This window comes from Pelobates fuscus, chromosome 4 (genome assembly GCF_036172605.1).
Source record: "Pelobates fuscus isolate aPelFus1 chromosome 4, aPelFus1.pri, whole genome shotgun sequence".
In the NCBI taxonomy this organism is placed as follows: Eukaryota; Metazoa; Chordata; class Amphibia; order Anura; family Pelobatidae; genus Pelobates; species Pelobates fuscus.
The window spans coordinates 378,180,168-378,287,403 of NC_086320.1; the positions used below are offsets into that span (position 1 = coordinate 378,180,168).

At 40.3% G+C, this 107,236-nt stretch overlaps 2 protein-coding genes across 10 annotated transcripts; one reads left to right on the top strand and one right to left on the bottom strand.

The window, feature by feature from the left end:
- Positions 1 to 17,913: 17,913 nt before the first annotated feature.
- On the bottom strand, positions 17,914 to 88,154 carry SNAP47 (synaptosome associated protein 47). Of its 6 annotated transcripts, none has more exons than XM_063452824.1 (7): positions 87,916 to 88,154; positions 78,501 to 78,577; positions 72,979 to 73,033; positions 57,320 to 57,862; positions 42,991 to 43,481; positions 32,307 to 32,407; positions 17,914 to 18,313 (listed from the first exon to the last, which is right to left on the bottom strand). In XM_063452824.1, exons 4-7 carry the CDS (start codon positions 57,811 to 57,813, stop codon positions 18,167 to 18,169), a joined length of 1,233 nt encoding a protein of 410 aa, XP_063308894.1. In that variant the 5' UTR covers positions 57,814 to 57,862; positions 72,979 to 73,033; positions 78,501 to 78,577; positions 87,916 to 88,154; the 3' UTR covers positions 17,914 to 18,166. The 6 variants fall into 6 exon arrangements, with proteins under 6 accessions (XP_063308894.1, XP_063308890.1, XP_063308893.1 ...); XM_063452820.1 differs by having other exon boundaries at positions 17,914 to 18,328; XM_063452823.1 differs by lacking the exons at positions 72,979 to 73,033; positions 78,501 to 78,577 and having other exon boundaries at positions 17,914 to 18,328; positions 57,320 to 57,859.
- Positions 88,155 to 88,246: 92 nt separating this feature from the next.
- Positions 88,247 to 99,845, top strand: JMJD4 (jumonji domain containing 4). 4 transcript variants are annotated; one of them, XM_063450838.1, is made up of 8 exons: positions 88,292 to 88,327; positions 90,131 to 90,200; positions 90,337 to 90,658; positions 91,182 to 91,347; positions 96,486 to 96,611; positions 97,926 to 98,157; positions 98,458 to 98,604; positions 99,461 to 99,845. In XM_063450838.1, exons 3-8 carry the CDS (start codon positions 90,430 to 90,432, stop codon positions 99,797 to 99,799), a joined length of 1,239 nt encoding a protein of 412 aa, XP_063306908.1. In that variant the 5' UTR covers positions 88,292 to 88,327; positions 90,131 to 90,200; positions 90,337 to 90,429; the 3' UTR covers positions 99,800 to 99,845. The 4 variants fall into 4 exon arrangements, with proteins under 4 accessions (XP_063306907.1, XP_063306908.1, XP_063306905.1 ...); XM_063450835.1 differs by having other exon boundaries at positions 88,294 to 88,327; positions 97,890 to 98,157; XM_063450836.1 differs by lacking the exon at positions 88,292 to 88,327 and adding an exon at positions 88,362 to 88,382 and having other exon boundaries at positions 97,890 to 98,157.
- Positions 99,846 to 107,236: the final 7,391 nt, after the last annotated feature.

Genomic DNA, 107,236 nt, shown 5'->3' on the forward strand with positions numbered 1-107,236 from the left:
CCCCTATATACATCCCCTATATACACACTACACCTCCTATATACATCCCCTATATACACACTACACCCCCTATATACACACTACAGCCCCTATATACATCCCCTATATACACACTACACCTCCTATATGCATCCCCTATATACACACTACACCTCCTATATACATCCCCTATATACACACTACACCTCCTATATACACACTACAGCCCCTATATACATCCCCTATATACACACTACACCTCCTATATACATCCCCTATATACACACTACACCTCCTATATACATCCCCTATATACACACTACAACTCCTATATACACCCCCTATATACACACTACAGCCCCTATATACACACTACACCTCCTATATGCATTGCATCCCCTATATACACACTACACCTCCTATATACATCCCCTATATACACACTACACCTCCTATATACATCCCCTATATACACACTACACCTCCTATATACATCCCCTATATACACACTACACCCCCTATATACACACTACAGCCCCTATATACATAACTACACCCCTTATATACATCCCCTATATACACACTACACCTCCTGCACCTACACACCATGCTTGCGTTGTGCAGAAAAAAACAGGCAATTTTCTCCATCAGAGAACACTGAATGTTCTGAAGAGGCATCGCACTAACATTTGGGAGTGCTTGGCATTGGTGGCGACATAACACGGCACCTTTCTGGTCGACCCTTCCTAGTGGGCTGCTCTGCCTTTAACTGCCCGGGCTCAATTTTTATCCCAGTCCAGCCCTGCTTGAGACACTTATAAGTTGACAGTGTTCAAGAAGGCCTGAAATAAACAGGTTTCTGTCTTGGGGCAGACAACAAACTCAAACACTTGTCTTTTAGATAGGAAACTGGCAGACGAGACACTAGGCCAGCTACTGTTTACATGCCATTATAATCTGATGTCTACTTTTCTCTTTCAAGCCGTCTAAAAGTGCAGTATGAACAGATAGTAATTCCCAGTAAACTAAAAGAGACTTACCTTGACTCTGGCCTTCACTTATGAGTACAGGTAGCATAAGATACCTCTAGTTCAAAATGGCTTCCAAGTTATCCCCACAATGATCCGAGAACCTTGCAGGTAATTTATGGTAACGAAGTCCACAATAGCTGGGGTGTAACATGTCAATTATCACTGGTTTATTATTCTGGGATTAGAAATCTGTTATGAAGGAACAAAGCCCTTAGGAACCCTTGTGTTTTTGTGAACTGAAACCTTCAGAGACGCATATGGTTTTAACATTTAATACAAATAATTTCCACCTGTTTTGGGCAGGTCTACCTTGGCACTGCGGTGGCCGTTCATTCTGCAGACACTATAAATTATTGCAAGTCATCACAGGGGTTTGTGCAAGCATGGAATATGTACGAGCTCTTAAATGCCAAAGAGGTAGGTGGTACTTTGGTAAGGTCATATGGCTGGCGTGGTCGATGTTACTCCAGTTAACATGATACGACAGATTCATGGAACACTTTAATTTCCTGTGCAACCTGTCAAAGCATAACTAGAATCAGTCTTCCTGCCAGCCAGAACTCCGTCTTATTATTCCATTGCTGGTGCTGTGAAACTAAGAATCTGTAATTCTCATAAGGAAATCACTGTGGAACCTTACAGCATATGAGTGTTTTGGAGTTCACTCCATGAAACCAGCTTATAACCTTTACACTTTATAAAATGCATTTGGCAAAATATTTCTCCATGGTCTTAGCACTCTGCTAGCCAATAAAGGAGTTTAATTTTACAACGATATATTCTGCACGCGTTATGCTTCCCATTTACCCATTGACATATGGCTGACTAGCAAAAAGGTGGGAGGAGATTTCATTTTGTTTTATTGCTCTGAATGTTTATATTGAGCAATATTTTAAATGGGCATTTTTGTACCATGTTATATGCAAGCATGTTTTGTTGTTGATTTTTTTTAACTTAATTTATTTAATTAAAGGGACACTCCAGGCACCCAAACCACTTCTGCCCATTGGAGTGGTCTGGGTGCCAACCCCCATCACCCTGCAGCTGTAATTATTGCAATTTTTCATAAACTGCAATAATTACCTTGCAGGGTTAAGTCCTCCTCTAGTGGCTGTCTAAAAGTATTTTAAACGTTGCTGGATGTCCTCACGCTATGCATTAGGACCTCCAGCATCGCTGCAATCCTCATAGGAAAGCATTGAATATTGCTTTACTATGGGGAGGTCTAATGTGCGTACGCAGCCATTGCCGCAGCCAGGTCTCCCCCATCGGCTGACGTCAGCGGGGGAGGAGCGTAGGCGTAGCCTGACCCAGTGCCGATGTCCCTCGGGTTTTAACCCCTTCAGCAACATGGGATGGGGGCACTGCAGGATTTGTTTTCCTGGCACTGGAGAGTCCCTTTAATAATACATCTTACATAGTTTTAGCAATTAAGGGACAAATGTCACCTCAAAAACATTTTTCATATAATAGTCCTTTTATCAAGTATTAAAAGGTAATAAAAATATATATTTTTTTTAAATTTAAGTAAATGTAAAATAATTAGAAACTGTTTTAACTTTTTTCAAAAACTGTCCGATTGTGCCCATTCTGATGCCGAGGAAGCAGTTGCTGGTGCCAGTCGCTGTGGCATTGTGTGCAGCTGCCAGCCCAAGTGAGAAGATGAATAGTGATCTGCTTCTTTCAATCCTGGTGGGCTGCTGAGCCACAGCATGAATCGGAAGAAGAGCTGGAGGGGCTCACTGTCATAACCCCCTTGCGGCCTCCTCTTCCATGCATGTAAGGTGGGGAGAGGGGGCAAAAAGAAAGGAGCATTTGCCCTCTGCTAAACTGCTCAGCAAGGAACCTGCAAGTCCAGCAGCAGCCTGTCTTACTCAGCCCAATGGCCAGCCACACATGCCCCCAAGGTCAGTGTGTGTGTGTGTGTGTGTGCAAAGGTTAGTGTGTGCGTGGGTCAGTGTGAGTGTGTGTGTCTGCGTGGGTCAGTGTGTTTGTCTGCGTGGGTCAGTGTGAGTGTGTGTGTCTACGTGGGTCAGTATGTGTGTGGGTGGGTCAGTGTGAGTGTGTCTGCTTGGGTTAGTGAGTGTGTGTCTACTTGGGTCAGTGTGAGTGTGGCTGCTTGGGTTAGTGAGTGTGTGTCTACTTGGATCAGTGTGAGTGTGGCTGCTTGGGTTAATGAGTGTGTCAGCTCTACAATGAATACACTTCATAATAGACTAAAAATACCTCAACTTCAGGCTAATCTAGTTTGGTGAAAGTATCCAATAAAAGACCACACAGAGCAGGCAGAACTGTAGAATGAGATAGCTGTAGTTTCACACCCTTAACCAAAAGGATGATTTGTTAAATGGACAAGTCAATAATTTTATGGCCTCGATTTAATATTTTCGACAGGCCTCTCAACAGTCCCACTTTTAGCCGGACAGTCCTAAGTTTGGGGTCCTGTTCCACCATCAAGATTTATTTCCAACGTGTCCTGCATCTGAGGACACCAGAGCACTGTCCCCAGGCAGCAGAGCTTGAGCACATCATTAGACTTGCTTTGTAGCGCACACTAGGACCATGCGGAGAGCTTCAGCAGCCCCTTGTTAGTAAAGCGGGTCGCATCACTGGCAAAGCCCCCTTCAGGGCCCCGCAAAGCTCCCCTTCCATTTGTTGGGAGGTATGTTTTTGTATAATCTTTGCAAATAATATGATATTTTTGAAAATATTTTTTATTTTTGTTATTTAATAATACATTTGTATTGTGATCTATTTTGATATTTTAATATTTTGAAAAAGATCATTTTAAAAGTTTATCCAGAAATTCTGTTCTGTTTAATAACACATTTTCTAGTGTTGTGCCGATGGAAAGAGGTCCTCTGCTGCATATTGACACGATTATTTACTAAAGAGAGAATTCAAAATGAATTTCAAATTAACGGCCAAAATAACCAAACTGGCTATTTCTACATTAAATTTGTAATTCACTTTGAATTCTTACTTTCGACTTCTTCTATATTTTTTTCCATGGAACTCACAGATGGTCCAGTAACGTTCTCTCACACACAATGCCCTGGAGATGTTCCTTGAAAACCTTTCCTTTCAGAGGGCACAGAAAACCTATTAAAATGATCTGCTCTATAACATCATCCAGTTCAATTATTAACTGAAATAGTGCCCAGTGGAGTCTGCTCACGATGTTTGTATAATTTCTGGCATGTAATCTATGGAGAGAGTAAAGTTGTTTTTATCGTGTGGTTGGGTTATTTTCATAGAAAATGTGATGGAAACATCTGTAGCGTCTACAGACGTCTAACAACACAAAGTGAGCGCCTGGTCAGTAAATTCTCTCCACCACTAGTTACCGGTATTATTATTCTTATTCACCAAATAGGATATAGTTCCTTTAATGTGAATGCAATGTAGCTAGTATAAAACAATATATACAGGAAATGGGTGAATTGGGCGCTCACTATGTAAAAAAAAATAAAAAAAAAATGGACTAATTCCCTCCTTTATTTGGCCTTATATTTACACTCATCACTATGGCGACGGTATTTGCGTTCCATACGTGGAACGCATAGCTATTCACGTCCCTACTATACCGCGTCATTTCCGGTGTGACACATCAAGCTTTTTTTCACTACGACCACATAGTAATATACTCACTGCAATCTTTTACTTACGTATGTCTAATTATATTTATTCTATTACTCCGCTCTTCAGGAACGCAGCGCTACTATCTTGGTAGTGCTTGCGTTCCATTTGTGGAACGCATACGAAACCACGGTGATTTAATGCAGCGTCACTTCCGGTGTGACGCATGCGGTTCACCGATGGTTACAGGAAGCAGGAAACTCCAATCAATACACACCAGGACGGAATCAACATTTAGGAATCCCCTATATAAACGAACTTTTCAAGGACATCATCCACACTTCTGAAGAAGCCTTTTGACAGGTGAAACGCGTTAAGTGGACTTTGGAAAGACTTTTGATACAGTATTTCTATTTATTTTATTTATTTTTTTAAAATAAATTCTACCCTTTGTTTATATATATTTGAATTTTATTTTTTACCTCCTGGTTATCATCCTGCTCCTTGGTGGGGACTATACCACCTACGCTATAGAAACTAGAGCAAGTTCTGCTCTAGTAAATGTGAGTACCGAATTCTTATTATTTTATTCATTTATTTTAGCAGTGTATATTGCACTATTTGGATTCTTCTGTCTCTCCACATATTATTCCATCTGAGACGGTCAAGATATCTACTGCTTCACATATATCCTTAGATGGGAATTGTTCCGTCCACGCGTATTAACAGCAGAGCTCTCAGTTAGCTCTGGGAAATGTGAGTGAAAATTATCTCAATTAATCATCCACATACCCATTATATTTGATATACTGCACTATCATTTTGTATGCTCTTTTCTTTTTGAGGTCAAATTGTATAAGAGACCATTACTCCTACCATTGTGTACGTATACATTTTGTATATTTATATATTTCTTTATATTTAAGGCGCGGTTTCCTTTCTCCTTTTTGGTTCACGTCACTTAGTATAAAACAATGCATGCTGCACCGACAGATTGTCCTCTTTCCAGATGTCCGCTGTGAGAGGTGAAGAATTACAGGCTTCTATCAGCTGAATCTCCTGGTAATAAATATTGTGTGTTAAACACTACATGCACCCATTTAAAGGGACACTTCAGAGTCCTATAGAAGTTCCTCTTGCTGAAATGCTTTGTGTGTGAAGATTGTGTCCTCTTATCTTTATTTAACAAAAAGTGCAGATTTCAATAGAAACTTTCACTTTTATAAATTAACCTGGTTACACCCCCAGTCAGACAATGGCCCTGTTATTTCCTGGTTTGGTTAGCTCAGTTGAGATAAACTTAATAGGCAGCAATTGACCAGAGCACCTGCCTAGCAAAGATTTCTCATTGAGCTGCATTGGTTAGTCTGTAATTGGACAGCCACAGAAAGTCTGGGCGGGGTTATAAGGGGAGGGCTTGCCAAGGTAGTATACAAGTAATCTGCAGGTTGCTGATTTTAGATATACCCCAAATGTAAAGATGGATAATTAAATATATATATATATTCGGGGCGTGGCTTGGAAGCCGAAGAAGATGGCGGCGTAAACCCGGAGCTCCCCACAAGGCTCATAGAAAAACCTCGCCAAAAGCACCTAATTGCCCCAAAAATGGGCAAATCGAACAAGATACCTCACTCATCCAAGCCCGCCGACACTCCGAGGGGTGCATCGACCTCATCTATGCGGCGATTCTTAACAGCCCAGGCGGAGGAGGAAACACAGGCCTCGAGTGACTCGACGGCCTCAAAGGGGGCCCGCTCGCCACCCTCCCTACATGGAGAGGAGACGCTAACGGGGTCGCCGATACCATGCCAGACCCCAGACCCGAGCCCAGAATGGATCAACATCCTCCGCAACCTACCTACCAAGGCGGATCTGGCGGAGGCGAACAACAGCCTCCGGGCCTCCATCACGGAGGAATTACAGGCCATGCGGGAGGAATTCAGCGGCCTACACCAACGGGTCTCCCAGCTCGAGGCGGACTGCGACCACATGCAAGCGGCGCAGTCTGCAAATACAGGAACCCTCCGGCTAACCACACATCGGCTACAGCAGATTGCTCACCACTTGGAGGACCTAGATAATAGGGGAAGGAGGCAGAACATCAGGGTCCGCGGGATCCCAGAGGACCTGGACGAAACTACCCCTATCCAGACCACCTTAGAAGAACTTTTCAACAAGATTCTGGGCCGCGCTCCGCAAACCCCTATAGAAATGGTGAGAGCACACCGGGCGCTTAGGCCGAAAGGCCCCCCCGGGAGCCTGCCCAGAGATGCAATATGCTGCCTGGCGGACTACCAGTTGAAAGAAGAAATCTTACGACATGCCAGGGGGACAGACAAGGTACTAACGGGCAACACCGAAGTCCAACTTTACCCAGACCTGTCTCCCACCACGCTAGCGTACCGCAGAGCACTACGCCCATTCACCAGGCAACTACAAGCCAACAAGATCAAGTACCGCTGGTGCTTCCCGACGGGATTACAGGCCCACACACCACGAGGACCCTTCATGGTTAAGGACATGGCTGATTTGGAGGCCCTGGGGAGGGAACTACAGATCACACCGGCACCGCTAACATGGCCGGACCCCTTGGCCCTATACACCCCCCCCCAGGGTCCTCGACCGCAAGCAGATGACAGCCGGACCCCGAGGATCCACCGCCAACAGGCGAAGGGCCCGCGAGGCCTATAAGAGAACACAACTGACATCATGGCCTAGACTCGACTCTATTTGACATTCCCCACTGGCTCCGTACCCTCATGGCGCTGCACCTTAGCCATCGATGACACCGGCAATACACAGACCGCATGGGACTTTTTGATAAGACTACGAAGGCTATCATGCTCCATTATAATCAAGGACATTTTATCCATGTACAGAGACACAACGGACTAACATATTACGGGGATATTGGAACCGAACCAAGCGGACATTATCTATGGGATATCAATATCTGCCCTAGAGAACTCTACTACCGACTATCAATGGCCAATAGGCCCAAGAGACTTCCGATCCTACTGTGGGACCTATGGTCCACGATGCCACATATCCACGGTATCCTAATCTAAGGGGGTAAAAGCGAGGCGGGTGGAGGAGGGGAAGGGTAAAATGTAAGGGTTCACTATATAATGTTGCAAATATGGAAAGACACGGGACGGGTGGGTGACCGGCGCGGGCAACCGCCCCCCCCCTCGATGGCCTAGTGGTGACCCACTCAGGAGCAGGCCGGGGGGGGCGAGGGCCCGCGTCGCTCGCACATCGACCTCCCGATCACATAAGGGTCCAGACACAACCACAATATCAGGAGTCCGGAATGTTTCAGGCGGGAAGGGTCTTAGAAACATGGATAGGTAAACCGGTTAGGAGAGGACACAGGGGCTGGCATACTAAAACTCGGGGGACAGGGGGAGGGACGGGAGGGACGGGGGATGCTTATACAAGATTGCCTTGAGGGAGCGTGAGAAAGGGCGAAGCTACAGACGGGGAGGGGCGGAGCTGGGGGGAGCGGGGCTGGTGGGGATGTGCAATGTGGGGCTCAGAGTTAAACATATGTATATAATACTATAATGGATAAGGGGTCTCAAGAAAAGGCGAACGTACCCGAAGCCTAATTGTATTTAAGATAAACATACTGTAAATATTTTTGTTATTGATGCAAATGTTCTGATTGTACTGTTTATGTTTCATGGTTGAGGGCACTACACGAGGTATCGATACCACATAAGTAATGCACATATGCACTGGCGAGGATGAGCAACATCCACACCAACACATGGAGCCCAGGGGGACTTCACGGGATTCAAGTAGAGACACGAGGTAACACATAGGAGTAAGTCACTCCACGACAAACACGGTATATACCGGACACATATTGACACGAACGGAGGCCTCGGCCTTCCAACCACTCCCACGAGGGTCAGGCGCCAATAACCAGTGGCCGACATAGAACATCTAAGGGCGGTAGAGAGCCCTCACGACCACTGAGACGCAACAACCCTAACGCCGACCTGCCGGCGGACACGTCACACTACACACTCACACACACTTATCGGACATAACACAAACTCACTCTCCCACCTGACTCCGAGGCAGCCGGGGCTAGGGCCATAGAGACTCCGCTCAAAATGTCACTGATCCCGGCCAATCTCACCCTAATTACAATAAATGCACGGGGCCTAAACAAGCCCGAAAAGAGAGCAGCGGCCATGAGAGACTTCCAGGCCGCGAGGGCATCCATCATATTCATTCAGGAAACGCACTTTAAAGAGGGGGCCAGACCAAAGCTACACAACCATCACTATCCCACTGGATATTATAGCGACTATCATGGGGGAAAGGCCAGAGGGACGGCAATTCTGATACGTAAGGGTATCCCATTCCAAGAACAGGGCCTACAGACGGACAGGGAAGGCAGATACATACTATTAAAAGGGTCGATAGCAGGACGGATATACACCTTCGTTAATATTTATGCCCCCAATCAGAGACATCACAAATTCCTCTCAGGAATACTCCGTAGGATACGAGGGTTCACAGAAGGCACATTAATACTGGGAGGGGACTTCAATCTAGCCTTTGATCCGAAATGGGATACATCCACGGGCACTTCACAAGTACCGAATCAACACCTAACCACGCTCAAACACCTCATATCCAAGCACGAATTAGTAGACAGCTGGAGAGCCCACCACCCAGACGAGAGGGACTATACGTTCTTCTCTCACCCCCATAACTCATATACTAGAATAGACTATTTTTTCTTGACACACTACCATCTCCCACTCGTCTTACAAGTGGAACATGGCACGGCCACTTGGTCGGACCACGCCCCTGTCACACTCATGATGGCATCCCCACTTTATAGACCCAGAGTAGCTAAATGGAGGCTTAATGAATACCTCCTCACCGACCCAGAGGTAAAATCGGATATAGACACAACCCTAAGAGAATATTTTGCCACGAACACACCATCCCAAACAACCCCGACAATCCTCTGGGAGGCCCACAAAAGCGTGATTAGGGGTAATTTCATTCAGAAAAGCGCCATACTGAAGAAACGTAGGGAGAAGGCTATGACAGATACCTTAACGAAAATAAGGGAGATTGATAACATGAACAAATCCCAACAGACACCAGAACACCAAACCCGACTACTTTCACTACGGAGGGAACTAACTAAATTACTACAGACAAAATACCACCGAGACGCGCTGCGACACAAAGCCTTTTTTGCACTACACGGTAACAAGAGTGGTAAGCTATTGGCACGCATGCTGGCCAAACGTAGACAGCAGACATACATTGACCGAATCAGGGACCGTAGGGACACTCTACACAGACAGCCCAGCAAGATACAGGAGGCAATTAGGGCATATTACGCGAGCCTATACGCACTACCCAGACCACAAACCCAGCAAGCAGACGCTAAACTAACAGAGACAATAAAAGACTATCTCACGCTCCATCCGACACCGACGCTAGATAGGGACACAGCTGAACTCCTGGACAGGGAAATCACACTCGAGGAACTAACACAAGCGGTGAAACAGACGAAAACGGGTAGAAGCCCGGGCCCGGACGGTCTACCACTATGCTACTATAAAACATACGCGGACATCCTTTATGCCCCACTCCTCAATACATTTAATGCCATCAGGGAGGGCCACACGCTCCCTAAACAATCTCTGACAGCACATATCACGATCTTGCCTAAAGACGGGAAAGACAAGGAACATTGCGGGAGCTACCGTCCTATATCTTTAATAAATAGCGATCTCAAGCTCCTGACTAAAATACTGGCGAACAGGCTGCAGCCACACATTCCCACCCTGGTGCACCCAGACCAGGTGGGCTTTGTGTTGGGGAGAGAAGCCCGCGAGAACACGATACGAACCCTCGCTTTGACGACCGGGGGTGGCCGCGCTGCCGGAGGCCTTCTCCTGCTATCCACGGACGCGGAGAAGGCCTTCGACAGGGTGGGCTGGAAATACCTGTTCCAGACCTTGACCCACATGGGACTGGGCTCGGGCATCAGGGGATGGATAGAAGCCCTGTATACACAACCCTCGGCACACGTAATAATCAACTGTGCCCTAACAGAGCCCTTTGATATCCTAAATGGCACTCGGCAGGGATGCCCCCTGTCCCCGATTCTATTCGTTTTGGCCCTGGAGCCACTACTGGCGGCCATCAGAGGCAATCCAGATATCACAGGGATAAAGACGGGGGAAACCCACCATAAAGTTGCGGCATATGCGGACGACCTCCTGTTCTATGTGACTAACCCTGAAATATCCCTCCCTAACATACTGAAAACCTTCCAGGAATATGGAAGGCTATCCAATCTGAAGATTAACCTATCCAAATCTTACATACTAAACATAAACATCCCAGAGCATAGGACGGAACCCCTTAAACAACACTATACATTTCAATGGGCGACACAGAAAATCAGATATTTAGGTATCTGGTTAACAAGGAAGGAGGGGGACCTATTCAAAGAAAACTTTGCCACTATACTAGCAAAAATGCGGACAGAAATGCAGGAATGGGCTCACCCACACATTTCGTGGCTGGGTAGGATACAGGTAGCGAAGATGAACTTTCTACCACGCCTTCTCTACCTGTTCCAAACTATCCCGATACAGATCCCACGTTCGTTCTTCGCAGCACTGCGCACAGCGCTGATCCAATACGTATGGAATGGGAAGAAACCAAGGGTCGGCCACGCTCTGCTGACACTACCGAAAGACAGGGGGGGCCTGGCGTTGCCAGACTTCACCCTGTACTATAGGGCATGTCACCTCCTGCGAATAGTCGAATGGACGAAATCAGGCTTCCACAAACCATGGAAGCAGGTAGAGGAACACTTAGCGGGGGCCCCGGTAGCGGTGCTACCATGGCTACCACCGGGGGCTGCAGCGGGAAACTCCACACCCTCCCCTTACACGAGAGCGACATTACAGGTGTGGAACCGCTCAAAAGGCAAACACAATCTAACCACATATCCTGGCCCCCTACTGCCACTCACATACAACACGGACTTCCCACCGGGAACAGACCCGAGGGCATTTAAGGACCTGATCAGGGAACCACTACCCAGACTTATGCACGTTCTCACATCGACGGGCCCCAGGACGCTTGACAATCTACGGGGACAGCCCGATCACACCTTTATGACGCACCTCAAATATAGGCAGATAAGGAGCTACACAGCATCCCTCCCACAGGGCCCAATCCTAACGAGGGCGACCACCGCATTCGAAAATCTGTGCCTAGAACCTGGCCCACTGGCTCATGGGGTATCCATTATATATAATATACTACTCACACTCACACCAACGGAACAACCGAGATTCATGGGGAAGTGGGAAACGGCGCTAGGACATACATTAGACAAAGGAGAATGGGAAAAGGTCTGTTACCTAACACATCACTGCTCCAGTTATAGTAGAACCCAAGAAACGGCCTATAAATTACTGACTCATTGGTACTACACTCCAGCGACATTACATGACAGAATCACTACACACCCATCCCACTGCTGGCGATGCGAGGAGGAACATGGCACTCTCATACATATCTGGTGGGAATGTCGTAAGATAACCCCTTACTGGAAAGCAATACACAACATAATCTGCCAATACACAGATGACCCGCCACCATTCCAACCGGCAGCAATGCTGCTACATCATACCCAAACCCCTAGGTCCGCATACAAGAAGTCACTCACCATACGCATTTTGAACACAGCGAAGGCACTGATTCCCCTCTATTGGAAACAGACAGTCGCCCCACCACTGCAACTATGGTTTACACACATGGAGGAATTAAGGTCCCTGGAAGAACTCCATAACTCAGCTAATGACACCTACCAAAAATACCTCAACACATGGACACACTGGATACTAAAGACTAACACCCCAGAATTTAGTAACTTGCTCTCTACACCATTAAACACCTAATACAGAGGCACCACATGTAAACCCTAGTGAACATGCAAAAGGAAGGTCAATTACAGCAAACACCAGGTGAGAAGACAGGGGGACCGCCCCAACCCCTTGGGCCCCACAAAAAGGTAGGGACACCACCGAGGAGCCACTTAGATAGGCCTACACCGGGTCTCAGGAGGGATGATAGGGGGAGGAGGTAACACACCTATGAGGAGGACATGCCAGGGCCCCACGAGGACAGGGAGGGCGATACGACCCCCACATTCAGGATTTGATATACCTAAAGGTAAAAAACAACCGAGAATTCGGGAATGACAGAACTGAGCTGGCGGTGACCACGGCTGCCTCGGGGACTGCCACACCCCACAATAACACGCAACAACACGACACACATTACTCTGCACACCGACACGATGTAAGGGAAACGGGTGGCACTGGATAAGACAGATTTCAGACCGCACACCCAAGAGTGCAGGATTACAAATTAATACTAAGAGCGAGCATACGAAAACTGCTTTTCGATACAAACGACTATTTTATCTAGAAAACTGTAACCGCAACAATGTTTTGAATAATGGACCTGCGAGTCCTATGTCAGAAGGGGCGCATGTGCCCGTGTCACTTTAAGAATCTGAGTTAATGTTAATACAGGAATCATCAGCAGAGACAAGGACCTGCGAGTCCTGATATGTATTTCCTGGCTTGTTCAAAAATTCTGAAAAATACAAATAAAAATTATATTTACAAAAAAAAATATATATATATATTCAATACATATTTTCATTGGGGGTACATCTACTAAATAGTGATTTGTATTTATTTTGTATTTGGACAGTGAAGTGTCCCTTTAAGTATACACAGATCTGCTCTCTTAACTGTATCCAAAGCATCTTTTTGTCAGTTTATTATTATTATTATTTTATTATTTATATAGCGCCAACAAATTCCGTAGCGCTGTACAATGGGTGGAATAGAGGAAATCTGTCCCTCAGGCTTGAGAAATGTGGCAGTTTGTAAAGTCCAATATTATTGACATTTTGTATTTTTTTTTTTTTACTAGGCCTGCGAATTGCGTACGTCATTTTTTTTTTTTTTTATCAATCATAAGGTTTCTATGGGGTAGGTCTTTTAAACATCTGTTTGCAATAATGAGACTGAGAACACCTTTAACATTTCCTTGTTTAAGTGTCAAACCATTTGCCCAGGCTAATAGAATCTTAAGTGGTTTATTGACTTGTTGAAATAAACAGGGCTTGTTTCTTTTTTCTTATTGGCACAAAGATTTGGCGGCTTCAAAAAGTGCTGAATGAGATTACGGTAAAGGGATTCCACCGCTTACCACAAGCACCTTATCTGCCTCCATCTTCCAGCACAGTTACCACCAACTTAACAAACACAAAGAGTAAAAACTAACAGATTAAAGACACATGCACGGCTTAAAGGGACAGAAAAGCAAAACAAAATATCCATGTAGGAAGTGTTAGCAAAACTGCCTGAAAATCGGAACAGTTCGCTGGTTCTGTAAAAAAAATGACCAAGTCTGCCGTTTAATAACTGTACTGAGCCTCTGTTTGATTTATTTATAAAAAAAAAGGTCATCTAACCTGGGAAGATTATAACAAGCTACCTAATTAATGCTCCAGGAATGTCATGATTCGATAGGATGTGTCTGATCCCTTGTCACGAAGTAGTAATGAAAGTCATTCCAAAGAGACACCATAATAATAATAATAATAATAATAATAAACAAGGTAAAAATACCTGTAATGTTAATAAAGCCGCTACATTTGCAAAGACACTCTCTGACGAGCAAGACACTCGTCATTCAGGATCCTCTCATTACAGTCTATGTGGTTTAATTTGATCCCATAAACGTCGGTGCGGCAGGGCGTTATGGGATAAATACATGCGTACTACAACAGCTCGGACTTGATCTGGACCAAAGAGAGGTCCAGCCTAGTTGTGCATGCAATATTCTCATACTGTGCATACACATTGCAAGAATCTCATACCGAAATGGATGGCGTAAAACTTTATTTATAAGGCTGCTCCACTGGACAGAGAATAGGAGTACGGGCAAACACTTAGAGAAACTCAGTAGTTTGCCCTTCGGTTAGTCCTTGCTCAGGTCTCAAAAATGTTTTTGCTCACTGGTGCCATTACAAAGATAAACCTATATTATTTACAAATCAGCCTGATCCCACTGGCAAGGGCAGTCCAGAACCGAAAAGCAGGCAAATTCCCTCTGAGCGAGAGATACAGTAATTTCCGGAGAATTGCATGTCAGCAATGTAATTATATGTTTTAATTTCTGCAGTTTTACACCAGCCCGTGAAAGGAGACAGTGAGCATGGTATTCTCTGAGCTGTCACCTTGTAATATTACTATGGATTACAGTTTGGAAACAATAGGGAGAATATTATCACAGTTGCTGTATTGGATTGTTTGTACACGAGAAGGGTGGTAAATACGTAACTAGAGCTTTGCTTGTGTTGGGAAATTTCGTTCTGGGATTTATTTTTAACATAACAATTCATAGAAAATTGTAAGAAAACTGGGGAGCCATAGGTTTTCAGTGTAGCGATATGTAAAAGGCAGAGTTTTTCATTTTAGGATCTCTCTTGTATATGTGTAGATTTAATATCGACTTTTTGTTTTTTCTGCTCAGAATGGTTTTCCATTCCTGGGTTTTAAATTTCCCAATATACAGGGAGAACCAAAATGTAGTTCTGACCGACAATTGAGGAAATCTGTAAAATATCTGTAAAATAGATGCACCTGCTTTTTCCAAGCAAATCTATGAAATCCAAATATTTTCCTCCCTCTGATCACCCTTTGCCCCCGTCCATTGTTCCATATATAGTGGTTGGATGTTGTCGGATTTGCTAGACACCCCATCCCAATACCGATGGGAGGGGGCTCTATATTCCTAAACCTTGAGGGAGGTGTGTACCGCCTGGGGACAAACAATCTAGATACTAAACACCTGGATCAGAAATTCACCCATCTGCTTGTATCCGAAAGCTTGAAATCTGGTGAATATTCATGACCTTTGGATCCTTAATTGCAAAATAAAATAGATAAATACTCTGAACAATGTCTGTATTTTGGCATCTGATTTCCTCCAGAAGGTACTGGACTAGTTTTGATCATCAGAATTTTGGAATCTGGATTTTAATGGATGGTTTCTACCATCATTTTATCAAATGCTGTAATTACGTTTCTTTCACTGAACGATTGTGTAAAGAGTTTAATTTAGCCATGGCAGTATGGGTAAGCAACTGTTGCCACAATAAATCACGATTTGTTCTGTAAAGGATACAAATATATTTGATTGGTTAATTTAGCTTTCAGGGACAGAGCCGGCATGACCTTTGGACTACCTTCCTGTGCGGAGGTTTATGATCTAGTGTGATGAAGTCTACATGTGAGATATATTTATTTCAGAGCATGGAATTAAACCATTTAAGGGAAATAATAAAATGAGAAAAATTAAGGTGTAACATATTTTCGTTAATCATTGTGCAAGCCCTGTACCAGTCATTATAAATGCCATCAGACAGGAGGTTTTTATTGAAACATAACGTTACATGTATAAATCAGAACAAAACATGCAAATGATAACTTGCTTTCAATCCATACAGATTGCTGTGTTGCAATTATTCCATTTAAAACCTCATAGTTGCTCAGTGCACACAAAAAAAAAAAAAAAAAAAACTTGTACTGGAGCGGATACAAAAAAATCCCCCCCAGTGTTTGCTCTATTATATAGTATACATTTTATTCTAAATTTGTATTTATGGAAAGCTTCCTTGCATTAGACTGGGCCTAGATTTCTGATATGCCACAATAAATTGAAATTGTTTGAATAGATGTTAAAAGATAAAATATATATATATATATATAAACAAAAGGATAGCCAGAGATCATTAACGGAATACTATAGGTTAGAAACACAAACATGTATATCTGACCCTATAGTGTTAAAACCACCATCTACCCTCCCTAAATATAGCCAAATTGTACTAGTATTAAAGTCTGCAGCTGCTGGCTCAGCCCCTGATCTGCCTGCTTGCCTGATATCATCAGAAGTGTTGTTCTGAGCCAATCACAATGCTTCCCCATAGGATTGGCTGAGACGGTCAAGGAGGCAGATCAGGGGCAGAGCCAGCACAATCCAAACACAGCCCTGGCCAATCAGCATCTCCTCATAAATATATAGTGAATCAATGCACCTCTATGAGGAAAGTTCAGTGTCTGCATGCGAGGGAGGAGACACTGAATGGCAGTCACATTGTGCAGCACTGACCCAGGAAGCACCTCTAGCAACAATCTGAGGAGTGGCCAGGAGTTATCCCTAGGCTGTAATGTAAACACTGCATTTTCTCTGAAAAGACAGTGTTTACTGCAAAAAGCCTAAAGGGAATGATTATATTCACCAGAACAAACACAATAAGCTGTAGTTGTTCTGGTGGCTATAGTGTCCCTTCAATTTTAACATAAAGATTAACTAAACCTATAGAACGTTTAAGAATTCTAAACCCAGCAAGGCATTAGGTGCTATCTATAACTGAGAAACTACCAATGATCACACATACAATTATAAATCGAATTATGGCTGACAAGACATAATGGGAATTATATTTCTACAACAGCTCGCAGTCTACCTTTTGGACAATCCTGTCTTAAAGAATTTAGCTATTTATGCAGTCGTAACTGTGTATTCCACTGGTCAGTGATTCTTCAGAATTTGAAAACCAACATTTAATCTCTATGGTCTTCCCAGTTTCTGTGCAGAGAGTGAAGCCGGGAAGACCATAGAGACTGTCGGTTTTCAAACACTGTCCGACCCAAGGTGCATGCATATGGCTGAAGGATCCTGTTATGTACTAAAGGCATGGATGTATTTTTTTTCGAATTTTTTTACATATATTTAAAAAAAAAATGTAATCTACTACCTTGAAGAAAGGATTATTATATTAAAAATAGTTTTGAGGTGATAAATGTCTGCTAACTGGCAAGGAGGGAGTCAGTGTGGAGTGCAAGGGGTTACCCAAACGCCTGCATAGGTACAGAAAAAAAAAAACATTATTTTAAAATATTCTAAAACCAATGCAATGCAAAGCTACATTGTGTTTCACAGTTTCATAAATAATATTTTTACCATCACATAATAAATATATCAAGATCTGAATAAAATTCCACCAAGAATATATGAAGAATATTTCGCAGGATTGCTCACAAAACTGTAAATTGTCAGAATTCAAAGTGAATTTTAAATGTTGACCCAAACTTTGTCTATTTTGTCAAAAATATATAAATCTGAAAATCACTTTAAATCCTTACAATTTGTAATTTAGTGGCTGAGACTTGTAACATTGAAAATAACTGGGGTGAAAAAACCTAATGTTTTGTAGATGGTTAAATATAATTAGATGCAACAAGCAAAGAACTACTTTACTCTAAATATTGTTTGGTAAGGCTGAGTGCAAAGTTTGAGGCATCAACATCCATAAATATTAGTTAAATAAATAATCTATAAATAAGTATGTAAACAATTTAATTCAATGAAATGAAGTCCATTTTTACATGAACAAGCGACGCGGAGCCCTGGCTGGGTTTCTACAGTAGTTTCCTCATTCTGTGGACGTTTTTATCGATACGACCCAACGCTCTGTCACTGGATGAACTAATATCTTCCAACATTTCATCTTGCCTCTCCAGCTCACTTTCTGCCTCCAATGCAATACACTTCAGCTTCATCAGGATCTGCAAGAGAGGAGACTGCATTCATACAGCATTACAATGGGGCACAGAATATATATTATTTGAGGGTATATATATATATATACATAATGTGATACTTTTAATTATGCTGTTAGAATAGACTCTAGCCATAACCCTAAACCTGCGACTACTAATTTGGTTTACTAATACTAATTCAAACCTTAATATTAACCCAAGTACCATCTCTATCAATATTCCTAATATGATGCTTAAAGGAACACTATAGTACCCTAAATTACTTTAGCTAAATGTGTATAGATCATCCCCCTGCAATTTCACTGCTCAATTCACTGTCATTTAGGAGTTAAATCACTTTGTTTCTGTTTATGCAGCCCTAGCCACACCTCCCCTGGCTATGATTGACAGAGCTTGCATGGAAAAAAAAACTGGTTTTACTTTCAAACAGATGTAATTTACCTTAAATAATTGTATCTCAATCTCTAAATTGAACTTTAATCACATACAGGAGGCTCTTGCAGGGTCTAGCAAGCTATTAACATAGCAGGGGATAAGAAAATCTTAATTAAACAGAACTTGCAATAAGGAAAGCCTAAATAGGGCTCTCTTTACAGGAAGTGTTTATGGAAGGCTGTGCAAGTCACATGAAGGGAGGTGTGACTGGGGTTCATAAACAAAGGGATTTAACTCCTAAATGGCAGAGGATTGAGCAGTGAGGCTGCAGGGGCATGTTCTATATACCAAAACTGCTTCATTAAGCTAAAGATGTTCAGGTGACTATAGTGTCCCTTTAAAGGGACTCTATGGTCACCAAAACAACTTTAGCTTAATTAATCCGTTTTGATGCACAGATCATGTCCCTGAAGTTTTACTGCTCAATTCACTGCCATTTAGACGTTAAATCACTTTTGTTTCTCTTTATGCAGCCCTAGCCCCACCTCCGCTGGCTGGGACAGACTGCATGAAAACAAAATACTGTGTGTAAGCCGACCCGAATATAAGCCGAGGCCCCTAATTTTACCCAAATAAATGGAGTATAAGACTAGGGTGGGAAATGCAGCAGCTACTGGTAAATTTCTAAATTAAATTAGATCCTAAAAAAAATTATATTAATTGAATATTTATTTACAGTGTGTGTGTGTATGAGTGCAGTGTGTGTATGAATGCAGTGTGTATGAGTGCAGTGTGTGTATGAGTGCAGTGTGTGTATGAGTGCAGTGTGTGTATGAATGCAGTGTGTGTATGAATGCAGTGTGTGTATGAGTGCAGTGTGTGTATGTGTATGTGTGCAGTGTGTGTATGTGTGCAGTGTGTATATGAGTGCAGTGTGTGTGTGTGATGCAGAGTGTGATGCAGAGCCTTGGTGGGGGTGGGCATTGTTATTATTATTTTTTTAAATTATTATTTTAATATTATTTTTTTGTTTGTTTTATTAGTATTTTTTATTATTATTAATATTTTATGATTACATTTTTATTTATTTATTTTCGTGCTTGATACATGGCAGGGAGGGGGGCTCTCACTCCCTGGTGGTCCAGTGGCATTGGCAGTTCAGTGGAGGGGGGCTGGCAGAGAGCATTTACTTACCTTTCCTGAAGCTCCTGTCAGCTCCCTTCTCCTCAGCGCCGGTCCGGTCAGCTCCCCTGTTAGCTCCCAGTGTAAGTCTCGCGGCCGCGCTATGACCCCGCGGCTCTCGCGAGACTTACACTGGGACTTGCAGAGGAAGCTGATCGGACCGGCGTGGAGGAGGAGGGAGCTGACAGGAGCCGCAGGAGAGGTAAGTAAATGCTCTCTGCCAGCCCCCAACAGCCCCTTGTCTGTATTATGGCAATGTAAGTTGCCATAATACAGACATTGACTCGAGTATAAGTCGAGTTGGGGTTTTTCAGCAAAAAAAATTTGCCGAAAAACTCTACTTATACTCAAGTATATACGGTAGTTTCATTTTTAATCAAATGTAAATTACTTTAAAAGTTTTTATCTCCTGCTCTGTAAATTGAACTTTAATTACATACTACAGGAGGCTCCTGAAGGGTCTAGCAAGCTATTAACAGAGCAAGAGATAAGAAATTCTAGATGCAATAGAATGTGCAATAAATGAAGTTTAAACATTAGATGACTCTTTTCAGGAAGTTTTTAGAAAGGCTGTGTAAGTCAGATGCAAGGAGTCATGTGCAAGACTACATAAAAAAGTGAATTAACTCCTGAATGGCAGGGAATTAAGCAGTGAGTGTGCAGGGGCATGATCTATACACCAAAACTGCTTCATTAAGCTAACGTTGTTTGGTGACTATAGTGTACCATTAACCCTTAAAAATGCCCCTAACATCATCAATAAAAAAAAAAAAAACAGGGGAAACCTGCGGACTAACCTTTACATAACTAAAGGCATGAGATTGGCATTGCCCAGGCAGGCTTATAATTGGTGGAGCTGAAATGTTGAAATGCAGCCAGACTGCCTGCCAATCAACCAGGAGCCCCCACTGGGGGCAGACAATACAGAGAGCATTGATTCAGCAGTCAGGGTCCTAGAGCCCTGAACACATCACAAGTATATCTAATTGTAACGGAACCGCTGGCACCCCGACCGGGTACCTTCCGCTGACTGATGCTCCTAGTGCTTTCCGAGGACTCCAAGCACTCTGCCCGACACCATAACCACTGCAGACCCCACGAACCGCCGCAGCTTGGTTGGGGCCTCGCCATCTCCACCGACTCTGGACCCAAGAACAGGGTCCAGCTTCCAGTAGGTCAACCTCTCCGAGTTCCAGAGAGCAGGAAGTGGGTGGTGACAGATGAGACTGACCTCAGTGCCACTTAGGAGCCGGGCCAGCAACAAGTTTCCCGCCCCCCCCTCCCTTTGCTGCTTTGGGCCCGGGGGTTTTCACAGCGAGGCGGGGGGGTGTCCTTGCCAAATAAGGGATGGTTTGGTAGATTAGATGAAAAAGGGGGATAATGGCCGTGTCTCATCCTCCCCGTCTCTTATGGTGAACCTGGAGGAGGTACCAGGTTGGACGTGTCCCCAATGGGTTGTAAGTCGACCAGTGGGGAGCATTATGATTGGGCCCCACCGAGTTGGTGGGGAGCCCTGAAAAGGAAGATGTTTTTATTATGCCGAGGGGGGGAGGTGAGAGCCTTGGGGAAGTTAGATTGGCAAGGACAGTTTCTTTGGTTACTGTATGACTATATGCAAATTGTTTGTTAATTTATGATATTTATTATTTCGTTATATGTTAAAGGAGTTATACAGTATTTGGTTGTGTTAATAAATGCTGTGGCCTGTTTTCTCCAAGAAGTTGTCTGTCGTTATTTGAAGGGGTAAGTTATGGTTTTATGGGGGATGAAGGGAATGCTATCCAATGCCCACTATGTACATACATGAGTCATGAGTATTTTCTAACAAGGTCTGAGAGAGCACATTGGTGGAAGGTCTTCAAGGAATTTAAATGCTATGAGAGAGAGGAAGACAGAGACACATTTTGCAAAGCAATGGAACAAAATATTAAACTTAGGTGGGAAGTTTGATAAAAGGTAGTTCCAATTACTTTTATCATGGTGAATTAATAGTTTATAAACCGGATGCAATTAGTTCTATTTGAAAAATAATGAACAAACCTACTTGTGCAAGGAAATTGGAAACTAAACTGGAAGCCAGCGTGGACACACAGGAAGACTGCCTGAGCTTTCATAGAAAACTATGAGAGAGACAGCACAGTCTATCAATATCGTACAGGTAAGTGTCACGTTGTGCAGCTGTAGTCAAAAAGGAAATGTGGCCATATAAGGCAAAACCAATTATCGCTTTCCAATAAAACTAAATACAATGGTGAAAAAAATAATAAATAAACCATTCCTTGAAGAATCAGCACTGTGTCATTGGCATTATGTTTGTGGAGACAGACGACTATTGTGTTCCAGCACTTCTGGGTCCCACCGCCTACACCAGAACCAAGGACAAAAACACACAAGAAAGAAGCCGCTAGATATTTGTCCTGATTTAACTGTTGTCACGGCCCAGTTACCAAAACATAATGGTTTTATTACAGATATCAATCAGATAACAGAGGAGGCCAGAGGTGGGAACCAAACACGTTAAAGGTGAGCGGAGTGTCAGCTGTGAGCCTTCTAGGTGATTAGTTACTGTATTATTGACTACAGTTCTTAAAAAGCTTTGATCTTCGAAACCCATATGCAAGTAGTGAAACATGAGCATAAATGCTATGGACATTTATTGTGAATTAATAATATGAAGAAGGACATTGTTTACACAAATCTGTCCCTTTCAGGTGTCGTTTTGGATAAACTTACTTTTTCCCCTTTATTTAAAGGGACACTACAGTCATCAGATCAACTACAGCTAAATGTAGTGGTTCTTGTGCCTGTAGCATGTCCCTGCAGGCTTTTCAGAGTAAACTCACTGTTCACATTGCTGGCTAGTAACACCTCTAGGTGCAGTCACTCAGACAGTCACTAGAGGCCCTTCCTGGTGAGGTTCTACAATCTTTGGTGGACTGACCGTCAATATCTTCACGGTGACATGGGGACACCAGAGGTTGCTCATAGAGATGGATTAATTTAATGTATCTCTGTGAGGAGATACTGATTGGCAGAGCGCAGCGATTGCTGCACATGAGCATTAGCTCCATTTCCCCCCAATACTTCTCTACAGGAAGTACTGGATTAGTTGAGATCATCTGTAATGATACAATCAGTAGGAGAGAAATGGCTGTTGCACCAAGACTGGCACTGGGGGATGAACGGTCAGGAACACTATTTATTTAATTGTTGGGGGGCATTAATCTAAAAACGCCCTATTGTTAGGAATACATGTATTTGTAACATTTGAGTTTCCCAATACAATTATGCCAGGATGTGTACACTGACAAAGACAGTGTTGGCCTCTTTGTCTCTAATATCTAATGATATTTAGCAAACTGGGAAAATAAAGTAGACAGTACAATGCTTTGCCAGTCTTACAGCGAAGCTGGCAATCAGTGGTTTTCTGGAGTCGATTCATGCACAGCAGAATTAAATAAAGGCGTATTTTCTATTGATGGACCAAATATTCACGGTCGGTGTGATGCCTGTGGTGAGAATAAAAGTGGTCACTGTGCTTTATGGAAATTACTCGGAAGGAGCATAAACATATCAGGAAAAGGCTCAACATATTAAACCAGGTTAAAGTGCATTCATGGAGCAGTATATAGATGCAGAGTAGCTTATTCTCCTGCATCGATAAACTAAACCGTCATTTAATCTCCTTGTTTAGTTTGTGGGTGAAAATGTTGTGCTGGGATTTCAGGTCATATTTCGTTTTCTGATGAATTATGGGGATGTTCAGCAAAGTTTAGACGTGGTGGGTGACACTGCAGAGATTCCTACAGTCTTCAACCCATGTCGTATTTTTGGCTGCGGCACACGCACAATGTCCCAAGCAGGTGGCCAGAAGAATTGCTTGGGGTCTGAAGTCTGGCCAAGCCTTGGTCACTGACTGTTTCAGAAGCAAGAAGGATGACAAGCTGTCTAGTCAGGGATACACAAATACTACCAACCACTAAAAACCAGTCCTGCTTCCAAAACCCAGATGTTAGCAATAAAGATTAAAAACTCATCCTTTCAGAATTACACTGGTAATGCTATGAATTTCTGATTTTTTTTTTTAAGCCTTAAGAACCAAAGACTGCCTGTGCTCACTTTTCTGCAGCACTGTTCTTAAATAATACTATGCCAAGATAGAAAGCTGTACCTCTTTCAATGCCACCAGAACTGTATTGTAGAGTAATAACTTAATAATTATTAGGAGCGAGACTGAATTATAATGTAATTACAAAATGTCATTGGTCTTTACAGGGTTGGTTAAGCTACAAATTAGTGATTAATACAAACCAGAAATGTTGTTGAACATTGTTCCACGTCCTAGTTTCTATGTAACCAGTTTGTTTAAAAAAAGTATGGGTTTTCAAATGACAATATAAAATGTCACAAATACATATATTTTCTAAACTCGATGTAAGTCAAATAGGAGTAAATAACCCGCTAAATAGTATTTTGGATCATCAAAATCTATTTTAAAAACCAAAACAACTTTTAAGTAAGAAACAGTAGTTGTGTCATTCACATTGATGGAAGATTTAGAAATTCAGCAATTTATGGCAATAGTTTTAAGTTCTCTGTAAATTTCTGTTTGAATCCCGGACAATTTCCACTTTAGCCAATAACCCCGAGAGTTGCAATACAAATCTATTTTGTTAAATGCAGGGCTTTTACTTAGACTTTAATTGTAACCATTGGTAAAAATGTAATTTACAATAATTTCTCATTTGCTGTCAGGAGTTGGAAAGGTAAGCGCCATTCAGTAGAGTACTGTGTTAACAAGCACGCACACGCATTACAGAAAATTGGACAAAAATAAAAATATGAACTGAATAGCAAGGGTGTGTTTAGCTGTTCTTAGTTTCAAACCACTAGCCCTTCACACTAGAGAATGTATAGATAAAATTGTGATCACACAACTGCTGATGACGAATCGATCGCAAGCCTACGTTGTTATGCATTGGAAAACAATGCCATTTTTTTTATCATGCTGGGGATTTGAATATATACCTTCAGAAGGCCTCACTGCAATCTGCGATCGCTCTTATTTCACTTTGCTATTTTCAACAGGTTTAATGTTTGAAAACGAGGCAACGTAATACTATCTATTCCCAACGACCGCACGTTCATTCTGCTTCTAAATGTTTTAATGCGGTTAATGAACGACCAGTTACAGTTACTGCCCCTTCCCCTCTAAACCGCATTCCTCTAGAAATATTGTCAGTCTCTCTCCTACACCTACCAGCATCGTGTCTGCCCGCAGGCCTCAGAAACTGAGCTGGCTTCCCAAAAATCAATAAGACTGATGGACCTCAGCCCACACGACCACAAATGTTTGGATATTTTGATCAGATGAATACTTTGGTGTACGTCTGACAGGCGTTCACAATAGTCTTCTATATGTATAAAAAAAATTCAATTCTTCAGCGAAACCTGTTATTTATTTATTTTTTATCATCTGATATTCCACTTTATTCATTAAATGTGGCTTTACGTGAATACAAATGGTTGGCGTGTAAGAGGGACTGATGTAGGAATCGAGATGCAGGCAAAGACTAGAACTGAAAAATGAGGACTCTTTACAGGAAGCAAAACAATCTACACCACATGGATTAATTTAATACTTAAATTTTTCTTAAACTTGGGCAAATAGATGTATCATTTTATTTATATGAAAAGTTAATAAAGAAAAGTTTCATAACAAAAGGAACTAAGGGATTTATTTGCTAAACTGGGATCTGTGTAGAACTGATAAGACAGCTGGACATTTTATGCCAAAATAGAAAAATTCTCCACTTTTTTTTTTTACATTTTTGAATAAATGTGTGATTGCCTGGTAAATTCTCCAGAATTCCTAGTTCAGTAATAAAACTATCAGTTCTCTGTTATTTCAATTTTGCTTTACTGTAAACACTAAGGTAGAAAATAAATGTATCCACAACAGGCAGACCTATGCATCTCCCAGAAGAGTTTGGCAAAGTTTGATGCTCTAAGTTAGGAATTAAAATGTGAAAATAAATGTACACTTTGATTTCCCAGGCTATAAGTGACTTCTGTTTTATTGTATGAAGTCAATGATTATTAATGCATATACAAATACAATATAAACATTTAAACAAAATAAGGCACTTGCAGGGGCGGACTGACCGGTCGGGCACTTCGGACATGGTCCGAGGGCCCGGCCGGGAGGGGGGCCCGCCATCAGGGGGCCCGGCGGCACACTCTGAGGGGGCTGGCCGCCCCTTTAAATGCTGCAGCCGCCTGAGCGTTCTCTTAAGAGCCCCAGGCGGCTGCAGCTTCTCACCTCCCCTCCCCTGTAGCGTGGCCGAGCTGCTCTCCGGTCCGCGGTGCCCGGCCGGAGTGATAGGAAGGTGCACACTAAGTGTGCAGTGCACCTTCCTGTCAGTCCGGCCGGGTACAGGAAACAGAAACTCCTGTTCCGCGCGGAGTTTCTGTTTCCTGTAACGGCCAGACTGACAGGAAGTGCACACTGAGCGTGCACCTTCCCATCACTCCGGCCGGGCATCGCGGACCGGAGAGCAGATCGGCCACGCTACATGGGAGGGGGTAAGAAGAGAGAGGGGGGGGTAAGAAGAGAGAGGGAGTGGGGGTAATAAGAGAGAGGGAGTGGGGGTAATAAGAGAGAGGGAGGGGGGTAAGAAGAGAGAGGGAGGGGGGTAAGAAGAGAGAGGGAGGGGGGTAAGTAGAGAGAGGGAGGTGGGGTAAGAAGAGAGAGGGAGGGGGGTAAGAAGAGAGAGGGAGGGGGGTAAGAAGAGAGAGGGAGGGGGGTAAGAAGAGAGAGGGAGGGGGGTAAGAAGAGATAGGGAGGGGGGAGGGGGTAAGAAGAGAGGGAGGGGAGGGTAAGAAGAGAGAGGGAGGGGGTAAGAAGAGAGAGGGAGGGGAGGGTAAGAAGAGAGAGGGAGGGGGGTAAGAAGAGAGGGAGGGGGTAAGAAGAGAGAGGGAGGGGGGTAAGAAGAGAGAGGGAGGGGGTAAGAAGAGAGAGGGGGTAAGAAGAGAGAGGGGGGTAAGAAGAGAGAGGGAGTGGGGGTAAGAAGAGGGAGGGGGTAAGAAGAGAGAGGGAGGTGGGGGTAAGAAGAGAGAGGGGGTAAGAAAAGAGAGGGAGGGGGGTAAGAAGAGAGAGGGAGGGGGTAAGAAGAGAGAGGGAGGGGGGTAAGAAGAGAGGGGGGCTAAGAAGAGAGGGGGCTAAGAAGAGAGGGGGGTAAGAAGAGAGAGGGAGGGGGGTAAGAAGAGAGAGGGGGGGTAAGAAGAGAGAGGGGGGGTAAGAAGAGAGAGGGAGGGGGGTAAGAAGAGAGAGGGAAGGGGGGTAAGAAGAGAAAGGGAGAGGGGGTAAGAAGAGAAAGGGAGAGGGGGTAAAAAGAGAGGGGGGTAAGAAGAGAGAGGGAGGGGGGTAAGAAGAGAGAAAGAGGGGGGTAAGAAGAGAGAGGGGGGTAAGAAGAGAGAAAGAGGGGGGTAAGAAGAGAGAAAGAGGGGGGTAAGAAGAGAGAGGGGGGTAAGAAGAGAGAGGGGGTAAGAAGAGAGAGGGGGGTAAGAAGAGAGAGAGGGGGGTAAGAAAAGAGAAAGAGGGGGTAAGAAGAGAGAGAGAGGGGTTAAGAAGAGAGAGAGAGGGGGTAAGAAGAGAGAGAGAGGGGGTAAGAAGAGAGAGGGAGGGGTAAGAAGAGAGAGGGAGGGGGTAAGAAGAGAGAGGGAGGGGGATAAGAAGAGAGAGGGGGGTAAGAAGAGAGAGGGAGGGGGGGTAAGAAGAGAGAGGGAAGGGGGGTAAGAAGAGAAAGGGAGAGGGGGTAAGAAGAGAAAGGGAGAGGGGGTAAAAAGAGAGGGGGGTAAGAAGAGAGAGGGAGGGGGTAAGAAGAGAGAAAGAGGGGGGTAAGAAGAGAGAAAGAGGGGGTAAGAAGAGAGAAAGAGGGGGGTAAGAAGAGAGAAAGAGGGGGGTAAGAAGAGAGAGGGGGGTAAGAAGAGAGAGAGGGGGGTAAGAAAAGAGAAAGAGGGGGTAAGAAGAGAGAGAGATGGGTTAAGAAGAGAGAGAGAGGGGGTAAGAAGAGAGAGAGGGGGTAAGAAGAGAGAGGGAGGGGTAAGAAGAGAGAGGGAGAGGGGTAAGAAGAGAGAGGGAGGGGGGTAAGAAGAGAGAGGGAGGGGGGTAAGAAGAGAGAGGGAGGGGGGTAAGAAGAGAGAGGGAGGGGGGTAAGAAGAGAGAGGGAGGGGGTAAGAAGAGAGAAGGAAGGGGGGTAAGAAGAGGGAGGGGGAGTAAGAAGAGAGGGGGGAGTAAGAAGAGAGGAGGGAGTAAGAAGGGGGTAAGAAGAGGGGGAGGGGGGAGTAAGAAGGGGGTAAAAAGAGGGGGAGGGGGAGAAAAAAGAGGAAGGGGGAGTAAGAAGAGTTGGAGGGGGGAGTAAGAAGAGGGGGGAGGGAAGAGTAAGAAGAGGGGGAAGGGGGGTAAGAAGAGGGGGGGAGTAAGAAGGGGGTAAGAAGAGGGGGAGGGGGGAGTAAGAAGAGGGGGAGGAGGGAGTAAGAAGAGGGGGGAGGGGGAGTAAGAAGAGGGGGGAGGGAAGAGTAAGAAGAGGGGGGAGGGGGTAAGAAGAGGGGGAGGGGTAAGAAGAGGGGGGAGGGGTAAGAAGAGGGGGGAGGGGTAAGAAGAGGGGGGAGGGGGGTAAGAAGAGGTGGGGAGGGGGTAAGAAGAGGAGGGGAGTAAGAAGGGGGTAAGAAGAGGGGGAGGGGGAGTAAGAAGGGGGGGAGTAAAAAGAGGAAGCGGGGAGTAAGAAGGGGGGAGGGGGGTAAGAAGAGGGGGAGGGGAAGTAAGAAGAGGGGGAGGGGGGAGTAAGAAGAGGGGGAGAGTAAGTAGGGGGAGTAAGAAGAGGGAGAGGGTGGAGTAAGAAGAGGGGGAGAGTAAGAAGGGGGGTAAGAAGAGGGGGAGGGGGGAGTAAGAGGAGGGCAATTGCCCCCTCCCCTGTCTGCAGGCACCGTGCGGGCAGCCGGCAGGGGAGGGAGGAAGAGAGGACCCGGGAGCTCAACCTGCAGCTCCTCTGGGTCCTTCTTGCGCGAGCACAGATCGTTGCCACGGTTACCACGGCAGCGTTACGGCTCTTGCGAGAGTAAGCTCTAGCCCTGGAGCTACGGGCTAGAGTTCACTCTCAACACTGTGACCACCAGGGATTCCTGGTGGTCGCAGTGGTGAGAGTGAACTCTAGCCCCATAAACACACTGCCGCCACACACCATACACATTCACACACTGCCCCCCATACACACACACTGCCCCCACACACACCATACACATTTACACACATTGCCTCACACACACACACACAGCCCCCCATACTAACATTGCCACAAACATACACAGCCCCCTCATACACACATTGCCCCACACACCCTACACATTCACACACTACACCCCCTCACACACACTGAACCTTTCACACACACTGCACCCCTTACACATTGCACCACTGCTCCTATACCCTACTACAGCCTCATATCCCAGCAGACCCCAGGTAAGTTGTCAAACTGTTCTTAAACGGTTTGACTACTTACTCTGGGAGGGGGGCCCGGCCCTCCTGGCACCATAACGACTACACAGAGCAGTAGTGGTTATTGTGCATGGATTATTTATTTAAATAATCTACAAGTGCCCACAGCCTGCCAGCCAGCAAGCCACAGCCAGCAAGCCACAGCCTGCCAGCCGCAACCAGCAAGCCAACAGCCTGCCAGCCGCAGCCAGCAAGCCTACAGCCTGCCGGCAGTAGCCAGCAAGCCTACAGCCTGCCGGCAGTAGCCAGCAAGCCCACAGCCTGCCAGCCACAGCCAGTAAGCCCACAGCCTTCCAGCAAGCCCACAGACTGCCAGCCAGCAACAGTAATTAAGGTAAGAGGTGCCAACTTGGCCTAGGTATCAGCGAGCTATGTTGTGTTGCTATATTGTGAATAGGAACCAGAGTGTTGGAGAGACCCCCTCCAGGCCCCATTAGACTCCATTGTAGTCTCTAATGGGACCTGGAGGAAATTCTTTGTAACACACTCTCTAAAGGACATTGAGATAGCCTCTGCTAGAATGCTCCCCCCCCCCATGGCCCATTAGCCTTCAATTGTAGTCTCTACTGGGGTCTGGAGGCGACACTTTCCAGCAGGGACACTGAGATGGCCTCTGTTAGAAAGACCCCCTTCCAAGCCTATTAGACTCCATTGTAGTCTCTAATAGGGCCTGGAGGGGATTCTTTCTAGCACACTCTCTAAAGGACACTGATATAGCCTCTGCTAGAAAGACCCCCCTCCATGGCCCATTAGCCCTCAATTGTAGTCTCTACTGGGGCCTCGAAGGGATTATTGCACTTTTGCTCCTTGTGTAGGGTGTGGCTGGAGGCGGTGCATGGAGGCGGGACATGGGGGGCGCTTGCTGCGGAGTATGGGTGGGACCTGTAAGGGGGCCCTTGATTTATTTTGCCCGGGGGCCCTGAGGGTTCTATGTCCGCCCCTGGGCACTTGCATTAAAGTGCTGGATTTTCAGGTTTTGCCGAGAACTCTGTCCAGACCAGGAAGTAGCTCAGCCAATCAAGATGCTTTCATTCTTTAAACTGGAGTCTGATCCCTAGAGGTTCATATTGTAAAAGGAACACTCTAGGCACCAAAACAACTTAATCAAGCAGTTTTGGTGTATAGATCAAGCCCTTGCAGTCTCACTGCTCAATTCTCGGCCATTTAAGAGTTAAATCTCTTTTTTTTTTTTTACTACAGCCTTAGTCACACCTCCCTGCATGTAGCTTGCACAGCCTTCCAAAACACTTTCTGTAAAGTAAGATCTAATGTTTAAACTTCCTTTATTGCACATTCTGTTTAATTTAGAATTTCTTATATTATACCCTGTTAATAGCTTGCTAGATCTTGCAGGAGCCTCGTGTGTGATTAAAAGTCAATTTACACAGCAGGAGATAAAAACTTTCAAAGTTAGTTAACATCTGATTGCAAATGAAACAGTTTTTTTTTTCAGGCAGGTTGTGCGAGTCACAGCTAGGGGAGGTGTAACTAGGGCTGCATAACCAGAAACAAAAAGTGATTTAATTTATAAATGCCAGAGAATTGATCAGTGAGACTTCAGAAGCAGGATTTATACACAAAACCTGTTTCATTAAGCTAACGTTGTTTTGATGCCTATAGTGTCACTTTAAGTACTTGGCATGAATCCCATTCCTCATACAGGATAAATTCAGTTGATGTTAAAACATCTATTATCACAGGCCTCCCATCAGTCCCAATTTAAGAAGGACATATCTGATTTTGGGGTCCTGACATACCAGATTTAGTTCTGTATTCTCCCACATACTTGTACACCAGGTACCAATCTTTGGGCATTACAGCGCAAGCGCCTCACTAGACAAGCAAGCGCTGTGAACAGGCATTAGGACCATTCAGGGAGTGCTTCAGCAACACTCTCTGCAGCGTACGTTATGTTTGGGGCCATTCCGGGTATTGCCAATGATGTCCCCCGTTGCCCACCCATCCTGATCTTATAGCTTCACATGTTGGGAGGTATGCTATCAGCTTACTGACAGTTCCATTGATGTTATGACATGATCAGACACAATCGTGGCTAAAGTTTTTCAAAATAAGCTGTGAACACCACATGCTCTTAAACATGATTTTAAATGCCTGTTTTGTAGGTGCATTAAACTCAAGCAAGTGTTTGAAGGGAACCATAAATCTTTCACTATTTCTTTAAGAAACACACGGAGCTGCAGAATGGCTCATACATACGTAACGGCTAAAATAATGAGAAAAGGCTTTCTCTGAAATTGAATCCACCTGATCTGATTCACTGAGTGATTGAAGGCCGTGTGATGATTCCCCTGGTTAGATTTGTTTGAGAAGAGTTGCTGGATAATGCATATGTGTGGTTCTGTAGCATATCCTGCGTATGGTTTTCTAAGAATAGCAAGACTGTAGCAACCCACAAATATACAAACTTCCAGCATTGCCAACCACTTAATAATCACTGTGGTTACAACTCTTACCGGATACACCCACAAAACTGGTACATCTTGGAATCCTCGACCGGCAGCGAAATCAGAGGAAATCGAGCAGGGAAGAGCAATTCTGAATATTTCATTAATGTGAAATGCAGTGGCAATGCATGTGCAAATGTAATGATAAAATAGTATTACAGGGGCTGCCTAAGCACCATAACCACTACAGCCCATATTTTCTGACCATGGTGCCACTAGGCTGTGATGCAAACTCCCGTTGTTGTTTTTTTATCCATCCATTTATTACATTATTTCCCAGCTCAATCATGTCATTGACTTTGGAAGGATAAACCGGTGAGTGGACTCAATGCCTGCATCACTGAGATAAATGATCCTGGAGGGGATTCTAGAAAGGCAGAAATAATCTAGTGAGTTCTAGTGATAGATCTTTAGATTTTACCTTTCTCAGCTCCTGAGCCTCTGCCTGGCTTTGCATCATCATCTCGGTACGACCTTCTTCAAAGGACTCGGACTTTACAATGGCGTCAATATACCAAGATCCTAAAACAAGAAGCAAAAACACTTCTCATTAACTCTGCCATTAGATGCAATATACAATAAAAATCTAAACAGTACGAAGTGACTCTCAACAGGATAAAACATCACAAAATCAAATGACAAGCCCACAACTCCAATTATTTATATAGCACCAACATATTCCGCAGTGCTGTATAATAGACCAAGACAATTCATTCTGACAAAACATGTTTGACATTTTGAGGTAACATCCCCAGGACGTATTTGAAAACCGGAGTAATCTGAATGTACCATTCCTGGTTAAATACTTTGTCATTATTATTATTTGAGAACATCAGATGAAGATGGACCTGACCAAACAAACTATGAGTTAAAAGGATGAGGAACAAATACACAGCGCGACGTAGGGGACTCATATAATTTGGTTATATCTGAGGATAACTGATTTGGAGGAGGGGGAAAAGTAGAAGGGAGATAACCGAGCATGGTTGTAGTGGATGAGGAGTTAAAAGGCCAACTGACAGGCTTCTCTAAGGATGTTTATAAAAGAACACAACAATCCTAGGAATACAAAGTTGATTTCCTACACTATACTCCCTCTGCCCCACGTCCTTCCCCGGCCATATAAAGGTTTATAAACCTTTTAAACACCGATGTCCCTCGGTGCTGGGTTGGGCTCCTCCAATGCCAGTCGATGGAGAGAACCTACATTGTTTTACATTACAGGACTGAGGGGGACAGGGACAGTGCATCCAAACCACTTCAGTGAAATTATATAGTGTCCCTTTAACCCCTTAAGGACCAAACTTCTGGAATAAAAGGGAATCATGACATGTCACACATGTCATGTGTTCTTAAGGGGTTAAGGATTTTTGAAGGACTGCAGAGACGGGAAGAGTCAGATGTTGTGCAGGAGGGCATTCTATATAGAGGCGGCAGATTAGAGTCTGGGGTGCAGGTATGAGAATGGGATAGTAATGGATTATTGGACTGGAACATATCTTCTAACGATGGGGGAATATATATAAATACTATAGTGGTTATGGTGCCCTTGCAATGTAACTTGTTAAATCGTTTTTGCACAGTTTGACAACCTACCTGGGTTTCCCAGGCACCTGAGTCACATTCGGTCTTCTCCTCCAACAGAAGGACCCATGGGTACAAGCATGACCCATAGAGGACTGTGCTGTTTGGCGGTCAGTGTGCAGCTAACGCTTACAGCCAGTGAGAGCGGCACTGTAAATGGATTATTTGGGCTAGATTTACACCATTTAAGTATAATATAGGCACCTGAAGTCTTTTTTTATCCTTAAATAACGTACAAAGTAAATAAATGGACCCCTTACAGGTTTCCTTAAAATCAGTGGCTGGTGTTTCTACCTCTCTGAGTGTAGCTTGAAGGTAATGATGTATTTTTTATGTCATTTTTTAAGGTGTGATTGGTATCAGTGTACACGATTCCATGTAAGCTCGTCTGCACAGAGCCCTCTTCACCCATTGTACTGTTGTACAGTGCTGCAGAATATGTTGGCACTATATGAATAATTGTATGCATGCGGCTGAGATAATGTACAGCCAGTGCAATGTATTATACACGCAGGATCTGAGCTGCTGTCCTATAGCACCCTGTGCTAATCTGGCTCTTTGTCAGTTAGTTATTGAAGTGACTCTTTGTGACCACAAGGACAAGTGAGTCATTAATGGGGAAAGCCATCCAAAGTGTTTAGTTATTCCGAGAGCCAGGCCACTAGCAGACACAGTGCCAGTGCCGGTTAATGTTTGCAGAGGAACTGTCAGCTGCGGTCTAATTAAAAATCAAATGCTGATTGCGGAAAAATTCTCTCCTGCTTAATGAGTAACAAACTGCGCAATGGGAGGAACAAGGGGACAATCGCACTGTATGACAGGCCGACAAAGTGGTTTGAAGTAGAGTATTTATGATTAATATGTAACAGATTACACAAGCAGTTACATTGTAACATCGCAGTGTGTGGGATAAAAACACCTGATGGTGGGGGCAATAAACTCAGCCAATGGGAGATCATTCTGGTGCCCCCGCCCACAGCTCATATCAGCCGCCTGCCTCAAACGGTCAGACAGTCATTCATTTATATCTTGTGCCCCAGCCGCTGCTGATAGCTTCTTCATACGTCATAACTTAAATTAATAATTTTATTTCCAATATTTGTTTCAAACCAGTTACGTATGTTGGTTTAAATTAATTATCAGTTTGCATCTCACATCTGCTGGGAAAAAAGAATAAACTACACCTACACCTAGAATGGGGAGATTTACCAAGAGTTCTGTCCTGGACAGTGCTGCAAATATGTAAAGTGTTGGAGTCAGCATCGGAATGTGGCTGCTGGTTCCACTGGTTTCTATGGTGATCACCCCACTTTTAGATCACTTGTTAGAACAGAACACGCACATTGTTATTCACTAAGGTGGGAATTGCTGGGAATAAAAAGGGAATTTGACATTTGCGGCCATAAACGGCAACCTTAAAATGTAATTTTTCATACAACTATTTTAGCACCAATTTTGAGATTCACTTTAAATTTCAGGCAATTCCCATTTCTCAGAATGTTCCTCACTTTGTCCCCGCACCTCTATTATCCCGGATAAATACACCATCTTGTGCGTGGCGGCATTCTTGGGATTGTATTGTGCACACAATTCACCATCCTGCGAGCAAAAATTCCTACTGGCACTACGAGTACCTGAGATATAGGGAAATGAAAGCCTCGCGTTATGGCTGCCGACGAGCCGTTAAACATACGATCACAATCCCACCAATCTGATATGTTCCATTCACACTTTCACCATCTGTGCGAAAACGACCTTAACCTTATGTTAAATACTCAAGTGTGGCGCGCACCATCCTGCAGACTTAGTCCTATACTATCACACTGGCAGAGGTATTCACTAAAGTGAGAATTCAAATGTAAGGCCACGCGTGCAGTCTGGTCCTTTAAATGGCCGCTTTGCCGGGCTGCCCTCCACCCAGGCACTGCGATGCTAACAGGCTCGTTTGGCATGATGTGCACAGCTTGTTTTGAATCTTTTGACATCACTGTGGGATCCTGACGTGTGACCCTTTCCTGTGAAAACCTCCGCCCTGCAGCTTTGGACTGAGGTGTAGCCCAGTCCGTATGGAATTATTTCTGCCTGTGGTTCCTGCTGCCTTCTGCTTTGCATTATGATCGGCACATTGCGTGTGTTACAGGGACGGCCTCAGTGCTCGCACAACACATGGACTGAAATCATTTACAGCCTTCTTCCTACAAACAAGAGAGAGCAATCGAAGATCCCGGCATTGCTACTGGTTAACTATTCGTGCACCAGAGCTCTCTATAAGGAGCTACATGCCAGAATTAAATACCATCGTGTTTCTCCTAGTACAGGAGAATGCCAGAATCTGTATTCTAATATTCTAATAACATTTCTTTCCTTCGTATAGGAGATTACTAGAACCTTTACACCTCTATTATATGAGAGTACCGGAACCTCTATGGCTCTATTATAGGAGAGTACCGGAATCTTTATACCTCTATTATAGGAGAGTACCGGAATCTTTATGTCTCTATTATAGGAGAGTACCGGAATCTTTATACCTCTATTATAGGAGAGTACCGGAATCTTTATACCTCTATTATAGGAGAGTACCGGAATCTTTATACCTCTATTATAGGAGAGTACCGGAACCTCTATGGCTCTATTATAAGAGTGTACCGGAATCTTTATACCTCTATTATAGGAGAGTACCGGAACCTCTATGTCTCTATTATAGGAGAGTACCGGAATCTTTATACCTCTATTATAGGAGAGTACCGGAATCTTTATACCTCTATTATAGGAGAGTACCGGAATCTTTATACCTCTATTATAGGAGAGTTCCGGAATCTTTATACCTCTATTATAAGAGAGTACCGAAATCTTTATACCTCTATTATAGGAGAGTACCGGAATCTTTATACCTCTATTATAGGAGAGTTCCGGAATCTTTATACCTCTATTATAGGAGAGTACCGGAATCTTTATACCCCTATTATAAGAGAGTACCGGAATCTTTATACCTCTATTATAGGAGAGTTACGGAATCTTTATACCTCTATTATAGGAGAGTACCGGAATCTTTATACCTCTATTATATGAGAGTACCGAAATCTTTATACCTCTATTATAGGAGAGTACCGGAATCTTTATACCTCTATTATAAGAGTGTACCGGAATCTTTATACCTCTATTATAGGAGAGTACCGGAATCTTTATACCTCTATTATAGGAGAGTACCGGAATCTTTATACCTCTATTATAGGAGAGTTCCGGAATCTTTATACCTCTATTATATGAGAGTACTGGAACCTCTATGGCTCTATTATAGGAGAGTACCGGAATCTTTATGTCTCTTTTATATGAGAGTAGCAGAACATCTATGTCTCTATTATAGGAGAGTACCGGAATCTTTATACCTCTATTATAGGAGAGTACCGGAATCTTTATACCTCTATTATAGGAGAGTACCGGAATCTTTATACCCCTATTATAAGAGAGTATCGAAATCTTTATACCTCTATTATAGGAGAGTTCTGGAATCTTTATACCTCTATTATAGGAGAGTACCGGAATCTTTATACCTCTATTATATGAGAGTACCGAAATCTTTATACCTCTATTATAGGAGAGTACCGGAATCTTTATACCTCTATTATAGGAGAGTACCGGAATCTTTATACCTCTATTATAGGAGAGTACCGGAATCTTTATACCTCTATTATAGGAGAGTTCCGGAATCTTTATACCTCTATTATATGAGAGTACTGGAACCTCTATGGCTCTATTATAGGAGAGTACCGGAATCTTTATGTCTCTTTTATATGAGAGTAGCAGAACATCTATGTCTCTATTATAGGAGAGTACCGGAATCTTTATACCTCTATTATAGGAGAGTACCGGAATCTTTATACCTCTATTATAGGAGAGTACCGGAATCTTTATACCCCTATTATAAGAGAGTATCGAAATCTTTATACCTCTATTATAGGAGAGTTCCGGAATCTTTATACCTCTATTATAGGAGAGTACCGGAATCTTTATACCTCTATTATATGAGAGTACCGAAATCTTTATACCTCTATTATAGGAGAGTACCGGAATCTTTATACCTCTATTATAAGAGTGTACCGGAATCTTTATACCTCTATTATAGGAGAGTACCGGAATCTTTATACCTCTATTATAGGAGAGTACCGAAATCTTTATACCTCTATTATAGGAGAGTACCGAAATCTTTATACCTCTATTATAGGAGAGTACCGGAATCTTTATACCTCTATTATAGGAGAGTTCCGGAATCTTTATACCTCTATTATAGGAGAGTACTGGAACCTCTATGGCTCTATTATAGGAGAGTACCGGAATCTTTATGTCTCTTTTATATGAGAGTAGCAGAACATCTATGTCTCTATTATATGAGAGTACCGGAACCTCTATGGCTCTATTATAGGAGAGTACCGGAATCTTTATACCTCTATTATAGGAGAGTACCGGAATCTTTATACCCCTATTATAAGAGAGTATCGAAATCTTTATACCTCTATTATAGGAGAGTACCGGAATCTTTATACCTCTATTATAGGAGAGTACCGAAATCTTTATACCTCTATTATAGGAGAGTACCGGAATCTTTATACCTCTATTATAGGAGAGTACCGGAATCTTTATACCTCTATTATAGGAGAGTTCCGGAATCTTTATACCTCTATTATAGGAGAGTACCGGAATCTTTATACCTCTATTATAGGAGAGTACCGGAATCTTTATACCTCTATTATAGGAGAGTTCCGGAATCTTTATACCTCTATTATAGGAGAGTACCGGAATCTTTATGTCTCTTTTATATGAGAGTAGCAGAACATCTATGTCTCTATTATATGAGAGTACCGGAACCTCTATGGCTCTATTATAGGAGAGTACCGGAATCTTTATACCTCTATTATAGGAGAGTACCGGAATCTTTATACCCCTATTATAAGAGAGTATCGAAATCTTTATACCTCTATTATAGGAGAGTACCGGAATCTTTATACCTCTATTATAGGAGAGTACCGGAATCTTTATACCCCTATTATAAGAGAGTATCGAAATCTTTATACCTCTATTATATGAGAGTACCAAAACCTTTATTCCTCTATTATAGGAGAGTACTGGAATCTTTATTCCTCTATTACAGGATAATACCGAAACCTTTATTCCTCTATTATAGCAGAGTACCAGGACCTTTATGCGTCCCAAGCAGGGCAAATCAAAGAAGAACAGAGGCAAAACGTAGGCAGAACAGAGGATGGCAAGACAAAATGGACTGTCAAATCCACTACATTAAAATGCAATAGTTTTCTGTGTTTAGAGTGTCCCTTTAACCTTGGGGAGCCTTGATTACTATGCCAGATCTTAGATGGGTGCTCTGTGAATAGTATGCCACATCAGCATTTGGCTATAACTTTCTAAAACAACATTTTTTTAAAAAATCTTTTTTTCCGAAAAAGTGGGCGCAGAAGCAGATTTTGTCCTTGTTTGTCCTGAGCTTGGCAAGAGAACAGCATAAATCACTAGATATCTATATTATCAATTAAACTGATTTATGATTTATAAACTCATTAATACAATACAAGGTAAAAAAAAAACGTAAATTTTTAACTAATTGTTCATTTATAACTATCATAATAAGGACGTAGTACACTACGGCTAATGCAGAATAGAATTCTACATTTGGCAAAGTGCTTTCCTGCCATCTAGTGGTTGGTTTGTGGATTACTGCTCTATGTTAAAACAGAATAATTTCTTCTGTAGCAGGTGGGGCTCTGAGGAGTCAGGATTTCCACTGCTTGCAGCTTCCAGTTATAATAATTAAAGTACAGGTGGGGATTCGGATGTCAGCAAATACAGCAATAGTAACAAACTGAGTCAGAGGGACAAAGCTCAGAGAGAAAGCGCAGGCAGGGTGAGATTCAGCACAAGCATGTTCCTTGTGGCGGTAACACTGAAAATGATTCTCAGCTGGTACTCGTAAAGGGCTGAGGATGATGAGAATTAGAATTTTACTGTCCATGGAGGGATTGCGGACAATAATTCACAAAATTCTCAGCCATCCAGACTTGATGTCCGTAAATGAAGTCTCATTAGCTGTGATATTTAGAGGTTTTCCGTATTATATGAATATAAGTGATGTTAGATGTGTCCTTGATAAAACGGTAAACAACAGCTGCCGTTCCATGTGTGTAGGTCACTGTTCTAGTCAAAGCAGAGTCGTTTTCCTTGGATCGTTGCATCACTTTTTGTAGAAGACAGAAACAAGTACTGGTGCTATACATTTCCAAATATTATTATTATTATTATTATTTATATAGCGCCATCAAATTCTGTAGCGCTGTACAATGGGTGGACTAAAAGACACGTATTTGTAACCAGACGAGTTGGACACACAGGAACAGAGGGATTGAGGGCCCTGCTCAATGAGCTTACATGTTAGAGGGAGTGGGGTATAGTGACACTAAAGGTAAGGGTAGCGTAGGGTAGAGAAGTAGATTGCTAGAATAGTATTTACTGAGGGCTTAGTGTGTTTTTGTTTTATTTAATGACAGTTGTAGGAGAGGAATCAGGGTGTGGGGAGGGAAAGCTAACAGTTTAATTGATACGCTTTCCTGAAGAAGTGAGTTTTCAATTATTTTTTGAAGACTGGGTGAAAGTCTAACAAAGCAGGGAAGGGAGTTCCAAATGAGCCCTTAAGAAGTCTTCGGGGGAGTGTGGGAGGGTGCAGACGGACAGGAAGATGAGCCTTGCCGCCGTATTCATTATAGACTGTAACAGGGAAAGTTGGGAGCAAGTAATACCATTGAGAAGGGGATTGCAGTAGTCAAGGCGAGAGAGGACAGCGGCATGGACCAGCTCCTTAGCCGCATCTGGCATTAAATAGGGGCGGATGCGCGCTCTGTTTTTGAGATGGTAGCGGCAGGATTCAGCGATTGATTTGAACTGAGGGGTGAAGGAGAGATCAGATTCAAAGAGAACACGTAGGCAGCGAGCCTGCGAGGTAGAGGTGATGGTAGAGCCACTGACTCAGAGGGAGACAGACATAGGAGAAAATACACTAGAGGGAGGAAATACCAGAAGTTCTGTTTTGGACAGGTTATGTTTAAAGGAACACTATAGGGTCAGAAACACAAACGTGTATTCCTAACACTATAGTGGTAAAAACACATATAGGGTCCCTGGCCCCTTTAAAGAATAAGAAAACTTACCTTCTTCCCAGTGCTGCACATGGCTGCTGGTGCTGGTTTCGCCTCCAATCCTCTTCCCTGGCTGATATCATCAGAAATGATTATTCCAAAGGAAAGCAATGGATTGACTGAGAACATCAATTCAGATGATCTCAGACAATGAGGCGGGGTGGGGCCAAACGCCGCCCTAGCCAGTCAGCATCTCCTCATAAAAATGCACTGAATCAATGCATCTCTATGGGAAGCTTTTAGCGTTTCCATGCAGGGCGTGGAGACACTGAATGTCATTGCTGCTCATTGTGCAGCACTGATTCAGGAAGCACCTCTAATGGCCATCTGAGGAGTGGCCATGTTTACAGCAAAAAGCCTACAGGGGCATGCTATACTCACCAGAGCAACTACATTAAGCTGCAATTGTTCTGGTGACTATAGTGTCCCTTTAGGGAAGTGAGCAGCCATCCAGTTAGAAATAGCAGAGAGACAGTCAAAAGGGGTGGCGAGAGATCAGGAGAGGACAGATAGATTTCCATGTCATCTGCATAGAAATTATATTGGAGGCCAAAGGAACTAGTGAGTTTACCAAGGGAGGCAGTATAAATCAAGAACATTAGGGAACCGAGGACAGAACCTTGGTGGAACACCAACAGAGAGAGGTGACAGGGGGGGCACCAACATAGAGGGGTTGGGGAAAAGATCCAGAGAATTAAACACTGAAAGAGCGCTGGGATAGGTAGGAGGAGCACCAGGTGAGAGCAGTATCTCGTAGACCGAGATTACAGAGGTTAAGATGAAGCTGTTTATCATCAATATAAGAAGACCCTCAAAATTAGGACCTTTGATAATGCCTAAGGATTGTCTGATGGTCTATGCTGCAGGCAATTGTATCAAATTTTTCCATCTAGGTGTTGTTTACTATAATACTGTGTTAGCCAATGGAGACTGTAGACCAATTCTATTACCTCCATCAAAGTCATGGCTGCCAATTCAATATGTAAAATTTGTACGTATACTGTCAATCCTACTAGAGAGGTGGTTACTTCTTGGACCTGCTTGTGGCTTTATGGGGTAGACCTGCAAAGTGCCCCTTTGGTCTGTTTTATCTTTGTGATGGAACTCCCTATTGTGGTTTCATATCTTTTCACAGCTTTGGTATCAGACGTAACCGGAAAACACATTTTTAACAATACATTCTGTCTGATTACAGCCCATGAAGCTGCTTTTTTGATTGCAACACATATTACAATCGTGCTCATATCTGACAGATGTGAAAACTCGATGTATATTTTGAAGTTACATGTTATTTTATACCTGCTTCCTCCGACAGCGAATTAGGTCTGTCTCTGAAAAACCCTTGTTTTTGTAAGCGATTGGTAAGAGGGTCTAGTCTGTCTCCTCTATTGATTTGGTATAAAAATCAATGCAGGTAGGTTGGTACCTAGAACTTTACGGAGATGGCATCAAATGGCATGTATCTTCTAAAGTGCACGCTGATTTACCATCAAATGCCATACCTTTTAGAGATTAAAGTGTAAAATGATTGCAATACATATTAATGGTTCTTTAAGGAGGTTAAATGCATGCTGGGAAAAATGTTCTAAGAAAAGGTAATGTAAGTGTATATACGACCTTAAAGAGACAATATAGTCACCAGAACAACTACAGCTTATTGAATTTTTTCCTGGTGAGTAGAATCATTACCTTCAGGCTTTTTGCTGTAAACACGTTCAGTCTTTTCAGAGAAAATGCAGTGCTTACATTACAGCCTAGGGATAACTCCACTGGCCACTCTTTAGATGGCTACTAGATGTGTTTCCTGGGGCAGTGCTGCAGAGTAAGCAGCACAGCCATTCAGTGTGTCCACCCTCTGCATGCAGACACTGAACTTTCCTCATAGAAATGCATTGATTGAATTCATCTCTCTGAGGAGACGCTGATTGGCCAAAGCTGTGTTGCCCCTGATATGCCTCCTTGACAGTCTCAGCCAATCCAATGCTTCCCTATGGGGAAAGCATTTTGATTGGCTTTGAATAACACTTCTAATGCTGTCAGCCAAGCAGGCAGATCAGGGCCAGAGCCGCCAGCAGCAGATTGGAATAAAAGTAAGATTTTACTATATTTAGGGAGGTAAGAGGAAGTCAGGGAGGCTAGATGGTGTTTTAACACTACATGGTCAGGAATACATGTTTGGCCATATAGTGTTCCTTTAAAATTTGAGTGTTTTTAAAAATATATATATTTAATAACAGATGGAAACAGTTTTATACTCCTCGTGTACAGCTAACCACATAACTAACATAAACCATACAAAAACATGGAATTGTATTTCCATACCAGTTTCCAGTATAGGACTTGAGCCATCGCTTGGAGTGTGTTTCCATGCATCACGGAACATTAAAGCGTCCTCAAGGAATTCAATCTTCTTACTGTACTGCATTTCCAGAATTGGGATAATGTCAGGCAGCTTAGCCGACAGAATTCGATATGTGATGTCTGGTTTGCCAATAAATCTTTGCCGAACACTAATATCATATCCAGTGAAGATTTTGATGTCATCCACATCTTGTATCTCATATCGGTGGACCAGCTCAGAATTACAGTCCCAGATCTCCAGGGCGGTTGGTAACAAGGTGAGCTTCCCCGGTTTAAATTGCTGATCTGGCTTGTTGGAGAAGATTACTGGGATCATCAGTAGGCTACCTTCCTTGTCATTAGCCTGAGAACTGGAGTCCATGGAGGGTTCTTTGCGCTGGACACATGAAGCACTCTTCCAAGGCTTCATGCTGAAGGGCCACCAAGAAGGGGATTCAAGTATACACAGCATCCTGTAAATGACATTACAGAGTAAGTACATCGATAAGGAAATCAAAAATTATAGTGCTCCTGGACTACACTAGAAGAGGTATCCCTAAAGGTCTACATATCTTGCATGTATCTTTATCCATTGATAACTATAGATACTTTCTGGTTACCGTAAGACTTAAACACATGGTCTTGTCTTGCATGGACGTAGCGGGGAATGTGGTGCAAATAAGAATAACAGAGCCTACCCCAAATAACCCCCAATAGCAATAGACACCGAATTTAGATGAAACAGGGAACAGCATTTATTAAACATAAGATGATAGGACTCATCCAACATTTATTAACTTTATCATTTAATTATAACCATAGATAAATACATAAATAATCCATAACTTAACATATAAATTCACCTAGGCTCTACAGACTTTAGCTTACATAAACGTCTTTGCCAATGAACGAGACCAGGTACCTATGCACCAACTTTCCCACTGGGTTCTCGCCTCCCCCCTCGTCCAAACCAAATTCCCTTTTTCTTTTAATGCTCTCCACCAGCCGGCTTTTAGCTCGGTGAGCACGTCCAAGTCGGTAATGGAAAAGTTTACCCTACAGAGCAGGGGAGGTTGAGACCCGACCTTGTCCATCTCCTGACATTCCATGTGATAGCCCCCCAACACCTATTGGCAAGGACACACCCCATGCTAGCTGTGACATAGATAATAACAAATAGAACAGAGGGAGGGTGGGAGGGAAGTTGTTTGCTGGCCCGTCTCCCAAGAGGCACTGAGGTAAAATGATCTCTACACCACTCCCAAACACATAACCACTCCCATACATACATACAACCAATCACAAGCATCCCTCCCCCACTCAAACATGTGCCCTTGTCCGCTTAGCCATGCTATCTCCCCAGGGCCTTATTCCTTTGAATATAGTAACATGCTACTTTTAAAAGAACCTATAGAAATGTGGGCTTAAATAATAAGAAAAAAAAGACATTGAGGGTTTGAGGTCAATGCCAGGTCAAATTTCTAAAGTGTCACAGGTTTGTGGTGAATGTGCTTTGTATGCAGAGATCTGAACAAAGCACATGCACTTAATTTAAAGTCTTTATCAATAAAACAAATGGCATTAGCTGAAAAGTAAGAGAACAAAACCAAATAGTGTAGGACCAGGACCACCAAAACAAAATACATTCATATTCTAGACAGGATAAGCAAGCAAAAGTATAAAGTATTTGGCTAAATAAACAAATAGGGAAAGATTTACCATAATGTCCAACATTGGTCCAGGGAGGCAGGGGTTAACCAAGACAGAGGAGACGTGTGATCCTTAGGGAGTTCACAAAACAACTGAGCCCAGGACCCAGGGTGGTCTGTGCTTAAATAGGGGAAAGGAAGTGGGGACCCTCCCACGAGGAGGGGTCTAAGGGCCTATATAACTGGAAGGCCTACTAGTGTAAGTAGACGTACACGCCCCCTGTGTGGGTGGGATGCTATGCCTGTTAGTTTACCCAACCAACTGCTCCTCAAACCGCTCCCAGGAATACCAGGATGGATCACCCAGGGTTCTGACACCCTGAAGAGATCCCGGAGCAGTGTGGGGATCACATATGCCACCGAGCATGCCCGCCGCAGGTGAAGCGAGCTGAATAACAGACAAAGCGTGTCTCCCTTCCCCTGCACGCTGCAACGTGGACCAGCTGCAGGGGCCGGCGGGCAAGGAGCGAATGTGGCACATCTTGTGCTCGTGGTGCGCCTCTGAAGAGCTGTGGACCCAGCTTGTGGCTGGGTGGAGTGCTCGGCATGCCCCCACTTCCGGGACGCCAAAGGTGGTGCAATTGTAATAATAAATATCAGTACAAGTTTAATATTTTATCCACAGTGGTATGTGTGCATACCTATATGCAGGTTTTGGGAAATAGAAGGGGGGAATTGACAGATGTATCCAAAATGTTTCTTTGTCTTCTAAAGTTTTCACCCCACTTCCCTCAAGGCACCAGGAAAGTTTGAAAAACAGACACTATTTCTGCATTTCTTTATTATGCAATGCCTCCTAACATTTCAAATGGACATAAAGGGACACTTTCATCTTAGGGGTGGGAGTGGTGTGAGCTGTGGGGTAGATGGGGTTGTTCTGGTAAAATTTAGGTGACTTACTAATTTATACAACTAAAATGTACACACACTAACACAACTGAGCTCCTAGAAATGAGGGACATGAGAATAAGAAAGAGGAACAAAGGGACTGTTCCTTCTACATAGCGACACTTTGTAAGTCTGCATTATGGGTGGCTGAGCCCAGATTATAAAGTTTCCTTTAGGAAGGCTGAACTGTGTTCAAATCTATTCAATCTAGGTTTTTTTGGCCAATTTTTAAATGCAGCCAGTTAAAGCAAGAAATCATTGGATATTCAGCGATCCTATGGATAAGTCTAAGCCCTTTCCATTTTCCAACACAATTGCAAAGCCTTCACATCCTTTTAAACACAAAATACTGCAAACCAGGAAACTTGAAATCTCATCTCTCTTTCCAGAATACTAAGGGGGTAATGTTACACAGCCGAATAAATAGCACTATGAAAATGGTGATTCACTATTTTAATTAACCATTTCTGTGCCAGTTACACCTTGCTAGACTGTGGCCTAAAACACGCCAGCAAGTCTCCCGAGCACCACAGAGGTTAAATTATATTAAAACATTAGACTTTGCTGTCACTTATTAAACATTAGGCGGCTGCTGTGCTTCACAACTTTTACAAGATAGGAAGAAATTTTCATTTGGGTCAATATTTTCTTTGGAAGGTGTCAGTCTGTTCCATAGGATGGCAGCTCTCGACACAAGAGAAGGCGGATGAGAAAGCGCACTGTTGTGGGATTGCCTTTTCAAGTTGTGCCAGGTGAGGAAAATGCCCCTCAGTGTTACAGATCCATCAAAGGTCGTCAGGAATAAGAGCAAATGCCAAGATCTAACAGAGGTCTACCCGGGGGCCGTAGCAAGCCCGAATGATATCAAAGAATAGAAAATATAAGAAGAGAGAAGCCAGCAAATTCAGTAAATACTGCAGGCCACGTCAATGGATAATGAAAATATGAAGAAAAAAAAAATCATTATAGAAAATATACCACTTTTGACTTTTCTGCATCTGTTGCAAATTCTTGAGATTAGATTTTTCCAGCAGGGAGCTCTGCTCAAATTAGGGAAACGTTTATAGCCTGCCAGCCAATCCTAACCTGTTTTTATTGTTTTCGGCCAGAGCCGAGTATAGCCTCTGTTAGGGCTGTTATTCACAGAATATGTCATTCAGCTCTTGCCTGCAGCTCCGTTCATCTGAACGTGTCGAACTGATATTATTCTAGCATGGCTGCCATTGACTTACACATAGTTCCATTTGTGGTTTTCCAGGATGGCGCTGTAGATGCCACCATGCAGTATCTAGGAATGTGGGGACTTGATAGGTACATACCTCCCCAGCGGAGTCACGATATTCAAATACTGCTGTGAACGCTGTATTCATTGCTTTGTCCTGGGGGACTTACAGCTGCAAGGAGTTCTGCTACATTTGCTACATTTATAAACCACAAAAAAAAGGTAGAAGGGCCGGCGCTACCATTAGGCGAATAAGGCATTTGCCTGGGGTGCCAGCCTCATGGGGAGGATTCCTGCTGGGGAGCGGGGTATGCTGTAACCCCAGCACCCGAGCAGAGCACTGGGCTTCCTGCAGGCAGGGGAAGCCGGGACATGATTTAGTATCCTGGCTGCCCCCTGCCTGTGAACACCAGAAGCACTCCGAGTAGCCTGTGCTCACAGTGCACGGCTCTCCTGCTCCCCCCACCAGAAACAACAGCAGCTACCTGCAGGCTTGACCCCTCTGCTCCATTCACAGCATTTATGTATGGTCCATCTGAAGGTAAGGGGTGATGGCTGGGGGGGGTAAGAGGGAGTGAGGAAGTAGGGGAGGGAGGGTGGGGAATTCTTTTAATTTAAATAAAAAAAACAATTTTACAGTTTACAGAGGGAGACAGGAGGGATCACACAGTGGAAGGGAGGAGAAAACTGAAGTGTGCGCTGGCGATGGACTTTTTTTATGCACAGAATTTACATTTGGAAGCCCGAAACAGACTTCTGGCTTGCCCAAGTCATGTGTGCTGTGGGTGCAACTAGCACCCTGAACACTATTAACAGTATCTCAAGCAGAAACACTGCACATGAATACTCCTACCACCACGACCACACCTACCACAGTGAAACTGCGTGTGTATTTCAGTGACAGTGTGTGTGAGCGAGAGTGTGTAAGTGACACTGTGTGTGTGTTAGTGACTGCGTGAAAATGACATTGTGTATGTCAGTGAGAGTGTGTGTGTTAGTGAAAATGTGAAGTGGCACTGTGAATGTCACTGAACGTTTATGTGTGTGACAGCGTGTGTGTGTTAGTGACACACACACACAGGAAATTTCCTTTTTTAAGAAATGCCAATATATTCTAGAATCTGAATTACAAAATGCTAATAAAAGCTTAAACATAAAATCTAAGCTGTCAGTCACGTGAGTATACTGTGCGTTAGGTTTGCTCTGTCACATCCAAGTTAATTACCAGCCGAAACAAATTGTAATATTTATTATTAGCTCTTTTGAGTGTGGCCCTATTCACCTCGTCTCTGCCAATACTTGTTGTTTTATATCTCCAAATGGATTATTGTACATCGCTGTGGATTATGTTGGTGCTATATAAACGCTGATGATGATAATAACAATTCCATTGGATAAAATGGAGCATGTATGCTTTAATGTTTCTAATGAATCTAGCGCCACCTGTTGGCACCTTCCACTCTGTGTTCATAGAGGGTTAGAATGATCAATTACATTCTATTTTTCAAACTTTACAAATACATATTTATTAAACAAAATTGTGATATTAAAAAGTGACAGTTCTCCTTCAAAGGGATTAAAGCAATTACAAACCAGTATACAACTCACCACACCGTTTTTAAAGCACTAAATCATACCTCCCAAGTATCACTATTTAGGAAGGAGAGTCCCAATTTTGGGCCTAAATCCCTCTGTCTCTCCTTAACATCCTAATGTCCCTCTTTTCTAGGAGCTTTATATAGTTGGTGTGTCTAAGTGTATAACAGAGCTCCACAGTAATAATACTCCCAGTAATGTGTCTGAGTGTATAACAGAGCCCCACAGTAATAATACTCCCAGTAATGTGTCTAAGTGTATAACAGAGCTCCACAGCAATAATACTCCCAGTAAAGTGTGAGTTGATAACAGAGCTCCACAGCAATAATACTCCCAGTAATGTGTCTGAGTGTATAACAGAGCTCCACAGCAATAATACTCCCAGTAAAGTGTGAGTGTATAACAGAGCCCCACAGTAATAATACTCCCAGTAATGTGTCTGTGTGTATAACAGAGCTCCACAGCAATAATACTCCCAGTAATGTGTCTGAGTGTATAACAGAGCCCCACAGTAATAATACTCCCAGTAATGTGTCTGAGTGTATAACAGAGCACCACAGCAATAATACTCCCAGTAATGTGTCTGAGTGTATAACAGAGCTCCACAGCACTAATACTCCCAGTAATGTGTCTGAGTGTATAACAGAGCTCCACAGCAATAATACTACCAGTAATGTGTGAGTGTATAACAGAGCTCCACAGCAATAATACTCCCAGTACAAGTGCGTTGGTTATTATAAAAATATTTATTTGCCCATTTTTGAGGCTGAAAAAAGAAGAGTTTAGAAGAAAGAAGACATCAAATTGTAAGTCTTTTTTTTTTTTTTTTTACATTTTAGATAAGGGTCTCCCCTCATTATTTTTAGGATGAGGGGGGTAGGTAGGGGTTATTTTTTTGGAGGAGGGGGGCGGCTAGGGGTTTGGGGACCCTAGTCACCTGGGGGGGGGTTAAATTTTTATTTGGGCCCCCACCCGCCGCTTAGGGGTGGGGGCAGGGGGGAGGACATTAGGTCCCCCCCCATTGTTATTTAGGGCCCCCATCTGCCACTCAGGGGTGGGGGCCAGGAGGGAGGACAGTAGGTCCCCCCCTATTGTTATTTATGGCCCCCACCCACCGCTCTAGGGTGGGGGCCGGGGGGGGATGACAATAGGTCATTGATATTTAGGGCCCCCACCTGCCGCTCAGGGGTGGGGGCCAGGGGGGGACAATAGGTTCCCCCCCTTATTGGTATTTAGGGCCCCCACCCGCCGCTCAGGGTTGGGGGCTGGGGGAGGTAATAGGTCCCCCCTTTAGTTTAAAAGCCCCCACTCACGCGTCGCAGGTGGGGGCTCAGGAGGGAGGAATGTTTTTTATTTATGGTCCCCACCCACCACTCAGGGGTGGGGGGCAGGGGGGAGGACATTAGGTTCCACCACTCAGGGGTGGGGGGCAGGGGGGAGGACATTAGGTTCCCCCCCAATTTTTATTTATGGCCCCCACCAACCGCTCAGGGGTGGGGGCCGAGGGGGGAGCCCAATAGGTCCCCCCTTATTAATATTTAGGGCCCCCACCTGCCACTCAGGGGTGGGGGCTGGGGGGGGGCGAGGACAATAGGTCCCCCCCCTATTGATATTTAGGGCCACCGCTCAGGGGTCGGGGCCAGGGGGGATGACAATAGGTCCCCCCTTATTGATATTTAGGGCCCCCACCCACCGCTCAGGGGTGGGGGCCAGGGGGGACAATAGGTTCCCTCCTTATTGGTATTTAGGGCCCCCACCCGCCGCTCAGGGTTGGGGGCCGGGGGAGGCAATAGGTCCCCCCCTTTAGTTTAAAAGCCCCCACTCGCGCGTCGCGGGTGGGGGCTCAGAAGGGAGGAATGTTGTTTGTTTTGTTTTTTAACAGTGAACAGCCATAGGCTGGGTCACTTGCTGCACTGGCCAATCACAGCCATGCCATTAGTAGGCATGGCTGTGATGGCTTCTAAGGGCACACAAGTCAATTGCTTGTTGATTGGCTTCCCTCCAGCCTTTCAAAATGTGTCATTAAATCGCCGAACACCGAACTCCAGCCCGAACATACACTGATATGTCTGTGTTCGGGTCCGGGGTCTAAAAAAGTAATGTTCGGTACGAACCCGAACTTTACAGTCCGGGTTCGCTCAACTCTACCAGTAATGTGTCTGAGTGTATAACACAGCTCCACAGCAATAATACTCCCAGTAATGTGTGAGTGTATAACAGAGCTCCACAGCAATAATACTCCCAGTAATGTCTTGTTTAACTCCAATAAATGTGTTTAGAAATCAGTCTGTGTAAATAAGATACATTGTTCTGGTTCTAAATTACATCTTAGTTACACAAATTATTAGTAAGTCATCTAAAGTTTCTCAGGTCAGCCCCACCTCTGGCCACACCTCCTCTCACACCCCCAAAATTAAAGGGCCCCTCTTTGTCCATGTGAAATGTTGGGAGGTGTGTAAATGATGATGTAAATAGAATTTCTGATTGAGAAGCCACTTAAAGTGTAATGGGGAAGATTTCTGCCTGTTAATACCCATAATTGAAATTAGGCATCAGGTTTGTGTGTATTTCTAAAGGAGCACTCTAGCAAACGTATGATAGTAGGTCATCTGCCTATAAGGCGAGATTATCAGTTATCAAGACTAGTGTGCAATTGCTACACCGCACCAATCAGCGACTCTGTACGGAGCTTTCCGTGTGGAGATGCTGAAAGTCTGTCCTACAATCTTTGCAAGAACTCATGACAGCCACTAGAGGCAGTACTGTTGACACGGTCTTTTCTCAGAAATGGCAGTGTGTACCTGCTCAGCCTGCATGGACAGGGACTTTGCCCCAGAAAACAGAAATTTTGACTCACCGTAAATTCTTTTTTTCTTAATATGGTGGCAGTCACTTATGGGTTTTCCTCCTCCCTGCGGACAAGACTTTTAACAAGCATATTTATTAAAAAGGATCCTCCCCCTTTACCTATAAATGGCCGAGACCGCAAAACCTACCCCAGTACGTAACTAGTAAAGAAACCAGACCAAGAAACATCCAATGCAAAAATTCTTTAATAAAGAGGGAGGGAAACAATACTGCCACCATATTAAGAAAAAAATAATTTACGGTGAGTAAAAAATTCTGTTTTTTCTGTCATATGGTGGCAGTCACTTATGGGATATAGCAAGAATCCATCTGGGCGGGACCTAGGCCACAACGGCTTGTAACACCGTACGCCCAAAAGCAGCTTCAGAGGCAGAGAATATGTCTAGCCGATAGTGCAGGAGACTGAAGACCTGTGGAAGAATACGCTAAATCGATAGTTTGAATCAGCCAGTGAGATAAAGTACCGCGGGAAGCTACCTTGCCCTTCAGGTGACCCTGAAAATTTACAAACAGATGAATCGAAACTCTGAATTCCTTTGTTCTGTTTAAATATACACATAACGCTCTTCTGACGTTTAACTTTTGCCATCTGCGTTCTTGAAGGGACGAGGGCTCACTAAAAAAGGAAGGTGATATAATTGGCTGATTCACATTTTTTTAAGATAAAACTTTCGGTAGAAAAGATGGTCTTGGATAAAGAACCACCTTGTCTTCGTGAAAAATGGTGAATTCATCTGAGGAGGATAGGGCGTGAAGTTCTCCCACTCTTTTGGCTGACGTGATGGCTACCAAAAACAAAACTTTAAGAGATAAAAATTTTAAAGGAACTTCCTCCAAAGGTTCAAACGGGTGAGTACTAAGAGCTTGAAGGACTAGGGCTAAGTCCCATGTTGGAAACACCGATCGTTTTGGAGGTCTCTTGCGGCTGATGGACCTAAAAAATCTTCTGATGAAAACATTGGCTGCCAAATCCTTAAGAAGAAAAAAATTCAAAGCTGATATTTGAACTTTGAGAGTTGAGACTCCCAGGCCAGCTTCAAAGCCGTCTTGCAAAAACTGGAGAATGTTATCTATGGATGGGTGTAATATCGGGAACTGGTGATCCTTACACCAGTGAATAAACTTGGACCAAATCCTAAAGTATATCCTAGAAGTTGGATCTTCTAGTAGCGTGGAGTAAGACTGTTATTCTCTCATCTTGCAAACCTTTGTTTCGAAGGATCAGCCTTGCAGTAGCCAAGCCGTCAACCTGAAAATTTCTAGTACTTTCAAGGGCAGGTTCTTGTTCACAATGAGACGGTTTGATCTGGGAAGCTCCCAATAGTTGATGGTCATCTTCTTTAGTGCCGAAAACCAGACTCTGTTTGGCCAATAAGGGATTATCGGCAATATCCTCGCCTGGTCTGTTCGTATCTTGAGGAGGACCTTTGGGATTAATGGCAGAGGTGGAAAGATGTAAGCCAGGCGAAAATCCCACTTTATTGATAGAGCGTCTATCCAACTGGGTTGATCTGTTCTGAATAGGGAGGCGAAGTGGTAAACTTTCTTGTTTGATTTTCTTGCCATCAAATCTACCTCTGGTACTCCAAATTTTTCTGTCAAAATCCTGAATATGTCCGGGTTTAAAGACCATTCCTTTTGGTCCCATTTCCCCCTGCTCAAATCGTCGGCTATTATATTGTCGCTGCCTCTTATGTAAACTGCCGCGATGTCTTCCAGATTTCTTTGTGCCCATTCCATAATTTCTGCAAAGACTGTAAAGTTTTCTTGCTTTGGTTCCTCCCTGTCGATTGATATAAGAGACTACTGTGCGATTGTCTGACTGGATCTTGACCGCTCTTTGAAGTAACCAAGGTCTGAGGTGATGAAGAGCATACAGAACTGCCAATAATTCCCTGAAATTTGTAGATTCCTCTGCTTCCCTGGATGACCATATTCCTGGAAACATGGTGGAGCCTAAGTGGGCTCCCCAACCTGAGTTTGAAGCGTCTGTGGTGACTATCAGCCAGACCTTTGGCTGAAAAGATAAACCTCCTGAAAGGCACTCTGAGGTTTTCCACCAATCTAGTTGAGTTTTCACCTGAGGGGATAACAAGAATCTTTCGTCTAGATCTTCCTCTTTTTTTGGACCAGGAAGTCAGGATGTTCCACTGTAATGGGCTGACCTCCGATCTGGCTCATTTGACTGCCGGGAAGGTGGCTGTAAGAAGTCCCAAAACGCTCATGGCCTCTCTGAAGGAACAACTTCTCATCCTTTGGAGGTTGGAAATCGTTTTTAGGATCTTTCTCCTTTTCCGTTTGGGAAGAAATATTGACATGGAGACTGAATCGATCACGAAACCGAGAAACTCTATTACTCTTGTTGGAATGCAAACTGACTTTATCAGATTCAAGATCCAGCCATGGTCCTGAAGAAACCTTATAGTGACCTGCAGATTCTTGTGCAGTTGTCTTTCTGTATGTGCCATTAGAAGCCAGTCGTCCAAATATGGGATAATTGAAATTCCCTTTTCCCTCAAATGAGCTGTTAGAGGAGACAGGATCTTTGTAAATATCCTTGGAGCGGATGACAGACCGAACAGCAGAGCCCTGAACTGGAAATGAACGGTGGAACTTCCTCTTCTTATTGCAAATCTTAAATATTTCCTTGAAGTGGTGGCTATCGGAACATGTAGATACGCATCCTTTAAGCCTATTTTTACCATAACGTCGCCTCTTTGTAAAAATCGATGCGATTGATTCCATATGGAATCTGTGATAGGGGATAAACTGATTTATCTTCTTTAAATCCAGAATGGGACGAAATGAGCGGTCCAGTTTTGGAACCAGAAACAGTCTTGAATAGACTCCCCAAAATTCTTGTTTTTGTGGAACTTTTTCTATAACCCTTTTGTGTAGAAGCAGCATGGTCTGATAATATAGAGCCCGAGATCTTTTTGCGGACTTGTATGTTGATAGTAGAAACCTTGCTCTTGGTTTCTTCAAAAAAATAATCTTGTGTCCACTTTGGATAAGCCTTAGAACCCAAGGATCTTTTGTGGTCTGTTCCCATACCGGAAAAAAATTTTGGAGCCTTCCTCCCACACTTCTGGCGTCAAAAACGTCTCTCTTTGTCTCTGAAGGTTCTTTTGACCTCATTTCTTTGTTCAAATTTACGGCTTTTATCCTTCCTTTGAAAAAATTGTGGTCTCTCTTGAAAAGATCTCCTACTTTTGAATTGGTAATTTCTGTACCCTGGTCTCCGGGAGAACTTCTTATCTTGAGGAAGTGCCTTTTTGGTTTCTGACATTTGTCTTATGATTTCCTCTAAAGGAGCGCCGAATAATTTAGATTTTTCCAGTGGTAGTTCACAAAGGACTGATTTAGACGCTGTATCCGCCGACCAAGACCGTAACCATAAGGTACGTCTTGTCACAGAAGACAAACCCATGATCCTGGATGCCAATTTAATAACTTCTACTGACATATCCAAAAGGAATTCATTTGCCAAATGCATGTTCTGAAACATGTGACTAAGATCATTAACCTGGTCAGAAGAAAACATTTCCTGGACTGAATTTAGCCAAACGCCATTTGCTCTGGCTACTGCTTCTCCTGCCAGTAAAGCTTTGCATTGAAAACCGTCCGTCTGATAAGCCCGCCTACACGAGGTTTCGGCTCTTTTATCCATAGGATTCTTTAAGGCTGCAGTCTCCCCTATAGGGATAGTGGTTCTTTTAGCAATCTGTGCCACCTGAACATCAACTTTTGGGATATCTTCCCACATAACTTCGCTAGCCAGCCTGAAGATATCCTTGAAGTGTCTGGAAATAAAGGCACGCTTCTCCGGGTTTTTCCATTCCCTAAATATTATATCAACCAGGCCTTGTTGAACAGAAAAACCTCTTTTGGGGTTTTCTGATCCCTGAGGTAGGATTGCATTCTCCCGAAGATGATTCAGATGTAGATGTTCTTCTTTTATTGATCTTCTGTTGAATGGGTGCTTCTACCCTTTTAGATTCTTTAATAGTGTCCAAGGTCTGGGCCAAATTCTCTTGGAACCAGGTTAGGAAAGATTGCATATCCTTTTGCTTATCTCTTTCCAAGGAGTTTGCAGTACACTGACAGCATATTTTCTTCCTAGATCCGTCTGGAAGAGGAGTTGCACATTCGCTGCAAACTATATGTTTGGATTTTACCGTAGCCTTTCTAGGCGTGGGGGTAGTCAGTTTTTCTTTTTCCATGTCAGGATAGGCTGGACTAGACAAATCTGTAAAAAAATATAAAACGGAGGCTTCTTTTCAGAATGATTATTTCTTCAGAAAGTATTTTAAAGTAAAGATTTTATTAATCTTACCTAAAAATACCTCTGAGTCGTGTGGGGGGCAGGTGACACGGCGTACCTCTTCTGACCTGCATCCATGCAGTCAGTGGGTACCAGCACAGCCTTTTTCTATTCAAAATTCAAATTTTCGCGGTTTTTTTTTGTATATCTCTTTAAGCTTCCAGTTTGCGCATGCGTCTTTGGGCACCCGGAAGCTTAGGTGGAACGCAAACACCACCTGGGCGTGCGTTCCACCGCTGTGCGCTTGCTCAGTAACGAGCTTGTGGCGAAACCAGCTTCGCCACTGTGAACTGGAGAGGCCTGGCTGCTAGCCTCCTGCCCTGCGACTACGGCCCATGGACATATTGGGACTTTTGGGACTAATGTCCCTTTAAGACTTTGTAACATATCACAGTAATACTGTCTTAAATATTATGTAGGTATTTATGTGTTCAGTTAAACTGGGGATATGTAGAAATGTGTGTTTTATGTGTTAAATGTATCAGTATGTAATTTTATGTCTTTTACTGTCTTTTTGCAACCATGTGGTTAATGGAGTCTGACTCTAGTCCTAGATAATTGGATTACTTCTCCAATTATCTCCAGGGCAGAAGGGAGGAAGCCGGGATGCATTGTGGGGGATGTTTTACTTCTGTTTGAGCCAGATTGTGCCATGCTGCAAGCCAGGGCCCAAAAGATACTTTTAGTAACTTTTAAACCCTGTTCGGATTCATGCCATTTTTTAATATGTTGTTCCCCTGAATGGATTGATTGTGGATATGTATTTTTATGTGAATGTGATGTATGGTTTTAAAGTTATGAAAGTTGTGTAAAAGTATATTTTAAACTGTATGCATAATGGGATTATGTGTCACACTAAGGGGAGGGGATGTGTGGGAGGTAACATCTATGTCATTGGTTCTTTTATGCCTCCCCCTGGGTGTGGCCTGTATGTGTGAGTTGGAAATAAAAGCCAGACTGGGTGTCCCAGTCTAGAGTTCTTGCTTAACCCTCAAAGCGATGTGTCGTCTCGGTCTTTGGGGGAATGGGATTGTATGCTGACTGCCAAGAGTGTAAGCCGATGTCTGCTTTTCTTGTTCAGCTGTTCCAGTGTTCGTGTGGTTCCAGTCGGGAGAATGGTGTTTGCAGTAGCTGTCTGTGCATCTGGAAAGGGGATTATCGCCTAAACTGGGTTTTATCCTCTTGTAAGTGAACCGGTCTGTTACAGAGCTCCGCCTCCCGGAAGCATTTTGCCGGAACCATTCTTGGCATAAAGACAACAATCCTCTGCTTGCTCCGTAACGAAAATACAGGAGCATGGGTCACTCAACTTACCACCCGGGCAGCTCTTGGACCGGATCCCCCAGACCAACAACCCGTGTGCCTCACCAGATGAAAAAGTCCTGTCCTTCCCTATCGGGACAAGAAAGAAGACTGGGGTAGGTTTTGCGGTCTCGGCCATTTATAGGTAAAGGGGGAGGATCCTTTTTAATAAATATGCTTGTTAAAAGTCTTGTCCACAGGGAGGAGCAAACCCATAAGTAACTGCCACCATATGACAGAAAAACACTACATTAAGCTGTAATGGTCCTGGTGCCAAGAGTGTCGTTTTAAGGTTGACCATGCAAGTTGACATTTTTGAACTGCTGTGAAAACAATATAATTATTTAAATAAAGAGCATTAAGATATCATTGTTAATTATCAAGATTTAACATTCACTTCACCTGTCAGCAGTAGCCATGTCTCCTTCAATCTTGTTCAGGCCTTTCATGATGTTCTCAAACGGTTGCCCCTGGTCGTGAAGCACCTTAGTTGTATCTTCCATTTGTTTCTGGGACCCAGAAGCAATATTAACAAGCTCCTGTCCTGTAGAGTTTTTTGAAGAAGTGTCCTGAGCTCCTTGAGAGGAGAGTAACTGCTCTCTCCAGAAATGTTCAATAATGTTAAAGACAACACTCCGGTTCGGTTGGAGAGAACTAAACCAGTGTTTTGCTTGGTCCTTCTCTAGAACTGTGATTGAGCTGAATATGTAGCTGGATGACTCCTTCTTGATCTCACAAATGCTAGAAAGGTGGAAGTTAACTAAGTAGTCACTTGTACCCTCTGCCTTAAACCGTAGATGTGTTGGTGTCAGTGAAAGCTTTCCAGGCAGCCATCGTCTTTCACTGGTTAGGAAATATGAACACGGCCAGCTCTGGACACACACCTCCTTCTCCATTATTTGACTTATCCAAGTGAAATGTCTTCAATAATTCACAGTTCTGCTACTGTGGAAAAAAAACAAAAAACAGTCCACTCTGTGAAAAACAATGACGGCAATTTAACAATCTCCGTTCATGAACATGTTAGAAAATTGTAATTCATCACAACTTAGACCTTGATTTAGTATTGTTGGATAAACTTTTCAAAAATATTAAAAAGTACAAAAGTAAAATATTTTTTTTACAATATTTTGAGGTATTGATATATTTATATTTTGAAAAAAATATATATAAATACGGTACATTTAAAAGTTTATCCAAAAATATTAATTTGAGGCTTTAATCATATTAAAGCTTCTTCTTGTTAGGTAGTTGTTTGTCATCAAGTTATGAATAAGATTTGCAATCAATTGGACTTGCAATCAGAGAGTATTTAATTGCAATTGGACTTGCAATCAGAGAGTATTTAATTGCAATTGGACTTGCAATCAGACTTGGTCTTAACTTTTTGAGAAGCTGATTTAGACTCTACTTCTAAAAATGAAAGAAAAAAAAAAAATTGACCGAGGAAAATAAATTTTCCTTGGTTGTAAGTATTTGGCAGATATTACAGTAATCTTAGTTTGATGCATTTTCATATTTTTTTCTTTGTTATAAATATTTGTCTCCAAATTCTACAAAACTCTGTCAATCCCCAATCATAGCTTTAAAAACAATCACCCTATATAGCAGTTTGTAGCAATTTTTTTATTATTATTCAATAGTCTCATACTCTCTGCATTTTCTGGGCTCTCCTAAATTAAAAGGGTAATCCAGATGTGGATCCCATGCTAGCTGTGCCTAGAGGAGTATCATGTACACCTCGCTGATGAGGCCCAAAGAAGGCCAAAACGATTGTCCAGGATATCTCCCGTGCGGAGGGAGCTTGCCGGTATTTCGGTTCTGGGCTGCCCCTATGGGTGAGACCAATCTGATATGTAAATGGTATAGGATCTTTGAGACCTGAGCTGGGGACTAATGAAGGGCAAGCTACTGAGGTTTATCTGACCTTTTTTACATTCTCAGACTTCTCATTGTCTCTGTTTTTGTAATAAAGTCTATGGGGCACAATAAAATCTTCTCCATGAGGTGGTTATGGTGCCTGCAGGTCCTGGGCGTTGATGTCTCAACAAATAGAAGAACTGAGGCAGCTCTGCAATGTACTAGAGAACAGGCAGAAACAACAGGATGAGTGGCTACTGGAAGTTGAGTATGGCACACCGGTCCTAGCAATGATGGTGTATAGCAGGCTTCCCCAAAACTCTGGCCCTCCAGATGTTGCTGAACTAAAACTCCCATGATTCTCAGCCTATCTTTTTCATTCATAGAATCATGGGAGTTTTAGTTCAGCAACATCTGGAGGGCTGGAGTTTGGGGAAGCCTGGTGTATAGCATTGTACATGTTGGCTTTCTTTTGATAGAACATACTCGAATTTTAGTACGGATACAGCACACGGCGCTAAATAGTAATAGAGAGTACACCATTCTATCATCCTTCTTAAAGAAGGTTTATAATAAGACTGTGAACAATATACTAGTTTTAAAATTACTCGTAGAATTATACTACGGTAAGATCCCAGGACTGAATGAAGCATCCCAGCACTAAATCACCCGGACCGAGGAAAGAGAGATGAGAATACAACTACTCCTCACTTTCCGACCGGGTTCTGTTCGTACGACCCGGTGGTAAAATGAATTGGTAGGTAAGTGAGGATGCCCTACAGAGCATGCGCACCAACATCCCCAAACATAGACAAGCACAGCAGAGCATCCCTTAAATTTATGTTCGGGGAACGTTCCCCAAACATAGATTAGATAGATTCCATGCTCTGGTATGTTTTTCTATGTTCTGGGAATATTCCTGCTCTGGTGCGCTTGTCTGTATTTGGGGAAATTTACCTGAACGTAGACATACGCACCAGAGCAGGGAATCCCTCTAATCTATGTTCAAGGAATATTCCCCGAGCATAGACCAGCTCTCTTATGTGGGGAATCCCTTGAATCCCCACGAAAGAGAGCTAGTCGTAAGTGCGAGCCGTCATAAAACAGGTAGGTCGTAAAGTGAGGACCACCTGTAATCTTGTATATTAGGGATAGAAATACATTCTTTCCAGCTATGGAGACATATTCATTCTTTACAAACTTCACGATTATGATTTATTAATAAGTATTACTTTTGTTTGATCAGCAGGATACATGTGTTTGAGATACCAGTCGTTTCTGTTGCCTACACACAGCCTCATGCACTAAGCCGCCCCATGAAACATGCCTATCGAAATACAACCATGGAGTGGTGAAAAGATAACTCAAAAACAGACAAAGAGAAGCAAGAGACCAAAAACTAATCTGGAAGGAAGACTAGATCCCAACTCATGTGAACTTGAAAAGTCTGCTACTTACACATGTCAACAAAAAGTGCAATACACTGAAGCGGCACTCTTAAAATGTCAGATATCTATTTCATTGAACATAAAATACAGTTAAGACATTTGAACAGGAAGTTGTAATACAGTTTCTACGCGAATACTATTCACACAAGTACGATGTAACCCCACGTTATACAGCACAACCCTTACAAGGTATTAATGGTTAATTAGATGACCTGGGCTGGATTTTTAAGTAAGCAACTCTCCCTACAGTCACACCTTGAATACATGCTCAAGCTGATTTTACATAGTATAGGCCCTGCCATAATGTGCTTACCAGAAAGGTAATCTTTTCTCCTATTGGATAACCCCTCTACTGCTGGGCATTTACAGTTTTGTCCTGTATACTATTAATCTAGACTGTAAGGTCATTTTTTACAAGGTCTCCATTGACCTATTTTTTCCATAAGGTTTTGTAATTTTCTCATTTGTAGGTAAATTTGCCATTTTATTACATTGTAAAGCACTGCTTTGATGCCTTGCAAAATGAATAAAAGGGTTTCTGAATTGCTTCCCATTGCTTTGTGGTTATGAGGTATGGGTGGTTGAGGACCAAATTGCTTGTTTTACTGTAATTGAAGTTGCTCTAGAAGATCTTGTGTCACTGTCTGTTAACATAACATTTTTGTCAATGATTGCATGTGTTGTTGTAACTTGGGATTTGAGACATACAGGGTTATTTACTGAGTGAGAATTCAGAGTGACTTTCAATTTTATGGTCTGGAAAGATCGTCTAAGTCAGTTATAATTTCGGTTTAGTACTTTGGCCCTAAATTTGAAAATCACTTTGAATTCTCACTTTAGTTAATAACCCTGATAGTCTTCAGTCTATGTGAGATGTAAGAGCAAACTGTCAGTTACCCCCATGTCTATATCATCAAAATAACAAGGCTAACTTTTATACAAGGTCAACCGGAGTGGTGGGGTAGCCGCTAAGTTTTCATGGGCCAAAAATAAAAATGAAAAACCACGAGAGAAGTTGAAGTATCCATTTAACCCTTTAAAAACGATGGGCGTTCTATGCCATCCTTTTTGGGTTGGCTCTAAATGCCGGAGGGCGGCATAGAACATCTCCGCCGTCCTTGGTACTCACCGGGTACCTGCCGTTCACCCGACCCTCTCTGCCTGATTTGGCCCTTCCGGGCCATGTGATCACAGGGTCCTTGCAATCACATGGCCGGAATAGCCAGCTTATGCAGTGCCTGCAGGGGGACTGCCTGAGCACTCAGGTAGCACCCCTAATGCCTGCAAAAAAGTTTAGAAAGTTATTAAAAGTTAATAAAAAGTTTAATAAAGGTACTTGGATCATATATATATATATTATCCAAGTACTTTTATATGCACATACACATACATAAACCATTATTCTAAGTGTATTTTAATATTTATATATATTATTTTATTATTTATATAGCGCCAGCAAAATTCCGTAGCTCTGTATATATAGTAATATTAAAATACACTTAGAATGACGTTAATAAATATATATATATATATATATATATATACACACACACACACACACACACACACACACGATACCAGTAGAGAGCACTCAGGAGTCTTTCAAGGTAAATTTCATCTGTTGCTTTATTGAGCAATTACAAATTCACACGACGTTCTAGTCTTGAAAAAAGTCTTTTACAGACTGAAACGTCGACTGGAACGTTGTGTGAATTTGTATTTGCATTAAAGCATTAAAAGACCGTGAGCATTGAGTGCTGGGACCTGGGACGTATATATATATATATATATATATATATATATATATATATAAATAAATTACAAATTATCAATAAATAAATTGAAATAAAAATAAATACATTTTAAAAAAAATTATATACCGGTTTAAATTTGTTCTAGCTGTATTTTGACATTAATATACATATACCGTATTTATCGGCGTATAACACGCACTTTTTTCCCCTGAAAATAGGGGGAAAATTGTGGGTGCGTGTTATACGCCGATATCCCATAATTACTTACCTGTCCTGAAGCGTGGGCCGGCTTCACAGCGCGCACCGCGGTACAGGAACTTTAATTTCAGGTTCCGGTTTCCGGCGGGACTGAAAGGAAGTGTGCACAATAGTGTGCACACTTCCTTTCAGTCCCGCCGGAAACCGGAACCTTAAATTAAAGTTCCTGTACCGCGGTGCGCGCTGTGAAGCCGGCCCACGCTTCAGGACAGGTAAGTAATTATGGGAGGGGAGGAAAGTACACTATGGGAGGGAAGGGGGAGGAAAGTACACTATGGGAGGGGAGGGGGAGGAAAGTACACTATGGGAGGGGAGGGGGAGGAAAGTACACTATGGGAGGGGAGAGGGAGGAAAGTACACTATGGGAGGGGAGGGGGAGGAAAGTACACTATGGGAGGGGAGGGGGAGGAAAGTACACTATGGGAGGGGAGGGGGGGAAGTACACTATGGGAGGGGAGGGGGGGGAAGTACACTATGGGAGGGGAGGGGGAGGAAAGTACACTATGGGAGGGGAGGGGGGGAAAGTACACTATGGGAGGGGAGGGGGGGAAGTACACTATGGGAGGGGAGGGGGGGGAAGTACACTATGGGAGGGGAGGGGGAGGAAAGTACACTATGGGAGGGGGGGGGGGGGAAAGTACACTATGGGAGGGGAGGGGGGGAAAGTACACTATGGGAGGGGAGGGGGGGAAAGTACACTATGGGAGGGGAGGGGGGGGAAGTACACTATGGGAGGGGAGGGGGGGGAAAGTACACTATGGGAGGGGAGGGGGGGGGGAAATACTATGGGAGGGGGGGGGAAATACTATGGGGGGGGGGAGAATACTATGGAAAGGGGGGGACACTATGGGATGAGGGGGGGGGGAATACTATGGGAGGGGGGGAAATTTCCTGGAATTTCTTTCTAAAAATGAGGTGCGTGTTATACGCCGGTGCGTGTTATACGCCGATAAATACGGTATATTAAATTCAAAATACATTTAGGATGACGTTATAAATACATATATGTATCTCTATATATAGCTATATATAAATAAAAATAATTTTAATATATATTATACATATATATATATATATATATTTAAATTCTACAAATATATATACATATATATTTAAATTCTACAAATATATTTATATAATATTTTTACAGAATTAAGTAATTTTATTAATTACAATTTGGGGGACCTGCCTGACAACCCAGACAGAAAGTCCTGAGAATTTGGCTCGCAAGTCCTGTATTTAACCCTGTAACTTTCCAGGACACCATAAAACCTGTAAATGGGGGGTACTGTTTTAATCGGGAGACTTTGCTGAACACAAATATTAGTATTTAAAATCAGTAAAACATATTACAGCGATGATATGACTTATTTTTAAAATTTTCTCACACAAACTGCACTTTCACTGTCTATATAATTGTTGTGATGCGTTTTACTATTTTGAAATACAATAATTGTGTTTAGTGAAGTCTCCTGAGTATACCAGTAATCGCCCTCCCCCATACAGGTTTTATGGTGTTTTCAAAAGTTACTGAGCCACATATAAAACTTTTTTTTTCTTCACATTGAAATTTGCCAGGTTGGTTATGTTGCCTTTGATATCGTATGGTAGCCCATACGATCTCGAAGGCAAAAGTAGACAACCCAAGGTATTGCAAATGGGGTATGTCCCGTCTTTTTAGTAGCCACTTAGTCACAAACACTGGCCAAAATTAGCGTTCAAATAGTTTTTTTGCATTTTTCACACACAAACAAATATGAACGCTAAATTTAGCCAGTGTTTGTGACTAACTGGCTACTAAAAGAGACTGGTCATACCCCATTTGTAATACCTTGGGTTGTCTACTTTTGCAAATGGTATGCCATCATGGGGGTAATTCTCATTCCTGGGTTACAATACAGTCTCAAAGGCAACATAACCAGTCTGGCAAATTTTAATGTATAGAAACTGAAAAATGTAATGGGCTATATTTGACCCTGTAACTCTCCAAAACATCATAAAAACTGTACATGGGGGGGTATTGTTTTACTCAGGAGACATCACTGAATACAAATATGTGTACTTTATTGAAGTAACAGCTAACAGTATTTGGACATTCACAGTTAAATAGCCATGCAGTACAAAAAAATTTTTTTTTTATATTTTATTCATATTAAATTATGTTTAACATATAAATATTTGATGTGCCATGAAAGCCCCGTTTCTCCTGAACAAAATGATACATATTAAGTGTGGGTGCATTTAACATGAGAGGTGAATTACGGTTGAATGGATATTTTAGCGCAAATTCAAGGTTTTGTTTACGTTTTGATCACAACTTGTACAATTGGCTCAGTCCTTAAGGGGTTAAAGACACTTACCGACACATTTTTTTTTTTTTTTACAAATAAAGGAAAACTTTATTTAACACTGTAAAATTAACAGTGAGACACTAATTGCCATAAGAAGAAACATAATAAAATGCATATTACAAATAAAACCACTACCTGACACTTTCAGCGAGTCTCAATCAACACCAAAACTATATTCTCATCAAAATATTAATTAAAATTTACCTTCCTCAATTTTTAATTTAAGGAAAAAAAAATATGTATATACATACACGTAGATATGAACATATATACATACACACACAGAGATATTTACATATATACATACACACGCGCATCTAAAAGATTTTAAATTCTAAAAGTCATGGGGCTCAGTCTTCTTACAAGAAACACAGTTGCTAATGTTTTCTTAAAGAGCCTTGTAAACATTCTACAATCTTCTTAGCCTAAACAGAGAATTGCGATATAGTATCGAATGCTTTTGTTGAAGGACCTGGCATGGTGGCAATATTAGAAGGTAGCAAAAATCCTTGAGGCACCCAGGTAACCTCAAATTCACTTAAAGCCCGTCTTATTACATCAGCTACCATCGGGAAAATGAAGTCAAATGATGCAGGTTCAATAATTTTTTTCACCTGACAGTTCTTTCCTTTTTTGGACAAATGCGGTCTACTGCTTGCACCACCGGCTTGCTTGGTTCCTTCCTTCAAATTTTTCTGGACGTTGGTTTGTTTCCTGTCCACATTTGCATTGTGGGCCAAAACGGCTAATTTGGTCCTGGCTACAACACTGTCCATTGTAAAACGAATTTGCTTTGGGCGATATTTGAAAACCAGACTATGGAAGATATTGAGATCATCTGAGTGGCAGAACTTTGCCATATATTCCAAATCCCTGTGAATCTGTGTGTCCCTAACAAATATTCCTAATTTAGAATAAGCCTGGCTTTTCTCATCAACCCAGCAATGCGTTCTTTCTTCTGACTCCACAATTTCTTGGTGATCACACTTGTATATGAGAGTCCCATTGTCCCACGCATGCTCATTCTTAATATGATGAAGCACAGCCTTCCACCTTTCTCTGAGAAATTCAACATTGCCTTTACTCAAGAAACAAGATGTCCACATATGATTGATTATCATGGCATTCCACGGTGCAAGCTCTTTGTACAACCTGTGTCTTGTTATGGATTCAAGCTTCCTGCGAAGTCTCTTGCAGTAACGCCAAACATCAAATTGGTGGATAATATTTTTGTATTGGGCCTTCATTATTTTACGGATGTTAGCATGTCTATCTGTTGCCAAAATGGCAATTTTCAATCCCTCTTCAAGTACCTGATCTATACACTTCTGGAATGCCTTCGATTCCATGGCTACAGAAGACTTGGTTTCACGAACTCGAACGGTATTACACTCTATTATTTTTTTAGTGCTTTCTTCCAAAAGTGTATATGTGCAATATTTGGCACCAAAGCCTGGACTATCAAATTGTCCGTCACCTGAGAGGCACAATGCCCGTCCCTTTAGCCTGGCTAAAATTGCTTTTCTCTCTTTCTCGTGGTGCAAATCAACTACTGGAAACAAAAACTTTTTTTGGTATATAAAATGCATAGCTTCAGAAATGAAAGAAACACCAAATATCCTAAACAGTTCACTTGCTTTGGAAAAATTAGATCCGCTGAATAATACTGAGGCACTGGCTAAAATATTACCACAAGATCTTTTGCCAATCATTGGTTGGCTTTGCCAAAAAAGACAACGATGATTATTTTCACAAGTAGTATATACTGTCAGCAATGTCCCTTTGATGATTTTGTCTCTTACAACTATTGGTGCAGTGCACGTTTCGGCATGCTTGCAAGTTTGAACACAGCGCAATAACTGATCAAGACAAGTCTCAAAAACTATGAATTTCTTTTCTGCTATAAAGTCGTCGGGGGTAGGCGCAGCTGAAAACGAGAGTTCTCCAAATTCTGTTGACTCTTTCTCAGCACAAGAATCAAGATCAGTCAAGGCGTTCATCGCCGAATCAGTCACAGTCGCACCCATTCCTGAATTGATCTGTAGCGACGAGACAGTAAACACTGGCATAAACTGAATTTCACCATATGTACAAGGTTGATTTATGGTTGGCGGTGAAGTGATGTCCATTACCTCCTCTGAACCAGATGCTGGCACTTCCTGATTCTTCAAGCCACGATCTTTAGATTTCCGTTGCAAACGTTTTCTTGTGCTGGATTCTTGGGCCACTGGAGCCATTTCTTCTGGAATACCCGTCCACGTCCAAGCATCACGTTTTTTGCACAAATCAATGGTTGAAGTTGCTGCGTTTTTTTTATCAGCAATACAATATGTCTGAGTTGACACATTCCTACGTCCCATGTATTTTACCGTAGAAACACTTTTGTCTGATGTTTCTATCATCATACAACTTGTCTCTTTATTACAGAATTTTGAAGCAATAGGTATAACGTAGCAGTAATCTGCAACATAATCATGGTCAGACACAATCAAACCGGGCGCACCATTACTACTTTCAAAGGAGGTAGATTCTGGAGTACCACCATAATGGCTGTTGTCCATTTCTGTATCAGAAATGCCATCTTGAGACGCTGAAGTCATTTCATGTAATCTAGATAAGACTCTAGGAGTTTTTTTAAAAATGGTTGGTACCGCACCAGGTTTCAGAAACCTTTTTTTAGGCGTGGACGAAAACGATTTTGGAGAAAAATGATCAGAACATATTCGGAAAGTGGTGGCTTTTTTCCGCTGCATGATATGCTGAATGACAGCATCCATATCGTCAAAATGGTCACCGGTGGCCAAGAGCCAGGATTTTATTTTATCTCGTGTATTTGGAAAAGAATGCAACGAGAAGTCTTCCCCACTTTTCCTTTGCCGGTTTCTGCAGCCATTGACCATACACTTGGGCATCGTGTCTATGAACACAAAATAAAAAAAAAAAAATGTCAGGGAAAAAAATAATAAAATACCTCCATCATATAAACTATAAATATGCATTGCGACAATTGTAATACAATAAAAATGGAAAACAATTCTGATTCAGGATATATTTCAAGAGAAACTGTACCATGCATTTGTTAGGACTACAAGAAGCGTTGTTTCGCTATCACTAATGATTTTACTTATAAAGTAATCTAGAAAGCCCACCAAGATGGGAAGCCTTGCATCTACCCATACAAATTCTTATAGCAGCTTTTATTATGTGATGTGTGAGTTCAGGGATGTGGTTATGTGTGGAGTGTCTGTGGGTGCAGGCATACGGTTATGTGTGGAGTGTCAGTCTGTGTGTGTGGGGATGCAGGGATGTGATTATGTGTGGAGTGTTAGTCTATGTGGGTTGGTGGGTGCAGGGATGCTGTTATGTGTGGAGTGTCAGTCTGTGTGTGTTTGTGGGCAGGGGTGTAAGGATGGGATTATGTGTGGATTGTCAGTCTGTTTGTGTGCGTGGAGTGATGCAGTTATGTGTGGAGTGTCAGCCTGCGCGTGTGTGTGTAGGTGGGGGTGCAGGGATGCAGTTATGTGTGGAGTGTCAGTCTGTGTGTGTCCATGCAGGGATGTGATTATGTGTGGAGTGTCAGTCTGTCTGTGTTGAGTGTCAGCCTGCGTGCATGTGGGGGTGCAGGGATGCAGCTATGTGTGGAGTGTCAGCCTGCGTGTGTGTGGGGGTGCACGGATGCTGTTATGTGTGGAGTGTCAGCCTGCGTGTGTGGGTGCACGGATGCTGTTATGTGTGCGAGTGTCAGCCTGCTTGTGTGGGTACACGGATGCTGTTATGTATGGAGTGTCAGCCTGCGTGTGTGGGTGCACGGATGCTGTTATGTGTGGAGTGTCAGTCTGTGTGTGTGGGGATGCAGGGATGTGATTATGTGTGGAGTGTTAGTCTATGTGGGTTGGTGGGTGCAGGGATGCTGTTATGTGTGGAGTGTCAGTCTGTGTGTGTTTGTGGGCAGGGGTGTAAGGATGGGATTATGTGTGGATTGTCAGTCTGTTTGTGTGCGTGGAGTGATGCAGTTATGTGTGGAGTGTCAGCCTGCATGTGTGTGTGTAGGTGGGGGTGCAGGGATGCAGTTATGTGTGGAGTGTCAGCCTGCGTGTGTGGGTGCAGGGATGTGGTTATGTGTGGAGTGTCAGCCTGCGTGTGTGGGTGCAGGGATGTGGTTATGTGTGGAGTGTCAGCCTGTGTGTGTGAAGCTTGCAGTTTCAACAGATAAATTAAAGAGCCTGTAAAGTCACCCTGACCACTTAATCTCAATGCAGTGACCCTGTAGTTTTGTTTTAGAAATCTGCAATGTTTACTTTGCAGGGTTAAACACAATTCCAGTAACAGTCACACTGACAGCCACTATAGGAACTAACACTACAGTGACATCATGTAACCAAATGCAGCTCATAGTAAAACACTGAATTCAATGCTTTCCAAGGAGAAGCTTCAATCTCCAATATTCCTCTATGAAAATCAGTGAATTGGGCCAGCAGATAAAGAGCCGTATAACATTGCTGGAGGAGGCACAGGCAGCAGCTTTAAGGGATTCTCTAAAGTTGTAGTCATGACAAGTGAATTGCAAGTTTTAGGTTGACTTTGTAATCTTGACTTTGTAATTCTTACAGTATTATATAGAGCAGATGTTTCAATATTTAGCTACAAGTAGGCAATAACATGCCACTGGTCCCATTCCTCGTACTAACCACCAGGTGTAACTGAAACTATGTTGTATTTTAACTAAAAACAAAAGAAAGAACAATGAGGGGTGTGCAAAAGGGGTATATGGTTAAAGATTAAAGATTATTCCCCTCAGAAATCCTACTAGGACCTAAATATTTGCACTCAAATTTGACATAAATATACTTACACTTTTATTAGTATAGATTAAAACTAAAAAATATATACAGATAAAAAAAATATTATGTACATACATAACCAATAACATAATGTAAACAAATCTCCGTGATGTTGCTGCAATGTGATATACACTGCCTGTATAATGGAATAATAAACAAAGTAGTGTAAGAAATGATGAATTAGAATCAAATTAGAAAGTAAATCAAATTTAAGAAATAGAATGTAGATATGTATGATTGACCTTTGGACCTTTAATATCAAAAGGAGATGTTACAAGTGCCATGTAAACCAGGAGGAACAAGGTGGGGTAATTCCCAGGACAAACAGTCTTTGATCTAACTGTTAATGTAGATGGGACAGTTGGGGTTATCAACTCCAAAATCAAAGGCCTTTTGTCTTACTGTTAATAAAGCATACCTTAGAACAGGATATTAGGCTTTTTAGCTTTTAATCCTCCCAAACCCATCACATGCCCCCAAGATAATTTAGGTAGATGGAGGGAAGATATGGGTAAATGGAAGGAACAACTTCAAAGAGAAAAAGCTGTATAAATGTAGGCCCAAAATGGCTAGAGGGAGGGCAGTTGTGGTAGGAACGTCAAGGAGTGACTACCAAGCAGAGATCCAGGGGAGACTTCAATATACAGATCTACACTCTGTTGGTAACTATATTTGACTGGGATACTTGGTTGTTTTCTGTGATAGTTGTGGTGCTGTATTGTTTTATATCATTGTGTGTTGTTTGGTTTAACCTCACTATATTTGCTGTGTATTAGATTATAGAGCAGGTTGAATTACTGCATATACTGTATATGTGCTGTGTATTATACTTTAGAGCAGATAGTTAATGCATTTACTGCTATACATCTATGAGTGGTCTTTGTTTTGTAGCTTGTATATGAACTGTTTATTATTCTGATGCAAGTTAATAATCAATATATACATTGTGGTTGCTTTAATTGATTATTTGAGATATTGTATTTATGGAAAGTGTTGTGATTATTCCATTCTTCTGTGATACACTGTGACTTGAATGTTATTAATTATTGAGGTTTCTATGTTTAATACTCTTTTATTAAACCTGATGTATTACCAGTGAATTTATTTATTTTATTACACTTGTTCGTGTGTTTTATTTGTTGCACCTTTCTCAAAGAACAGGGACCCTGTGTGGAAGGGTAAACTGTAATTTCTTACAGTAGCATTGAAAAGAAACAGAGCCGGGATAAGGTGAAGGAAAGTTTCAATTAATTAATTAGCAAGAGTAGCAACAGGGTAGTAGACACAATACAAACTGGAGCTCACAGTCTGGCTTAACACACTGACAGCTGCAAACCAACAATCTAGGTAAACTAAACTAATCTGGTGTTATACCTATATGATGGAAGGGGAAGAATACCTATACTGGCCACTTGTGCCTCGGAGGGCACCCACAGTCTATATTCCTCCCCTCCTAAAATAGCAGAGTGGGCAGTAGTGTTAGAAGGTACCTAGCAGCTGTGGAGAGAAGCTACCTGAATCCGGAGAAACATGAAAACAAATCTAAAGTATAAAACCAAAAAATCAACTTCCCAATCTATCAGATTAAAGAAACAGACTGGATAACCATTGAAGCTACACCAACTTTTGGAAGATAGCTAGAGCCCCTTTCACTATTTAGGGGCTATGCCCCATTTTGAGGGTGTTGGTATACTCAGCTCCAATCCCTATTGAATTAACGTTAGCGCTAAGCCCAACTGTTTCCTACTAGCCTCCTGTTATCATGAGATGTACAAAACTAGAGCAGTTGGAGTCATTGTCCTATAAGCACTGTAAGTAGGAACTAACCCACTGTCAGGGAGAGTCACTATGACTAAACCTAGAATTTAGCAGAACCTTCAAGGTTTAGTCAGGAATACCTGTGTTCTCCTAACAATAGTCTAGTAAATAACCCTCAGAGCGATAGTTTAAAGTCCTAATGCCCTCAGAGAAGCAGGCAAGTAGAAAGCTCAGTTCCTAGCTGGCCCATGTCAACTGTGAGTGCAATATGTGCATGAATATCAGAGTTCTGTGCTGCTAGCTGTACTAAAGAGAGTGGCTGCTATCAGTTTACAGAGACGATCAATTCATCCCAAAAGTGGATACAAACCAATACTGATGGACAGAGGCTTGTGGGAGAACTATAGACCCTAGAGACCAGAGGAAGATTGGAGCATCACTTCCTGATGAGAGAGTGGTATACCTAGAAAGTGAAGGGAACTTTAAAAGTAATTATGTTGTTTTCTTATTTTAACTGTATTAATATACATCCTATGTCTTACACTGCCTTAGTGCTGTGTGACTCCAGCCAGGTATAAATACTCTGACTCTGTAAGTATGTTTGCATTAATCAGCTTTATTGTGCAGTTACAGGTATATACAGGGTGACAGGCAGTGTGACAGAGAGATAAGAGGGTGCATCTATCTATATATTATAGCTCCCAAACTTCACTGAGATTAACACTCACCTTCCAGGCACCAAGGAGAATAATGTGCCAGTGTGGACAACCTATCTATCTCTAGCGTGTATCGCTCTCAGCGTTATATCTGGAGTCCTCAATATAGGAAGATTACACACACCATGCAAAGAACATGCAGGGTAACTCATGCAGTGCTGCACAGTGAGGATGTCCCGGGAGGTGTGGGTGCACGTCCTGCCATGTGTCGCATAGTCTGCAATCTTATGATTAATAAGGATCTGTCAGCACTGGTTTCACACTTCTGGCAATGAGGTTTAACTAAACAACTGGTTTCAGACATCATGTTGAGCAAGGCAGGCAGAGGGGACCAATCCAGACTGCCCAGTGATGAGTGTCCACTCATCTATCTGGAGTGGGCATGTGTAAACGTTGGACACCAACCTGCCATATCGAGGTAGGGGACTAGAGCCAGGGGAACCCATCTGAACACATACTGACACACCATGCTGCTGACTGTTAATCAGAGAATACTGTGAGTTAGTTTTAAGCTGTGCTGTTAGCTGAAGTGGCATTCCAAGCACCACCACCACTACAGCTTATCTTAGACATTAGAATGGAATTCCCAATGTTTTGGGTGTAGTTTATGTGCTCTTTGCCTAAACACCTAAAGAGTCTGTGACAAAAAAAACACACGAGACGGCAAGTAAAATGGCAACCACCATAACCACTACAAAAAGCCAGGAAGATGAATTCCAATGTATTGCAAAACTACAAGTGCTGTGGTGTTTGCCAGTCAAACTGCAGGTAAAGCATTATGGAAAATGAAATTCAGCAACAGCTGGGGATATACTTTATGGCCAAACATGCTGTAAAGGAGGTTTAGCACTTGAACTTTTTAATCGCGGTTATTTTAGAACTCACTTCGAAAAATTAAAGACATATTTCTTTGTATATCTGATCACCATTCTACACTGTATTAGGATGTTCATGTTTTTTTCCTACTTGTGTATAATAAATATGATTATTTTGTATAAAAAAAATACAATTCTAATAAAATAAAACAAAAGCTAAACAAATTTAAATGAAGCTCTATTTAGCAAAGAAAACCTACCGTGATTCAAGTATTAGAAGTAAGTTATAATTGGGGACAGTCACTCACTGTAGTCCTGCAAAGAGAAAAAAAATGATGTTCAATGATAATCATTTTATATTATAAGGAAAATACAGAAAACCAAGTGATGCTCATTTTGTGATTTAATAAATATTTGATGCAGTTTTATTCAGAATTTTGCATGGCATGTATTATAGGGACACTCCAAACACCATAACCACTATAGTTTGTTAAGAACTGCTCCACTTGGAATTTGTCCAATTAAGCTGTTAGATAGTATTAAAGGGACACCCAGGCACCAATACTACTTAAATGCATTTAACAGGTTTTGACCTTATTAATATGCTGTATTTTTTTACATTCTCAAATCTGTATAGTTTTTGCATAAAATTAAATGTTTTGCAGAATGTTGCGCCATAAGCCGGCCTCTTCAGCCACGCCTCCTCATTCCAGAAAAAATACTTCCTTATCAAATGTATGTACACAGCTCAGCCACTGACCGTACTAAATGATCTGAACAACAAAACAACTTGCGTTAGAAGGACATGTCACCCAGAGAGACATATAGGAAGGATATCACTACCTGTTTGTAGTCTCTCTGACTGTCTGCAGCCAGGTTGCGAATTAAAAGCCTTATCAAAAGGTATGCTGTGTAAAGGAAGTATTTCTGGCATGAGGGGGCGTGGCTTATTGTGCAGAATTCTATAAAACATTTCTTTTGTGCCAAAATTATAAAGATTTGAGCATGAAAATAAATACAGCATATTGTTGCCCGTAGTGTCCCTTTAAGGCGCTTCCGGTACCAAAGCTCAGCTTCTCTGCTAAGTCACCCCAGTGATCACAGCTTGTCATTGCAGTCCTAACTCGGATGGATTCGTACAGTCAATGCACAAGTTAAGTTTTTGCATTGCCATTTTTTTTTACCAAAGTGTTAAAGGAATACTATAGTTCCAGGATTACAAAACTGTGTTCCTGGCACTATAGCTTCCTCTGCAAAGGTCAACAAAGGGTTAAAACCTTTTATTTACTTACCTGATCACTTCAGAGCTGGGTTGCAGCTCCACCTCCTCCGACTTCACTCGACGAAGGGGTGGTTAACGTGCTGTGAGCGCTGCGTGTGCATTAGGCCCTCTCCCTTGTCAGGATATTTATATCGGCAGACATTTTGTGCTATGATAGAAATTAAACGTGTATATTGCCAGAGTCACTCAGAACAGAGCAGACTCCATTTTGGATTTAAAGCTAACAAAGAGACACATAATTGCCTTTTTGTAACTAACCACATAGCCGGAGCTAAGGAATGTATTATATAAACAAACCAAGTGATACAATGAGTCTAACAGAGAAGGGAGATTGAATACTCTTCTTAATGTTAGCTTCACACAAGAAAGCCAGATACCAGTGACCAGATAAGACTCAGCAATTTAATTTTACTTTCTAAATTTTACAAGACTCCCATTGTAAGTGAAAGGTGAGACTGAGTTTACAACTGTCATTTTAGAAATTACAGCAGGAATTGGAGACTCACTGTGTGGAGAAAACCCAAAGAAACTCTTTGAACTGACAAGTAAACTTAAGTTATGGCAGCCATATAGATAAGACAAATTACGTCAAAATCGCCATCAGGAAAAGTTAACTGTTTCCTGGATAGGAAAGTTTAGTGAGGCGATACTGCCCTCTATGGACCAAATACCTAAATTGCTATCTGCAGGTTAAACACACCTTCAATTTCCTATTGGCTTATCAAATAATGACGAACAGAAAGTCTGGCCCTTTAAAAATCAGGATCACAGGCTAAGTGAGGAAGTAAGCAAGGAGTCAGAGAGAAGCAAGTGAGTCAGAGAAGAGGCAGTCGGAGTTGAAAGAGAAAATTGGGCTTCCAGATTCGGACATGCAGAGAAAGATCTATGACAGACATTCCCTCTGAGGCTATCACTCAAGCAACACTTGCATACTTCCATGCAATCAATCATACACGCATACAACCAATCCTGGGACTACCTATTCATCTGATGAGAACATCTACTTAACTGGTAATTATTCTGGTTTTATTTAATTAATCTAAATTAATTAAAAATCTAATAGCATGATATATGACTGGATAAATCACGGTCAGATTTCGATATTCAGAAATCTTAGTTAACTAAAGAATATATAGTTATAAATATTCCATTCTGCAGGTGGAATTAACAATAATTATATATATTAGTGTGATATTATCACATGTTAGCATACCGTTGTATTTATCCAGGTGTATTGATTTGCTCTAAATTAAGACAAGATATCTTTTTAGGCAAATTAAAATTCGGCTTATAGAATATGGTAGATTACTCTTATAAGATGGTTCCAGGAAATGATTAATGAGCGGGTCTAAATGTTATCTTAATTAAAATTACATGAGAATAGGTATTTTATGCCTAGGAAGATCTAGCCAGCATTGAAAGGGTTATTAGTTAACTGTTAGCCAAAGTTTTATGGCCTTTTCGCTGTGCTGTGTGAAAGACTTTCTTTCTCTGTGAAGCCCCTCATAAATCTTGTCTTGACAATTGCTGTGTTAACCATTGGAATGTGTATTGCCATTGTATTGCATACCATGTTACACTAAAATATTCATTGATTATTATCACGCATGTTACATATTATTATTATTTAATTTGTCACAATAAATTGTATCTATTTTTATAACAAATTGTGATTTTATTTATATGGAATACATTTCACTTACATGATAACGATCTTTGGGATCTAGAGAGTTGAAATAGTGGGCAATTCTCAACTGTTTACTATTATCATCCCATAAATATCCCCACACCATAGCAAAGCATTGAACCAATGGTTTCCTTTTGGGAAATAGCTGACGCGTGAGGACATCCAGCATCAGTTAGCGGGCCAAAGGTCCGATAACATTCCCGAAGCACCACTAGAGGCTGTCTTATTGCTTCAATACAAACATTTCAGTTTACAGCACGAAGTGCAATAGGGACACTGAACCCAGACCAAGTCTATGAGCTGAAGTGGTCTGGGTGCCTATAGTGTTCCTTTAATTGCAGGAGTTAAAATTGAAATTCAAAAGTGTAATCAAAATAGTCAAATGTAGCCAAACTAAATACACAGACAACTTAAAAAAATTAATTCAGTTCACCTCATGTAGGCACAAATTAAAAAACTCTTTAGTGAAAATCCTGTTGCTTTTCAATTTACTATCCACTGTTTAGTTATTACACCCTTACAGTTGTAAAAGGATATGTAGCTCACTGAATTATTATTCCTACATACAAACTGTACATGCAAAAATAAAAATCAGACAGGTGAAAGAGGAGAAAAAGAAAACACGTTTGAACAAGATGTAAACTAAATCACATCCAATATGTATAAATCCCTACGTAGACAAGGCTGGAAATCAAAAGCCCTACTAGCCAGGCCTGAAAGTCACTTGCCACCTTAAACAAGTCAACTGAGAAGCCTGAAAGGGTTAAGTAAGTTGAGATGGTTAATTAAATTAAGTTGCCATGGTGCAGAGGAGTGAAAAACAGAGTCAGACAATTCAAACAGTTAAGGGGAAGTTAGAAGAGGAAGAGATTGTATGTGTGAAACATAAACCAAATAAACTCTTTATTACAGATACATTCATACTAATTATTCAAAATAATGGCACGGTGCAATATTACATAAATGTGGCTACATTGGCATCCTTCTGGGTTTAAATCCTTTATTAGTGCCTACATACAGTCTAAGAAACAATACATTAGTAAGGAATACACAGCGTACCTGGGATTAGTCAGGAATGTGGCTCGCTGCTATCTACATGTTGATACAGGAGGGGCTGACAGGGTCACTATCTCTGTGATAAATGCATGAAATCTAAGCTGTTCACTCTCAGCCTGGACAGAATGTTGGCTGAGGATGGGAGCAGGGACTGACCCACTGATGGTACCCTGACCTGTGCCTTAACTCCATCAGTGCTGGATACACATGGCGCTCCTGCATTACTTAATGCTCTTCCTATCTGAGTCCCTGGAGAGAGAGTGGAGACACAGCAGGGGGGTGGAGGGTATAGTCAGTAGCTACTTCCCTATTGTGAAAGCAGCAGTTCAATCCACACACTCGGCTCATATCTGACAGCTGCTATTCACATGTGGCTTCACTGAATGTACTACAGGCAGTGAGGGTCCATTCCCAGGGCTGAATGTGTATTTTGTCAATACACACGGTGTTGATACACTATGTCAAAGGGTTCCACGGGAAACATTAATTGGGAACCCCTGCACTAGTGTATTTACTCCTATGTCTGTCTCCCTCTGAGTCAGTGGCTCTACCATCACCTCTACCTCGCAGGCTCGCTGCCTACGTGTTCTCTTTGAATCTGATCTCTCCTTCACCCCTCAGTTCAAATCAATCGCCGAATCCTGCCGCTTCCATCTCAAAAACAGAGCGCGCATCCGCCCCTATTTAATGCCAGATGCGGCTAAGGAGCTGGTCCATGCCGCTGTCCTCTCTCGCCTTGACTACTGCAATCCCCTTCTCAATGGTATTACTTGCTCCCAACTTTCCCTGTTACAGTCTATAATGAATACGGCGGCAAGGCTCATCTTCCTGTCCGTCTGCACCCTCCCACACTTCCCCGAAGACTTCTTTAGTGCTGCACCATTCCTTTGGAACTCCCTTCCCTGCTTTGTTAGACTTTCATCCAGTCTTCAAAAATTAATTGAAAACTCACTTCTTCAGGAAAGCGTATCAATTAAACTGTTAGCTTTCCCTCCCCACACCCTGATTCCTCTCCTACAACTGTCATTAAAAAACACAAAAACACACAGTGAATACCATTCTAGCAATCTACTTCTCTACCCTACACTATCCTTACCTTTAGTGTCACTTTACCCCACTCCTTCTAGCCTGTAAGCTCATTGAGCAAGGCCCTCAACCCGTCTGTTCCTGTGCGTCCAACTGGTCTGGTTACAAATACGTGTCTGTTAGTCCACCCATTGTACAGCGCTTTGGAATTTGATGGCGCTATATAAATATTAATGGTGAGGGGCGAATGGCAATTTTGAGCCCTGGGTGCAGAGGTTTATGTGATATCCTCAGTGCTCCATTTAGAACAATGAAAGTTTGAGTTTTGGCAATTATACTAGAATTTAAGAGGGAAGAATTGTATTTATTTTGTTCAATATTCTTAAAGGGGAATTATAAGCACCACAATCACTAAAGATGCTATGCATTATTTGGAGCAGTTCGACAAAAACTAGTTCTCTCCTAGGCATCCATAGCCCACTCCATTCATCTGAAATGGTAATGTAGTAAGTACATTACTAAGTGCAATTCCATCTACTAGACAGAATGATTTGCTGCGTGTGCTAGGCTAACCTACACCCAGCACTCCCAGTCTATCACTGAATAACTGATTGCGATACATTAAAAGCAAGGCTGAGCAGTAGGCGCGCTATGGATACTTAGGAGAGTGGCTGAGTGTCCCCTAAATGCATCAACACCATAATGCATTATTAAATAGGGACTCAACTTACTGGGAAAAAGATTGAAAGACGATTCTTGGAGTCTTGTTAGCAGACTCTTACTTTACTTGTATTTGTATCACAGAAGCCTAGAAAGAAAAAAAATAATTATATTATTTTCTCATGTGCTTTTTTAAAAATAAATATAAAGTATATTTAAATATAGGATTATACATATATAAGCAAACATAAGGGGTCTATTCACTAAGCAGTGAGTTCAAACGTGTAAAACGGTAAAAACTCCACATCTGGAAATCAATCTCTTCTGAACAGAAGATTTTCTGCAGACTTCACTAATACGCTCGATCTGACAGGTGTCCTGTTTGACTATTTAGTGAATATATCCCAATTCAAATATGATTAAAAAAAAAAAAACTGCATGCAAATACGTATACTCACTCACATTTATAAAAACAGCATCTATCATGCAAAGTTACATCACATGTAAAATCAATACTTACTGACGCACTGAAGTCTTCTGCTGGAAGGGCACCCGGAATGTTGTGTTGCTTGTAGCTGCCCCAAGGGTTTTCTGCCGTCTTAAAACCGCACACAATTCGTTCTACGCTGTGAGATATTTATGTTATCTCACAGGCTCGGAGAGCACACAGACCTGCGCTCTTAGAGGGGCACAGGGATAGCGCTGTATGGCTGCCCACAAGCGCACACAACACTCAGTTTGTTGAAGTGCTTGATGTGTCAGATTTCAAAGTGCTGATTTCAATAGAAATTGTCAAGTTTATACGTCCATACAGAAATGCCTCCATGACTGCCAATTAGACTATTATATAGGCGTATATAATATAATAGGATTATATACCGGTAGGCTCTCTCACACTTCTGTTGGCTCTACTGAACTTGAATGGGAAGCTGCATGCGCGAGATCACAGCTCCAGCACAGTCTGTGCCAGGGATACAGGGCAGGGCTTGCAATGGCTGCAGATAGGAGATCTGCAGCTTTTGCAATTGTTTGTTCATTTATCCTGAAAGAAAGCACGCAGGAAAAAAAATGCATGTTTTATTTGGGATTATATCTACCACTCACTGGCGTATTCCTTGAATTTGTTTGTCAGAGTATGTGTTTTCCTGCTAGACAAGATGTTCTGACCGATTCTCAAAAAGCTGAATTGCCGAATAGCTAATTGACCACGTGGATTTGTAATGTCCGCTATCATAACTGGATTTTATTCCAAACAGAAGAGAGTTTTTAAAATGCGTGATTAAAAAGACATTGGGGGAGATTTATCAAAGAGCTCTGTTATACAAAGTGGTGAAAAAGGGGAGAAGTCATCAATGTACTATGTTCCTCTGGTTCCCATGGCGACTGCATCACTTTTAGAACACTTTGATAAATCACCTCCATACACTACAGTGATTATGGTGCTTAGCGTGTTAAAGCACTGTGACAACAAAGTTTGATGACATTTTAAGGTGTGAAATGACATCCTTTATAAGCCTGTTACCCTTTCAGTGTAAGACAAACCCACTTGGAAGTATCAGTATCTGCTCAGAGAATGCGGTAACAAAGAATCAAAGCTTGTAACAATCACACACGTAAAGTACTGCATTGTTACGCTACATCAGATAATTCACAATATATAATATTGGCGCACTGACACTTTAGTAAGAATGTCACGGTCATGTATTCACTACACAGGTTTACTCTTGTATGCTCCTGTAATTTACAACCATTCACTATACCAGTTCACGCTTGTATTTTCATTCCTTATATGAGCTTCTGCTTGTCCTACTCATTTATTCACTCACATAGTAAATAAATTACTGAACTGAAAGCATAAACCTGTATAGAGAATAAATAAACGCGATACACAACTGTAAAAACTTGCATAGCAAATAAATTACAGGGAAATACAGAGATACACTCTAATATAGAACACACCTAATATTCTTACATGAAACAGATATCATACATGTGTAGATTATTACAGGGAGCCCATTTACTAAATGTGTATATTATTATTACAAGGAGACCATTTAATAAATGTGTATATATTATTATTACATGGAGCCCATTTAATAATTGTGTGTATATTATTATTACAAGGAGACCATTTAATAATTGTGTGTATATTATTATTACAAGGAGACCATTTAATAATTGTGTGTATATTATTATTACAAGGAGACCATTTAATAATTGTGTGTATATTATTATTACATGGAGCCCATTTAATAAGTGTGTATATTATTATTACATGGAGCCCATTTAATAAATGTGTATATTATTATTACATGGAGCCCATTTAATACAGGTATATTATTATTATATTGAACCCATTTAATAATTGTGTGTATATTATTATTACAGGGAGCCTATTTACTAAATGTGTATATTATTATTACATGGTTCCCATTAAATAAATGAGCATTATTATTACATGGTTCCCATTTAATAATTGTGTATATTATTATTACAGGGAGCCTATTTAATAAATGTGTATATTATTATTACATGGAGCCCATTTAATACAGGTATATTATTATTATATTGAACCCATTTAATAATTGTGTGTATATTATTATTACTGGGAGCCCATTTAATAAATGTGTATTATTATTATTACATGGTTCCCATTTAATAAATGTGTATATTATTATTACATGGAGCCCATTTAATAAATGTGTATATTATTATTACATGGAGCCCATTTAATACAGGTATATTATTATTATATTGAACCCATTTAATAATTGTGTGTATATTATTATTACAGGGAGCCTATTTACTAAATGTGTATATTATTATTACATGGTTCCCATTAAATAAATGAGCATTATTATTACATGGTTCCCATTTAATAAATGTGTATATTATTATTACATGGTTCCCATTTAATAAATGTGTATTGTTATTATTACATGGTTCCCATTTAATAATTGTGTATATTATTATTACAGGGAGCCAATTTAATAAATGTGTATATTATTACATGGAGCCCATTTAATAAATGTGTATATTATTATTATATGGAGCCCATTTAATAAATGTGTATATTATTATTATTATTATTACTACATGGTTCCCATTTAATAAATGTGTATATTACTATTACGGGGAGCCCATTTAATAAATGTGTATATTATTATTACATGGAGCCCATTTAATAAATGTGTATATTATTATTACAGAGAGCCCATTTAATAAATGTGTATATTATTATTATTACAGAGAGCCCATTTAATAAATGTGTTTATTATTATTACATGGAGCCCATTTAATAAATGTGTATATTATTATTACAGAGAGCCCATTTAATAAATGTGTATATTATTATTACAAGAGCCCATTTTAAAAATTGTGTATATTATTATTACATGGAGCCCATTTAATAAATGTGTATATTATTATTACATGGAGCCCATTTAATAAATGTGTATATTATTATTACATGGAGCCCATTTAACAAATGTGTATATTATTATTACATGGTTCCCATTTAATAAATGTGTATATTACTATTACAGGGAGCACATTTAATAAATGTGTATATTATTATTACATGGAGCCCATTTAATAAATGTGTATATTATTATTACAGAGAGCCCATTTAATAAATGTGTAGATTATTATTACAGGGAGCCCATTTAATAAATGTGTATATTATTATTACAAGGAGCCCATTTAATAAATGTGTATATTATTATTACATGGAGCCCATTTAATAAATGTGTATATTATTATTACAGGGAGCCCATTTAATAAATGTGTAGATTATTATTACAGAGAGCCCATTTAATAAATATGTATATTATTATTATTACATGGTTCCCATTTAATAAATGTGTATATTATTATTACATGGTTCCCATTTAATAAATGTGTATATTATTATTACAGGGAGCCCATTTAATAAATGTGTATATTATTATTACAAGAGCCCATTTTATAATTGTGTATATTATTATTACATGGAGCTCATTTAATAAATGTGTATATTATTATTACATGGAGCCCATTTAATAAATGTGTATATTATTATTATTACATGGAGCCCATTTAATAAATGTGTATATTATTATTATTACAGAGAGCCCATTTAATAAATGTGTATATTATTATTACAGGGAGCCAATTTAATAAATGTGTATATTATTATTATTACAGAGAGCCCATTTAATAAATGTGTATATTATTGTTACAGATAGCCCATTTAATAAATGTGTATATTATTATTACAGGGAGCCCATTTAATAAATGTGTATATTATTACATGGAGCCCATTTAATAAATGTGAATATTGTTATTATTACAGGGAGCCCATTTAATAAATGTGTATATTATTATTACATGGAGCCCATTTAATAAATGTGTATATTATTATTACATGGAGCCCATTTAATACAGGTATATTATTATTATATTGAACCCATTTAATAATTGTGTGTATATTATTATTACAGGGAGCCTATTTACTAAATGTGTATATTATTATTACATGGTTCCCATTAAATAAATGAGCATTATTATTACATGGTTCCCATTTAATAAATGTGTATATTATTATTACATGGTTCCCATTTAATAAATGTGTATTGTTATTATTACATGGTTCCCATTTAATAATTGTGTATATTATTATTACAGGGAGCCAATTTAATTAATGTGTATATAATTATTATATGGAGCCCATTTAATAAATGTGTATATTATTACTACATGGAGCCCATTTAATAAATGTGTATATTATTACATGGAGCCCATTTAATAAATGTGTATATTATTATTATATGGAGCCCATTTAATAAATGTGTGTATTATTATTATTATTATTACTACATGGTTCCCATTTAATAAATGTGTATATTACTATTACGGGGAGCCCATTTAATAAATGTGTATATTATTATTACATGGAGCCCATTTAATAAATGTGTATATTATTATTACATGGAGCCCATTTAATAAATGTGTATATTATTATTACAGAGAGCCCATTTAATAAATGTGTATATTATTATTACAAGAGCCCATTTTAAAAATTGTGTATATTATTATTACATGGAGCCCATTTAATAAATGTGTATATTATTATTACATGGAGCCCATTTAATAAATGTGTATATTATTATTACATGGAGCCCATTTAACAAATGTGTATATTATTATTACATGGTTCCCATTTAATAAATGTGTATATTACTATTACAGGGAGCACATTTAATAAATGTGTATATTATTATTACATGGAGCCCATTTAATAAATGTGTATATTATTATTACAGAGAGCCCATTTAATAAATGTGTAGATTATTATTACAGGGAGCCCATTTAATAAATGTGTATATTATTATTACAAGGAGCCCATTTAATAAATGTGTATATTATTATTACATGGAGCCCATTTAATAAATGTGTATATTATTATTACAGGGAGCCCATTTAATAAATGTGTAGATTATTATTACAGAGAGCCCATTTAATAAATGTGTATATTATTATTATTACATGGTTCCCATTTATTAAATGTGTATATTATTATTACATGGTTCCCATTTAATAAATGTGTATATTATTATTACAGGGAGCCCATTTAATAAATGTGTATATTATTATTACAAGAGCCCATTTTATAATTGTGTATATTATTATTACATGGAGCTCATTTAATAAATGTGTATATTATTATTACATGGAGCCCATTTAATAAATGTGTATATTATTATTATTACATGGAGCCCATTTAATAAATGTGTATATTATTATTATTACAGAGAGCCCATTTAATAAATGTGTATATTATTATTACAGGGAGCCAATTTAATAAATGTATATATTATTATTATTACAGAGAGCCCATTTAATAAATGTGTATATTATTGTTACAGATAGCCCATTTAATAAATGTGTATATTATTATTACAGGGAGCCCATTTAATAAATGTGTATATTATTATTACAGGGAGCCCATTTAATAAATGTGTATATTATTACATGGAGCCCATTTAATAAATGTGAATATTGTTATTATTACAGGGAGCCCATTTAATAAATGTGTATATTATTATTACATGGAGCCCATTTAATAAATGTGTATATTATTATTACAGGGAGCCCATTTAATAAATGTGTATATTATTACATGGAGCCCATTTAATAAATGTGAATGTTGTTATTATTACAGGGAGCCCATTTAATAAATGTGTATATTATTATTATTACAGGGAGCCCATTTAATAAATGTGTATATTATTATTACATGGAGCCCATTTAATAAATGTGTAGATTATTATTACAGAGAGCCCATTTAATAAATGTGTATATTATTATTATTACATGGTTCCCATTTAATAAATGTGTATATTATTATTACATGGTTCCCATTTAATAAAAGTATATAATATTATTACAGGGAGCCCATTTAATAAATGTGTATATTATTATTACAAGAGCCCATTTTATAATTGTGTATATTATTATTACATGGAGCTCATTTAATAAATGTGTATATTATTATTACATGGAGCCCATTTAATAAATGTGTATATTATTATTATTACATGGAGCCCATTTAATAAAGGTGTATATTATTATTATTACAGAGAGACCATTTAATAAATGTGTATATTATTGTTACAGATAGCCCATTTAATAAATGTGTTTATTATTATTACATGGAGCCAATTTAATAAATGTGTATATTATTATTACATGGAGCCCATTTAATAAATGTGTATATTATTATTACAGGGAGCCCATTTAATAAATGTGTATATTATTACATGGAGCCCATTTAATAAATGTGTATATTGTTATTATTACAGGGAGCCCATTTAATAAATGTGTATATTATTATTATTACAGGGAGCCCATTTAATAAATGTGTATATTATTATTACATGGAGCCCATTTAATAAATGTGTAGATTATTATTACAGGGAGCCCATTTAATAAATGTGTATATTATTATTACATGGAGCCCATTTAATAAAGGTGTATATTATTATTACATGGAGCCTATTTAATAAATGTGTATATTATTATTATTATTATGTGTATATTATTATTACATGGAGCCCATTTAATAAATGTGTATATTATTATTACATGGAGCCCATTTAATAAATGTGAATATTATTATTACAGGGAGCCCATTTAATAAATGTGTATATTATTATTACAGGGAGCCCATTTAATAAATGTGTATATTATTATTACATGGACCCCATTTAATAAATGTGTATATTGTTATTATTACAGGGAGCCCATTTAATAAATGTGTATATTATTATTATTACAGGGAGCCCATTTAATAAATGTGTATATTATTATTACATGGAGCCCATTTAATAAATGTGTAGATTATTATTACAGGGAGCCCATTTAATAAATGTGTATATTATTATTACATGGAGCCCATTTAATAAAGGTGTATATTATTATTACATGGAGCCTATTTAATAAATGTGTATATTATTATTATTATTATGTGTATATTATTATTACATGGAGCCCATTTAATAAATGTGTATATTATTATTACATGGAGCCCATTTAATAAATGTGAATATTATTATTACAGGGAGCCCATTTAATAAATGTGTATATTATTATTACAGGGAGCCCATTTAATAAATGTGTATATTATTATTACATGGACCCCATTTAATAAATGTGTATATTATTATTACAGGGAGCCCATTTAATAAATGTGTATATTATTATTACAAGAGCCCATTTAATAAATGTGTATATTATTATTACAAGAGCCATTTAATAAATGTGTATATTATTATTACAGGAAGCCCATTTAATAAATGTGTATATTATTATTACATGGAGCCCATTAAATAAATGTGTATATTATTATTACAGGGAGCCCTTTTAATAAATGTGTATATTATTATTACATGGAGCCCATTTAATAAATGTGTATATTATTATTACAGGAAGCCCATTTAATAAATGTGTATATTATTATTACATGGAGCCCATTAAATAAATGTGTATATTATTATTACAGGGAGCCCTTTTAATAAATGTGTATATTATTATTACATGGAGCCCATTTAATAAATGTGTATATTATTATTACATGGAGCCCATTTAATAAATGTGTATATTATTATTACAGGGAGCCCATTTAATAAATGTGTATATTATTATTACATGGAGCCCATTTAATAAATGTGTATATTATTATTACAGGGAGCCCATTTAATAAATGTGTATATTATTATTACATGGAGCCCATTTAATAAATGTGTATATTATTATTACATGGAGCCCATTTAATAAATGTGTATATTATTATTACATGGAGCCATTTAATAAATGTGTATATTATTATTACAGGGAGACGAATTATTATTACAGGGAGCCCATTTAATAAATGTGTATATTATTATTACATGGAGCCCATTTAATAAACGTGTATATTATTATTACATGGAGCCCATTTAATAAATGTGTATATTATTATTACATGGAGCCATTTAATAAATGTGTATATTATTATTACAGGGAGACCAATTATTATTACATGGAGCCCATTTAATAAATGTGTATATTATTATTACATGGAGCACATTTAATAAATGTGTATATTATTATTACAGGGAGCCCATTTAATAAATGTGTATATTATTATTACATGGAGCCCATTTAATAAATGTGTATATTATTATTACATGGAGCCCATTTAATAAATGTGTATATTATTATTACAGGGAGCCCATTTAATAAATGTGTATATTATTATTACATGGAGCCATTTAATAAATGTGTATATTATTATTACAGGGAGACCAATTATTATTACATGGAGCCCATTTAATAAATGTGTATATTATTATAACATGGAGCCCATTTAATAAATGTGTATATTATTATTACAGGGAGCCCATTTAATAAATGTGTATATTATTATTATTACATGGAGCCCATTTAATAAATGTGTATATTATTATTACATGGAGCCCATTTAATAAATGTGTATATTATTATTACATGGAGCCCATTTAATAAATGTGTATATTATTATTACAGGGAGCCCATTTAATAAATGTGTATATTATTATTATAACATGGAGCCCATTTAATAAATGTGTATATTATTATTACAGGGAGCCCATTTAATAAATGTGTATATTATTATTATTACATGGAGCCCATTTAATAAATGTGTATATTATTATAACATGGAGCCCATTTAATAAATGTGTATATTATTATTACAGGGAGCCCATTTAATAAATGTGTATATTATTATTATTACATGGAGCCCATTTAATAAATGTGTATATTATTATTATTACATGGAGCCCATTTAATAAATGTGTATATTATTATTACAGGGAGCCCATTTAATAAATGTGTATATTATTATGACAGTGTGAACCCGTTCTTAGTCGCCCATTGTGATGACTGGTCGCCCACACAGGCTGACAGTCGCCATGGAATACATACCGGGTACAGCTGGTCCGGCTGGCACAGGAGGAGAGGGCAGAGGGGCCCTGGGGTCTGTCCTGGGTTGGGACCAGGCGATGACAATAACATTTGCTGCTGCTGGAGGTTCTAATCACTAGAGCTCCCAGCCCTGGATGTTACATGAACCAACACGATAGAGCACCTGCAGTGAGCTAAGGGCGCCATGTTTCGGGAGCCAGTGAGGAAATGGACTCTAAGGGAAAACCTCCAGCAAAATGGCCGCCTTGCTGGAGACACGTCAGGTGAGTGACTATGTCTCCATTGTGTATCATTCCCGGAAGTGTTGCTGACATGGCAGCTGTGACTTGTGATTGGCCCTGCAGGGATCACGTGACGTACCGTGTGCTCCAGGAATCTCGGCTCGGGCGGAAACACGAGCTGTGCAAAGCTGGTAACGTGGAGTTTGTAGAGAGTGTTAATAAAAAGGGATTTATTAAAGACTTATGGTAATTTATTACACTGGTGCGGTTGTAGAAGGATTTATTAGAGGCTGCAGAGGGATTTATTGCACTGGTGAGGCTGCAGAGGGATTTATTGCACTGGTGAGGCTGTAGAGGGATTTATTAGAGGCTGCAGAGGGATTTATTAGAGGCTGTAGAGGGATTTATTACACTGGTGAGGCTGCAGAGGGATTTATTGCACTGGTGAGGCTGTAGAGGGATTTATTAGAGGCTGCAGAGGGATTTATTAGAGGCTGTAGAGGGATTTATTACACTGGTGAGGCTGCAGAGGGATTTATTACACTGGTGAGGCCATAGAGGGGTTTATTAGAGGCTGTAGATGGATTTATTACACTGGTGAGGCTATAGAGGGGTTTATTAGAGGCTGTAGATGGATTTATTACATTGGTGAAGCTGTAGAGGGGTTTATTAGAGGCTGCAGAATGATTTATTACACAGATGAAGCTGCAGAGTAATTTATTAGACAGATGAGGCTGCGGAGTGATTTATTAGACAAATGAGGCTGCAGAGTGATTTATTAGACATATGAGGCTGCGCAATGATTTATTAGGCAGACGAGGCTGCAGAGTGATTTATTAGACAGACGGGGCTGCAGAGTGATTTATTAGACTGGTGAGGCTGCAGAGTGATTTATTAGACAAGTCCGGTTACTGAGTTGGTTTAAGGAATGGTGAAGATAAAGAGAGATTTAATGTACTGGTGAGCATGTCATGTTGGTTATTGATGAGGATGTAGAGCAGGGCTAGGCAGCCATTGGCACTCCAGGTGTTGTGGATTCAATCTCCTATTATGCTCACAGCCAGAATGCTGACAGATCCCCAGGGAAGATGTAGTCTACAACTTCTGGAGTGCCAAAGGTGACTTACCTCTGCTGTAGAGTTATTTATGACACAGGGGAGGCTGTGTACAGGTTTATTTGACTGGTGAAGTTCTTGAGAGATTTTTTTGTACTGATGGTAAGTATATTGAGTTATTTATTAGACTAGTGAGGCTGTTGAGTGATTTATTGAATTGATAGGACTGTAAACTGATTTAATGGAATAGTAAGTTTGTAGAGTGGGTTATTAGGTTTTATAGAAACCTGCTGAAAGAGGCTTGTTGGACTGGTGAATCTGTGGAGTGATTTATTAGACTGATTGAGATCTGCAGATTGGCAGAGCGATAGAGTGGTTTATTGGATAGGTAATGCTGTACTGTTATTTATTAGACAGGAGAGGCTGTAGAGAAGTTTATTAGACTGGTGTGGCAATGTTGGGATGTATGTGATTGGTAACTCTGTTGAGTGTGGTTTTGTTTATTTGTTTTTACTTATGACAAGTAAGGATTTCAAGTGATGGCTGTAGCTTGGTTTATTATACCTGTGAGTTGGGCCAGTAATATCTTTAGACCGATGAAGCTGTAGTGGAGAGCGATTTATCTTTGTGAAACTGACAGGTGTTTGCAAAGTGATTTTTTAGACTGCAGATTCATAGGACTTATTTAGCTTTAGTAGAATACACAGGCTTGGTAGAACTGGAGAGTGTTTGTTTTACAAAAATGTTTTAAAAAATAAAAATGAATAAGAATTCCGAGAGATGTATGAGTCTTGTTTAACAGAGTCATTATTAGACAGAACAGTCAGATTGGAAAAACCTTATTGTCATCACATTTCATGTATGGCACTGTGTGTCCGTGGGTGTAATTAATTCAGCGATTACTCTAATGATTGGCTAATGTGATTGGTATTTACACAGGTAGAATGTGCGTGAAGCCATCCGCAGAACTTGCTGATACACATGTAGGATGGCAAGAGGGAACACAATTGTGAGTACGGAACTAATTTGCTTTAATCGACTGAACAATTTTTGTATTAAAAAATGTATTATTTTTAAATCTTTGATTTTGTATATAACTATATTCAATTCTACTATAACTAGAGAATATTTTCTAATTCAAACAGGCTACGTTACAAAAAGTAAAAAGAAGAAGAATCCTTAAGAAGCGTTTTTATGGACCTCAAAAATATTAACATTCAAATGACCCAGAAGAACTTATGGATGGGACGTTAGATGAAAATACTAAAATTATCCCCCAAAACACTTGTAAAATAGACTTTATTGAAGATCCAGATTTATTTAGTTACAACAATTTTTTTCAGAATTATTTGGTCACAAACAATCCATGTCTTTTCTCGGCTAAGTTCACGGAGAACTGGGGGAGTCGGACGGATTGGGTCACAGATAGTAACAGTCCAAATTGGGATCACCTTCTCCAGAATTTTGGTAAGAACCGGTAGCTGACCCACAATGATATATGTATAGTACATAATACCAAGGAAAGAAAAAAAAAAAGAATACTGGTCCCCTGTATTCTTTATACCAAACACATTAATAATAATAACATTAAATCTTTGTTACTAAGAAGGATACATTTTGGTGTATATATGTTCAGTATAATTCCTTTCCCCATCCCTATAGTTCAATAAGGGAATCACTGCAGTTCCTCTTACCCATAAAGTACAATGCTGAGTGTATGCCCTGTATCCCTGACACTAAGGTATGTGTTGTGTGGGTGCTTACTAATAAATACCCTTCGAGAGCACTTCCGGTGCTATGGCTTTGACATTTGCATTAGTGATAAAATACATTTCGTTTTTCTGGTTTCTGACATGTTTACTGATTGTTTAAGCTCCGACGTAGAAATCAGATTGCAAATAATTTTCTTTCAGCACAAACATCTTCCGAGGTATTTGATAAGTACATTCTGCAGTTCTAGGTTATACATTTCTCTTTTTCTGAATGACAGGTGATGCGATCGTTCCTGTGGCAAACTGTGATGTTAAAGAATATAACTCCAATCCCAAAGAACAGATCCCACTTCGGGAATACATCGCTTACTGGAGAAATTATATAAAAAACAACTACCTGTCTGCCAATGGATGTCTTTACCTGAAGGATTGGCACATGCACAGGTACTGATCTGATCCTTGCAGTAGGAAAGCCTATATTTATTCCCTATAGTTTGGGTGCGACATTATCCAGGGGACCAAAACCTTTATTAAAGGAACAATATGTCGGTAGGAAAACAAACATAGTCTTAACGCTATAGGTTTCTGCAAATTGGGAAAAAAGGCTTTATTTACACCTTTTCTAGTGCCAAGACTCACTCTGGGCAGACCTCTGGCGATGTCGTCACGTATGCCGTCTCATCTTCGTCTTTTAATCCAATCCAGTGATTCTGATTGAGAAGCATTGGGGACGAGAATCACATGCACTTCACTTATTCAATAAAATGCTTCGCCATTTAATGACATTAAACGTAACATAACCGACTACAACTCTGCTGTACCAGTGGAAGTACCCTGTAGTTGCTGTCCGGAAGACATCCACTAGAGGTGTGTTGACCCCTGCTATAAAAACAATGCCGTATCTACAAGATGGCAATGTTTAACATTGTAGGACTGAAAGGACAGTGCCACTGCACCTAGACCATTTCACTGAGATGAAGTGGTTGCTGTGCCAATGATGGAATGTATTTTTCTCTAAATAGGAGAGTAATACAATATTTATTCTCTTAGAACCGGAACCTTTATTCCCCTGGTATAAGAGAGTACCAGAATCATTTATCACCTAAGAGAATATCGGAATCTATTTTCTGCTAGTATTGGAGAGTACCAGAACCCTTACTCCCCAGTACAGGATAGTACCAGAAACTTTTATTCATGTAGTATAGGAGAGTACCAGAAACGTTTATTCATGTAGTATAGGAGAGTACCAGAAACGTTTATTCATGTAGTATAGGAGAGTACCAGAAAAATGTTATTCATGTAGTATAGGAGAGTACCAGAAACTTTTTATTCATGTAGTATAGGAGAGTACCGGAAACGTTTATTCATGTAGTATAGGAGAGTACCGGAAACGTTTATTCAAGTAGTATAGGAGAGTACCGGAAACGTTTATTCATGTAGTATAGGAGAGTACCGGAAACGTTTATTCATGTAGTATAGGAGAGTACCGGAAACGTTTATTAATGTAGTATAGGAGAGTACCAGAAACGTTTATTAATGTAGTATAGGAGAGTACCGGAAACGTTTATTAATGTAGTATAGGAGAGTACCAGAAACGTTTATTAATGTAGTATAGGAGAGTACCGGAAACGTTTATTAATGTAGTATAGGAGAGTACCAGAAACGTTTATTAATGTAGTATAGGAGAGTACCGGAAACGTTTATTAATGTAGTATAGGAGAGTACCGGAAACGTTTATTAATGTAGTATAGGAGAGTACCGGAAACGTTTATTCATGTAGTATAGGAGAGTACTGGAAACGTTTATTCATGTTGTATAGGAGAGTACCGGAAACGTTTATTAATGTAGTATAGGAGAGTACCGGAAACGTTTATTAATGTAGTATAGGAGAGTACCGGAAACGTTTATTAATGTAGTATAGGAGAGTTCCCGGAAACGTTTATTCATGTAGTATAGGAGAGTACCGGAAACGTTTATTCATGTAGTATAGGAGAGTACCGGAAACGTTTATTAATGTAGTATAGGAGAGTTCCCGGAAACGTTTATTCATGTAGTATAGGAGAGTACCGGAAACGTTTATTAATGTAGTATAGGAGAGTACCGGAAACGTTTATTCATGTAGTATAGGAGAGTACCGGAAACGTTTATTAATGTAGTGTAGGAGAGTACCGGAAACGTTTATTCATGTAGTATAGGAGAGTACCGGAAACGTTTATTAATGTAGTATAGGAGAGTACCAGAAACGTTTATTAATGTAGTATAGGAGAGTACCGGAAACGTTTATTAATGTAGTATAGGAGAGTACCAGAAACGTTTATTAATGTAGTATAGGAGAGTACCGGAAACGTTTATTAATGTAGTATAGGAGAGTACCGGAAACGTTTATTAATGTAGTATAGGAGAGTACCGGAAACGTTTATTCATGTAGTATAGGAGAGTACTGGAAACGTTTATTCATGTTGTATAGGAGAGTACCGGAAACGTTTATTAATGTAGTATAGGAGAGTACCGGAAACGTTTATTAATGTAGTATAGGAGAGTACCGGAAACGTTTATTAATGTAGTATAGGAGAGTTCCCGGAAACGTTTATTAATGTAGTATAGGAGAGTACCGGAAACGTTTATTAATGTAGTATAGGAGAGTACCGGAAACGTTTATTAATGTAGTATAGGAGAGTTCCCGGAAACGTTTATTCATGTAGTATAGGAGAGTACCGGAAACGTTTATTAATGTAGTATAGGAGAGTACCGGAAACGTTTATTCATGTAGTATAGGAGAGTACCGGAAACGTTTATTAATGTAGTGTAGGAGAGTACCGGAAACGTTTATTCATGTAGTATAGGAGAGTACCGGAAACGTTTATTCATGTTGTATAGGAGAGTACCGGAAACGTTTATTCATGTAGAATAGGAGAGTACCGGAAACGTTTATTAATGTAGTATAGGAGAGTACTGGAAACGATTATTCATGTTGTATAGGAGAGTACCGTAAACGTTTATTCATGTAGTATAGGAGAGTACCGGAAACGTTTATTCATGTTGTATAGGAGAGTACCGGAAACGTTTATTAATGTAGTATAGGAGAGTACCGGAAACGTGTATTAATGTAGTATAGGAGAGTACCGGAAACGTTTATTAATGTAGTATAGGAGAGTACCGGAAACGTTTTATTAATGTAGTATAGGAGAGTACCGGAAACGTTTATTAATGTAGTATAGGAGAGTACCGGAAACGTTTATTAATGTAGTATAGGAGAGTACCGGAAACGTTTATTTATGTAGTATAGGAGAGTACCGGAAACGTTTATTCATGTAGTATAGGAGAGTACCGGAAACGTTTATTCATGTTGTATAGGAGAGTACTGGAAACGTGTATTAATGTAGTATAGGAGAGTACCGGAAACGTTTATTAATGTAGTATAGGAGAGTACCGGAAACGTTTATTAATGTAGTATAGGAGAGTACCGGAAACGTTTATTCATGTAGAATAGGAAAGTACCGGAAACGTTTATTCATGTAGTATAGGAGAGTACCGGAAACGTTTATTCATGTAGTATAGGAGAGTACTGGAAACGTTTATTAATGTAGTATAGGAGAGTACCGGAAACGTTTATTAATGTAGTATAGGAGAGTACAGGAAACGTTTATTAATGTAGTATAGGAGAGTACAGGAAACGTTTATTAATGTAGTATAGGAGAGTACCGGAAACGTTTATTAATGTAGTATAGGAGAGTACAGGAAACGTTTATTAATGTAGTATAGGAGAGTACAGGAAACGTTTATTAATGTAGTATAGGAGAGTACCGGAAACGTTTATTCATGTAGAATAGGAAAGTACCGGAAACGTTTATTCATGTAGTATAGGAGAGTACCGGAAACGTTTATTCATGTAGTATAGGAGAGTACTGGAAACGTTTATTAATGTAGTATAGGAGAGTACCGGAAACGTTTATTAATGTAGTATAGGAGAGTACAGGAAACGTTTATTAATGTAGTATAGGAGAGTACCGGAAACGTTTATTAATGTAGTATAGGAGAGTACAGGAAACGTTTATTAATGTAGTATAGGAGAGTACCGGAAACGTTTATTCATGTAGTATAGGAGAGTACCGGAAACGTTTATTCATGTAGTATAGGAGAGTACCGGAAACGTTTATTCATGTAGTATAGGAGAGTACCGGAAACGTTTATTCATGTAGTATAGGAGAGTACCGGAAACGTTTATTCATGTAGTATAGGAGAGTACCGGAAACGTTTATTAATGTAGTATAGGAGAGTACCGGAAACGTTTATTCATGTAGTGTAGGAGAGTACCGGAAACGTTTATTCATGTAGTATAGGAGAGTACAGGAAACCTTTATTCCCATAGTGTGGAAGGGTTCTGGAACATTTATTTCCCTAGTATTGTAGAGTACCAGCATCTATATTTACTTAGTATAGAAGTATACCTGAATCTTTATTTTGCTTAATATAGGAGAGTATTGGAACATTTGTCCCCCTAATATAGGCATATATTGGTATATTATTCCCATAGTATAGGAGAATATCGGAATTTATATGCTCTTAGAATAGGATAGTACTGTAACCTTAAGGAGAGTACCAGACCTTTTATTCCCCTAGTGTAGGAGTGTGCTAGAATTTATATTCTTTCAGAGTAGAATACTAAAAACGTTATCACCTATTACTGCACCTATTATCAGAATCTTAATTCTCTTAGTTTAACCCCTTAAGGACACATGACATGTGACATGTCATGATTCCCTTTTATTCCAGACGTTTGGTCCTTAAGAGGCTAAATGAGTATAGTGTAGTGTTTCCTGTTTTTTCCAAAATATTTTTGGTAACATAATGGTAAGATAGCTAATAATAATATCAAATTATTTAGACTTCAGCAGCTGAATATTCTCCCAGTAAAACAATTGAATTTATTTCATTTTCAGAGCTATTTATACATTTTCTGAAATATTGTAAATGTACGGATGTGTTTGATATTCACATTATTTGCCGACATTGTATGTTCATGTCCGGGACTGATACTTTAAAGCGATACAATAAGACCCCCTTAAGCACTTTAGCTTGTTGAAATGCTTTATGTTCGAAGAATGCATCATTTTTTTTCATTTTGCAAAATGTTTAGACTTCAATAGAAATGTGCACTTAACCTTGTTAATTGACTACCCCTTGCTGTCAGACTACTGACCCTGTTACTTCCTGTTTTGGTTAGCTCAGTGAAGCTAAACACAAGAGGCAGCAATTGCCCAGAGCACCTGCCCTGCAAAGACTTCTCATTGAGCTGCATTGGGGAGTCTGTGATTGGACACACACAGAAAGTCTATGCTGGAAAGAAGGCTAGGGCTTGAAAATGCTGCAGGCAAGAGAACTGCAGCTTTTGCAAGCTGTTTTTAGAGTCACCCACAATGAACAAATGCAAAATTAAACGCATGCTTGTTTTCAGTGGGGCTATATCTTCTAAACAGTGGGTTTTTACTTTTTGTGTTTGTGTGTGTGTGGACGGTGGAGCGTCCCTCTTATTAACACTGTGTTCTCTCAAAATGTGTAACTTTTTGTTTCTCCATTTATAGAGCTTTCCCCAACCAAGATGCTTACAGAACCCCGCAGTATTTTTCTTCTGACTGGTTGAATGAATATTGGGATGCAATTGCTGGAGACGATTATCGCTTTGTCTATATGGGACCCACTGGCTCCTGGTTTGTCCTGTTTTTCTGCTGATTTTAGTGCCGCATTAAAGCACAATGAGATACTGCAGCTCTAGCTGTCTAATAATGTATAGTTTCGTTGTTTATTGTATTTTGATATATGATTCCAATTGGTTCCAATTGGAAGATTTTTCTGATGGTGTTGACCATCGTTGGTCCTTTAAGAGTAAAATATTTGTATTTTGTACGGCGGTAGAAATAGATTTAGAATCTTCCCAGCAGCTTTAGTTTTTCTTTCAATTTTACAAATAAACAAAAAAAGCTACTTAAAAAGACAAACAGGGCTAATTTCTAAAATGGGAAGTGCAGATATTTAACAAACAAAAATAGCTGAGTTTGAAGAATGGAAAATCTTTTTAAATTGTGCTTTTTAGCCCGTTTGGTGAATAATCCCAGTGATTAAATGCTTACACCCTTTTTATTTGGATAAAGTATCTGCACTACACAATCTTTTTAAGACTACTTTTTTCTTAACAATACTAAAAGGTTCGAGCCAGCAAAATTGAAACACATATAGATATTGGGCTGCTTCACGTCACAAGATATATAGATGTTTAAAAACATAAAACAGATTTGTAGCATCCCTTTTAAATACGTGTCACTTTTTTTTTTTTTTTAACTAAAAACATTTAGAATACGCTTTCCTATTCTGACCAGGAGATGGCAGTATCACTGTTTGTATGGGCTATTTCTGCCACTTATTACCATTGAAGTTGTAAAAATTGAAAAATAGCATGAGAGGAAACAGGCTTAAAATTAAAAAAGAAAAGAGAAATATTGGGTTTGACTGTACTCCATCAACACCAATGGACTGGATTGTCATGTTCTAGATAGAGTGATTTTTCACACTTGTATTTATGGTTTGTAGCAGATAGTAGCTGACAGTATGTTCTTTTATTTCTACATTTAACACCAAGATTTATCTGCGGAGAGAGAGAGAGAAAGTTAAATGTGACCCGTGTACGGTGTATAAATCTGCTGCATCAGTTTTATTAGTAATTAAATCATCTAAACAATCCAAGGACCGGGCATGTACCATCTATACACCGGGCTGCCAGCACTAGTCAGCAGTGTTTTCTATATTGATACTATCAGAGGGCTAGGGAGAATGCGGTATATTTAATTTGTAGTCAGCTGTGATACATTAATAACCAGCTTGGAATATCTGGGCCAAATTAGCTCAGCTGACATTTCTTCCAACACTAAATTATATTTTATTAAATAGATAAACAAATAAAATCGGAAAAGTAACTTTTTGTTGTTGTACAGGACACCTTTCCATGCTGACGTGTTTCGCTCATACAGCTGGTCCGCCAATATCTGTGGGCGGAAGAAATGGTTGCTGTTCCCACCTGGCCAGGAGGACTCTCTCAGAGATCATCGTGGGAACCTCCCATACGACGTGACGTCACCTGTGCTTCAAGACCAGAGTCTGTATCCCAAGTCGCACATGTGTTGCCCACCCATCGAGGTCGTACAGGAAGCTGGACAGGTGATTTTTATCCCAAGTGGTTGGCACCATCAGGTGTACAACTTGGTAAGCAAGCAAACTGTGTTGTGTGGGGGGTGGGAGTAGGTTGGTATGTATAGCTAGATATTAAACACACAGGGAAACTCCACACTGATTTATGGAAATTCTAAATTTATCGTTGTCATATCTACGTATCTCAAGTAGGAACTAAGGAATAATACAAATTGGGCACAGTAATTTTGCGTAATCATCTTTTCCCAATTCTTCCAGAATTTCTGGTTCGAGATGCAAATGAACACTTTTTGTCAGGGATCTTTTTATAGTCCTACATGAGGTGCATTTATTTTCATTTTGTTTCTTTTTCAGGCAGACACAATCTCCATTAACCACAACTGGGTGAATGGCTGCAACGTGTCTGTCATGTGGCGGTTCCTTCGCGATGAGTTGGGGGCGGTTCACCAGGAGATTGGGGAATGGAAGGAGACAATGGATAACTGGCACGATCATTGCCAGGTAACAATGTATTTGTTGTCTGGTTCCTGTGGCTGAGGAGGTCTCTGTCCTAAGCTTTAACGCAACAGTTTCTCATTTTCTGTCTTCATCTGCACCATGTCACACATTTGTGGGGTGGTTGTTGATGTTATGAAAGGTTTGTTTTCTTCTCGTGGTCAATATACAGCTGTGCTCAGTATTCAAATAGAATTTACAGATTCATTTTACCTGCACAAAGTTCAGCACTACGCGTTGCCTCACTGTAAATAATGTAGAGTTCACACTTTCACTGAAACAAGCTCCCAAATCTGAGCCATGACAAGCACACTGGAAATCTTTGAAGGGACACTATAGCCACCAGTCCTGATGTCTTAGCACTGTAAATGTTGCCTTTTCATAGAAAAGGCAGTGTTTAGATACTGCCTAGTAACACCTCTAGGTGCAGTCACTCAGGCGGCCACTAGAGGTGCTCTGGGTAAATTTACTTAGCAGCTAAATTGGAACTTTACTAAACCCCTGCCCATTGCCAAAATGTTTCAGGCCGCTTTAATTACTATTTGAATATTTATTGATAGTTTTTTAGTCCCGTTGGCAGCTCTCACACAGTAATATTGGCAAGAAATATCGCTTTCCATCTAATGGCAAGATTCTTTTCTACGTATGAAAGGTTAGATATGACTTTTGTCTCCTCTTTATCTGTTTTTATGTCTGTTTTTTTCTTGCTTTGAATATCTGTATATTATAGACACTGAGACATGTACAGGGATGGATGGAGCTAGACAGAGGCAGAAGAGATCATAGATCAATAGATATCAGATACACGTAGAGATGGATTTAGTGCAATCAGGCCTTTAATATGTATTTTCTAAATTCGCAGGTTATTATGAAATCATGCACTGGAATTGATTACAAGGAATTTTATATTTTCCTCAAGATAATAGCAGAAAATCGAATTTATGACTTGGAGAATTCAGAGTTTGACTCAGCCTGTGAAAAACTCTCCAATGGATCCTTCGTGATGTCCCCTGGACCCCAACACGCAATGTTTGATATCACGAAAATTATAGAAATGTTAACATTCGTTATGTGTAATGAAGACTTTCAAAAACTTGAGCAAGACTCTCTGTCACCCCCTCCTGATGAATTGATGCGATGCCTGAAGTCTGCTATAGCAAAACACTCCTTAGACACCAATAAAAGCAGCCCAGAAATATGAAAGGAATCGGTCAAAACGGAGGAATAAAATACATCGTACATTTTAACTACCGGAAATGCATCTCTTCATATTTCATGCTCATGTGAACATTTAACAGCATTAACTGCACTAAATAAAGTGAAAGAATGTTATGTGACAATTCTATCAGACTTGCTGATTGGAAATGTTCTCAGACTGAGCTGGTTTTATTTCCTGATCTGCTGCTTTAGCCTCAAATTAGCATTTTCCTTGAGCTTCCCTCTTTTATTAAACTTTTATTTTCTATTATTTTAATTATTAGTAACAGGAAAAAAAAACAAATCACACAGCTACTTGCCACTGGGTGCGACTCCTGGGTTTGTTTTATTTAAATTTGCCGGGGAGTTATTACAAAAGAATGAGAATAAAAGAGAAATATAATAATTGAATGCCGGCACTGTAATGATCAATATAGAGAGAGATAAAATAGTGCGGAGCCTTCCATTTCCAGCAAGCCTTTAGTTACCCTTTCACCTCCATCTAAATGCCCTCAGAGGCAAAATCTATTGTTTTCCAATACTTTTCCCATGCTTTTGGCATTTTCGGTTCTCAAAAAGGACCCTATACAATATACATTATGTTAAGCGATCACAGTCACATCAGATGAGAGGTAGTAACACATTTATAGGGAGACATGTTTCCTTTATTGAATTCAGCAGCCAATAGGGCTGGCTAAACGACTGACAACACTTTTCTACAAATTAACAAATACGCTAAAATTGATCAAACTTGGTATGTTTTTGTCATGTGTAAAACACACTGTGAACGTCTGGAAAAGCTTTATGTTGATAGGAGTTAATGCCATCTGCAACTCCCATATGATGGCAAGTTTTTCAGTTTTATTCAATAAAGTGAGAATTCAAATTGAAGGTCACAGTCACTGCACTGGAAACACAGCAGAGTTAGATAATTACATTCAATCCGCTAATGTGGCATTAAACTTGAACTCTCATGTTAGTAAATAACCTTAAACGTGATCTTGTCTTCCCTCATCATCCTAAGACTCTGTTGTCGGCCTCTCTGCTTGTTTAAACTCTAGTAATTTCTCGCATTGATTACTGTAATTCTCCTAATTAGTCAGGAACCGTTCTGCCTCTCTACAGTCCATAATTAATGCTAACGCTATGTTGATTTTCTTTTCCTGTCATTCCTCACACCTCTCCCCTCTGCCAGTCCTTACATTGGCTTCCTGTACCCTATTCAATTTAAAATATTAACTCTAATCGATAAAGCTCTCAACAATTCCCCCCCCCCCCCCCCCCCCAGTACATTTCTTCACTAATTCATGGTTATACCTCTTCCTGGTCTCTCTGGTCTGTTGGTTCCGGCCATACCTGAGGCTGCCACTTGGCATTTGCAGGTTTAGGGGTGTGCCGCACAGCAGCCACGAAGGTCCCGGTCCCACTCCGCTCTCACTGAGGTGAACACTGCTCTCCTGGATACCTCCAGCTTGGAGGTCACCCGGCATTCTCCTCACGGAAGTGCAGACAGCACTGCATTACCTGTGAGGTTGCTAGAGTTCCATGGCAACCTTGTCCCACCTACACGCATCCTTTAGAATTACAGGACCCTGTAAACGTTATACTTACCTTTTTGTGATGTCATATTTGTTGGACACCTGGGTCTACTCTGCACAGGTCACACCCCTTTGTGTGTCTGTCCTGGTGCAGGGTGATGATGGTGTCCAATAGTATTCTTCTTTGCCATATACAAGTTCCCCTCTTTCTGGGAATCATTGCCCTGTCGTGGTTCTTGTTAGCCTGAGAGTGTGTTTATTAATATTCTTTTATTCCCATTGCTGACCCGGTTTGGTATTTTTGACTATTCTGACTCTTTGTATCCCTGTGACCTTGACTTGTCTATCTCTGTATCCCATGACCTAGGCATCCTTTATTACTACGATTTCTCGCCTTTTTAGACACACGTTAAGCCCGGCTGGCCACTCTGAGGTCTTGTATACATACCCTGTCCTTCCTTCTAATTTGGCTACTATTCTTGATTGTGTTTGCTATGTAATAGTATAATCAGTTTGTTCTTAAAGTTGAGATGTCAGAGTATCATTCTTGAGGTCACGTGATTAACAACAACGACGCCCCTATGGACATTCAATGAAAACCTATATGAAAAGATATCTAAATTGAATTAAGTCTGTTGCGATCTTCTATCTATCAGGCGATATGGGTTCCACTATTTAAAAAACATATATATATATTTTTTCAATGCAGTTAAATGCACCAAGATAGATCCCTCACAGAACCCTGATTCACTTTAATTGTAGTGAAGCTTGATGAATTTTGTCAAGTTCATGTCATAGATAAGCATTGAGGACAGATAGCGCTTTTGTGTCTATTGGCGTGATCCACCAGTGAAATTGCAAACATCATTGTTTAGACGGCTAAAACTAAAATTCATTCAACACAGACACTTCTCACTTACCGAACGGGTTCCGTTCCTACAACCCAGTCGTAGAACGAATTGGTCAGTAAGTTAGGAGTTAAGGGATTCCCTGCTTTGCTGCGGTCTTCGGGGAAATGTCCTCGACCATAGACAACACAACAGAGCAGGGAATCCCTCTAATCTATGTTCGGGGAAATTTCCCCGAACATAGATTAAGGGATTCCCTGCTCTGGTGCGCATGTCTGACATTTCCCCGATCATAGAGGAACGCAGCAGAGCAGGAAATCCCTCTAATTCCCACAACTGCTCACACCTACCACCCCGCGAGAGAGCTGGTCGTAAGTGCAAGCCGTTGTAAAACAGGTAGGTCGCAAAACGAGGACCACCTGTAAGTTGTAGAAGTGATAGCAGCTAAGGGCTGTGTGGATTAATTCGAGAAAAAACAAAAGTTCAGTATCTCCGCATCCTTATTACACAGTATTATGACACTTGTAGGTATTCTGCAGCAAGCTCATATCCTTCCAGGGTTAAAACAAAGGAGAACCAGGTAAAAGTTGGGTACTGAGAACATAAACCTGGAGCTACCTAGAAACTAGTGATGAAATTCACTAAACATACATTTCCTGGTTAAATATTGTCATTATACATATACAGTGTTTTGCTTATATTAATTTACACATAGACGTGGACGTATTGGTTTTAGACATTATACCATCGTTGTAGCATGGATCGCCTGGTCTAATAAATTATGTAGTGAAATAGGGAAGTAGGTTTTAAAGAGATACAATTAGCTGACAGATTTGTGGATCTCGCCTTCTTAGATGGGAAGTTACAATTAGTATACAGTCATGCCATTTACTGTGTGGCGTGTGGACACAATTTAATGTCTGGGCAGATTTTCTGGTAACGAAACCAGCAGCTCCTAGCACAGAGGAACATGACGATCACATTCCTGGTATTCTGAACTTGTGGTGTTTCACGTACTGTAATTCTCTTATTTATTTATTTAGATCTCAGTAACTTGTGTGTTTGTTCATTAGGGTTACTGCAAGCTGTGTATTTAGTGGAAAAACGGTCATATCCAATGAAAACAAGTCCCGATTATTATCAATATGTGGTTTTAATGATTTGAGTGTTCCTAACCCTATCTGTGTGTGCCCCCCAACCCAAACATAAAATGTATTAGTCAGCAAGTTATAATGTGTAACACATTATCGAGACGTTGGCTTTGGCTGAATTCAGCATCTCCGAAGCTTCCAAAAACGAGTGAGATGGTCCAACATGTTCGTTTGAATCGGCCTTTGGAGTTTTGCCCAGGGAGCAAATAAAATAAAATGGGGAAAAAAGGTGATAAATGGCTAGGTGACAGTCATGAAAATGTAAGTTTTATTCACAGATCAAGTGAATACTGACCAATAGTGGGAAACAAAGTGAAAACTGACCAATAGCAGTAAAAAAAGAATATATTTAATATATACACAAACATCCACGCACTTTTTTTTTTTTTTTTTAATACTCCTTTTTTGGTCGCTTGATCTGTGAACCAAATGTCAAGAATATGCAGTGTTCTGCAAATTATATACATAATATTTATATTATTTAGATAATGTATATATTTAGCAGTACGCGGATTGGCCGAATTTCAAGCCTTTTTTTGATCTTAATCATCTTCCTAAATCTTTTTTTCCATGGGTGATATTCGGACAAGCTGAACAAGGGTCGGGGGTTTTGGACGCACGGAATTTTACCGCTTTACACGTTTAATAACATAATTATATATGTACGCACTTCCGCTTAGAAGTACCTTAAAAAAACACCCAGCAGAATGTCCACACAAAATATAAAAGGTTAATGCACTTGGCTGCCTGTAACCTGGAATTGTTCGATCATTCGTTCAATCTGCCGGGCAGTCCTGTTTCCCTTTCCTGATGTCCTCTCCATGTGTATTTGTGGATTCCTTGTCATTGTCAATGCACCTTTTCTCACGGATGCCTTAACAATATATTTGTTTCCTCTGCATATAGTTGCTTATGACTGCAGAGATTGGCAAAACATCATACATATAGAAGACTGTCACTTCTTCTTTTGATAGTAAAGGAACAATGTATACGTCCATTTTAGCGTTGTGCACAGCTCTGTATTCCCTGTTGATGGGAATCATCACATTGCTGCTTTCTGGACATCATTTTATTAAGCAGTTCCATATATACTTTTTTTTCATCCTATACAATGAATGGAACTGCTGCTGGGCCTGAACTACATATCCATTAAACCCTTGATGAATAGATGTTTATAGTACAAGATCTATTTCAGACCTATTTAAATAATAACTTTAAGCAACATAGCGCATATAATCCTGGGCATTGCAAGCAGGCCATCATTCCAGAAGTATTACCCTGGAAGATAGTTTATTTAAAACCGCTTCTTAAACTCCCCAAATGTGCACCGAAATCCTCACAAAGAATATACATAGTCGCTTGTATTTGGACAGACCATAAAGACAGACAGATCGACATATATCATTTTTTTAAACCCAAGGGGGAACTAATTGCCGAACGAAAATAAAAGCTCAACAAATGTGCCCAAAATGTGGAATCTAGGGGTTTATGCCACCTGATAGAGTTAAAACCTCTTCTTGTCTTTGTATTGTTGTCAATTTCTCTTTTTAGTAGTCTGGTTATTAGAGGTTTGATTGTTCCCTGAATTAAAGTCTATCTTCTGATTTTTTTTCCCCAGTTTTAAAACCAATATGTTACTGAAAAATAAATATGACTTATTTATAATGAATCTGGAAGATAGTATAACAATATCCTAATCTACACTCTACAAACGTGGCTTTATTAAGGTGACAAGTTCAGTGCAAATTCACCCAATTGTCTAGTTTGTCTGTGGATAATTAATATTCATTTAGCCTGCAGCGAGAAGTTCAAATTACAAATTTTTACTTGTGTGCAAAGAGTAATTCTGCGCCAATGTTCTAAAACGTAAGAAATATCCACAACATTCCACTGGTTTCCAAGGTATTTGATATACGTTTGCACAGTTACATAAAAATTAGTTCGAAACAAAACACGATTTCCCACTTTCTATAAATCAGACTTTTTTTATTGAAGGTAAACAAAAAAAACAAACCAAAAAAATAACCATATTAAACTCAAGGTTTATAAGAAGTGTAAATAGAACACAGTACCCATTGTACAGCGCTACGGAATTTGTTGGCGCTATATAAATAATAATAATAATGTGTACATCTCTAAAGATGGGAGTGTTGAGAACTTTCTGTTTGTAGTGTAGAATTTAGTGGCGGTTACAATCCTACAGCCGGGCTCTCACATTCCAATCGTAGGCCTGTTTGGTCCAGCTGCAATGTTTCTGATTGCCCACTATTTAGGGGACTGTCCACTATCCATCCATTTTCTAGAGGCTGCCGTAGCAGAATTTATTAATGTATTTTTGTTTCATATATTTAGTAATATGGTTCAAGATGAGAAGAGCGCTGGTTGTAAAACCTCTGTCCAGCACAGATGATCTGTCCTCCCCTCCGATTTCAGTGTCACTACTAATAAATATATTTCTATGATGCAATAAATACGTATGGCCCATGCATAGCTTTTAAACAAACAGATGTGATGTCAATTCACTAGTTTAGTATCAAGCCTCAAAAAATACAAATTAAAAAAAACACCAACATTTTATACAAATGAACAACAGGGATCTCAGCAGAAAAAAATGTATCAGAAAAATGAATTCAAGAAAGATTTTCCGAGGTAACATAACTAATAGGCAGAAATATACAATTAAATACAGGGAGCAGCCTTGTATTGTTGGTACTTCCATTTAAATATAAAAATATATACATTTTAACTGTAGTAAAATTCATCATATAACAACAGTGTTTACACTTTTTTTTTTTTTTTTTTTTTGCGCAAACCAGGTAGGTCAGTCCTTTTCTAAGTATTTGAAAATTAAAAACCTAGACTCCCATTTTGTTTTTTTCAGAACTGTGACACGTGTCTCCCTTTTGGATTCAAAGCGATATTAGAGCAGTTATTATATATAATCAGCCGAAATAAAATGTTAATTGCTTTATTGACCTTGGAAGGATGCAAGAACTAGTTTATCCCCAGGATTGAAGAGGATCTGCAATTGGTGCATTAACCAAGGATCTATCGTTGCTATGTTTCTTAAAGTGAATTTAACGTTAACTTTCCTTTCACGTCTCGTCTTTGAAGACCTGCTGAGTTCAGCTAAACGTGAAGTGAATATGCTCCTTCTATACCAAGTGTCTCCAGGTCCAACTGGAATCTTAAAGTGGGAACTTTATCTCAGCTGGGTCTATAGTGTTCTTTAAAAAAAAATTAAAAATCCCATTGTCTTTCTTTAAATGAAATGTTTGCGCCGTGGTGAATGTACCCAACTCTTTATAGTTTTTTTTCTTTGCCGGTTTCATTTCACTTTTAATATTTTGTTTTGTTTGTTTGTTTTGACTGTTTGTCTTCCTTTATTGCACTTTAATAAAACGTATAGAAGAAACTTATTTAAAAAAAATAAAAATGCATATTGTCAAAGTAGAGTTCAGCCATGTTCTCCCTGTGTGTATTAGGGTTCCAATAATTTTGGCAGCCAAACTGACTTAATACATACAAAAGGCAATTGATGGCCAATTAGGGCACAGCATATGTTCGTGGATATTTTCCAAGATACTCAGCCAGCAGTCAAGCTCAGCTATTAAGATGGCAGGGTATCATGGGAAATCATTGTGAATATTTTGAGCTATTATCTCGCTCGGCCCTTCCCACTGCCGATATATAGCCTGTGTGATTAGCCCACCTATCATGATTGTAGGTAGTCAATATTTAAATAACAGGCTAGACGTTTAGCCCTTAGAAGATAAGAAGAATTTGCGTTTAGTGGATGTAACACTATTTTGTCTGTGTAGTAATCGTAAGGTCATCCATGCAGGTGGTGCTTACTATGGAGTCTAAGTCAACTTAGAGTTGGAGAAAGACAGGAAAACCTTCA

Bases quoted from the DNA above. Each gene is read 5' to 3' on its own strand.
- SNAP47 (XM_063452819.1), bottom strand. From the start codon at position 67,500: ATGCCCAAGTGTATGGTCAATGGCTGCAGAAACCGGCAAAGGAAAAGT.
- JMJD4 (XM_063450837.1), top strand. From the start codon at position 90,430: ATGGATGGGACGTTAGATGAAAATACTAAAATTATCCCCCAAAACACT. The intron at 90,659-91,181 runs GTAAGAACCGGT...TCTGAATGACAG, and splicing joins TCACCTTCTCCAGAATTTTG to GTGATGCGATCGTTCCTGTG. The intron at 98,605-99,460 runs GTAACAATGTAT...CTAAATTCGCAG, and splicing joins ACTGGCACGATCATTGCCAG to GTTATTATGAAATCATGCAC.